The sequence below is a fragment of the Phyllostomus hastatus genome, unplaced genomic scaffold (assembly GCF_019186645.2).
Source record: "Phyllostomus hastatus isolate PE091 unplaced genomic scaffold, TTU_PhHast_1.1 phas_scaffold_1674, whole genome shotgun sequence".
In the NCBI taxonomy this organism is placed as follows: Eukaryota; Metazoa; Chordata; class Mammalia; order Chiroptera; family Phyllostomidae; genus Phyllostomus; species Phyllostomus hastatus.
In genome coordinates, this window is record NW_025334011.1 from 30,979,137 (window position 1) to 31,123,315 (window position 144,179).

General features: G+C 40.7%; 3 protein-coding genes and 1 long non-coding RNA gene across 12 annotated transcripts; 2 read left to right on the forward strand and 2 right to left on the reverse strand.

Annotated features, from left to right (window-relative positions):
• The first annotated feature begins 3,694 nt into the window (after positions 1 to 3,694).
• Positions 3,695 to 32,418, forward strand: UCMA (upper zone of growth plate and cartilage matrix associated). 4 transcript variants are annotated; one of them, XM_045858204.1, is made up of 5 exons: positions 3,695 to 4,013; positions 4,332 to 4,397; positions 4,500 to 4,595; positions 8,602 to 8,700; positions 12,779 to 13,572. In XM_045858204.1, exons 1-5 carry the CDS (start codon positions 3,953 to 3,955, stop codon positions 12,874 to 12,876), a joined length of 420 nt encoding a protein of 139 aa, XP_045714160.1. In that variant the 5' UTR covers positions 3,695 to 3,952; the 3' UTR covers positions 12,877 to 13,572. The 4 variants fall into 4 exon arrangements, with proteins under 4 accessions (XP_045714160.1, XP_045714159.1, XP_045714157.1 ...); XM_045858203.1 differs by lacking the exon at positions 12,779 to 13,572 and adding an exon at positions 31,452 to 32,418 and having other exon boundaries at positions 4,332 to 4,595; XM_045858201.1 differs by having other exon boundaries at positions 4,332 to 4,595; positions 12,779 to 13,579.
• MCM10 (minichromosome maintenance 10 replication initiation factor) lies at positions 27,876 to 62,081 on the reverse strand. 6 transcript variants are annotated; one of them, XM_045858199.1, is made up of 20 exons: positions 61,988 to 62,081; positions 60,287 to 60,373; positions 52,262 to 52,529; positions 51,358 to 51,462; positions 51,073 to 51,210; positions 49,850 to 50,021; positions 47,887 to 48,052; positions 45,662 to 45,829; positions 44,359 to 44,475; positions 42,903 to 43,102; positions 41,467 to 41,567; positions 40,692 to 40,802; positions 40,488 to 40,605; positions 38,708 to 38,936; positions 37,473 to 37,617; positions 36,741 to 36,859; positions 34,698 to 34,811; positions 32,665 to 32,810; positions 29,799 to 29,841; positions 27,876 to 29,713 (listed from the first exon to the last, which is right to left on the reverse strand). In XM_045858199.1, exons 2-20 carry the CDS (start codon positions 60,287 to 60,289, stop codon positions 29,630 to 29,632), a joined length of 2,547 nt encoding a protein of 848 aa, XP_045714155.1. In that variant the 5' UTR covers positions 60,290 to 60,373; positions 61,988 to 62,081; the 3' UTR covers positions 27,876 to 29,629. The 6 variants fall into 6 exon arrangements, with proteins under 6 accessions (XP_045714155.1, XP_045714154.1, XP_045714151.1 ...); XM_045858198.1 differs by having other exon boundaries at positions 52,262 to 52,600; XM_045858195.1 differs by having other exon boundaries at positions 52,262 to 52,603.
• A 170-nt stretch (positions 62,082 to 62,251) lies between these two features.
• Positions 62,252 to 84,613, forward strand: LOC123831215. The gene is made up of 3 exons (XR_006787875.1): positions 62,252 to 62,387; positions 63,782 to 63,842; positions 84,351 to 84,613. It is a non-coding gene; the product is annotated as an uncharacterized LOC123831215 (long non-coding RNA).
• OPTN (optineurin) lies at positions 77,353 to 117,448 on the reverse strand. The gene is made up of 14 exons (XM_045858013.1): positions 117,249 to 117,448; positions 110,872 to 111,048; positions 109,979 to 110,181; positions 105,661 to 105,843; positions 101,689 to 101,762; positions 99,731 to 99,865; positions 94,457 to 94,559; positions 93,157 to 93,272; positions 91,355 to 91,504; positions 90,894 to 90,987; positions 89,454 to 89,612; positions 84,248 to 84,378; positions 82,700 to 82,782; positions 77,353 to 78,596 (listed from the first exon to the last, which is right to left on the reverse strand). Exons 2-14 carry the CDS (start codon positions 111,035 to 111,037, stop codon positions 78,469 to 78,471), a joined length of 1,725 nt encoding a protein of 574 aa, XP_045713969.1. The 5' UTR covers positions 111,038 to 111,048; positions 117,249 to 117,448; the 3' UTR covers positions 77,353 to 78,468.
• Positions 117,449 to 144,179: the final 26,731 nt, after the last annotated feature.

Below are 144,179 nucleotides of genomic sequence, written 5' to 3' on the forward strand. Positions count from 1 at the left end.
AGAGACCTCACAGCACTGAAGGAGATAAATGAGTAAATGAACATTGAAAATGTGATGTGAGAGCTCCTCAAAAAAGTCAAACCACAAGACCCAACAACTCCACTCTTAGATATCTACCCAACAGAAACGAGAACAAAAACTTACACAAGAATGTTCATAATAGCATTATTTGTAATAACCAAAGGGAAAAACAACCCAAATGTTCATTAACTGGTGAGTGGGTAAATGTGGTCTATTTCTACAATGAAATACTATCCAGCAATAAGAAGGAATGAAGTACTGATACAGGCAGCCACCTGGAGGAACCCTGACCATAATGTTCAAAGTGAAAGCCAGCCTCAGCAGGTCACATGTTGTATGATTCCATTTAGATGGAATGTCTAAAGAGGCAGATCTACAGAAACAGAAAGCAGACTGGTGGTTGTCTGGGTTTTTGGGGTTGGTGGAACATGGGGAGGGACTGCCGATGGGTATGGATTTCTTTGGGTGGTGATGAAAGTGCTTTAAAATGGACTTGTGATGGTTTAGTGTCCAACTGGTGGCCCGTGGCCTGCATGCGGCCCAGTATGGCTATGAATGCAATCCAACACAGAATCGTAAATTTACCTAAAACCTCTTCTTTTGCTCATCAGCTTTTGTTAGTGTTTGTGTATTTAATGTGTGGCCCAAGACAACTCTTCTTTTTCCAATGTGGCTCAGAGGTGCCAAAAGGTTGGACACCCCTGGATACATTCACAAAATGGTGCTTATGAGGAAGTGGAAAGAGCACTGGATTTGCCCTCGGAAGGCCTGGTTTGAATCCCATAGGTGTTGTGCACTTGATTTTTCCAGGGACGCGCCCTTTGAGCTTTCTCTTCCCTCTGTTTTCTACACCTCACCCAATGATCTCACCCACTTACCAAACTAGAAACTCAGGAGCCACCTGAAATTCATGCATCTCACCCTCTCACAGACTCTAGCTAATCAGTCATCAAGTCCTATTTATTCTATTTCTTCAATCTGTTTAAATGCTCTCTCTTCTCTATTCCTGCTCTTCCTGCCTGTCACCACCATCCTCTCTCATCTGAACTATTGCAACAGCCTTCTCTCAGTTTCACTACTTGACTCTAATCCCTCACTGTCTGTATTGCTGGGAGGATGGTGTTTGTAAAAGAAACCTCATATCACTTCCTTGCTCAAAAGCATTCAATGGTTCATTACTGTGTCATGATAGCAAACACATATACAATGCTCTGTGCCTTCCAGACACCATTCATGGACTTTGGAGGCCTTACCTCTAATCCTCACATCAATCCAAGTGACAGAGCAAGAAATTGGTCACAGAGGTCAAATGACTTACCCAAGGCTGTGTAGCTGCTTAAGTCTAGAGCTGGGATTGAACCCAGGAGCCTGGCCCGAGGGCTGTGCTCATAGTTGTTGGGAACAACTGTGCCTGGTTTCAGAAGCTGCAACCCTCTCCCTCTTGGCTAAGGCTGAGTGAGTGACCTTCAGACCCTAATCCACTAAGGAGACAAAACTTATCTCCCAGACAGGAGCACCACTTCTGCTCATTTTTCTTCACCCTGCCTGGCCCCCAGTGCTTGATTGGTTAGCCAATGACAGGTAAGATTCCTCAGGGGTGAATGACCTAAGACAGGCATGATCGCAGGAAGGCCCCAGGGAAGGACTTGGAGGGCTATAGCAAAAGGGGGTGATGGACCCTTGCCCCTTGGCTTTGACACAGCCTGAGTCCTCATTCTGTCTGTGAGAAGTCTCCTAATCTCCTTACATCCCCTGCCTGATGTAAGCCTGAAACAATGACAGAGGGTGGTGCAGCCCTGTGCTGGAAAGGGCGGGTTCCCTGTGTGATCAGGCCTAAGAAAGAATACATATATATCCTGTGACACCTGCTTTGCCAAGAATGCTCTCAATTAAATGATAAGGGTCCGAGCAGGAAATGAGTTTGTTTCCCAAAGTTTTGTAGCCCTTTAGCTAACAGATACTGACTCAGAATAAGCCCTCATAGTTCTTTGTATACTGTCTATTGTTTAATCCTTACTGCCTGACAATGATTAATGAGCTTTACGTGTATTCCTGTGCAAATTGAAAGCCAGTAAAAACCTGTCAAGGCAAGGGTCGGGGTGCTCTCCCCTTGAGAGAGTAACTGTGCCATGCCTTTTCCTCCACAGGACTCAGTAGTCCATGTGAATGTCTTGTCTCATCCATAATGCCGTGGACACTATGGGCCACTCTCCACAGCACATAGTCATCACAAAGGTGGAGGCCAAATTCTTTTCTGTGACCTAGGCCCTGCCTAACTCAGCTTCTCCATGTTTCTTATGCTCTGGTATTACAAAACTACCTGCAGTTCCTCAAATGGGCCTCACTCCTCTGGGCCTTTGGATAATGCCTTCCCTTCTAACTGGGCTCTGGAAACCCTTGTCCTTCAAGACTTGTCTTTGGAGATGTTGGATAGGTTTACCCAAAGCTGGTTGGCTAGTGATGAGCACAGGTGTCTGCCTTAAAATAGGTGTTCAGTAAATACATGTGATTGAAATAAATGGAACTGAAAACAGCAGCAAGAGGAATTAGTACATCAAGAATGTCACAGGTATTTCACATACCCACTTTCTCACCAAAGATTTCCACCCAAACCACCCTGTTCTGTGGCCCTTCCCTCTCCCATGTGACAGATAGTTACTCTGACAGATAGATCCTTGTTGTGTCCTCTTGCATGTTGCTCCTCCTGGGTCAATCATGCAGAGCCTGCCCCTGTTAAGTGGGGTCAGCCAGTGTGGAAGGGGAGCCCTGCATGGACGCTCAGCCACCAGGAGCCTGGACAGGTGTCAGTGGCACTTTCCTCCACTGGAAACCAACTCATATACTTTGTTTACTCAGCCTCAGTTGTGTTCCTGCCATTAACATTTCTTTTCTGGGCAGTGGTCTAAGTACACAAGGATGATGCTGTGTAAACCTCAGGAAAGAGGAACTCCAGGAGGGTGTGTGGGTTGTGCCCCAGGTCTGGGCATGATCACCATTAGGGAAATTGTAAGCAATGCCCAAAGTCAACGCTGCAGCTGGTAGCAAAGCATTGAAGATAGTTTGTAATAGATGATGGTATCAAGGCATCTCCAAAGACACTGTGCTCTGATGACCCCGTAGAGCTCTGATGCCATTGGCACCCCCATGTCTGGGAACCCATTTTCTCCCCTATGTAGGGTGTGCCTTTGTATCCGTCTAGAGGAGTATGCTGAGCTGGGCGCTCTGCCCACACTGCACACTCTGCCCCCACAGAGGAAGGCTGACTCTGCTCTCTTCCTCAACATCTTGAAGGGGCTCTGGGGCCACAGGCCAAAGAGTCCATGCTTTGCTTGACCGTGGGTATCAGCTGGGGAGACAAGTGTCAAGGCAAGGGGCACTCTGGCTATCTTCAGAGTGTCCTACCTGTCTGTGCAAGCATCACCTCGGTGGGGGTCTTCCCACCTTTCTGGCCCCTCCTTGCTTCACTTCTGAGTCAAAGTCCCCCTTGAGCTCTTCTCCCTCCCTCGCACAGGCTGCAGCCTCCAGGACGAGAATCCCCTCCTCCTCTGCAGCAGATGCCAGGAGCCCTTTGAAACTTGCCCTTGGTCTCTGGAATCCTGACTCTGAGGCTGGGCATTCCGACAGCGACTCCTTGGGTGCGGATCTTGGAAAGGTCACTTCAGAACTGTCTCAGCCCAGGCCCCAAGGACAGGCTCTGCTTCTGTGAGGTTTGCAAGGTGCCAAAAACATCTCTGGTGCTCCGGCAGGAGTAGCCAATGGAAGCCACAACCGGGACCCCTCCCACCCCTCCGCTCAATGGCATCCAGCCTCCTGAATCTCTCCTCCCTCTCTCCTGACCTGACACCGAAGTGAGGACCCAGAGGCCTCAGGGTCTGCAGAACCCTCTCTGCCTGTCCTGTGGTTCCCAGACAGAGCCTCATCCTCTCTAAGGATGGCCTGGAAACAGCTTCTCCTTGTCTCCTGTTTCTCCACCGCTGTGCTTCTCCTGTCCAGTGAGTATGGGGACGCTCCAGAAGGGACAGGTGTTAGGTGAGGCTGCTCAGGTGGCTAGCCCAGAGACAAAGGCGGGTATTTATCTATAAGATGGCTGTGCTTAGGTGGGGGTGGTGTGTGTAACATAATACAATGCAGAGAAAACAGCTTGCCTGGTGGTTTCCTAGGGAGATCAGCTCTGGGCTGGTGTGTGTGGGACCCAGGATGACACACTGGGGCCTGGCAAGTCACAGAGTCTGGGAAAGACTGTCCTGGCCTGGCTGGGGTGAGGGTCCCTTGGGTGTGCTGCAGCCCTCACTCTGTGCTGTTGTCCACAGTGCTGCAGGAGGGGACAGGTGCATCTGTGGGCACCAGGCAGGTAGCTGGACAAGAGGCCCAGGAAGGTCAGTGCTGGGGCCACCCCGTGGTGCAGGGTGGGTGTGCCAGCCCCTGCGGTGGCTCTGGTGGGCCTGAGCTGGTTATGACTGGCCTCTTTTGGGTTTCAGGCGTGGAACAGAAGATATTCATGCAGGAATTAGATGCCTCGAATTTCCTCAAGAAGCGTGGCAAGCGGTCTTCCAAATCCCGAGACGAGGTCAATGGTAAGGATGCAGGTGACCCACCTTCTTCTGGTCCCTCTGGTTCCTTCTCTCTCCCAGGCAACTGAACTATGGGGACCATCGCAAGGGACTGAGGGCTCAACCTAGGTCCTCGGGCATCAAAGTGGCTACAGCTCTTAATTAGAAATTCCACATTTACTTGGTGGCAGGTCACAACTTTTTTGACTGACTGTACTGTCAGGGTAAGGAACAAAAAGGGGCAGTGCCACATGAACTTCACAGTGATGAGACACATCCAGGTTTCAGAAAGTTAAAAACATAAAAGGGAGAATCTATGTTCTACGAGCACAGTATGTCAGTGTGTGCTTTTTGGAGTATTGCAAAGTGAGCCAGTATATGCAAGAGCAAGAGTATCGTGAGCAGGGATGGGGCACAATGGGACTTGGAGCTGGGATTGTGGGTTTGGTGACAGTTTTACTGCTAAGTGGCCTTGGCCACTTCCTCTCCCAGGGCCCAAGTTTCCTTATTTACAAGCACCTGAAAGTGTGATGTTCAGTTAGCAATGTTTTTTTAAAGTTTTTGTTTTTGATGCATTCGGGAGGCCTTTGGGCTCGGAGGTCTGTCTCCTTCTCTACCTGAACGATTCCTGGTGTCACCTGACTAGCAGGGGCCTCATTTCCATGATCTGCCAATTTTCAAAGGCTTTTGGGTTTTCTGCCCTTGAACTAGATTCTTCCAAGGACTCTGAGTGCTGACTGTCTCTGAGTCTACGGCTTGATTCATTACTTGTGTGTGTGTCTGAATAAACCCTTTGTATTACTCAGCACACTCAGTAAGGTAACTTGTTCCATAAAAATAACAGGAGGGTTTTCAAATGATGGGGAAGAAAAGAGCAGAAAATATCGGGAGATACAATTCCTTTTAAAAAATGGATAAATATTAACCACACTGGGAAAATTTCCAGGCCTCACACAATTTGGGATTTAAAAGTTAGCAAATGTCAAGAAACACTAAAAGGACTAATGGAGGTTAGGCAATTCTTGATAGAAATCTGAGAAGCAACTTTTTGGCAGACTTTCAGTGGGGAACAGGCATGAATTTTAGAGGTAATTAGTTTCCATCCTCGGAAGCTAAGCCAAACAAAGAGGTGCATGACTAATCCAGAGGTTCCCCACCTTAAATAGAACCTCAGTGAGTCAGTTGTGGGGGGCCAGGACAGCCTGGAGAATACCTAGGATGCACTTGAGTGAGTGCATCTCTTGTCACCTAGTCAATTTCTATGGATGGGCAGGAGATCAATGCCCACTTATGTCTCAGGTTGAGTAAAAGGCAAGTGATAAACTTGAGTTTGAAACCAGAAAACAGGCATCTGACATCTTTAAGCTTCTGGGTGAAGATGCAGACCACTTTAGGGTGAAAGGAGGAGCCAATCCAATGAAATGCATGTTTCTGAGAAGAGTTGTGCACAATGCACCGTGGAAGAATAACATCTGGTCCCAATAATTTAAATTGTTTTTATTCATTGCTAAGTCAAAGGTTTGATTTGTGGCACCTCCATAAAGGCATTTTGGGAAGATGGTTGCTTTTCTGGAGTAATGCTTCTTTAGGAATTGGTGGTGGCTCATGAAGCACCTGCTTAAAGTCTAAACCCCCTGTCCCACTCTCCTTACCCCACCCCCACCACCCTGGCAACTTATTGGTACCTGAAGCATCATTGGGGCATGTGGTGGGTTGTAAGGGCGCTCTGCCATGCACAGTGTGGTCTATCCAGCATTGAAGTGTGGGTGCCTGAAGCTCTGGCCCCAGTCCCAGCTCTGCCTTGACCAGCTGTGTGACCTTGGTTAAATCACTGCACTTCTCTGTGTTTGAATCCCCTCCTCAGAAGTGTGTAGATGTGGGGCAAGAAGCAAGGCATGGGGAAGGGCAGGTGTACCAGTCCCTTCTGCTGGACTGAGGATCACTGCAACTATGCAGGTGAAGGGACAAGTGTGGGAAAAGCATGGGATTTACCTAAGGAACCTGCACTGAGACCAATTCAAGTAACTTGATTTTCATCTGAGTTAAGTTAAATAATATAAACCTAATATAAATAACTAATATTTAATCAATTTACTTATTCTTTTCTCATTTAATCAATTTACTTATTTCCAGAAGGATTTGAGATGGTTTACAGTATAATCATTTCACAAAAACATACCACTTGTTTCTCCCAGCACGCTCATACTGTGGGGTGAGACAGAAACCTAATGGCTTTCCTCAGTTTTCTGCTTCCATCATAAACCCCCACTTCCTCTTATACTTCCAAGCTGGTGGAAGCAACAGGACCTCAGTCTTCCCACCTTTGAGGTGATGGGAATCATACCTCACATCATGGGGGGGAGTTGAGCCGTACCAAGGAACTGGTTCCCACTGCACCAGACATGACCTTACTGCTACCATGGATTTTTCCAGCTGAAGCCCAGACAAAAGAAATATTTTGAAGTATCTGAGTGTGTTTTAAATGATTTCCACGGGACAACTATACCTCTCACACCAAAGAGGTCAAGGTGAAGATTTGAGGGCAGAAGTGGATGAACTTTGAAACTAATTTATTTTTACATTTAAAAATCTAAAATGTGGAGAGATTTTTCCCCTCAGGCTAAATTAGAACAGGTGAGAAACAGTTGTACCTGTGATGAGGTGGGATGTGGCTATTCAGGTAAGATTCCCTTTGGGGTTCAAGGTATTGTTAGTGAGCTTCATTGCTCAACCACCAAGGAACAGTCACCATATTTATGTGTTCTCAGGGACAGTTTCAGTTTTCACTGGGGGCATTTCTTCCAACCATAGAGGTGTATCTCCAATTTTATAACGTGGAACTCAGACTCCTCATAAAAAGGTTGACAGCCAACTTTACTGGAATAATTGGCATACAGAATAAGGCATACCTGTGGTTAGTATTTTCATCAGGAAGTTTGCCTGACCACCTCATATCCTGCACTAGTTATCTGTTGCCGTATAACAATCGACTCCCAATCTACCAGCTTAAACAAATTGCGCCCCCCCCAAATTTAGCAGCTTAAAACAACAAACATTTATTGTTTCACATTTGCTAGAGTCAGAAATTTAGGCCTAATTAACTGGTAGCCTCTGACTCAGGGTTTCTCAATAGGCTGCAGTCATCTCAAAGCCTGATGGCGAGAAGGTTGGTTTTCAAGCTCATTCACATGGCTGTCAGCAAACCTCAGATCCTTGCTATTGGTTAAGGACACCAGTCCCTTGCCATGAGTGGACCTCTTCATAAGACAGGGTACAACATGGCAGCTGGCATTTCTGAGTGAGAGCAAAACTGCGAGAGAGGCTGACCAACCCAAGGCAGAAGCCACAGTCTTGTTTGTAACCTATCTGGGAAGTCACATTCCATCACTTTTGCCACATTCTGTTCATTAGCAGCAAGTCACTAGGCTGGCACCACATGAGGGGAGGGAACTACCATACCTATGGGTATGAGTATCAGGAATCATCTTAGATTGCCTACCATAGGTCACTGCTGTATAGATTCCTATCATAACAGCCATAATGCCTCTTAGTAGTGAGACAGAATCTCTCTTCCTTGCTTCTTTAATCCCAGTGCATACCACACATTCTGGCCATGGTAGGTGCTCAAGGATGTTGCATGGACTTGAAAGTATTAATTAATGTGAAATGAACTGTAAGTTGGATGACTCCCTCTTATAATTTATTTCTGATCACTGGACTTCGTTTCTAAGTGGCCTAGTGTACCTGGACACACCACTAATCTTATGAGTGAAGCTAAATTGCTTCACCTTCTGGGGTCTCAGTTCTTTTATTTGCACAAAGTGGTGTTGGCTGAGAAGACCTCCTAGGTCCTTCAAGTTTGAAAGCCTGTAAGGAATAAACCATTTCAGTGAAGCCCCCCTCCTTAGCCCTTTCAAACAACTCCTTCCCAACCAGATTAAGTTCCTTAGGCAAAATGACTGGTGTTCCCCTAAACATCTGCAGATGCCCCTATTCTAGGGGGCAACTCTCACTTCTTGCCCTTTCATAGCGGAGGACAGGCAGAGGCTGCGGGCTGATGAGCTACGAAGAGAATATCATGAGGAACAACGAAACGAGTTTGAAAACTTTGTGGAGGAGCAAAATGATGGTAAGAGCTCTCAGCCAGCATCTCTGGGGAGTGGGGCTTTGTGGGAAAATCATGAGTTGCCTCTACTTCTTCTGCCAAAATTTTAAGTATGTAGTAGAAAGAGAATCTCTACTCTCATGTCTATAGGAATCTTGAAAATAAGGGAGAAAGTCATAAAATGGCCATAGAACTGGAGAAGGGATGGAAAATAATGGTAACCCCTTGGTTACCATGAGCTCAGGGACAGTGGGGCTGGGGGAATTGGGGGCTGACTGCATTTCCCCCTACTTGGGTATCACTGTGGTGGCCAGTGTTCTCTGGCTTAGCACCAGTAGAGTGGGGCTGGGAGAATTTCAAACTCAGTTTCAAGTGTCTTGGATTTATATCAGTGGGATGGCTCTAGGAACTACTCATCCTGGAAAACCAAGGCCTTTGTTTACCTATACACTATAATCAGCAGCTTATCTGATTGGTAGAAGCAAACCAGGAAAACTCAGAAAGCACTGGTCACTGGTGCCCTGCCTTGAGCCCCTCCCCACCTCTGACACCAATGTCTACAGGTGATACGAGGGCTCCAACACACCCACAGCATCAGGCATCTGCGTGTTTCTACATGGCTTGCTTGTGCCCTTACCCCTGCTGTTAGTGTCTTCCCTGCTAAGTGTCTTCTTTGACTCAATGTGTCTCACCAGGCAATCCGCACTTCTCATTCCTGCCCTCAACCCTAGGGCAGACAGGGCTCCTGCCTCTCCCAGGAGTGCTGATTTCATTAAGACCTCAGTGGAGGCAGTGGGGTGGGGGTGTGGGTGGGCGGAAAGGGAGGCCAACTAAGTCTGCGAGGCTCATGTTCTTGTAAATGAAGAGTGATCAAATGCATAGAGGTCTGGAGACCTTTGATGCAGAAACTGGCCCGTGAGGATGAGCTAAGAAGGGTAAAACTGAGGGCTCCAGAGGAGGGTCTTCCCACAGCTTCATGAAGGAGGCAGAGAGGTGGAGCAGGCAGCAACCTAAGGGTAAATGTTGACAAAGGGGGACCTTGATCTGATTTTTCTCCTCTTTCCCGGCCTCTGCCTGAGGACATTGACTGGAGCCCTTTGGCCAGGTTGCGGACACCTGCACCAGTCTGGGGGCAGTGCTCAGAGCTCTTCCCTGGGGCCCCCACTCCCCAGCCGCCCACACCCGCCATGGGACTCTGGTTTCAGTTAGCTATCTTTATCTGACAATGTAACCAATTCTCAGAATTGGGAGCAGTTGGATATTCGTCCTCTCCCCAAGATTCTTGTTTCAAAAAAGCAAATGTTGAGGGATTGATTAGCACCGGTCACCAGAAAGACTTAGATTTCCAAGGAAGGAACTATAGGCAGGTGGTCTGGAGGGAATTCTCCTTCTGGTCAAGAGTGGCCTCCCTGAGGACCTGCAAATTCCTCCCAAAGACCTCTGTATCAACCTACCCAGCACATGGTCCTGGTTTGGGGAAGGTGGATAGGAAAGGTTAGAGCCGAGCTCGGCTCTGCCATGGCTGCTCATTGCAACTCTACTCAAAACCACCAGCCTCACAGGGCAAAAATAACAGTTCTGCCTCCAAAAGCTCGGGGATAAACAGTGTGCTGAGCTCCAACTTCTAAGGCCTCAGTGGTAGCATACATCTGCTTCCACCTGCAAAGCCAAAAGCTTAAGGCAGGCCATCCCAGGCTGGCTGCATAACAAAGGATGCCTGGCCACAAGTGGTCCTACAGGAAAGCCCCACGGCCAAGGTCTCTGGTCTTTACTAAGCAGGCCTATCCTTTGTCTAAGTTAAAATGGTCTAAGAAGAGTCTGGCATGGCCTGGGGGTAGAATCATACTCTCAAGATTGGCAAAGAGTAGCTGGTCTACCCAGCCTGAGGAAGGTTGGCACGGCCAATAGCTACCCAAAGCTCCAGTCTGGGCCCAACTCTCTGAGCTTGATCTCTGGGGTATCAAGTCCCTAAGGGGATTTTCAGCACCTGGAGTAGCACCAATGAGAAGCTCCCATAGGAAGGAAACATTCTCAGCAGCCACATTGTCTGCACTACCAGAGGTAACAAGGGGCCCTTTCTGTTGAGGTCATTTGGCTCTCACAGGAGCTAAGGGGAATTTTCTCCCCTGCTGAAGCCACCAGGCTGTGCTGTTAGCTCAATGCACAGAGGGTGCATTTCACTAGCACTAAAGTCAGCTTCATAGGCTTTTGACCCTTGATCTTACCTTCTTTTGTTAGGACTTCCCATCCTCCCAACAACATTTTTCAAAAATACTTAAAAATTGTGACAAAATACATAACATTTGCCACCTTAATTAATTTTATGTATATAATTCAATGGCATTTAGTACATTCACCATGTTCTGCAACTGTCACTGTTTCCAATACCCTTTCATCATCTCAGGATGAAGCTCTGTACCCAATTATGCAATAACTCTCCATTCTACACAGCCTCAGGTAACCTCTGATATATTTTCTGTCTCTATGAATCTGCCTAATCTAGATATTTCACAGAAGTGGACTCACACAATATGTGTTTTTGGGTCTGGCATATTTCACTTAGCATGTTTCAAGGTTCATTGCTGTTGTAGTGTGTATCAGAAGGTAACCCCTTTTTATTGCTGAATAATACTTGCATACATATATGTGTGTGTGTATATATATCTCACTTTTTTTTTAAATTTTTTTAATTCAAATTTTTTTTTAAGATTTTATTTATTTATTTTTAGGGAGGGAAAAGAGGGGGGGAGAGAGAGGGAGGGGGAGAGAGAGAGAGAGAGATCAATGTGCGGTTGCTGGGGGTTATGGCCTGCAACCCAGGAATGTACCCTGGCTGGGAATCGAACCTGGGACACTTTGGTTCCCAGCCCGCGCTCAATCCACTGAGCTACGCCAGCCAGGGCTTATATCTCACTTTTAAAAAAATATTTATTTATTTTTTAGGAAGGGGAAGGGAGGAAGATAGAGAGGGAGAGAAACATGAGTATGTGGTTGCCTCTCCTGCACCGCCTACTGGGGACCTGGCTTGCAACCCAGGCATGTGCCCTGACTGGGAATCGAACAGGTGACCCTTTGATTTGCAGGATGGCACTCAATCCACTGAGCCACACCAGCCAGGGCATATCTCACATTTTGTTTATCCACTTATTGGGTCTTGTTTTCTTTTAGATATATTCCTAAGTATATACCTAGTTCTTTTAGGTATATTCTTAGGAGTGGAACTGTTGGCTCACATGGTAATTGTTTAACCTTTTGAGGAGCTGCACACATGATTTTAAACATGGAAGGCCTTGTGCTATCGAGCTTTAATGGTACCTAACAAGAGCAGGCAGGCTTGAAATGGCTTCAGGAGCCTATTTCTACCATTGAACACAGGTGTTCTTCAGAAATAGGTCTTATCAAATACAGTAAAATCAGAACTTTCAGACTCATTAAAAACTCCCTCCTGATCTTTTTAACCTTTTCTTATGAAAAATGTCAAATATATGTAGAAGTATAAATAGTATAATAAACCTTCATTGAATAACACCCAGAATCAACAATTATCAAGATTTCCCCACACTTGCTTCATCCATCCCTTTATATGATTAGTTTTAAAAGCATTTTTAAAGCTTAGAAAACAGAACATGGTAGAGAAAGTAGTTACTCATAATCCCATTATTCGAATTTGACAATTGTTTCCTTCCTTGATTTTTTCAATGGTATGGCTTACAGACTATTTTTATTACTATTTTGTTACCTTGGTATTTTATGTCTTAAGTATTATAACTCTGGGCTGGTTTCTGCACGAGGCTCTTCCCCCTTTGCTGGTTGTGTAAGGAAAGATCCCTGACATGGGATGCCAGAGCTTCTTCTCTGCAATCTTGGCAGCCGACACTGTTACCGTCCTGTCTGGGCCTGATTTTTACAGTATGACCTTTGGATTCTCAGTTCTCTCAGGTCCTGCCACCTCCAACATTCGATGTTCATCAATGATACACACAGGAGCAGTTGGTTCATGGCACTATGGCATGGGCAGTTGGGTTGACACCTGACAAGACAGCTCATTCTCTTCAGGTCAGAGTCCTTTCCATACTAACACAATTTTCTCTCTCCTCCCCAGAACAGGAAGAGAGAGGCCGGGAGGCTATTGAGCAATGGCGCCAGTGGCATTACGATGGCCTATACCCGCCATACCTCTATAACCGCCACCACATCTGACCTCATTGTCACAAACCCAGAAGACAGAGCAAGACATGCATGTACTCACCCCAGGTGTTCCGTCCCAGGTGTTTGAGCAACTCTCTCCCACACAAACAAGTCCCTCCAAAAGGTCTCAACTTGGGGTGTGTGGTGGTAAACACGTAAGGCCTTTCTTTCTGGTGGATTAAAATGCCCTGGCTGTGGCTTCCTTATAGATGAATTCTGAGGTAAGCAAATGCCCATGGGGCCACCTAGCATCAAACCTAAAGTGGTTTCCCCTTGCTTAGCCATTGTTCCCAAAGTAAGAGTCCCCTTTGATAGAAGAATGAAAAGAATCACAGTAGAGAGAGAAGATTCCATATTTGCTTATAGCTTACAAATAAAAATGCTGAGCGAACAATGCATTATCTTCTCGAATCTCAAACTAAAGGGTGCCAACCTACCTTCCCTGAAGTACAAGATCTCCACACTGACTTGGGCATTTGAAAGCTTGAACTCAGGAGTACTGTTCACTATTTTCTCACTATGTCTCAGTGGTCACATGAAAAAACAATGCTAAAACAATTGTTTTGGCAAAAGCATTCTCTGAGGTGGTTACAGAGCCCAGGTGCTTCTCTCTGAAGAGTGTTAAGGTTCAACTGTAAGGTTTTTTTTTTTTGTGAAGTCACTTTTTTATTTGTTGCAGATGTTATTTTTTTAAGATTCTTATTTTTGTATTGTTGTTCAAGTACAACTTTCTGCCTTTTCCCCTCCCCCCACCTCCCCACCATTCCAGCCCTCCCTACCTCCTTCCTCTGTTTCCACCCCCCTCCTTTGTTATTGTCCGTGTATACTTTATAATTATTCCTGCAAACCCTTCACCCTTTCCCCTCACTATCTCCTCCCCTCTCACCTCTGGTCACTGTCAGCCTGTTCTCAATTTCAATGTCTTTGGTTATATTTTTCTTGCTTGTTAGTTTTGTTCATTAGGTTCCAATTAAAGGTGAGATCATATGGTATTTGTCTTTCACTGCCTGGATTATTTCACTTAGCATAATGCTCTCCAGTTCCATCCATGCTGTTGCAAAAAGTAGGAATCCTTCTTTCTCTCTGCTGTGTAGAATTCCATTGTGTAAATGTACCACAGTTTTGTAATCCACTCATTTACTGGTGGGCACTTAGGTTGCTTCCAGCACTTGGCTATTGTAAATTGTGCTGCTATGAACATTGGGGTACATAGGTTCTTTTGAATTGGTGTTTCAGTATTCTTAGGATATAATCCTAGTAGTGAAATTGCTGGGTCAAAAGGCAGTTCCATTTTTAGTTTTCTGAGGAAATTCCATACTGTTTTCCATAGTGGTTGCATCAGTCTGCAATTCCACCAACAGTGCACTAGGGTCCCCTTTTCTCCACAACCTCTCCAACACTTGTTGTTTGTTGCTTTGTTTATGATGGCCATTCTCACTGGTGGAAAGTGGTATCTCATTGTAGTTTTAATTTGCATCTCTCTGTTAGCTAACAATACTGAGCATCTTTTCACATGTCTCTGGACCCTCTGTATGTCCTGCTTCGAGAAGTGTCTGTTTAAGTCCTTTGCCCATTTTTTAATTGGGTTGTTTGCCTTCCTGGAGTGGAGTCATGTGAGTTCTTTATATATTTTGTAGATCAAACCCTTGTCTGAACGTCAGTGGCAAATATGTTTTCCCATATGGTTGGTTCTCTTTTCATTTTAATGCTGCTTTCTTTAGCCATGCAGAAGCTTTTTGTTTTGATGAGATCCCATTTGTTTATTTTTTCCTTTATGTCCCTTGCTCTAGGGAACATATCAGTGAAAATACTGCTGTGTGAAATATCTGAGATTTTCCTGCCTATGTTCTTCTCTAAGACTTTAATGGTGTCACGACTTATATTTAATCTTTTATCCACCTTGAATTTATTTTTGTGTATGGTGTAAGTTGGTGATCAAGTTTTATTTTTTTTGCATGTAGCTGTTTAGTTCTCCCAACACCATTTGTTGAAGAGGCTATTTTTACTCCATTTTATGCTGCTGTCCCCTTTGTCGAATATTAATTGACCATAGAGACATGGGTTTATTTCTGGGCTCTCTGTTCTGTTCCATTGGTCCATGTGTCTGTTCTTATGCCAGTACCAGACTGTTCTGATTACAGTGGCCTTGTAATACAGTTTGATATCAGATATTGTGATCCCTCCTACTTTGCTCTTCTTTCTCAAAATTGCTGCAGCTATTTGGGCTCATTTATGGTTCCATATACATTTTTGAAGTGTTTGTTCTATGTCTGTAAAACATGCCATTGGTTCTTTAATAGGTATTGCATTGAATCTATAAATTGCTTTGGGTAGTATGGACATTTTGATGATGTTAATTCTTCCAATTCATGAACACGGTATATGTTTCCATTTGTTTGTGTCTTCTTTGATTTCTTACTTCAGTGTTTTGTAGTTTTCTGAGTACAGGTCTTTTACCTCCTTGGTTAGGTTTATTCCTAGGTATTTTATTTTTCTTGTTGCTATGTCAAATGGGATTTTTTTCCTGATTTCTGTTTCTGATATTTCATTACTGGTGTACAAAAATGCCTTCAATTTCTGAATATTGACTTTGTATCCCGTTGTTTTGCCAAATTCATTTATTAGGTTGAGCAGTTTTTTGGTGGAGTGTATAGGATTTTCTGTGTACACTATCATGTCATCTGCAAACAATGACAGTTGTTTCCTCTTTTCCAATTTGGATGCCTTTTATTTCCTTTTCTTGTCTGATTGCTGTGGCTAGGACTTCCAATATTATGTTGAATAGAAGTGGTGAAAGTGGACAACCTTGTCTTGTTCCTGATCCTGGTGGGAAAGCTTTTAGTTTTGCCCATTGAGTATGATGTTGGCTGTAGGCCTCTCATATATGGCCTTTATTATGTTGAGGAATGCTCCCTCTATTCCCACTTTGCTGAGTGTTATCATAAGTGGGTGCTGTACCATATCAAACGCTTTTTCTGCATCTATTGATATGATCATGTTATTTTTGTCTTTGCTTTTGTTTATGTGATGTACTATGTTTATTGATTTGAGAATATTGTACCATCCTTGCATCCCTGGGATGAATCCCACATCATCATGGTGTATGATCTTTTAATGTATTGCTGGATGAGGTTTGCCAATATTTTGTTGAGGATTTTAGCGTCTATGTTCATCAGTGATATTGGCCTGAAGTTTTCTTTCTTTGTTGTGTCTTTATCTGGTTTTAGGATTAGGATGATGCTAGCTTCATAAAAAGAGTTTGGGAGTCTTCCATCTTCTTGGATTTTTTTTTTGGAATTGTTTGTCAATGATAGGGGTTAGCTCTTCCTTAAATGCTTTGTGGAATTCTCCTGTGAAACTGGCCAGTCCTGGGCATTTTTGTGTTGGGAGTTTTTTGATTATTGCTTAAATTTTGTCAGCTGTTATTGGTCTGTTTAGGCTTTCTGCTTCTTCTTCATTGAGTCTGGGAAGATTATATTTTTCTAGAAATTTGTCCATTTTGCCCAGGTTTTCAAATTTCTTGGCATATAGTTCTTCGTAGTAATGCCTGACAATCCTTTGCATTTCTGTGGTATTAGTTGTAATCTCTTCTCTTTCATTTGTGTCCTCTCTTTTTTTCTTGATGAGCCCACTTAAACATTTGTTGATTTTGTTTATCTTTTCAAAGAACCAGCTCCTGGATTTATTGATCCTTAGAATTTGCTTTAGTCTCTATGTCATTTAATTCTGCTTTGATTTTGGTTATTTCCTTCCTTATACTTGCTCTGTGCTGTCTTTGTTGTTGTTCTTCGAGTTCTTGTAGATGTAAGGTTAGGTTGTTTATTTGAAATGTTTCTATCTTTTTTAGATAGGCCTGTATGGCTATGAACTTCCCTCTCACGACTGCCTTTGCCGTGTCCCATTAGTTTTGGGTTGTTGCGAGTTACTTTCATTTTCAACTGTGGTTTTTTAACTGCATTAATCCAAAGCCACGGTTATATAGCAAGGCCAGTTATAACCCAAACTAAAAAAAGATAAAATTGAGTTTTGGAATCATCTCCTTTTTCATAGTGCCTGTATTATTTTGTTACGGCTGCCATAACAAAGTACCACAAACTGGTGGCTTAAAACAATAAAAATTCATTCTCTCACAGTTCTGGAGGCTACAAGTCTGAAATCAACGTGTTGTCAGAGCCACACTCCATTCTAGGAGAGGATCCTTCCTGGCCTCTTCCAGCTTCTGGTGGCCCAGGCTTCTTTGGCTTGTTGCAGCATCACTCCATTGTTATGTGACCTTTGCTGCCCATGTCTTCACATCATCGTCTCTCTATCTTTTTGTGTTTCTTTTCTTCTTCTTATATGGACACCAGTCATATTGAATTAAGAGTCCACCCCACTAACTTCATCTTCACCTGATTATATCTGCAAGGCCCCTACTTCCAAACAAGGTCACATTCACAGGTACCAGAGGTTAGGACTTCAGCCTCTCCTTTGAGGGGAAACAGTTCAATGCTAGCAGTGCCCCTTTCTTCTCTCCCAACCACTCTGCCTTCCTGCCCCAGACTGAGTATCTGTCCTTTAATCCTTGCTCTTAACTGTTTTCAGGAATTCTACACTAAGAATGCAGAAGACTCCAGAACAGCTTACACAGACATCTCTGTGCAGTAACAGCACTCTGGAGAATAGACAACTCTAGATGAAAAATTAGCATCCACTCTGGCCACTTCCTTGTCCTCACCCCTGTACCCTGTTTCCTCCATGGCCTGGGTCCCTGGCCCACTAGTCCAGCCTGCTTTCGAGGTTGGCTTCCAGGGCACTATAGGGCTGCTCCCCTTCAAGGCAAAGCTGCTCAACTGTGGTGAACACTCCACCAGGGGTGGGCTATTTGTTAGATCAGGATACTTTGCAATAAACACATGTTTTTTAAAGCAATTTTTAAAAGACTGATAGAAACTTTAAAAACATTCTAGGGATGAAGCGATTAAGTATTTCCTAAATCACCTCATCTATAGTCAGCACTTCATTTTCTCACACAAACTCAAGCAGGAGCTGAACTGGCTCTGGGAAGGTAGCAAGGACATGGGGTTAACCTCACCATTGTTCCCAGGGTGGGAAGGACAGAGGGGCCATTCTCCTCCCAGCAGACTGGGATTCATAATCTGGAGACTCAGGCTTGGGCACAAGTCAAGTCCTGTCACAAGTCAAAGTAGTGCCCAATTTTCCAGTGACACGACACGTTTGTGTTAAATGTGCCCTAAGTGACAAGATCAGGAGCCAAGACCCTGAATATTTTGATTATATTCTTTTGGAGATCACTGAGGTATTTGCTCTAAAATAATGTTGCTACTACACATTTTAGGTATCTGTGGGTGTATAAATTGGATCAATTTCTGGCTGGGTGGCTCATTTGGTTGAAATGTTGTCCCATACACCAAAAGGTCATGGGTTCCATCCCCGGTCAGGGCACATGCCTAGGTTGCAGGTTCAATGCCTGGTCAGGGCATGTACAGTAGGCAACCAAACAATGCTTCTCTTTCACATTGATGTCTCTCTCTCTTTTTTTAAAGATTTTATTTATTTATTTTTAGGGAGGGGAGGGAGGAGAGAGAGAGAGAGAGAGAGAGAGAGAGAGAGAGAGGGAGAGAGAGAGAGGGAGAGAGAGAGAGAGTCATCAATGTGCGGTTGCTGGGGGTTATGGCCTGCAACCCAGGAATGTACCCTGGCTGGGAATCGAACCTGGGACACTTTGGTTCCCAGCCCACGCTCAATCCACTGAGCTACGCCAGCCAGGGCTTGATGTCTCTCTCTCTTTCTCATCAATGAACTCATCCTCAGGTTAGAATTAAAGAAAACAAAAAAGAGAAAGAACTCATGGATACAAACAACAATGTGGTGATTTGGGGGGGAGGGAGTGGGTGCAGGCATAAGAAGATATGGGGGGGATAAATTGTGATGCAAAAGATTTTTTTAATGCTTTAAAAATTAACAAAAAAGAATGCTTCCAAAGGAAGTGAGAGTAATAAAAAGTTTCCTCAGGATTGGAAAAATATGCATAAAATAACTGAAAACTGCATTTCACCACTTAAAATATTCTCTACATTTTTATTCACCTTTACCCAACCTTTTTGTTGTTGTTGTTACGATAAGACCTCAGAGTAGCACATTTAAGTGATATAGAAGTCCATGACACAAAGGGGGCGCCCTTCTCTGTGCTTCTTCAATTCTACCCTGAGGGGAGCCCAAAGTGACTCTTCCACTTTTGGTGTGTACTCTTCCACTTTTCTGTTTATATGCACACACTTCATTTCTCATAATGGCAACACAGTATGTAATTGTGTGCGTCTGGACAGTCCCACTCTCAGGAGTGCAGAAAGGGGCTACTTAGTAGACCTGAATTGGCTAAACAGAAGTGTCTAACACCAGCTGAGCTCTAAAAGCTCCCTCTTTCTAACAAGGTCTAACATGAGAATTTACTCAACCCAATAGCTCTGTTATTATAATGTCACCATGTTCCTTGGTTCTTTCTATTAAGCATGGGGGGCCCTTTTACTGTAACTTTTTATGGTGGATCTGTTACAGCCATGCCATTTAAGCACACTTCTTTATGGGGTAATGGGTGCTCAGGACATTGTCTGTGTGCTGAAGCTGTCCCTCAATAAGCCCTATTTTATGTTTACAAGGCATTAGTGAGGTATATGTGTGTGTGTTTTCTCCCTTTGCATACCAGTGAATATGCTAGAGTTTACTTACCAGTTCCTCTTAGTGAGATTCCTGGAAAAATGCTGGGTCACAACATCACATATTATATCAGATAATATATACCTTTTCTCTTCAAAAAGGTTAAGTGCTTAGCATTACTGAACATCTTTTCCAGTCCTTTCTTAAACCAAGGAAAGGGAGAACACTGGCAGAAAGTCGAGGAGAGGGAACACTTGTAATACACAGTCTTCATGGTATCCCTTTAGTCAGCATGTCTCACCTTCAGCTCAGTTCTCCAAATCAGCTCTCACCAGGTGACTGGCACACACGCACCCACACAGTTCATTATTTCCGCAGGCTTCCCCACTGACTATGGGCCCATTTTCCTCAGAAAGGCTCTGCAGAAACTGTGGCTCTCCACAGGCTTTACTGAAAGTACTGAGAGGTTTAAATTAGAATGAAAAAGCAGTGGGAGAAACTGGCATAAAATAAGAACTTTTCAAATGGCTCAACATTTCATTACTTTTTTTACTTATTACCTGATGAGACTGAAATTATTTGGGAGGAATGGGTATTTCAAAGTAATGAAGTACAAAATCTCAACAGAAAGGCATGGAGTTCTGCTGGCTGCCTTCCATCTCCAGGGTGTGATCAAGAAAGGAGAAATCAGTCAGCTCGAGGCGAACAAAGGTCAGGGATGTTCCTTCTGGAATTACTGGGCAGGACGCACATGCAGATCCCTTCTGCTTCCTACCACTCCCCCCAAAGTTGCAGAACAGGGAGTCTTGGCAAACTGGCCGGATATACACCCTGGCTCCAGATCTGTGCTCTTGGAGATGGGCTTCCTCATAGCATTTAATCCCAGAGGTAGAGTAGAAATTCTTGCTAATAGGCAGTAGGAAAAACACATGCCTAACCTTAGCTCAGTTACCAAGTAGAGCGAGATGAGGAGCCAACATGGGGCAGTCATGAAAGTTTCGCCCACTGTGAACTCAGACCTGAGTCAGGACTCCGGGCTGTTGGGCCAGGGACACAAGTGAGCTTGCACTCTACCCACATGAAACTGCCCTCCTGGCTGGCCAGGGGCCAGATGCCAAGCCAGGCCCAGAGGGCCAGACCCAGTCCCTGACCCTTTAGGTGGGTAACCTCAACTTACAAAAGGTGTCTGTGTTTTCATACACCCTGTTGGGAAGTAGAGAAAAGACAATGCGTTGCTCTCTCCCCTCAGCCAGGAAATAGGAGCCACAACCTGGTCTGTCACAGGTAATGAGAACACATCCAAAAGCCTTTTTGAAAGGCCAGCAACCAGGTAGACGGGTGGCTAAAGCGTTCTGACTCTGTCCACTCCCCACAGCCACCATCTCAAAGGCCTGCCCTGTCCACTGGGGCCATACAGACATCAACAACCAAGAATGGTCTGAGTGTATCACCAGCTTAAAAGAACAAAACAGTCTGTCCTTGCCTCTTCAATGACCACTCTCAGAGCATTGGCTCCAGATAAACAACTCTGGCAGAAATAAGAATTGTATTACCTTGTTTTACCCCTGTCCTTAACAAGGACTGCATTATACTTCAGAGTTTTCAAATTCTGCCCAGAATTCCTTCACTAAAAGCCAATCACAGTCATTTCCTGGGCTGAGGGAGGCATGCCAAAGGTAACAGGACCGGGATCTGGGCAGCTGCATTTCATAGGAAATGAGTAGTGGAGCAATTTGTATGTTTAGAGACTGGCCTTGTCAAATGTCATCTCTGGGACATTCTTTTAATTAACTCTTCTGTTTTTACATTGCTATCCCCTAGTCCTTTAGGGGTTGCAGGTAAGTGGCCAAAAACAAAGTTGTTCAAAGATGGGCTGGTGAAAACTCATTATTTTTTATTCACTTTTTTTTTTAGTGTGTGTACTCCTGAGGAGATATTGCCAACTGATTATCACATGCCTTCATTTATTTAGATTTTTTGGGAAGTGCTAATTTTCATGAGCCTGAGAATGATTTTTAAACATTTAAAAAACTCATTACATACTTTTTATCAGTTTCATTCGGTTGGGTTATTTCACTTCTAATTCATTTTCAACCAGTTATGTTCTAATTTCTTTCTTAAAAAATATTTATTTAGAGAGAGGGGAAGGGAGGGGGAAGAGGGAAAGAAACATCAATGTGTGGTTGCTTCTTGCATGCCCCCAACTGGGGACCTGGCCTATAGCTCAGGCATGTGCCCTGACTGGGAATCGAACCAGTGACCCTTTGGTTCATAGGCCAGCACTCAATCTACTGAGCTACACCAGCCAGGGCCAATTATGTTCTAATTCTTTGGCAAGTTTTTCACCATTTGAAAGTTCTTAAGGAATTTGTCCAAAAACAAGTTGGTTAAATATGGAAGATCTAATTCACAACTGATAACTCCAATATACTCTGTGATCTTAAAAAGGTTTGTCCACTTTCCACACTGTTTTGATTTTTAAATTAAGAACATTTTAAATGTATACACAAAGTTAAATCTAAAGGACAAAAAGGAAGTGTCCCTCTCCTGTCTCCCAAAGGAAAGTCATTCCCAAGCTGTGAGTATCCTTCAAGTGATCTGTGCATATCTAACCATCTAGCTATCATTTTTCCATTTATTTATTTGTAATCCTCACCTGGTGATATATTTATTGATTTTAGAGAGGGAGAAGAGAAACATCAATCGGCTGCCTCCCACATGAGCCCTGACAGGGGGACAAACTGTCAACCTGGGGACTTACCCACTATCTTTTGGCACAAGGGATGATGCTCCAACCAACTGAGCCAGGACCATTTCTATTTTTTAAACTTCAAAATTCATTTTTGACCAATGGTGCCTACTTTACCTATTGAACACATTTTACACCATTTAAAAAATCTGTATAGTTAATTTATAGTTAAGCAGTTTTCATAAAGCTTTCTCGAATAAAAAGCCTGCAGGAATGGCAATGATTGAAGGGACATACTGGAAAAGAATACTAATTTAATATGTAAAACAAAGTTGAAAATATTTATCTAGATAATTTCTCACTAATTTAGATACTAATAATCAGTATCAAGAGGCACACTAGTGTGTCTGAATCATTTAGTGTGTAGACTCCCAGATTAAAAACTTTCCCCAGTAAAAATGGGAACCTCATTATGAAGCAATGAGGCCAGGGAGCAAGAGCTTGTGACTGTATTAGCTCATGTTTGGTTGGCTATCATGCACCCAGTGCAGAATTGTGGTACTGTGGGCCAATATATTTTACATTTTGTAAGTGGATCTGGATGATAAACAAGTCAAATATACTATTAGATTGGTATTCTGATATCACAATTCACAAAAAAGAACAGTACATTCCTTTAGTAAATCACTGAAGGCCATTTGTGCCCTAAGTACACAAGTGACATACAACTGGACTACCTACAACTGTTTAGGCATGATTAATAATTATGTAAAAATAAAGTCAGTACAACACCCTGAAGATGTTCTCGACCCAGGGCTTGAACAGGCTGCCCCCTGTCAAGGTCAAGCCTGCCAATGCTTAGTTAATAACATCACTTCAGGGAATGTATGAGAAGGAAGACAAAACCCACACTATTATTTATAGATCTTCTTGTCCAACCTTCCTCAGATTACTTCCTTGATATAAATGGTGAAAGAAAATGCTTTCCTCTTCAGATTTGGAACAAGAATAAAATAACTGTATATACAGAAACAACAGGCAACATCCTGAGGAGTCTCTAAAAAAGCTGTTAAACTTCTCTGTAAGACGGGCACGAACCCCAGGATACAGGTCAGTAGATAAAAATGTACTGCATTTCTACAGATTAGTAAGTAATGATTAGAAGTTAAAATGGGAAAATATCATTTACACTATCATCAAAGCTATGAAATATTTAGAAATAAACATAAGATATATATATAATCTATACACTGAAATTACTAAACATTATGGAGAAAAATTAAACAAGACCTAAATAAATGGAGATATAATATAGTCATAGATAGAAAGTCTTGATATTAATATGTTAATTTCCCTCAGATTGAGTCACAGATTAAACACAATCTTAACAAAAATTCTAGCAGGGTTTTTGGAATAGAAATCAACAAGTTGATTCTAAAATTTACTTTGAAATGCAAAGAACCGAGAATTGCCAAAACAAAATGTCAAGAGAATAACAAAGCTGGAGGACTAATACTACCTGATTCCAAGACTTATAATATAGCCACAGTAATAAGACAGGGTGGCACTAGCATGAGGACTGACATACACACTAATTTAACAATACTCAGTGTAGTCCTGGCTGGTGTAGCTCAGTAGATTGAGCATGGACCTTCGAACCATAGGGTCGCTTGTTCAATTCCCAGTCAGGGCACATGCCTGGGTTGCAGGCCAGGTCCCCAGTGGGGCCATGTGAGAGGCAACCACACATTAATGTTTCTTTCTTCTTTCTCCTTCCCTTTCCCTCTCTCTAGAAATAAATAAGTAAAATCTTAAAAAAAACACAGTACTAAGTGTAGAAGTAGATCTCAAAATGTATGGTCACTTGACTTCTGATAAAGAAACCAAAATAATCCAGTGGGGGAAATGATAATCTTTTCACTGAGTGGTGCTGTCACAATTGACCACCCATTGAGCCTTAACCCTTACACCTTACATAAAAATTAACTTGAAATGGATCACAGACCATGAAGAGAAAGGCACAACTATATTAAAATTCTGTAAGAAAATCTTTGTGCCCTTCAGGCAGATAAAGATTTCTTTGAATACAAAATGAATGAGCCAAGAGAGAAAACTGATAAAATGAACTTCAACAAAATGAAAACTGCTCTTTGAAAAACACTTGTTTTAAAAAACAAAAAGGCAAGCCAGGAACTGGGAGCAAATATTCACCATTCACACGATTGCAAAACACTTGTATCCCGGACACAGAAAGAATTCTTACTCACCCCAATAAGTAAACAGGTATTTTACCAAAGAGGATATATGAATGGCCAATAGCACATAAAGATGCCCAATATTGATAGTCATGAGAGAAAAGCAAATTAAGCTACAATGTCATACCACCCCACACCTATCAGAATGGTTAAAATGAAAATGACCGAACATCAAACACTAGTGATGAAGCAGAGAAATGCAACTCTCATATATTACCAGTTGGTGTGTAAAATGGAACCACCACTTTGGAAAATAGTTTAGTAGTTTCTTACAAATCTAAACATACACTTAACCATTTGAGTCAGAAATCCCAACCCTATTTATCAGAGAAACAAACACACATATCCACAGAAAGACTTATACCTGAATATTGGTAGCAGCTTTACTCATACCAGCCCTGTACTGGAAACAATCCAACCCAAATACATTCATTGTGGGGCACATGCACACAGGGAAATACTCAACAATAAAAAAGGAACTGCTGATACATTCCTCAACATGTATATACTTCAAAAACATTATGCTAAGTGGAAAAAAAGCCAGATACAAGGGTGTATTTTGTATGATTCCATTCCTATGAAATTGGAAAGACAGATCTAAATCCGTAACAGAAAACAGGCCAGCGAGGACTGGGCTGTGGAGTGCGGGCTGACCGGGCAGTGGCTCGGGCAGCATTTTGGGATGATAGAAATGTCCTCTAATCTTGCTTATGGCAGTGGTTCCATGGATATACACATTTGCCAACACTTACTGAACTGTATACTTAAGATGTATGTTTTTACTGTGTGAAATTTAGACCTTAATAACACTGATTTTTAAAAAGTTTCATTAGAGAAGTCTTTGCTTGAGCAACATTACTATAGACTTGGTTCCAATCTTAGTTTCAACCCATAATTTTCAAATCACTTAGCCAATTTCTTAATCTGCAAAATGGGGACACCCACAGTCTGGTCCTGTTTTGGGAACCACTGTATAGTTGCTCCTAATTATTGTCGATCTCCCTAATTGCTAATACTTACTCATAACTCCAAAATCGCTACCTGTGGTGCTTTTGTGGTCATTGACAGAAACGTACCTAACACATGTGTTAGCTGAGGTCAAAGCATCACTCTCGTTCAACTGAATCTGACACCTAAAACAAATACCATTTTTGTGCCACGTTTCTCACATTTTTGTGGGTTTTTTTGGTGATTTTGCTATTTAAAGTGGCTCTCAAGCATGGCATTGAAGTGTTGTGGAGTGGTCCTAAGCACAAGAAGGCAGTGGTGTGCCTCAAGGAGAAAGCATGTCTGTTAGGACAAGCTTCATTCAGTCATGACTTACAATGCTGTGGCCGTGCGTTCCATGTTAATGAATCAACAATATAAACGAGGTGCATTTAAACAGAAAAACACATGACCAAGGTTTTATATTGATCTGTTGACAAATATACCTCATCCTGTTTCTCCCTAGGGAGTAGTGATTGAGTGTCTGCTGATTTAGTGGTGATTTTATAAAAAATGACCACAGCCCTGGGTGCTATGGTTCAGTGGACTGAGTGTTGGCCTGAGAACCACAGGGCTGCCGGTTCGATTCCCAGTCAGAGCACATGCCTGGGTTGCTAGCTAGGTCTCCAGTAGTGGGTGAGCAAGAGGCAATCACACATTGATGTTTCTCTCCCTCTCTAAAAATAAATAAATAAATCTTTTTAAAAATTTACTATCATGAGTAACAAAAATAAACTATATATTTCTAATTCCTTCTGTCCTTTCTTGGGTGAAATGACTTTGAGTTTTCACCATCTTGATTACCATTGTCCAGCTTTTTCTCCAAAATGTAAGTCAATACTGCAGATATGGCCTGGCAGACACAGGCTACCGGGGCACTCCTGCCCACTTGATCTGCATAGCTCAGCAATGTGCCTGTATTCTGGCTCCTTGTATCTTTTACAAATTCCACAGCTTTTACACAAACTTCTGTCACAACTTGAGCCAAATGATTTCTTCCATCTTTTGTGTCTCTGTATTATTGTCTTTAAGTACAGTACTCTTTCCTCACTATTGGCAAATCGAGAATTTCATGTTCTGAGCCGCCTGTCCTTCGTGAGAGCTGCATTGCTTCCAAGTCTCAGCTCACGCACTCAGAGATGTCTATATTACTCACAGAAGCTTTCTCTGGTGGGCTGCTGTGATATAATTAGACAGATTTACTCTCCTCATTTAAAAAAATTAATGTTATCAGACACATTAATCTGTTTTAAACATCAAGCTGTACTTCCATCATCATCTACTTCTACACAAAAGCTTAATTTATGCAAAAACTTTGCGGTACACATCCATCAACTTGAAATGATTTTAATAGTTGAAAACTTGAAATTTTGTTTGAGAGATTTTATTTATTTATTTTTAGATGGGGTGGGGGAAGGAGAGGGAAACATCAATATGTGGTTGCCTCTCTCTCTCACCCACTACTGGGGACCTAGCCTGCAACCCAGGCATATGCTGACTGGGAATTGAACTGATGACCCTTTGGTTTGCAGGCCGGTGTTCAATCCACTAAGTTTTAGCCCTACCAACTAGGGCTAAAACTTGAAAATTTTTAAAAGTTGTTTTAAGTTCCCTTTGGGGAAAATTGTACACCAATAGTTCTGAAGTTACTTATTTAGTATTCTGGATCATTGTTAACTAAATTACTAGCTTTCCTTTTGTGGTTTGGAAGAGAAAATATATCTCATTCATTTCAACAAAACTCAAAAGAAAGATGATTTTCCTTAAAAAGTCACTTATTTTTCTGCAAACAGAGAAAGAGGAAAAAAGGAAGGAAGGAAGGAAGGAAGGAAGGAAGGAAGGAAGGAGAAAAGGGTGGGAGAAATGGGATGGGGGAGGGAGGGAGGGCCTATCTATAAAGATCAGAGCAGAACATTCTCAGGCAGGACACAGCCAGTTTTTGTTTTGTGTACTTAACCTGTTCTGAAGGTCTGTGATTTCACAATAAGCCCTACATTGCCAAAAACAAGGTAAGAAAAATTAAACATATTTTGGTTTTATATGACAACATTGATAGACAGTGGGATTAAAAGACAGATCTCATTGATGAGCCCTACTTTCAATGCAAACAAGTCACCCTTCCAGCCTACCCACCCCTTCTCATCCCTGAATATTTTAAGCAGGTGTGCAGACACACACAAAGCACCTCAAATGAAAACGGCCTGAGATCTAGAGTAACTGAGTAGCCATTAAATTATAGTTTAAAATTATTTTAAAATTTAAAGTCAAATTTTATTTTTTACTTTTTTAAAAGATTCTATTTATTTATTTTTAGAGGGGAAGGGAGAAAGGGAAAAATCACTGATGTGTGAGAGATACATGGATCCAGTTGCCTCTCACACACTCCCAACTGGGCACCTGGCCTGCAACCCAGGTGTGTGCCCTGACTGGGAATCAAACTGGCAACCCTGCCCTTCAAAGGCTGGCACTCAATCCACTGAGCCACACCAGCCAGGGATAGTCACTTTTTAAAAAGGCATCTAGATTCAGTTCACCATCGATCTTTACAAGAATATTACACTACTTACATATAATATACAAGTGAATATGGACTCGGATGCTCTTGGTTCAAACAAAAACATGTTCTCACTACTCAGAGCAACCTGGAGTTCAATTTCTAGGCAGCTGCTCAGTCATGACCTACTTCAAATACATAGCTACTTTAAATCTATGGGACATATAATGTACTCTATGTGAACTATTAATATCATAGTTTCAAGTGCTTTTGGTTCTTACTAAGTATTAAACACTTTATTCTTCGTTAGTTAAAAAAACTGAAAACCCAGTATCTCCTGGAAAATAAAATATTCCTAAAAATATAGTTATTAGAATATGACCTTGGGGGAGACGCAAGGGTCAGACCAGCACTTTTTACCATACAGAGAAGAATTTGACAAAATCTAAGGCACTTGAATTTTATTTCTGGCTCCTTATACACCTAAATATCTCCCACAACCACCTCCCATAATTGTGATGTTCTTACCATGACACCATCTTGGGGAAACCTAATCTACCTCTAGCCAGAGTTTAACTCCCAGTACAACAATCCTACCAATTTACCCAGCCTTTAGGTGACACCAGCATTCACTTGGGTCCAACAGTATTTGGAAAGGCAGGTTGCACAGGAAGAGGAATATCCCAAATGGGACTTTTTGATGGTAATTTGCCTGGAGCTTAAACTATAATTCTTGATGTTGATAATAAAGTATATGTGCAAATCCCAAACCCCATTCTTTATGGACTGTTTGTTTTTTCAGTCATGCTTCATAGCTTCTCAAATGTTGCATTCCTTTTGGTTAAAAGTTTCAGTTTCTTTAAACCATATTTTAAAATGATGAGGTTTTTAGGTATTTTCATTCAAAGTTCCACAATATTATATGGGTACTGAGAGCCATACAGATATGAATTAAAATGCCAGTGGTTCGGTGACTTAATCAATTTTTTAAAAAGAAAATAAAACAACCCAACCCCCCGCAAACAAAATAGATAATGCAACAGAAAAAAGAAACCTGGCTTATAATACCAACACATCGAAACTGTGTGAAGGGCAGCCCTGGCTGGTGTGGCTCAGTGGATGGAGGGCCTGCCTGCCAACTCACATCTATAACAAGAGCAGTGATCATAACGATCTAGATAAAAAAGTCACATGTTTATAGAATTTGAGTGCTAAAAGACACATTTCAGGATCACTGTTACACCTTTCCTCACTTTACAGATAAGGAAATTGAATCCCAGAGGTTAAGCAATTTATCTGGGGTGAGCTAAATTAATTCTTTTGCCTCTGTGACACCACGTAAACACTAGACTAGAACCTTATTGAGATAAAGCAACATTACACACCCTATGATCCAAGAGATACAGAAACACAGCTCTCAATTTACCTTCCAGTTTTGGGGCAAAAAATCTGTGTGACTAAAACTATCGTAAAGACAATGGCATATTGACTTTCTGCTTAAAGATCAATGTTAAATTCGGTGTCAAATTAGCACAGTGGAGGGAAGTCCATAAGCAAAGCTTGTAGGCTTAACAAGTATTTGTTTGACTGTGCCCATCAGGAATACAGGCTACACAGAACCAATCCCGGCTTTCCAGAACCACAAGAAGCAGTATAGGTTGTGTGTATCTTGGTAAGTTGCAGCTATTTAAGGCTATTCAGAAATTTGGCATGTTCTTCTCCTCTTGGTAACAGGGTTTCTCCTCCTATCTTTGGACCCGCCTTTTCCTAGAAAAATGAAAATAGTTTAATAAGAAATGGGTCAACATTTTTGCCTGGGTCACTAAAATGAGTCACCTTGCAAATGCCATACCTTTAGCATTCCGTCCCGTTCCCACTTGAAGAGGCCACAGTTACTGAAACACAAAGGATGAGATTCACTCAGCAGTGAGATGCAGGCCCAGCACGTACAGACACCAGAAGAGTGTCCCCCATTCAAGCAGAAGGTGATTGAGGTGACACTCAGATTACAGGCTATGCTCGAATGCTACTGAAAATACACAATCCAGTGATCTGAGGAATGGTCTTCAACTCTGCAGTAAGCCAGATACATCACAGATGGAATTTCTAATAATAGTGTGACAGAGCTGTGCACGTGGTAGGTAATGGATGCAACCTGATTCTTACTGAAAGTTATTGGGATGACACTCAGGTTTAGAAAGCAAGCCCTCTGACACCATGTAGCCTTAGTCTTTCTCTTTTTTGCAACTAAAAGGTTGGGATAAAGGATTAATCTTTTTTCTGGTCTGAATAATCTTTCTTCCCTTTTCATAACCTAAATACATCTACTCTCTTACTATTCGCTCTTCAAAGGGACAGAGATGTTTGTTCTCCTTTTTTAAATTAGTAGGTGAGTCCCAGCTCAGAGAAGCGATGTGGCTACTATGGGGAAAGCTTATCTTCTACTATGTTTCCTTGGGGCGAGAAGAGAAACAGAAAAGAAACGCAGGGAAGACATTGAAATATGTCTTACCCTTGGATCTGAGAGGGTCTGGGGCACAGCGGACTGCCCTATCTGCCTCCTCCTTCTTCCCTTTCTAGTTTTATAGTGCACGTCCTGATGGTTGTCTTTTTCTTTTTGTAATGCAAGTGCCAGACTTAAGCTTTGATTGCTGAGGCATCTTCTTCAAACACACGGCCCGCTGGCCACAGGACTAGATTCCCCAGCCCCCTTCCATTAAGAGTCCTTTGTTTTAGAGATCTCTGTTAATTTCGACAACTGACCATTTGGACTACTTGTTTTCTCTTCGTGTGATTTAAATTCCCCCTCTTATGTTTTAAGTTCACCAATAAAGAATGAGCCTTGGAAACCCTAGGCTCCACCCTCAACCCCAGTCAAAGCAGAAGCAGCCAGGCCAGCATGCTCTGGCTCAGGCTCTCTACAGGGACCTCACTGTGCGGCTCAAGGTGTGCTGTGTGATCTCCAGGCCTCCTAAGTAATAAACCTGTATCTTTTCAGAGTTCCCCAATGGCTGCTGCTGAAGGGTGTCTTGCAGTCACAGTTAAGAACAACTAGGGCTGATCCAGCCACAACATGGGTTATTGATAGGCTAAGACCAATACAAAACAAAGGGAGACTCTCCCCCTGCCCTGAGAGTCAGCATGCCCGTGGCCTTGGCCATACGCGGCTCTGTCACCTTCTCCATCTACAGACTCGTTCAATATCTACTGAGGGAACTTTTGTAGCCTACTAGTAGATCAGTGGTGGCATCATTAAAAAAATTAAATCAATCAATCAATCAATCAATCAATCAGTGTGCTAGATGTCAGGGGTTGGCAAAAAAATGCAACCTGTGGGCCAAATGCACACTGTCCCAGTTTTTGTAAATAAAGTTTTATTTGAACACAGCACATCCATTTGTCGTGTATTACCTACAAGAGCTTTCAAGCTACACAAGCTGGGTAGCTGTGAAACAGACCATGGACTTGAAAAACCTCATATATTTACTATCTGTCTTTTTTACAGAAAAAATTTGCTTACTTCTGCTCTAGATCAAGAATTGAAAAACCAGAGAAAGCAGCTGTTCTTACAAAAACAAGAGTGCCACCTGGAGGCCAAAGAGGCACCATGCTCTTCCATTTGTGAGCTGTACTTACTTCACTGCTCATCTTTAATGAACAGATTTTCTCTGATACTCAAGATGTTTTACAGAAGCTGTTTTCACAATATTTTGGAGGAAAGTCAAGTGTCAATATTCACATAGCCACTTGAAACAATTACCCAGATTGTGAAAAAGTCCCAAATCAGCTCCCGACAAGGTGATGAAGACGGGAGGAGCGCCCTGCTTGACGGCAAGACGGCAACGGCACTGCAACAGACGCCACCCCCCAACAGCTGTGTCATCACTAGGTGACAGGAATTTTTCGACTCCATTATAATCTTATGGGACTACCATGCTCTGTGTGGTCAAGTGTCACTGACCAACACATTGTTACGGAGCACGTGACTGTACATAAATGAGGAGAGCACTGGACGGACCTGTGGTGGTGTATAAGTGGCCTGTGGTTGGCCACCCGGAACTCCACAGGGTGTCATGTGCATTGTGTTCTATGTGAATAACGCTCAACACAGCAGCTCTGCCTCTATATCTGAAGCCACCCCCAAAAAGTAAAAAGAAAACTTAAGAGTGGAGAAAAAAATCCTAACTCCTAGCCCTCACAAATACACGTATTCCCCAACCCACCTTATCCATATTTCATTTATTAACTCCACAAACATTCTTGAGGACATACTATGTGCCAGGCACTATATCAAGTATCGGGGATAAAGCGGTGAAGAGGGCAGGGTCCCTTCTCTCCAGGAGCTGGAAGAAGGCACAGAAATAAGGCTGGACCCTCACAAAGGACTGTCCCTGTTTCAATGGAACAGCATCATGCGGGAACTGAAAGAGGGTTCAAGAAGTCCAGATGGCCCCTGGCTGGCGTAGCTCAGTGGATTGAGCGCGGACTGGGAACCAAAGTGTCTCAGGTTCGATTCCCAGCCAGGGTACATTCCTGGGTTGCAGGCCAGAACCCCCAGCAACCGCAGACTGATGTTTCTTTCTCTCTCTCTCCCTCTCTCTCTCTCCCTCTCTCTCTCTCTCCCCCCCCCCCCTTCCCTCTCTGAAAATACATAAATAAAATCTTAAAAAAAAAAAAGAAGTCCAGATGGGACACGGAATCCCAGGCAGTTCTCATACCTGCAGTGCTTTCTGGGTAGCCTGTCAAGGGAGATACATCTGCTTCCACAGGGGCACTTGAAAAACCTTTTCAACGCGTCGTGCCAATGGTAGTCATGCTGCTCACTGATGCAGGTCTCCAAAGGCTTGAAGTGGGTGTAGGCACACTGCACAAACCGACAAGGACACACATGTGGTGAAGAGCTCTGAAGGAGAACCTGGTTAGCTACTGAGACAGTAATCTGTCCTCTCATGACCCAGGGGCTTGCTAGTGGAGTGACCACCTTAACTTCTAGCTACGGTGAGCCATGTGATTTTGTGGGCCCCTCATACTGATACGACTCTTTCTCATGTTTGCTTCAGTTTCTGGTCAGGCATGAAGTACGCAGTAATCTTCTGTGACATCAAGAAAACAGAAAGGGCCGAGGAAGAACAACAGTGGAAACCTCTAAATAGCCTAGTAGGGCTGTCCTATATCCCCTGCAGTCCCCTGGTTACAGGACACTGAGGCGCGGGGTCCATTTAGGAAGTTGTTCAGCACCTCGTTCACTTTCTCTTACAAGGCCTCTGAAAAGGATAAACTTATTACTACTCCTATTTTTCTTAAGTAGGAAAGCCAAGACAAAGGTATTAAATAATTCACTTAATTTTGATTTTCAAAAGGACTGAAGAGAATAAGAAATGGTGGGTGAAGCTTGGAAAAGGGTGTGATGTTAATTTCTGCTAATTACACCGAGTTTACATAAATAACTCCTGATTCTGGCAACTTCAAAAAGTGCAGGGCCGAGTGATATGCTGGCTATGGTTGGCAGAATGCCTTTCCTCCCCCGAAGATGTACGCACCCTATACCCTGGGACCTATGAGTACATTAGGGTCTAAAGGGGATTCAGGTGGCTAATTAGTTGACTTTAAGATAGGGAGATTGTCCTGTATTTTGTGGGCAGGCCCAATGGAATCACAAAATGTCCTTAAAAGTGGACATGGGACAAAGGGGAGGAGGACAGAGTGGTGTTATGAGGGGGCTCAACCTGCCATTGCTGGCTCTGAAGAAGGAGGAAGGGGTCCCTCGTCAAGGTGTGTGGGGTGGGATCTAGAAGCCAGAAATGCCAAGGAAATCATTCCTCCTCCTGAGTCTCCAGAAAGGAATATGGCCTTCAAGGACACATGGTTTTAGCCCTGTTAGACCCACACAGACTTCTGACCTACAGAACTGTAGGGTAATGAAGCGGTGTTGTTTTAAGTTCCCCATCAGCGGTCATTTGTTAGAGCAGCAGCAAGAAGATAATACACCAGCTATGTCCTTAGGCTTGCCACTTTGTCAGAGTAAAAGTCGCCATCTGAGGTAAAACCTTTACTTATTCACCAAGGTCTGAATTTTCCTAAGGAAGCCCTTTTGGTTGTGGCTGGTTCAGGACCACTCCCTAAATATAAAGGAGAACCTAAGGTTGTAGAAACAATACAGCAAATTGTACTTGGTAAGCTAAGTCTCTTCCCCTTCTTATATGCAAATATAAGGCTGGCCAGCCAGGATGAGGGGGAATGGAAGGAATACTGCTCAGCAGGAGCTTTATGGGGGCCATTTAAAAATTAATGTTGAGGAATAGGAAACTATTTTCTAACAGACTTAGGATAAAAATTCTGCTAACACAGACAATAATACAATTCACACTCTACCCTAGGATTCAATTTAGCAAGGTCCCAGGAGCTATGAACTGAGGGTGTGCTAGAAACTTCACAAAGATGAAAGAGTAACTTGGTTTCAATGGGCAAAGGGGAAGAGCCATTAGAGGCAGGCTTGTCTGTAGAACTGGGAGCTGAGATCAAATGAGAGAAAAACCTCACTACAAATGTTCCACATCAGAGTCCATTGGACAGGTCAACACAGAGCCAGATCCGGGCTATTGTAAGCTCTCTTATTTCCAGTGTAAATAAATGACCTAAGCATGACTCTGGTCACAAGATATGGCCTGCCACCCTGTAGATTCTCCATATTTTGCTGAGTCACAATAGCACAAAATAGGGCCCAGGGTCACAGCTGCCTTCCTGCACTCACCGTCTTGCATGTCACCACTCGGCATTTCACTTCTTTGATGTTTCTCATCTTTTCTTCCATTTGTTCTTTCTTCACCAGTGGCTCAAAATAGAGTTCCTGCAGCTCAGCCTCAGCCTGCAATGACAAGGCATATGGGATGCTTGGACCAATCCCATACACACTCAGACCACAGTTCAATACCAGAACTGAAGAGACAAGCTTCCTGTTGATGAGGACACTTGGTAATGGCTTGGTAAATGCAAATCAAAAGATGATAGTAAGTAGACACACTTTCTTAACATGAAAAAAAGGGTATGAGAACATGTAATTTTTAAAACATTAAATACAGACTTAAAATGCTACCATTACTAACAAGGTCACCATGTCAAGTGTGCACCCAAAGGGAATCTGTCCTCCTATCCCACTACAGACTCCAGTGATGGAAGGTATTCAATGCCCCACCAGCAATGGCAGCCCGGTCTGTTCTACACTCTTCTCCAGACCTTGACAGGAGCAATCCTGTTTGTGCAGAACACAGGGCGGAGACGAGGGCAGTGAGATATTTACAGCAGAATGTGGTTACAGGCCTGGCGTTAATGCAGCTACACAAGACACAAGGATCACTTTGGTGGCCACAAAAGAGAAGCAGCTCAGCTCTAGTCTTCTGAGCATCTCTCCTGATTTCAAGTTCAGTAAAAAGATATGATATATAATGTTCTCATTAGTCATTTGCTAATCAAAAGCAGAGCAGAAGCAATACTGCCCCCAGCGGGCATTTTGAAACCTCGTGGGAGCACTGCCCTGACCTGTGTGCCACAGTGGGTTGGGCATCGGTCTGCAAAGTGAAAGGTCACAGGTGGATTCCCGTTCAGGGCACATCCGGGGTTGCCAGTTCAGTCCCCAGTTGGGGTGCAAGAGGCAATGGATTGATGTTCTCTCTCACATGGTATTCCTCTCCCTCTGTCTCCCGCCCTTCTTCTCCCTCCTAAAAAAAATGTGTGGGAGTTTGTTGTCTCAATGATTTGCTACCCTTGCTACTGCCCGCAACCAGGGATGCTACACTATCTGCAATGCACAGAACAGCCCCACACAACAAAGGGTTTTTCTGAATGTTTTTTGGGACATGTGGATAAAAAACCCAATTATAACCCTCGAACCTAACCACTTTATACACAACCCTACAATATTTGTGCATGGTTTTAATATACACTAAATATTCTAAGAGTGCAACTAGGCAACTCCTGTGTAAAGGGCAGTGAAGACACTGCACTTTGGTGTCTTCAAAAGTTTTCCAAGATTATTCACTGCTTAAAAAAAAACACAAAACACATTTTGAAAGAAACAGGTCCATGGTATTTAAGTTACCGAGTAAACAAACCTCAATGAGTCTTCCCTTCTATCTGTCTCAAATATTTACAACACATATAAATCCAGTACTCTGACTACTTCATTATTTCTTCTAGGGTAGTTGTGCCCATGTACTTACATAATAAAATACATATTTTTAATATAAATATTTCCCTTTTCCTTCTTTATATTATAGTTAGGATATTACATGATCATTTTCAATATAATTCAACTAGTTAGGTGATTATATCATCATGAATTCTATTTCAGAATAATATGGGAACAATACAAAATATCTGTTATTAAGAAGGGGCATTTGGGAGTGTTGGATTGATAACTACTGATTTACAGCATTTGAAATGCCAATATAAAAGTATTTAAATGGAAAAATCCCTTCTCACATTACAAGGCAGAACATAGTAGATAGTGGTGAGCCATTTATCATTAGGTTCACACCCATAATTACATGCAATCATTTTTATAACACTGAAGTCTGTTTAAACAGTGTTAACTGATACTCTTCAATGCAAAGGCAAAGGCAAGACTGCAATCTATGGGGAATATTCCTGTGCTACGAAGTATACCCAAACCAGCTGATATATAGCTACATCCTACTCGGGGTAAAAGAAACAAATTTTAGTCCCACAACAAAGCACTGAGAGTCTGAAGGGCATCATTGCCCTTCAGGATACCATCTTTGATCTTTCAAGCTCTTACCTCTTTTAGGATCCCTGTGTGCTTTGATTTTGCTTTTAGAATTTTCTGAAATTCCTCAGATTCCAGGTAGGCAAGCTGTTCTCTCCTTTTTTTCCTGGCAGGCTCCAATTCATCCTCAGCTAGAGCAAAAAGAAAAAGCACCAGCTGGTACAGCCAAACTACTATTGTCTCATGGACTCAGTTTCCCCCATTCTCTCCATCTCTGCCCACCAGGCCCTTCAAACTGACCTTGCCCCACTAGGCGCCAGCAGAGAAAGGCTCCTAAGAAGTGGACTGAGAAATAGAAACTAGACTAAGGAAGGCAGCACATTTGACTACTGCATTAGAATCTCTTTTCACTTTAAAACAGGAGCTGATTATGATAAAAGATAATAAATAGCCTATTTACAAACTGATATTAAAATGATATTGCCAACTTTGAGTTTTAAAAATAAAAATAGGGCAATTCTAAACAAAGGAAGTCTACTTGTTTCAAAGTACAACTTATACTAATATATAGGTACAAAGATCCAATAAGTAACCCTTTTCTCAAGTTTTCAAATTGTACATAATTTCAATTTAATGTAATTATAAAAGACAAACAGTTCCCATTGAGGAAATTCTATTTGGGGATTCTACCTCAAGATGCAGTGAAGTAAAATTATGACCTGATGTCAGGGATGCTGACTGTGGCTTAAATGTTTCCTTTATAAAGTTTTTCTTTTCTACTGTGAACTTTAGAATCTGTAATACCTTCAGGAGACAAAGTGGTATTCTTTTCTACGCGTTTCTTCATTTCCAGGACATCCTGGGGGTCGTTTTGCTTCTTTTTAATGCTGTTTGGGTCTGTCTTTGAAAGAATTTGGCCTTTTGCCTTTAATTTGGTTATAGCAGCTAACTAGAAGAAAGAGAAGAGAGGGAGATAAAAATCTAAAAACGAGATAGGCATCTGTAGCTCTGCCCCCTGTCCAGTTATTAACCAGTGAATTCTGGTTGCTCTCAAATATAAACTGGCAAAATCTATCTTCATTTTACTTAGCATTATTATAATCATTAAAATTTAAAAGCATAGGGAAACAGGTGTATAATTTAGTAAATAAAGTCTCAGCTTACTTAAATATCGTAAGTTTAACATCAGCTAGTCTGTGGGCTCCTAGACCCATAGAGGAATGACATAAACATTTGGAAGGTTGTTTTAGAATCACACAGATTTAGGGTAAAATTCCAACTCTGCCGCTTACTGGTTTGTAACCTTAGTTACTTCATTGTTCAGCCTCAGTTGCTACATTTACAGGACAATAGCATTTCCTTATCTTTTAGGGTTGTTGTGAATGAAACGAGATAATGTAGGCAAAGCATGCACCTGGACACAGAAAACAGCATGTACACACCTATCACAGGTACAGAGTAATAGTGACAAGTGTGCAATTATTATTACTACAGTAGGCACGGCTCTGACTTGTAGCTCACCCTTGCCCTCCATGTGGTTATAGTTGCTAGTGGAACAAAGTGAGGACAGCTCAAGACAGGGCGACGCAGGCAGTGGTAGAACGTGCAGAGCAGTGGGGTTCTGAGCAGCCCAGCGCCCGCTTCGATCAGAGCAACTCAGCTTCTACGCCTACAGACTGGGCTGCTGTGTGAGATTTCTTCTAAAGGAGTCCTTAAACCACTATTTTACAGTCTTGCCTCAACAATTCCAATAACTTTTTCCCTAATGCCAATCTCTCCAATTGTGAAACAGTATTTTCTTCTAAGCTATCTCCTTCAGACTGACAAGAAAAGTGTTGAGGTAATGGCTAATTTTCTTGAACTAAATTAATGGCATTATGTTGACACCATTATCATTTAAAATTTGACTCTAATTACCACAATCAAGGAATAGCTATTAGGTGTCTGTCATTCCTGATCATAGGTATGTAAAGTATGAAACTCCAGCTATGTCTTACAGAAAGCAAATTCAAAAGCTGAAGAAAACAAATACCAGTTACCTTTTTGGCTTCTGCTAAAGCACTCAGCTTTGGTTTTGGAGGTGGTGATTCATCAAAAAAGAGAACATCATCTCCTTCTGAGATGCCTCGCCCCAGCTTGGGCGCCTGTATGCCTGGGGTTCCTTGAAGCCCGGGGAACTCAGCCCCTGTTGGTGGAGACTGAGAAGGGGGCTGTCCAGAAGATGATGGCACCGCTGGGCTCGAGACCTCACTTGAGCTTTGCAAAAATCTTTAGAGAAATATGCAGTCACAAACTATGCAAGTAGCAAATAACAGCCTGGGGGACTGCAGGGAGGCCACCAATCAATAAGAAATTGTTAGTAAAAGAGTTCCCCCTCCTAGGCTAATAATTCAGATTAGCATGCAATAAGAAGAATGCTAGCTTCACTAACTCTTCAGTTGACTGATTTTTTTCTTTGAAAATGCTAATTGTTTTGCCAATTTAGAACTAATTATTATTTTTAGCAATTGGCTTTTCAGTGGGTGCTGTCTACAGAACACAGCCCTGAATGTGAGCTATGGACTACATTCCCAGCCCCCTGGTTAGTCTGAGGCCTTTAAGAATTCACTGAATCTCTCTGTATTTTAGTTTACTCTTTTGGGAACAGAGAACTCCTGTGATAAATCTGGAAACCCTTAACAGAAAGGTTCTATAATTCACACAATGGCTATTTTACATACAGTTTTCAAGGCTATTTAAAAACAACAAACATCAGAAATCATCTAGTCCAAACCTCTTACTTTATAGTTGAAGGAACTGAGTCCCGAGACCAAAACGTTCACAGTGACAGGCTCGGGACTAGTACCAGGTAATCCCAGGCCGGCATTCTTTTCACTACCACATGCCCACTCCTGCCAGCTCCAGGCTGAGTTTGTAAACTGCCCATCACACCCTGCCCAAAGATATGTTTAACTTCTTTAGCAAATTCTGAAAAACTAAAAATTATAATCCCTTTAAACTGACAGGTGCTCTTATTTCACACAAGGTCCACAGCTTCACATATATTTTTATATTTATATGTATATATATTCTTGTGTAATTTGTTGGCACATGAATACCTCTACAGATATCCCATCAGCACCTCACAGATAGTTGTAGGACCAAATGAGACAATGTATCAATACAGTGCATAACACGGTGCTTGATAGTAGCTTTTATTACAGTGCTATTCAGATAACTTGAGCTCAAGAATCTTTGGCATAATCACTTAGTAAGTTATATAATGTCTAATCACTAGGTTGCACATGTAAAACTATTACAATATTTTATGCCAACTGTAATTTTTAAAGTATATTAATGTAAAAAAAAAGAATCTTTGATTTGTTTACCTTCCATATCCATTTCCACTTTATTTTGCCTCTAAAATAACTCCCCATTTTCAGTGCCTCATTTTTATCATTTACCAGAACAACTGCAAAATCTACTCACTGGCTCAGTCCCTAATTAAAAACCTAATTTTGGCAAATGAAGAAATAGGCACCAAACAGGTCAACATGTGCTTTCCTCTTTCCCCAAATCCTTTTCAGATTGCCCCTCTCTTCCATGGCAATATCAACTACTGTATCCTGCACCACTCGGTCTCAGGGTTCACTAACCATAAGTCAGAAATATATAACTTTAAATGCTATCTATTTAGGTTATGTTCAAATTATTTTAACACCTTCAAAGTTAAAGAGCCAACCACCTAAAATCTAAAGCTGCAGTTTTGAAATCTATGAAGACATTCTGGGGATTCCCGAGATGAGTTAACCAAGCAGGGATGTTAAATATTACTCTTACCGTTTCGTGATTTCTTCTGATTTCTTTTTCCTCATCTCCAACATATGCTGTTTCTGTTGCTTCAGGAGAGCTGATGCCGAGATAGACTGGAAAGCAGGTTTCGGGCTCCCCATGATCCCTAAAAGACAAGCCACAGACTGAGGGGTTTCTGAGAGGCAGCAGGAACTCAGGCATGAACACTAAACAGGTGCAAGCTGACTCTACCTGATGACTTGGCTTTGGCTAAATGTTGTTTCAAGTTTCTGGCTCCAAACGTAGGCAAGTCCATTAATTCCCTGAATTCCTCAGAGCAAGACAAGCTCTTTTGGGCTATTCCTGAAATATACAAACACCGGCTTTAGAGGATTAGAAATTTAGACTATTTGATGTCATGTGGCTTATCACTTTTAAACTGTCTTCATAACTTAGTCATCTGTAAATGAAGTAGACGAAACACCAAGAGAAAAAGAAAGGATCCTCAACCTCTTACATGAGACCAGTAGGAGTGCAAGGGTATGACAAATAACTTATTTGAAGTAATGATTGGAATATTCATATCTGTGGGGTCACTTCATATACTATGTCTGGAATACATACTATGGATAAAGTCCATTCTAGCCCTGACCACTGTTATGAATAAAGCCCCTAGTACAGGGTGAAGGCAGCATTCTCTGACTTAGACCTGTTTTAACAAAAAATAATGCATGGGTTTGACCTGCAATGTGATACTACTAATTCTAATACAATAAGAGTTAGGTCCAGATACATCAAGAAATTTTAAAAAGCACACTAAACTAAGATACAGCCAAGATTAATATGCTGTTTTTTTTCTTAAGATGCTGCCAACTGACCTTGATTCCTTCAGCATAGGCCATACTACTAAGATAATAATGAATGGCTATTTATAATTCATTTAGAGTACAAACTCTGACCACTTTCAGTCCTAAAGACTACACATTTATGCCGGAGAAAGAAAGGTACTCTTGAGAAACAAAGTTACCGAGTTTTTGTTGAGTCTCCTGGATGATCAAATCTGTGCCCTTCACGACCAGATTAGTCAGAGTGGTTTGAATCTTCTTTTTAGGAGCACCAGCTGCTGCACTGTAATGACAAGTCACCCCAAGAAAGGAAAATCACTGAACTTGAGTGCTCTGATGAAGTAAAAATGAAGCACCCATTCATTACAAACTGTCAGTTTCTCAAAACAGCACTCAACTAGACTTTCTGACTACCATGGCCCTACAGCATAACTGGGGAAAGCAGGAAGTCACAGATGCGAGACAGCACAACCTGCACATCTGCCTGAGGTCTACGGGAAGGATATCTTGGCAAAAGAAATAAAAAAATACACGCTTGAATCAAGTAGTGTAGGAATTTATCTTAAAATAACTAAGGGCTATGCAAAAAATAGGGTATTAACAAAAGCTTTGTTTATAATGTTAAAAATTAGAAACAGCCTTAAGGTTTAGCCATAGGGAATTGTTTAAATTATCACAGAGCCATGTAAAAGAATACTATGGAGCCACTAAAAATAATGCCACAAGTACATATTCGATAAGGAAAACATAATTATTTTATGTTTAAAAAAAGGTTCTAAAGTATAGGCACGGTATGATTTCATCTTAAAATACTAAAAATTTATATATATGGAAAAATAAAAACCACCTAGAAACATATATAACAAAGAACTAACATATACATACATATATGTTTTTAAATAAAGTATGTGTATTGCTTTTACAGTTTGGAAAAACATAGAAATCATTTTAAATTTAAAAATGTGCCTAATATTACAAAATAGGCAAGCAGTGAGAGTCCCTTGTCCAATTTCTGTTGGACATGGGACAAAAATCAATGCTTTGTCCTTGGACCAACTGTAGCTCCCTTGTGCAAGGCACGCCCTCAGATATGCTTTCATAATAAGTGACAAGGTCATCAATCACCTACGTCAGGGACTCTGTGGAGAGACTGAGATCACAAGAGGCCGCAAAGGCCTGTGTCCCACAACCCTTTCTAAAGCTGCACTGCATGTTCGTTCACTGAGTTCAACATGGATTTCAAGAGGTCTGCAACCTTACTCTAACCACAGTGAGGGAAATGATTTAGAAGATGTTAACACAATGATCAAAACTCTTTTAATGGCCAAGCAATCAGTCCCAACAAAGTTCCAATATTCACATTAGCACCCAAATAGGAAGCATGAGCTGGCTGTTAAAGACCATCATGACATGACTCAATTTCTCCCCATTCGGTAGGTTTTCCTCTCTATCTGGGAATAAAAGAGGCCCTCATCTACCTTGTTCTAGGCAGTGAGTTATTAAAGATAAAATCTGTACAAGTCTTCTTAGGACCATTGACAGAAATGTACAGTTACTGGGTTTATTCTTATAAGACAAGTAAGATCCTGGTCCCAAAAGCAGCCCAAGAATGTCTTACACCGAGGCTGCATATGATGCTGAAGAAACCCCTCCATAGTAAAAACCATCCTGACACAGCCGTTCTCTCAGGCCGATGCCTTTGCGGGCAAACTTCTTTGGAATGCGTCCTCCGGAGAAGGTGGACTGCAGGTCAGCTCGCTTGGCACTGAGCTTCTTATACTGGGCCTGGACGTGGTACTGACAGTACTCACAGTCCTTCTGCAAAAAAGAAGAGAGGCTGCCTCAGGATTAGAGTAACAGGCCAAGAAACAAAATAAATGCACACGGTTCCTTTCTCCCAGTTTTGCAGGACACCATTCTGTGCGCAGAGTTCTCCCTACTGACCTCCAAGGCCATTCACAAGGTGCAGCCATGCAGTGACTAAGGGGAAAGGTCTTTCCTTAAATTCCAAGTAAAGCGCTAGTTGGGTGGAAGAAAAAGTGATATAGTTCACTCCCTTTGCAGTCTTTCTATACTCAGAATAAAAACCAGGTTCTAGGAGAAACCTCAAAAACATTACACTAAGTGAAAGTCAGACACAAAAGACCACATACTGTGTGATTCCGTTATATCTGTAATTTTCAACTGGTATGCCGCAAGAAGTTTTAAAACATGCAACCCCCAACTATTTAGTCAGGGGCATTGACCTCTTTTCTTTTAGATTGTCAAATAAAAAAATTATAACAGCCAATACAATAGCCTTTTGGCATGAATGAATCAAAATTTTCTGTGACTTTGTCAGGTTGGTAAAAATGCACCTTTTTGGTGTGCTGCAGAAGTTCAGTAGTTTATGTGTGCCATGAGATGACAAAGGCTGAACATCGCTGCACTATATGAAATGACCAGAACAGGTAAATCCAGAGATAGAAGATTAGAGTTTACCAGGGGCTGGGGAAGACGGGAATGGGAAGTGGCTGCTAATGGGTATTGGTTTTTTGGGGGAGAGGGGTGGATATTGAAAATGTTCTGAAATTACAGTGATGAAGGTTATATGACTGTGACTATATCATTAAATTATACAGTTTTAAAAAGTGAATTGTGTCATATGTGAATTATATCTAAATGAAGTTTTTTTTTAAGCTCTAAGAGAACATATAATGAAGTTAAAGCAGAGACAAAAATAAGGTTTTCTGTGCATTTCATCATAGTGTTTGATCTTTGGTACTACAAAAAAAATGGATAAAAGAATGGTTGGTGGTTGGTGAGAATTTATAAACAAGGGTAAACTAAAATTATCTTATAGCTCCTAGTCAGCTGGCAATTAAAGATCACTTTCCTAAGAGGTTAATTCCTTCCCCTATTCTCAGCTTTTCAAACTGGCAAATATTGTCCACAGATTTAACTTTCTCACTCTGAAGCTTCCAGTTATGTAGGAAACTCAGTTCCAAAGTGGTTGTTACCACTAAAGTACCTACAATTTATTCCAATTAATTCCTTTCTTTAGCAAAAAACACCCTAATAAGGCTGAAACCAACCAAATTAACAGTCTGTGTACACGGCTCTCCATTCTTCTTTTTTGCTTTACAGGTTCCCAGGTCAAGAGCTTCACCCATAATTAAGACCTTTTGAGGATGATCAATTGATAAGCACACCTGTGGAAAAGAAGTGAATGGGAGTTAAAAGCAGATGAAGGTATGATCTTCTATCAGCCAGAGTGGATAAAAGCATGGTTGGTGTGAGTTAAAAAGGCTTTATCAGTCTAAAGGAATTTGAAGCCAGTGTTCTATAAAACATTGTTAGGAATGGGAGGTGTAGAAGACATTTCATTCTCTACCCAACACCTCTCCTCTGTGTCTTTGCTCTAAGGATCTTGATTTTACTTAGATTGGCAAATGCTGAACACAAGGTAGTGGATGGATCCCGTTCCCAGTTTTCCCAGCACTCCTATAGTTAGCAGAGGTCATGTGACTATATTCTGAGCAATGAGACTGAAGCTGGGAAGCTTTTGCTTTATTGATAAAAGCAGGTAGAAGAGCAGCCTCAAGAGCTGGCTCACTTTCTTCCTTGAAAATGGAGGGGTGATGTTGAGAGCTTCAAAGCATCTCATGATCAAGAAGAAAAGGCTGAGAGACTCACAGACACTGGTGCTGATATCAACACATTGCCTTTGTCTGGAATATTTTTTTTAATGTGAGAAAAACAAACCCCACTGTTTACTGTTAAAAGGAAACTATAGCAAAGTTTTTCTGTTACTTGTAGCCAAACACATTGGAACCAATAGGTGAAGATTTGTTGCCATTTTCTAATGAAAACAAGGAATGAAAAAACTGTCTCTCACTCCTCCTGATAATAATAATCTGTCTACAACAAAGTGTAGCTTCTTGCTGGGTCAGATGAAGAAATGTATGTCCTATTCACACTGTATTTAAATTTACGATTTATTAGAGATGCGGTAGGTAACACAAAAACTCTACTGATGCTTAAGAAGAAAAACTCACTTCAATTCTAAGTTGCAGCTATAGCTGTACTAATCAATGCAGCAAAGTCCTCTCAACTATAAAACTGTAAAACTTTGCCTTCTTAATGCACCATGGAAATTTATGGAGAGCTAAGGAGACCTGAACATTAGAGTTCAAAAACTCCAGGAACCTTGGAACTAATTTGAAGATACAATGAAAGACGATGATACAAAACATGGGATGAACAAGCAAAAAACCAGATTAATGGCAGTATAATAATATAAAAGCATGGTTTATTACCTGGACATAGACCAATACAAATATTTTTGACTAAGTTGCAAAGGCCCTCCCACCAATAATCACGGAAACTGATTCTCACCTCCTCTGAACCATCCTTGGGCTTCATGGGGTTAGCATTGAGCAGCCCTATGACAGTACCCTGCTCAGTCTTCCAGAGTTCTTTGTGAACCTCTCCAAACAAGAACAACGACACACACCGTGTCAGGTCACGAAGATCATTCAGTCGCCAGATGCTAAATGTTTTCCCCTGGAACAAATATTTATTCATTTTAATGATTTCTGAATGGGTTATACTGCCTCCATTTACAGTTTGTGGAAAAATATATACACAATCCACCCTGAAAATATAGTCATCAGAACGTCTGCTAATTATAAATTAATCCTTTCTCTAGGCTTTAGTACTATCTTTCTTGTTTTAGAGATGAGGTGAAGTTAAGGCAAGCCAGAGCAAACTTGTCAGTAGAGTCTTTAATTCTCAGGTCTACGTAGCAAACGGATAGCATTGCCTTTCCAATCTCTCTCTCACTCACACACACACACTCATGCGTGCACAATGGTTAAAAGGACAGGAGGAAGCTGTAACACTACCACTTAATAATGTACTGATATAAATTTATTATTTATCACTGACTAATTATATTATTAATATTAATAAGTTTTCAGCTTGATGATTCTAAGTCTTTGCTTAGCTTAGAAGAAAAAGAAAAGCATCATTAAAGAAAACTGGTTGCATTTAACTGCAAAATTTCGTATTACTAAATATCTGAAGAAATGCAATTCCAAATGCTGACCAATTATAATATGAAGAACTATGAACCTCCATGATTATAGATTACAAAAAAAGATCAATATTATTTTTAAAAGATTTTATGTATTTATTTTTTTAGAGAGAGGAGAAGGAAAGGAGAAAGAGGGAGAGAAACATCAATGTGTGGTTGCCTATTGCGTGCCCCCTACTGGGGGCCTGGCCCACAACCTAGGCATATGCCCTAACTGGGAATCAAACTGGTGACCCTTTGGTTTGCAGGCCAGCACTCAATGCACTGAGCCACACCAGGGAGGGCAGATCAATAATACTGAATCAAGCTATTTCACAGAGGAATCCCTGAGGGGGTATAATGATAGGTTATGGTGAGCTATTGCCTGGGCTCAGGTATTATAATTATTCTTCCATGGATTTATACAATTCCTTTCTTGGAAGAGTTCATATAAAATTTCTCACCTACTATTTCAAATGTCATTAGACCCAGTTGTGATACAATTAAAAACTTAAATAAAAGCCAGACTTAATCACATTTATCTAGAACAGGGCTAGAATGTAAAACTCAATTTCTGGTGTCAGAGCTCACTAAAAAAAATCTAAAGTTGGCAATATCTAAATTGAAGAATGAAATCAGTATTGAGTGTGACAAATCATAGTATCTGAGCAATAGGAGGGACTTTGCACATAATTAAAAGCCAGTTCCTTCATTTTACAGGTAAGGAAATGGAGGTCCTTAAAGAGAGATTAAGGGTCACCTGCAGGCTACATAGCTAGTTAAAGGAAGAATGAGGGTTAGAACCCAGAATTTCTGTCTTGACAGGACACAAAATAATTTTCTTGTTATGACTCAGCCAACTGCAATTTTAAAACTTGTTAGATCTTTTGTAATATCCATCATATTAAATGTACCACACTGTGGGGGCAGAGGTCAGCAATCTGAGAACTTCTACAATTGACACCTTACATCTAGTAAGTTCTCAAAGGATCTGAAAAGTCAGCCTCTTTGATGACCTGCTCCTGTCCTCCGTAAAAGGGACCATAGCATCATCGGGACAACCATGTATCAACAAACCAATGACAAATGAAATGCAATTAAGAATTATGTGGGAGCCCTGGCTGGTGTGGCTCAGTGGATTGAGTGCCAGCCTGTGAACTGAAATGCTGCCGGTTCAATTCCCAGTCTAGGGCACATGCTGGGATTGTGGGCCAGGTCCTCAGTTGGGGGGTGCACGAGAGGCAACCATACATTGACGTGTCTCTCCCTCTCTTCCCCTCTCTCTAAAAGTAAATAAAATCTTTAAAAAAAAGTTATATGGGCAATGAGAAGCCCAAGTAATATATACACCCAGATCTTCTTTAAGTAGAGCATTCTTTACATATAACCCCTAAGATACCAACTCAATAATGGTGTGGCAACTTGAGAACCTACTAAGAATTATTTCAAAATGAAATGCTGATGGGCTCTGGTTAACAAATCAAGAGCATGAGTCCCCACTGCCAGTTTGTGATGAAGCGGCTAAGAAAGCAATAAAATGGCTCACACTGTTACAGCTCTGCGGAGTGACTTTCTTCAATATAACCCCAAATGTCACCCAGTCTATGTCTTCCAGCTTCTCGCTTGCCATCTTTTCCTTGAGCTGAGACAGCCTGATCAGTTTTCGACCGGTCATTTTCTTGTTCATTTCCGTGGAAGACACTCGAGGCCGTCTGGGTCAAGAAACCAGCAATTGCAATTAGGGGACTATTAGTCTAAGAAAAGATTACCTGGCACTGTAGTAAGATGGTTAAAAGAGGTATTACAGGCAGAAATCTCTAAAGAACCTGTTTTCAGAAGGTTTAGTTATATAATATGGGCTAGGTGGACATTTTTACAGCAGATAAAAAAATACATAATTTTTAAAGCTAAGTTTGTGCTTCCTTGAATATAAACTGGGGCTTATAGAAAATAAAAAGATTACAAACTCTTTCAGTTCTTATCAATTTTAAGTTATAAAACCATTTAAAAATAATGTCTTTTGACTTTAATACAGTATCATGAATGGATATAAGTAAATAAGATATTTAAATCTTATCAGTTCTACAAGAATTGTACTGGTTCCATTTCTAATTAGATTTTTTTAAGCCAACATTTTCACATAATAAATGAAGGCCTTGACTCTAGCTTTAATTAATGTATCCTTGTTCCTAATGACTGGCCAAAATGTGGTAGATTTGCAAATTGTTTTTCTCTAGTAGAATATTAACATCTGTTCCATGTTTGATATATATTAAAGGACAAGATAAAGCACAAATAAACATGACTTTGACGCTTTCAGAAGTCTTCTGGATACAAAGTCCCAGAGCTAACTCTGAACAATGAAAAATGTTAATAGGTTATCATCTGATCATTAGTCCTTAGAATGTTTTTAGGTTCTGAGGTTCAGGTACTCAAACAATTCTGCAACCCTCTAAATTTGTAGGCCACTGAGAAGCTCTGGCTGAGCAGTTTCAACTTGGTCTACCTCCATTCAATTCACACATGTGGTACACTTGCATCAGCAACATCTTTCAGTATCCAAGGGGAGTGTCAACTGGGAACTGGTTAGGAGCAGGCAGTATCCCCTCAGGAAGGACATGTTCACCTTGAAAAAGAATACTGAAGCTCCTCAGAGAGCTTTTATTGCATTCCACCCCTCAGACTCTGTCTCAAACATAATTAAGACACTGAATTTTTCATTTTGGAGTACTGAGTCTTCACAATGCACGTCTATTCCATTACTCTATGTACAGTACCATACTGTAGAATGGCAGCTACTTGTTCTCCCCCTGCTTATTAATATATAAGAGCTTGGCAGTTTTAGCTTAGATTGACAAGGTTTAAGTGTTCTAGAGGCCATGCACTTGGCTACACAGATGGACCGTACTAAAAGCAATTTGGTCTCAGAGTAAAGATTACGAGTCTGCCCTGGGCTTCAAGAGAAGTAATGAGGGAGACGCAATGGAGCAGTGGTACAGAGCACAGAGAATTTTTAAAAGTATAGGCTTTTCGCTGAACTGATCCTGGAATTTATTCCCATTTTAACTGAATATCTTAGTTTTTCCACATAACAGATGCAAAGAATATAAATTTGCCTTAAAAGTTATTAAGAAAAAAGAATACAGTTATTTTTCTTAACACCAATTACAAGATACTATTATCCTGGTTAAATTGTATATACCTTTATTATTTAAAAAGTCTCTATTATTGTTTCTACCTGTCAGTTTCTGATTAAATATACTATCTGCCAGTTTCATACATCTATATAAATGTGTGTATGTATGTACACACACACACACACACACACACACACGCAAAAGTCTTCCTTAAATATTTCATTTGCAATTGTATTGAGTCATACCCAGTACTCAATGCCAGGTTTCGTCAAGTTCCACAGCTACTGGTGTGTGGATCTGCTGTACTATTTCTGAAAGGCTCAGCCCTCAGGAAAGAGGAAAAGGCTTCTGGAGGGGCTGTTGGTTACTGACCTGAGCCTCAGGCCGGAGAAAGCTTCCATGGAGACTGGCTCTGCCGTTTTCCCAGAACTCTTGGGGGCCTCTGCACCCAGATCTATAGTCATCCCACTAGGTTTGTTCCCAGGAGTCATATGGAGTGGTTGGGAGGGTGTACTTGTCGTCCATGAAAGTGAGCTTTTGGGTTCTAGAAAATTAAAATAAAAATTAAGTGGGAAAAAGAACACCACACTGATAACTACAACATTTTTAATAGAATTGTTGCTTTTTCATCAACACATACAATAACCAAATCTTTATGGAAAAAAGGAAGCCCATGAAATCATTTCTGTACTACCCTCAAAGTCTCTGCAGTAGAGTCTCAAAGAACTTTCTGTAGTGATGAAAATGTTTTACACCAGTGCTGTCCAATATGGTAGCCAGTGATCACTTATAACTGACTATTGTTTCTAATGAAATGAATGTCTTATTCAGTGTAATCTAATTTAAACAGTCACTATTCTCTATTATTGTGCCATATGTCAATACTACTCAAAACGGCCTTTTGAATACACATAGTAAAAAAAAAATGCTCCTTACTCTAAGCTATGTTATCTACAGACCATTTTGTCTTCCATCTTTCAAAGGATAATCACTTTGGGCAAACTGGTGCAAATACGACAAAATCAATAGAGCTTCATTTCATTTCATTTTGTGTTATATGTGTGTGCTGAAATAGGATTTTATTTGTGTACTATTCTAGACTCCTGAAAGAGAAGCCTTTTCTAAAGAATAGACCTGGTTTAATACAAGCTAACTTCAAAAAAAACCCTGACCATTTTATAAGGACTCTGTGCCTCAGTCTCACAAGCCCAAAAATTAAACCTCTACATTCCTAGTATGAGAATGCAATCCAGTGTTTATATTTACTACAGTTCAAATCAAATAGAATACAGTTAAAAAAATTTCAACTCATTAAGTATTTAGTAAATACCTTCTAAATAATAAATTTCTAAGCACTCTGAGATGTAGAGAAATTTCCACTACACAATATAGCATATGGTTTCCATTCCCAAGAAACTTCCTTTTCTTAGTGAGCAGACCAGCGCACGTGCATGCTCTCTCTCGCTCTCTCTCTTGCGCGCGCGCACGCACACACACACACACACACACACACACACACACACACACGATAATGCCAAAATATATTTTCAACAGCATCAGAGCAGTGAGAAACTAGGCAGCCTTGAGTACTACACCTGCAGGGGAAACTTGCGGTGTCCGAGCCACCCGCTTGGTTTTTGGTAGAGCAGGGACATCAAGTTCTGCAGAAAAGCATGTTGACTCCTGAATTCTCTGAACTTTCTTTTCCTTAAGAGGGGGACGAGGAGACTTATCTAAAGATTAAAAGTAAAAGGAAAATTAGTAAAGGAAGTTTAGAAAGGGGCTCAAAAGGTGTTTTACTAGGAACTGGATGCAGAAATAGTGTTATAATTTCTTAGCAACAGAAATGCATACTAGTCCTAGAATTATAGTCTGATTACCAGGGGGTTTATGTGGACGGGCTGGACTTATAGGCTGTTTAATTGTAGCCATTTGTAGCTGTTCTTGTAAGGACTTCATTTGCTCTTGCAACTTCTTTAATTCATCTATGGAGAAAAAAAATATTGATTTAAGAACCAAACCAGAAGAAATATTATACATGATTAAAGTGCTAGAATTATATTTGGTGTCTACCCACCTTCCCCCCAAACCTCCAGACCCACAATATAGTCACATATGGAGAACTCACAATTAAATTTTGCACTTCAGAGGGGTTCCTTTAGAGAAATAAACTTATTTCTAGTAATCAATCCTCCAATACCAAAGCTAATTATGAATCTGTACTGCTGACACATACAGATATTTATCTACAGCAAGTTTTTAGGAATCAAGACATAACTACATTTAATTCACAAATTGAATATCATAATCAATAAACAAATGCTTGGTCCTATAACAGAAGAAACTGCCAACCACTGTATTTTATTATAATTTGAAAATATAAGAGAAGATGCCAGGAATAAGAAAAGGGCACTCCTCAAAGCTTCCTTCAGAATGGTCTCCAGCTCAAACAGAATGTGCAGTAGCTTTTATAGTCTTGTCTCTGGCTCCATGTGCATATAAATTTCAGAGTTACATATATGTTTTTTATAATAAGGATGAAAAGTATTAGATGCACCTGTGAAGGGTCAGTTACAACAGGCTGTCCCTGATACATATATATGTCACTGGCTGTCTGTCAGTTTGCATGCTGAAATGCTGGCCTTAAGTGTTTGATGTACTAACTCAGACAATTTTTTTTTTTTTACAAAGTCATTTATCTCCACCCTTGACTGAAGAGCTATCTTGATGAAAACATTAGACTCGTCTTCATCTAGTCATCTAGAAAGCAAGTAGTGAGGGTACCTTGTAACTCTTGATTAGTTTTCCCTTGACTGGGAGCAGGAGCAGGAAGGACTCTGTTTTTAGCTGAATGCAATGTAGGAGCTTCTTCTTCATCAGATAAGTCCCCCATATCTCCAAAGAGAGTAGCCAAATTTTCCTTTTGGTCTTGAGTCTTTTCCGCTTCATCATCATCAGCCTCCTCTGTGTAAGATTCACCATCACCATCAGCATCGAAGAGCTCATCAAATGCATCAGGTTTACCATCATCCTCGGTCAAGTTGTGGCTCTCCTGTGAATTACAATCCAAGGTTGACTCATTCTCCTCTAGCAGTGCGGTCAGCAGAGACAATTCATCTTCCTCTGCTAAGGAAAAAAGAGAAAATAAGCCTACCTGAGAAAAACTGCTAATGACAAGCATAGTTAATTAAAACACTCAACATTAGCCCTGGCAGGTGTGGCTCTGTGGATTGAGTGCTGACCTGTGAACCAAAAGGTCACTCACTGGTTCAATTCCCAGCCAGGGCACATGCCTGGGTTGAGGACTAGGTCCCTAGTTGGGGGCATGTAAGGCAACCAAAAGATACTTTTCTCATACATCAATGTTTCTCTCCCTCCCTTCCTCTCTCTAAAAATAAATATAGAATCTTAAAAAAATTCAACATTAATATAGCAATTAAAGCATCTCTACAAATTCACCATTTTGCTTGGTATAATTATTGGTTTTATCTCTACCTTCCCTTTCCAAGTCTTCTTGAAGGGCTCTGGGCTAAGAAGAGGCCAATTATCTGCTGAATGACTATACTGGGCCAGTCACTAGGCTAGATCTTTTTCCCTAAGTTACATCAGCTAATGAGACAACTTCCTGCATACCAACTTCAACCCACAAAGACTGGAAAACACACTAAACATATATTTAGGCCCTAGATGTATATATTCCTCCAGTTTTTAATTGTCTAAGCAATTTTTAAAAATATATAGAAAGGTACACGCAATTACATAAAAAGTATTCATATCCCATCACCCAGAATTAGCCACACACTAACATTTTGTCAGGTTTGTTTTTGGTCATTATATTAGTTTTTTAAACAACTTAAAACCTTACCATGCCAAATGTTTGTTTGGTTGGTTGGTTTAAAAAGAGAGGGGGAAGGAGGGAGAAAACAAGGAAAGAAACATCAATGTGCAAGAGAAACATCAATCGGTTGCCTCTGGTGCATCCCCATCGGAGGGCCTGGCCCACAACTGAGGCATGTGCCCTGCCCAGGAAGCAAACCAGTGACATTTTAGTTCACAGGCCAGCGCTCAGTCCACTGAGCCACACCAGCGAGGGCTATCATGCCAAATCTTACCCCAAACTCCTTACCACTACCTTCAGGCCCCGCTGCAATTGCTATCATAATTTTGGTATATCATTCTAGTCCATTTTTCATGCTTTTAGCATAAATATATAGGTATGTATAATTAATACAGTGTCTGGATGTTTTAAAACTATTTACACAGATTGTTTCACACTGTATGTATTATTCAGTATTCTGTTTTCACTCAACATTACATGTAAGATTGTCCAAATCAAAACATACACTTCATTTATTTCTTTCAATTGTTGTTTAGTAGTTCACGGTAAGACTATATCAAATTTCACTATTAATCCACTTTCCAATAAAGAGCATATAGACTCTTTCCAATTTTTTCACACTCTAAACTATACTACAATCATGTATACACCTTCTTGCTCATGTGTGAAAGTTTCTTGGAAACACGTATCCAAAGCGAAATCCCTGGACTGCCAGGTATGCACCTTTTTCAACTTCACGAGATACTGCCAAGTTGTTCTCACAGTGGTTGTACTCTTCCTAGCACTGCACTCAAGTACCATTCCTCCCTACCACCTCACCAGTACCCGAGAGGTCACCTAAGATGTTTTGCCAACCTGCTGGATGATTCAAAAAGGCAGCTCATGGTTTTGACCTGTATTTCCAGGCTTACTAGTGAGATAAAGAATATGCTTATATATATTGGCCAATGGATTTCTTCTCTTTTGATTTGTCTATTTTCTTTGCTCACTTCCCCCCTTTTCAGGCATTATTTCTTCATGAAATCAGAGGCATTTAAAGCAAAAATGTTAAAGATATTTGACTCATCCCCTCACTGGAAAGACAGGAGGTGAAGTCCAGACAGGGCAGAGGCCTGTCCAGGGTCACATGGTGAAAGAGGGCAGTACGGGAGCTGGGTTAGGATGGAGGGTTTAGATCAAGAAACCAGTGTCCACTACACTGCACTGCCATACTAGATGGGAAAGAGCCAACAGCCAAACCTAAGGTCTACCACCTAATGAAGGGTCTAAGGCTTAAAGTCAGAAGTTGCATATTAATTAGTTTTGAATGCTTAGTCCACGAAGACTGTAAGACTGCAGGGTACAGCAAGAGAGAAGAGTCATTCTGGCTCTCCATGCTCCAAGTGACATGGCCACGTGCTGGCAAGAGGCCAAGAAGCCCTCTGCTCTCTCGTTCCCAGCTGCTACAGAGAACACCCCCCAAGAAGAGACCTTGGCCCACACCACCAGGAGTCACAGGTGAAAAATGTTATCCCATGGCTCCATACTCTTGGCCTTGAAAGCAGTTGGGCTAATCCATGATGCCTAGCATCCCAGTTTATCTCGGTCACCAGCAAAAATCATGTTTTCCCATGGATATCCTTACTTGCAAACCCATAGAATCTGCTATCTGGTGTTGGGAACCGCCCTGCTGGTTCAGAAGCTATAACCCCCCAATGGCTAAGGCTGAGTGAGTGACCTTCAGAACAGAAGCCACTAAGGAGACAAAGCTTATCTCCCCGGCAGGAGCATCAGGTCTGCTCCTTTTTCTTCACCCTGCCTGGACACCAATGCTTGATTGGTTAGCGAATGACGGGTAAGATTCCCCAAGGGGGGAACGATCTAAGACAGGCATGAACACAGGGAGGCCCCAGGGAAGGACTTGGGGAGCTATAGCAAAAGAGGGTGATGGACCCTCGCCCCTTGGCTTTGACAAAGCCTGAGTCCTCATTTTGTCTGCAAGAAGTTTCCTAATCTCTTGGCTGCCTTACTTCCCCTACCTGACTTAATCCTGAAACAATGACAGAGGGCCGTGCAGCCCTGTGCTGGAAAGGGCAGGTTCCCTGTGTGATCAAGCCTAAGAAAGAATACATAAAAATCTGTGAAAACTGCTTTGCCAAGAATGCTCTCAATTAAATGATAAGGGTCCAAGCAGGAAATGAGTTTGTTTCCCAAAGTTTTGTAGCCCTTTAGCTCACAGACCCTGACTCAGAATAAGCCCTCGTAGTTCTTTGTATACTGTCTATTGTTTTACTGCCTAAAAATAATTAATGAGCTTTACCTGTATTCTTCTGCAAAATGAACCCAATAAAAGCCAACTGAGGATAAGGCTCTCGGCCCTTCTCCTCTGAGATTGGCCACTTTTCCTCCCCAAGCAGATCATGTCTTGGTAGACTTATTCTCATCCCTGGTGGCCAGGGCAGGGCCTGTGTGTGGAGCCCCCCAACAATCTGGAACTAGAATCTACTACCAGCAAGTTTTCCTGTATCCTCAGTAGCTATTACAACAGAAACCTGGCAGCCCCATGAGTGGAGTGTGTTTAATTGTTCATATCTTGTATGGTAAGTGCTAGAATAGTAGCCGGCATGCAATCAACTTTTGGTAATCAACTCCAGGGCCCTGATTATCTTTTTGCTTATCACCATCACTTTGGAGCTATTAACCTTTCTTCAAGAACACAGAACATGGACTTCTGGCCAAGATAGAGGTGTAGGTAGACACACTGTGCCTCCTTACACAAACAAGATAGGGACAACAACAACTTAGAAACAGAATAACAAGCAGAACTGACAGAAAACTGAACTGTACTGAAGTCGGAAAACCAAGGAGTTAAAATAGACACATTCATCCAGACCAGTAGGAGGGGCGGAGTTGGGCAGCTGAGGGGAGAGGGGTCTAGGCACAAAGAACGGTGGGACTGGACACGGAAGGCCGGATGCACAAGACCACAGCAGGTGGACCCTGGGTGCACAGGTGGTGGCTGGCAGACCCCTGGCTCGGGGTGGCAACCGGCAGACCCAGCAAGGCAGTGATTGTGAAGCAAGGCACTGGGCACAACCCAGGATCCCAGCCATGGGAAATAGAGCCACGGGGCACTGACAGAAAACACCTGTGGGGGTTGAGGCACACAGAGAGACTCCCAGCCTCACAGGACAGTTCATTGGAGAGACCCATGGGGTCCTAGAATGTGCACAGGCCCATCCACATGGGAATTAGTACCAGAAAGGCCCAGTTTGCTTGGGGGAAGTGGTGGAAGGGACTGAAATCCAGCAGAGGGTGGAGCAAGTGCCATTGTTCCCTCTTGGACCCCGCCCCCTCATACAACCTCAAAACTCAGTGACCTAGATTGCCCCGCCCCAGTGAATATCTGAGGCTCCACCTCTCACTACCTAACAGACGCGATAAGACAAAAAAAATAAATAAATAAATAAAATAAAATAAAATGGCCCAAATAGAACAGATCAAAGCTCCAGAGCAAATACAACTAAGTGACCAAGACATAGCCAACCTATCAGATGCACAGCACAGTTCAAAATGTTGGTGATCAGGATGCTCACAGAATTGGTTGATTTTGGTTGCAAATTAGATGAACAAATGAAGGCTACGCTAAGTGAAATGAAGGAAAATGCACAGGAAACCAAGAGTGATGGGAAGGAAACTGGGACTCAAAACAATAGAGTGGACCAGAAGGAAAAAACAACCAAACAGAGAAGAATGAATAAATAAGAATTCAAAAAAATGAGGAGAGGCTTAGGAACCTCCAGGACAACTTTAAATGTTCTAACATCCAAATTATAGGGGTACCAGAAGGAGAAGAGGAAGAGCAACAAGTAGAAAAGTTATTTGAACAAATAATAAAGGAGAACTTCCCCAATCTGGCAAAGGAAATAGACTTCCAGGAAGTCCACGAAGCTCAGAGAGTCCCAAAGAAGTTGGATCCAAGGAGAAACACACCAAGGCACATAATGATTACATTAGCCAAGGTAAAAATGAAGGAGAGAATCCTAGAAGCAGCAAGAGATAAGGAGACAGTAACCTACAAAGGAGTTCCCATCAGACTGTCAGCTGATTTCTCAAAAGAGACCCTGCAGGCAAGAAGGGGCTGGCGAGAAGTATTCCAAGTCATGAAAGGCAAGGACCTACATCCCAGATTGCTCTATCCAGCAAAGCTTTCATTTAGAATGGAAGGGCAGATAAAGTGCTTCTCAGATAAGGTCAGGTTAAAGGAATTCATCATCACCAAGCCCTTATTTTATGAAATGTTAAAGGGACTTATCTAAGAAAAAGAAGATAAAAAACATGTATAATAAAATGACAGCAAACTCACAATCATTAACAACCACACCTAAAACAAAAACAAAAACAAAAACAAACTAAGCAAAAAACTAGGACAGGAAGAGAACCACAGAAATGGAGATCACATGGAGGGTTAGCAACAGAGGAGTGGGAGGAGGAAAGAGGGGGAAAGGTAGAAAATAGACAGGGGGAGGGCAAGAATAGTATGGGAAATGTAGAAGTTAAAGAATTTATGACACATGGACATGAATTAAAGTAGGGGAATGTGGATGGGAGAGGGTGTGCAGGGTGGAGGGGAATGAAGGGGGGTAATGGGACACTTGTAATAGCACAATCAATAAAATATATAGATTAAAAAAGTGATTACGTAAAATCAAAAAGAAAAAAAAAAGAACACAGAACATGACAACAGATTTTTTTTCATCAAGAACCCCTCCTGATTGCTGTAATCTATTGAAGTCCCTTAGGATGCCTTCCTCTTCCCCTCCATCTTTCTTAAGAATTCCTATCCACTGACCCTCCTATGACATTTTCACCATCCGTCATTCCCCATTCCTCTAGTCTTCACTTTGGATCCATGTTCCATCATTATAATCACTGCCTTCTAACAACTCTTCACTCCCTTGCTGCTCTCTCACGCCCTTAGGTTCCTTGACAAAATCTTTTCTTTTTCATAGTGGCATGTGTTGTTATTAAACAAATAAAAAATAAAATTTAAAATATATACAAAGTGATACGAAAAGTATACTTCACGTCTAATTCAGTTCTAAAGGTGTGTCGTAACCTAATAATAAAAGTGTCATATTCTACTGCAAGAGTAGATTATTTTTTCTATATTCATCTTACAGCCAATTTTATCATTCAGAATTCACTGTGAATATTTTCTATTAACTTGTCTTTATAAAATTTATAAAATTTTATGAATGTTGACCTTGACCAAAAACATTAACCCTGATTAAATCCAACACACTTCCACCTCCATGCCTGTACCCAACTGGTGAACTCTCCCTGGAGAAAGACCACCATGCTGCTTGGTTTAACTTTAAATACATACTGGCCAAGAACAAACAGGCATTTAACAGTGCTTAAAAACCCCACACTTCCATAAGACATTTGCTTTCCTGTTCTCTAACCACTTCAGTCTCTTCTCAGACCCGATGCCTCTCCTCCCTTTTCACTCTTATCTGACAATCTTGTCTCACACTTAAAAAAAAAAAAAGGGAAAGCATCAGATTTCATCCTCTTTTACTACTAAACCTGAATATATATTCTCTGCTTTTCTCCTTTGACAATGGATGAAGTGTCTAGTCCTATTTACGGCCAGCTGGTTCTTCCATTCATTAACGGGAGCACATGCCTCTCAGCTCCCTAAGGACTACAGCCAGCAATCACCAGCTCTCTCTTCCCCACATGACCAATTTTCCCATATTCTGGAGCATTTCTCTCAGCATACAAACTCATTCCAGTGTCTCCCATCCTACCATCTACCAGGTATTTTCCTGCTTATTTATCTTGTTCTCCTTACTAGAAGGTAAGCAGGAATGTTGTTCAACACTAACCAGCACCAGGAAACATTTGAATTCATCTATACTGGATCAAATTGTGAGGCCATGCCAACCAAATGAGATTTTATTAGGTACAACCTTCTCATAGCAAAGTTAAACTTTCAATTACATAAAGTGACCTGTAGGTCATTTGATGATTTTAGGAAATAGGAAACTATCATTATACTAAAGGTGCAATCGATTTCACATAATATCACAGTGTGATGAATTTCAACATTTAATTCTATTTTTTAAGGCAATGTATAATAATCTTGGATTTTTAAAAACACAGTTTCAGAAAATGAACTCAATTATACAACCAGAAAAATAATTTGTTAGTATCTCTCCATAGTCAGCATAACAAATTTTATGCTTCTCCCTGGCGAAGCTCTGCTAATTATAGCAATATTTCTTTAAAAAGTAAATGCTTTGCATACATTCCTGCAAAATGAACAAAACTATAAAAATTTAAGCCCTGGCTGGTATAGCTCAGTGGCTGACTGTCAGCCTGAGAATCAAAGGGTTGCCTGTTCAATTCCCAGTCAGGGCCCATGCCTGGGTTGTGGGCCAGGTCCCCAGTAGGGAGTGCACGAAAGGCAACCACACATTGATGCTTCTCTCCCTCTTTTCCTCCCTTTCCCTCTCTAAAAAAATAAAAATAAAAAATAAAAATTTAAGACAGAGTTAGACTAAAATGACTTCAACAGATGTCAATATAAAATGCGAAGTCTGAAGTCAGACTGCCTGGGTTCAAATCCCTGCTCTGAGTTTCACCTATGACAAGTTTCTAAGCATGTTTTTTTCTGTCTATAAAATACAGTTACTCAATGGGTTAAGTTAGTTTATATAATTAAGGACCTTAGAGCAGTGTTCGGCACATTGTAAGCACATGCCAGCTATTGTTCTTATGAAAGACAATTAGTATTGCCAGGAGGAGAAATCCCACCTGATTAAAAGAAGTAACATTCAGTGACTGAAGTGAACTACTCATACAATATTTGAGGGTGGGACAGCCATTTTCACTATATTGCAAGCAGGAGAGACAACAAATCCATAGACAAAAAGGTGATTTTCTAAAAGCAAAAGAAAATTGAGAATGCTGTCAGGACTTACCATCCATTCTGTCTAGGGAACAGAGGTGACAGTGAACTTCGAAGAAGGGTCAGGTGTCCAGGAGACAGCAGCAACGCAGAATCCTAGCTGTGTGAAATTATCATTAGAGAAGTCATCCTTGATTCTCTTGCTCACACTGCATAACCCAAAATCCAGAATCCTACACATCCTAGGGGTTCTAGCCATAGACTTCATCCAGATGCCAACCATTTCTCACTCCCACCACCACCACCATCTTCCTCCTAGGATGGAAGCAGTTTACTTTTTATGTTTTGCAAACTATCTTTATAGAAACTCAGGTAAGGTACAGAGGAGTTAATATGATACTAGATTACATGAACCAGACAAATTGTAAACAGTATTACTATTGTATCTACTGGGGAAGTCTGCTGGATTATAAGTTCCTTGAGGGTCTAGAAGGAGAAAACTGTCTTGTTCCTTTCTATAACCAACCACCCTTTGGGCCCAAACCCATACCCTTTCCTCACCCTCATACCTAGGGCCATCCAACAAGTGCTATGGGTTCTATTCCACACTATTGGGCAAAACTTTCACTTCTCCCCAACTTTACCACCAAAAGCCTAGTCCAAGCCACCACCAATCTTTTGCCCCAACTACTGACTGCATTAGCTTCCTGTATTGGTTTCCTCAGTCTATTCTCTATACAACAGCCACAGTAATCTTTTCTTTCCTTAGTAATCTTTTAGGAACACAAATCCAATAGCAGTAGTCCTTTAATTAAAAATTCTTTAATGATCTTCCATTGCCCTTAGAACAAAATCTACAAAGCCTATGAGGCAATGGATACTCTGTCTTTTGCCTACTTCTATTTCTTTACCTTTTCTGTGAGTCCACTCTACCCACCATTACCCACCCCCCAAACACGTTCTAGCAAGACTAGACTGCATTCTGCCCTGGATGGTGTGGCTCAGTTGGTCGGGCATCCGCCTGCAAAATGAAAGTTCTCTGGTCCAATTTCGGTCAGGGCACATGCTTGGGTTGTGAGTTTGGTCCCCGGTTGGGGTGAGTATGGGAGGAAACCGATCAAAATTTTCTCTCTCACACTGATGTTTCCCTCCCTTCCCCTCTAAAATCAAAAATTAAAAAAAAAAAAAGACTAGATTGCATTAAACTTCTTGAACACACTGAGTACTTTCAGGCATCAGGCTATTTGGAAAGTTGTCCTAGCTCCTTCTCGCATTTCAGTCTCCGCTTAACTATCATTTTTTCCTAAGCCTTTCCAGACCACCCTCTCAATTCACCCTTTTCATTACAATACTGCACTATTCTGCACTTCTGTAGTCCTCTTTAGATTGTAAGCGTCGCAGGTCCTAAGTAGTGAGTGTTTGGAGCCCCGTACATGATACGTAGTCATTATTTTCAAATCATGACTTCTAAAAAATGAATAAGAAAAGTCCAAAAGGCATGCACCCGGCAAGCGTTTTAAAGGTTACTTTTAAAAAGAAAAAACTGGTCCCTTAAAGTAAACGGCCCGTCAAGATACTTTTCCTAAGTGCCCCGCAACTTCTGAGCCACCTAATCTCCCGGTCGCGCCCGCCCGGCGCTCTCCCAAGGCCGCCCCGCTTCCAGTCTTGCCCACCGGAGTGCCCGCAGGCTCGGCGCCTCTCACTCCCAGAGCTCTCTAACCTCTCCCGCAGACGCGCGTGGCAGATCTCTCTCCCGCCGCAAGCGGCTACTTACCCAGCGCCGCACCCTCTCCTTTCCACAGCTAGACGCGCCAAAATTCCAACTTGACTCCACCCTGTCTCTGACGTTTGACGCACGCCGGCTTGGAATCGCGCTGATTGGCTGCATCAGAGCTCTGGGAGGGAAAGATCTGGAGGAGGCGCAAAAAAAAAAAAAAAAAAAAAAAATCCTTGCGTAGAGCAAGCTGATTGGCTCACGTGACCAGGCGCCCTCTTTATTGAAGGCAAGGGAACTTCCGGTAGGTGAAGCCCTAGGCACCTTTAGGTAAAATAAAGTGTTCTGGTGCCCTCCAGCGCCGCGAAACTGAAGTATTATTAATACGTGGTATTTTTACAGGAGATCAAAACTCAATTCCTGACACTCTCCGGGACTATCATCCATTCCTGAGCCTCAGGTATGAAAGGTGTTGGATAAGGACGTAATCCATATTCTAGGAATTTAGTGTCTGATTTGGTAGATGTGATATATTCGTAGTTTACAGAAGATGACTGCTAAAGAACACCAGTCTTGCTGGAGTGGAGGCAAAAAAGGAGACAAGCGAGAAACATTAAAATAAGTAGGTAAAATGTGTGGACTATGATGAACTCTGGGTCAGGAACCTTCTTCCATAAGGAATAAAAAGACCATCTTTGAGCAGCTGGGGGAGGAAGGTAAATTGTGTAGAGAAAAAGTGTGGCTACGAGCTTAGACTCTGGAGTTAAGAATATTGGCTTTGCTGCAAGGTTTTTAACTGATACATACTAACGGCAACTTTGGGTAAATTCTTAAGTGCCTTAACTTATCTGCAAAATGGATAGTAATAGTTATTTCATAGGGCAGTGTGAGAGTTGAAAAAACCTTGAAAACACAGACTGTGCCCAGCACATGTAAACATTACATGTGTATTAACTTATATTCTTACTACTTTACAAGGCGTTGCTTAGGGATATAAGCTAACAAAGAGGTCCTCAGGAACTGAATGTACCCCAAATTGGAGGCAGAGCAGCACATTGGAAAATTGTGATAGTCCCAGAATGTGAGTTGAAGGGAAGGGACAAACAGGAAACATGAAGGAAAACCTGTCTGCTTTGGTAACTGACCAAAGGAAAGTTACCTTTGGCAGGAAAAGGAGAGGAGAGGGGCCATACTGGCAATACTTGGGAGAAACTGGCAGAATTATAGAAATGGGCTAGAAATCTAAAGGAGGAGCTTGTTCTGGACAGGAGAAGCAATGATGAGTTCAGGCTGAGGGGATGCTGTGGAGATTTGGCAGGTACCTTTAGATTTGTGTTTGTAGCCAGGGGTTCATATCAGGGCTTCAAGTGTAGGGCTTGGGATGTAGTTTAGTCAATACAGTTGAGTTCTCTAAAGTAGAGACTGTAGAAGCAAAATATCTGAGTATGTTTACCTGGTTAATGCACCAGAGTCTTAAATCAGTTCTTCCATCTTAGGCCCAGCAGGAGGCAATGCCACTCAAAATCAGAACAGACCTTCTATTGAGAGAAATGGCCAGTTTCCATGGTCCCACCCTACCCCACACCTCCCTGTATAAATCCCTTTATATCTGTCTTCACATCTTCCAAGCTGCACAGTACAGAACTCTAGAATTTCATCCCAAATTGAACTTGTCCAATAAACTGGACAAAGACCCCGTACTGAGAAAAATGTTATCCTTGTTCAGAGGCAACCATCTACTTAGAGAGGAATAGCCCAGCTAAGAAAGAGGAAAGCCCAAGCTACTGATCTTCATAACAGAATATTTTCTTTGCTGCCTAAATAAATGTCTATTGCTTTTCAACCAATCTACAGGGTACTATAAACAACAGACTATGTTCCTCCATCTACTTACCTCAACTGATGTTTTCCAAAGGTAAGTCAATAAAAAATTCTAGCACTGGTGGTTTCAACTAACTCATTAAAATGTTCACATTTCTTCTTGGTTATGCTGGGTTAGTAACAATAAATATTTTATATACTTACTCATGATTATGGCTCCATATATTTAAAGGACAAAATTGCTACATAAAGCTCTTAGCTCATTGAGAGTTCCTGAATCAGTATATTTGTATTATACTTCACCTCTTCGCAATTAGTTAGCTAGAAAAAAATAATTACCAATGACCAAATTTTCATAGTAAGAGTACAGAATGTTATTCCAATAATTATTTAAATGACACTCTATGTAAGTCAAAGGATGGCAAAGAAGATTATTATTTCCACTTTTTATTTGCCATTCATAGCAAAGCATTTTGGGTAACTTTTGCTGTTCTAAAATATTTGAATATTGGTTCATATACTTGATTTCTGGTGATGGCATAATGAACTTGATATTCCATTTTAAAATATATTTTACTGATTATGCTATTAGTTCCCAATTTTTCCCCTTTGCCCCTCTCCACTCAGTACCCCACATTCCTTCCAGCAGTCCCCCCTTAGATCATGTCCATAGGTCACTGGCTACTCCATTTCCTATACCATTTTTTAAAATATATTTAATTGATTATGCTATTATAGTTGTCCCATTTCTCCCCTTCACTTCCCTCCACCCTGCACACCTTCTCCCACCCACATTCCGCCACTTTAGTTCATGCCATGTGTCATAAGTTCTTTAGCTTCTATATTTCCCATACCCCTGTCTATTCTTGCCCTCCGCTATTTTCTACCTACCATCTATGCTACTTATTCTCTGTACCTTTTCCCCCTCTCTCCTTCTCCCACTCCCCTGTTGCTAACCCTCCATGTGATCTCCGTTTCTATGCTTCTGTTCCTGTTCTAGTTGTTTGCTTAGTTTGTTTTTGCTTTAGGTGTGGTTGTTAATGATTGTGAGTTTGCTGTCATTTTATTATACATGGTTTTTTTTTTTAATCTTCTTTTCTTAGATAAGTCCCTTTAACATTTCATAAAATAAGGGCTTGGTGATGATGAATTCCTTTAACCCGACCTTATCTGAGAAGCACTTTATCTGCCCTTCTATTCTAAATGAAAGCTTTGCTGGATAGAGCAATCTTGGATGTAGATCCTTGCCTTTCATGACTTGGAATACTTCTTGCTAGCCCCTTCTTGCCTGCAGGGTCTCTTTTGAGAAATCAGCTGACAGTCTGATGGGAACTCCTTTGTAGGTTACTGTCTCCTTATCTCTTGCTGCTTCTAGGATTCTCTCCTTCATTTTTACCTTGGCTAATGTAATCATTATGTGCCTTGGTGTGTTTCTCCTTGGGTCCAACTTCCTTGGGACTCTTTGAGCTTCCTGAACTTCCTGGAAGTCTATTTCCTTTGCCAGATTGGGGAAGTTCTCCTTTATTATTTGTTCAAATAACTTTTCTACTTGTTGCTCTTCCTCTTCTGGTACCCCTATAATTTGGATGTTGGGACATTTAAAATTGTCCTGGAGGTTCCTAAGCCTCTCCTCATTTTTTTTGAATTCTTATTTCTTTATTCTTTTCTGGTTGAATATTTATTTCTTCCTTCTGGTCCACTCTATTGTTTTGAGTCCCAGTTTCCTTCCCATCACTCTTGGTTCCCTGTGTGTTTTCTTCCTTTCATTTAGCTTAGCCTTCATTTTTTCATCTAATTTGCGACCAAATTCAACCAATTCTGTGAGCATCCTGATCACCAGTGCTTTGAACTATGCATCTGATAGGTTGGCTATGTCTTGGTCGCTTAGTTGTATTTGCTCTGGAGCTTTGATCTGTTCTTCTGTTTGAGTCATTTTTTTCTTTTTTGGTCTTGTCGCATCTGTTAGGTAGTGAGGGGAGGAGCCTTAGGTAGTCACCAGGGCGGGGCAACCCAGGTTGCTGGGTAGTGATGCTGTTTGTGATAGAGGGGTCCAAGAGGCAACAATGGCGCTTGCTCCACTCTGCTGGGTTTCAGTCCCTTCTGCTGCTTCCCCCAAGCAAACTGGGCCTTTCTGGTACTAATTCCCATGTGGATGGGTTTGTGCACATTCTAGGACCCCATGGGTCTCTCCAACGCACTCTCCTGTAAAGCTGGGAGTCTTTCCCGACACCTCAACTCCCACAGGTGTTTTCAATCGGTGTTTTGAGGCTTTATTTCCCAGCGCTGGGACCCTGGGTTGCATAGTCTTTCTCACTCCCTAGCTTCACCTGGTTTATCTGCATGCAAATGTAGGACCGCCTGGTCCACCAGCTGCCTTGTGTGCCTCGCCTGTCCACAATCTGCCACCTGGCTGGGTCCGCCCACTGCCATCCTGCACCTGGGGTCTGCCGCCACTGCTTTTTTGCCTCGACTCCTCTCCACCCGCCCAACTCTGCCCCTCCTACTGGTCTAGATGAATGTATCTATTTTAACTCCTTGGTTGTCATGCTCCCATACAGTTCAATTTTCTGTCAGTACTGGTTGTTTTTTTGTTTCTAAATTTTTGTTGTCCTTAATTTGGTTGTGTGAGGAGGTACACTGTGTCTACCTACGCCTCCATCTTGGCTGGAAGTCCTACTATACCATTCTTAACATCCCCCTGAGTATTTTGTACCTACCTATTTGTAGTTCTTAACCCCTGCACCTTTCCCATCATTCTTCTCCTTTACCTCCCAACTGATAACCCTGCAAATGATCTCCATATCTATGATTCTGGTTCTGTTCTGCTTGTTTGCTTAGTTTGTTTCTTAGATTCAATTGTTGATAGTTGTGAATTTATTGCCATTTTAATGTTCATAGTTTTGATATTCTTTTCTTAAATAAGTCCCTTTAACATTTCATATAATAATGGCTTGGTGATGATGAACTCCTTTAGCTTTATCTTGTGTGGGAAGCAATTAATGTGCCCTTCGATTCTAAACAATAGCTTTGCTAGATAAGCTAGGTTGTAGGCCCTTACTTTCCCTCACTTTGAATATTTCTTGCCAGTCCCTTCTATAGGAGACCGTTATGTGTGGCATGGGCCCAGACAGGACCCACACCCATGGATAGGTTCTCCCGTGGGGAATCAGGCCTGCATTGTACCTAGACTGCCATGAGACTTGCTTTTGCTAAAACTCCCTCACCCTGAATTGAGGTGGCAAACATTTACTGCATATCTTTAAATTCACTTCCTAAAATCTGTGCTAAACCTTCCAAGGATGAGTGTAACCAGTTCAACTAGTTTTCCCTTTGCATTTGCAAATACCCTTCTTCTGTGATGTGATTAGCAGCATCCTCTCCTTTGTTTTCTGTAAACGGTAACCAACTAAAGTGAACCTGTGCATAGTAAATGAGGGCCATCATGAAATGTGCCCAGAAAAGCAATAAAAGCTTGTCAAGGTGAGGGTTGAGGTGCTCTCCCCTTGAGAGAGTGGCCGTGCCATCCCTTTTTCTCCACAGGACTCAGTAGTCTGTGTGAATTTGTCGTGTCCCATCCACAATGTGGCAGATACTGTTTGCTAGTGCTGGCATCAATCTTTAACCTTTGGCGTTTGAATTAAGATGTGTTTGGTGTGGTTCTATGTGGCTCCATCTTGTTTGGGACTCTCTCTGCTTCTGGGACTTGTATGTCTATTTCCTGCATCAAATTAGGGAAACTTTCTTTCATTGTTTTTTCCAAAGAGGTTTCCGATTTCTTGCTCTTTCTCTCCTCTTTCTGGCATACCTATGATTCAAATGTTGGTATGTTTGAAGATGTCCCAGAGGCTCCTTAGCCTATCCTTGTTTTTCTTTCTTTTTTTATTCTTAGTTTTCTTATTGAATGTTTTTCCTTCCTTATATTCCACATCATTGATTTAATTCTCAGCTTCATCCACTACACTGTTGGTTGCCTGTGAACTTTTATTTCACGTAGTGCAACCTTCATTTCTGTCTGAGTCTTCTTTATGCTATGAATTACCCAGTGAGTTCCTTGAGTGTCCTAATAACCAGTGTTTTGAACTTTGCATCTGTTAGATTGCTTACCTCCATTTTGTTTAGTTCTTTTTCTGGAATTTGTTCTGTTGTTTTATTTGGGCCATATTTCTTTGTCTCCTCAATTTGGCAGCCTCCTTGTGTTTGTTTCTATGCACTAGGTAACGCCACATAGGCTCTCTTAGTAGCATGGCCTATTGTAGAAAAGTGAATCTGTAAGTTGGAGGGGACAGAGCCTTAGGTAATTGTCTGGATGGGGCAACCCATGTGAATCAATCTCCGATATGGTGTTGCTGCTCTGTGTAGGGGTGGCTCAGGAAGGGGACAGTACCACTGTCTTGCCTCTGGAGTTTTGTCCAAGAGGAAGCTGTCCCCCAACACTTGCCCTGATGCCAGACACTTCAATTCCATCCCATATGTCACTGGCACCCTTCCAGCTGCTATCCCAGTGCTGGAGCCCAGAGGGAGTGAGTCTGTGTAAGTCCTGGTCCATTACATGCCCTTTAAGAGGAGACTTCTGAGAATCCTGCAGTTTCTTCTGCCACCTGAATCCCACGGGTTTTTACAGCCAGAAGGTATAGGGACTTATCTTCCCGGCACTAGAACCCTGGGCTAGGTGGTCTGGTGTTGGGCTGGGATCCCTCACGCCTGAGGTATCCTCCCAATTTTTATTTACCACTCATGGGTGAGGGACTTCCCATTCCATATCTCTGTGCATCTCAGCATCTCCACCCCTCCTACCTGTCAGGATGAACATGACTTCTTTAATGCCTTGGTTGTTGAACTTTCATACAGCTAAATTTTTTTATAATTCTGGGTGACAGTTTCATAGTCTAGTTGTAATTTTTGCTGTGGTTGCGCAAGTAGGTTGTGCTGTGTTTACTGAAGTCTCCATCTTGACCAGAAGCCTAAATTTAACATTTCATTATAAAGGCAATTCCAAATTAGCCTTTTTATTATGGGTCAAATGGAAGTGTTAGCCAATCTTCAGAAGAATCTTGATTTGATGAGGCACACAATGCATTTTATGTGTTCATATTAAATTATCTTACAGTTCAAAGTTATTTTGCTCCTTTTAAAGAAAATAATAGACTTTATTTGTTAGAGCAATTAGAGGACTACAAAAAAAATTGAGTGGGAAGAACAGAGAGTTCCCATATAGCCCATTCAACACATAATTTCCTCTATTGTTAACATCTTGCATTGATATGGGACACATTATGACTGATGAGCCAATATTGATACATTATTAACTAAAGTTCCTAGTTGGCATTAGGGTTCACTCTATATGTAATACATTCATGCAGGATAGTTTCACTGCCCTAAAAGTCCTTTGTGCTCTTACCTATTCATACCATCTGCCCCCTCCCCCAACTCCTGGAAAGCCCTAGTTCTTTTACTGTCTCCATAGTTTTGTCTTTTCCAGAATGTCATATAGTTGGAATCATACAGTATGTAGCCTTTCCAGATTAGCTTCTTTCATTAACAATATGCATGTACGTTTCCTTCTTACTATGTATTTTCATGGTTTGATAGCTCATTCCTTATTAGTGCTGAATAATATTCCACCACCTGGCTGTACCACAGTTTGTTTACCCATTTTCCTAATGAAAGGCATTTTGGCTGCTTTCAAGTTTTGGCAATTATTAATATTATAAACACTTGTGCAGGTTTTGTGTGGATGTAAGTTTTCAATTCATTTGGGTAAATTCCAAGGATTGCATTTGGTTTTGCAAGAAACTGCCAAACTGTCTTCCAAAGGATTATTTTGCATTTCCACCAGAAATAAATGGGATTTCCTGTTGTTCCATACCCTTGCCAGCAATTGGTGTTACTACTAGTTTGGATTTTAGCTATTTAATAAGTGTGTGGTGGTGTCTCATTTTTAACTTGTACTTCCCTAATGGCATATAATGTTGACATCTTTTTATATGCTTATTTGCCATCTGTATATTTGCTTTAGTGAGGTACCTGATTTCCCCCATTTTTATCTTTTATTGTTGTTCAAGTATAGTTTTATGCCTTTCCCTGCCACCCCAGCCCAATACCCCAACCCTCCCTAACTCCCTCCCATTTCCACCTCCCCCCATTATTGTCCATGTGTCCTTTATAATTGTTCCTGCAAACCCTTCACCCTTTTCCCCTAAAATTCCCTCCCTTCTCTCCTCTGGTCACTGTCAGCCTGTTCTCAATTTCAGTGTCTTTGGTTATAATTTTGCTTGTTTGTTTTGTTGATTAGGATCCTGCTAAAGGTGATATCATATGGTATTTGTCTTTCACTGCCTGGCTTATTTCACTTAGCATAATGCTTTCCAGTTCCATCTATGCTGTTGCAAAGGGTAGGGGATCCTTCTTTCTTTCTACTGTGTAGTAAGTATTCCATGGTGTAAATGTACCATTGTTTTTGATACATTCATTTACTAATGGGCACTTAGGTTGCTTCCAGCACTTGGCTGGAAGTAAATTGTGTTGCTATGAACATTGGGGTGCATAGGTTCTTTTGGATTGGTGTTTCAGGGTACTTAGGATATAATCCTAGCAGTGGAATTTCCAGGTCAAAAGGCTGTTGCATTTTTAATTTTCTGAGGAAATTCCACACTGTTTTCCATAGTGGTTGCACCAATCTGTATTCCCACCAACAATGCACTAGGATTCCCTTTTCTCTACAACCTCTCAAACACTTGTTGTTTGTTGATTTGTTTATGATGGCCATTCTGATTGGTGTGAGATGGTATTTCATTGTGGTTTTAATTTGCATCTCTCTGATGGCTAGCAGTACTAAGCATCTTTTCACATGTCTCTGGACCCTTTGTATGTCCTTCTTGGAGAAGTGTCTGTTCAAGTCCTTTGCCCATTTTTAAATTCAGTTGCTTGTCTTCTTAGAGTGCAGTCATGTAAGTTCTTTATATATTTTGGAGATTAAACCCTTGTCTGAGGTATCGTTGGCAAATATGTTTTCCCATATGGTTGGTTCTCTTTTCATTTTAATGTTTTCTTTAGCTACGCAGAAGCTTTTTATTTTAATGAGATCCCATTTGTTTATTCTTTCCTTTATGTCCCTTGCTCTAAGGAACATATCAGTGAAAATACGGCTGTGTGAAATATCTGGGATTTTTCTACCTACATTCTCCTCTAGGACTTTAATGGTGTCACGTTTTATATTTAACTCTTTTATCCACCTTGAATTTATTTTTGTGTATGGTGTAAGTTGGTGGTCAAGTTTCATTTTTTTGCATGTAGTTGTCCAGCTCTTTCAACACCATTTGTTGAAGAGGCTATTTTTACTCCATTTTATGCTGCTGTCCCCTTTCTTGAAAATTAATTGACCATAAAGACTTGGGTTTATTTCTGGGCTCTCTGTTCTGTTCCATTGCTCTATCTGTCTGTTTTTATGCAAGTACCACGCTGTTTTGATTACAGTGGCCTTGTAATAATTTGATACTAGGTATTGTGATCCCTCCTACTTTGCTCTTCTTTCTCAAAATTGCTGCAGCTATTCAGGCTCATATATGGTTCTATATACATTTTTGAAGTGTTTGTTCAGTATCTGTGAAATATGCCATTGGTACTTAATAGGTATTGCATTGAATGTATAAATTGCTTGGGGTAGTATGGACATTTTGATGATGTTAATTCTTCCAATCCATGAACACAGTATATGTTTCCATTTGTTTCTGTCTTCCTTGATTTCTTTCTTCAGTGTTATGTACTTCTCTGCATACAGGTCTTTTACCTCCTTGGTTAGGTTAATTCCTAGGTATTTTATTTTTCTTGTTGCTATATCAAATGGGATTTTTTCCTTGATTTCTGTTTCTCATATTTCATTATTGGTGTACAAAAATGCCTTCAATTTCTGAATATTGACTTTGTATCCCGCTGTTATGCTAAATTCATTTATTAGGTTGAGCAGTTTTTTGGTGGAGTGTATAGGATTTTCTGTGTACACTATCATGTCATCTGCAAACAATGACAGTTGTTTCCTCTTTTCCAATTTGGATGCCTTTTATTTCCTTTTCTTGTCTGATTGCTGTGGCTAGGACTTCCAGCCACAGCAATGTGGCTATGCTGTGGCTATGTTGAATAGAAATGGTGAATGTGGACAACCTTGTCTTGTTCCTGATCCTGGTGGGAAAGCTTTTAGTTTTGCCCATTAAGTATGATGTTAGCTGTAGGCCTCTCGTATATGGCCTTTATTATGTTGAGGAATGCTCTCTCTATTCCAACTTTGCTTAGTGATTTTATCATAAGTGGGTGCTGTACCTTATCAAATGCTTTTTCTGCATCTATTGATATGATCGTGTTATTTTTGTCTTTCCTTTTGTTTATGTGATATATTACATTTATTGATTTGTGAATATTGTACCATCCTTACATCCTTGGGATGAATCCCACTTGGTCATGGTGTATGATCTTTTTAATGTATTGGTGGATGAGGTTTGCCAATATTTTGTTGAGGACTTTAGCATCTATGTTCATCAGCAATATTGGCCTGAAGTTTTCTTTCTTTGTTGTGTCTTTATCTGGTTTTGGAATTAAGATGATGCTGGCTTCGTAAAAAGAGTTTGGGAGTCTTCCATCTTCTTGGATTTTTTAGAATAATCTGTGAAGGATAGGGGTTAGCTCTTCCTTAAATGCTTTGTAGAATTTTCCTGTGAAACCATCCATTCCAGGGCTTTTGTGTGTCGGGAGTTTTTTGATTACTGTTTCAATTTCACCTGCTGTTACTGGTCTGTTGAGGCTTTCTGCTGCTTCTTCATTCAGTTTTGGAAGAGTATATTTTTTAGAAATTTGTCCATTTTGCCCAGGTTTTCAAATTTCTTGGCATATAGTTCTTCGTAGTAATGTCTTACAATCCTTGGTATGTTTGTGGTGTCAGTTGTAATCTCTCCTCTTTCATTTCTGATTGTGATTATTTGTGTCCTGTCTTTTTTTCTTGATGAGCCTGCTTAAAGGCTTGTCAAATTTGTTTATCTTTTCAAAGAACCAGCTCCTGGATTCATTGATCCTAAGAATTGTGCTTTTAGTCTCTGTCATTTAATTCTGCTCTGATCTTGGTTATTTTCTTCCTTCTACTTGCTCCGGGCTGTCTGTGTTGTTATTCTTTCGGTTCTTGTAGGCGTAGGGTTCGGATGTTCATTTGAAATGTTTCTATCTTTTTTAGGTAGGCCTTTATGGCTATGAACTTCCTTCTCAGGACTGCCTTCGCTGTGTCCCATAAGTTTTGGGTTGTTGCGGGTTCATGTTCCTTTGTTTCCAGAAATGTTTTGAGTTTTTCCCTAATCTCATTCTTGACCCATTCATTGTTTAATAGCATGCTATTGAATCTCCATGATCTTGAGTACCCCCCTCCCCCCCCACCTTGGGGTTGGCTTCTAGTTTCAATCCCTCGTGGTTGGAGAAAATGCTTGATATGATCTCAATTTTCTTGAATTTGTTGAGGCTTGTTTTGTGTCCTATCATGTGGTCTATGTTTGAAAATGTTCATGTGCATTTGGAAAGAATGTTTATTTTGCTTCTTTGGGATGAAAGGCTCTATATATATCAGATAAGTCATTTCATCTAGGGCACTGTTCAATGCCACATCTTTGTTGATATTTTGTTTGGAAGATCTGTCCGTTTTTGACAGTGTGGTGTTAAAATCCCCTACTATGATTGTGTTGCTGTCAATATCTTTCTTGAAGTCCTCCAAGATTTTCTTTATGTATTTGGATGCTCCTTTGTTGGGTGCATATATATTTACAATGTTTATGTCTTCTTGGTGGGTTATTTCCTTGAGTATTATGAAGTGACCTTCTGGGTCTCTCTTTATGGCCCCTTTTTTGAAGACTATTTTGTCTGATATGAGTATTGCTACCTCAGCTTTTTTTCCTTGTCCATGTGTTTGGAAAATTTGTTTCTAGCCCTTCACTTTCAGTCTGTGTCTTTTGTCCTGAGGTGGGTCTGTTGTAGGGATCATATGTATGGGTCATGCTTTCTTATCCATTCAGCTATTCTATGTCTTTGATTGGAGCGTTTAATTCATTTACATTTAAGGTTATTATTGATAGGTACTTATTCATTGCCATTTTTGTACCTGTGTTCCTCTCTCTCTCTTTTCCTTCCTTTTCTTAAAGCAGTCCCTTTAGCATCTCTTACAGAGCTGGCTTGGTGGAGGTGTATTCTTTTAGACTTCTTTTGTCTGGGAAGCTCCTTATTTGGCCTTCTATCTTGATTGAGAGCCTTGCAAGGTAAAATAGCCTTGGTTGCAGGCCTCTGGTTCTCATTACCTGGAATATTTCTTGCCATTCTCTTCTGGCTTGGAGTGTTTCCATTGAGAAGTCAGCTGTTAACCTTATCGGGGCTCCCTTGTTCCTTCTTGTTATTTCCTGTTTCTCCCATGCAGCCTTTAAAATTTTCTCTTTGTCTTGGAATTTTGCCATTTTAATTATGATGTGTCTTGAAGTGGGCCTTTTTGGGTTCCTCTTGATTGGGACTCTCTGTATTTCCTGGATTTGTGTGACTTTTTCTCACCAAATTAGGGAAGTTTTCCATCATTACTTTTTCAAACAGGTTTTCTATCCCTTGTTCTTCTTCTCCTTCTGGTATCCCTATTATATGGATATGATTACATTTTATGTTGTCCTGCATTTCCCTTAATCCCTCTTCATTCTTTCTGAGCTTCTTTTCCTTTTCTTGCTCTTTCTGGGTGTTTTTTTCTACCTTGTCTTCCAGCTCACTGATCCATTCCTCTGCTTCATTGAGCCTGCTTTTGATTCCTTCTACTCTGTTCTTCAGTTCAGAAATTGTATTCTTCATTTCCTCTTGGCCCTTGTTGATAGTTTCTATTTCCTTTTTCATGTTGATATAGTTTGCAGTGAGTTCATTGTAGTTTCCCTGTAGTTTCTGGTAATTCTCTGTGAGCTCATTGAGCTTCCTGATAACCACTGCTTTGAACTCCGTATCTGATAGTTGACTTGCCTCTATTTCATTTAGCATTCATTCTAAGGCTTCCTCCTTTCCTTTCATTTAGGGATTGTTTCTTTGTCTTCCCACTGTTTGTGAGACTCTTCTTGTTAGCCTCTGCTTAAATTGATCTGTTCTGACTCCCTGGGCTTCTGGTGTGAACTTCTGTGGTAGAAGATCTGTGAGATTCAGTGGTGCAGTCTCCTTAATTTCCTGAGCTCACTGGTCTTGGGCTGTCATTTATGTTGGCTCTCTGTATGGGTTTTGATTGTTGTTGGGTCCTTCTTTGATAGGTCCTTCCCTCCAGCTGGTTAACTGAAGGTCACTCTGTCCATTACGTCTTGTATTCTGTTGGGCAGGTGTGAACAGGTTGTGTTGAAGCTGATTCTTCTGTGTGTACAAGGTTTTGAGGTTTCTTCCTTGCTCTTGTTCAGTTGTTTGTTGTGGGTAATTTCTCCACCTTTTAGTTGTATTTGCAGATCAGTCCTGGATTGAAGTTAGTGTGGCTTCCATTTCCTCCTTCACCTTCTGTTATCTGCTGGTGGTCCCTTTGTTGGTGGGTTTCCTCTTCCAGCAGGTGTACTGGTGTTCACCACTCCTACCTTGCAAGTTCTCTGGAGTAGCAAAGTGAAATTTGTCTCAAGGTCTCAGTTGTTGGGATGACCCCTCTTTGGATCTAACTCTGGTCTTTTCACAGGTTCAGGTTTTATTGTCTCACCATCTGATTTTTCAGTGTCCTCGACAGTTTTTGGTCTCCAATTTTCATATATGCTGAGATATTGTTGGCTATTTGCTCTATTCCTCAGAATATTGGCTAGGTGTTTCCTGTTTTTCCCATTTTTAAATTATTTTATTTTATTTTAATTTTGTTTTATTTTATTTTATTTTATTTTTTGCCTACTGTTGTCTTGAAAGTAGCTTACATATTTTGGATACTAGTTCTTCATCAGATATCTGTTTTGTATAGATCTATTCCCAATCGGTGGTTAGTTTTTGTGAAAGGTGTAAGGTCTGTGTCTTGATTCATTTTTTAGTTAGTTTGTTTTTGCATGTGGACATCCAGTTGTGCCAGCACTATTAGTTAATAATACTATCCTTTCTCCATCAAACTGCTTTTTCTCCTTTGTCAAAGACCAGTGGACTCTCTGGGTCTATATCTGGGCTGTCTATTCTGTTCCATTGATGTATTTGTCCATTTTTTCACCAATACCATGCTGTCTTGATTATTGTTGCTTTATAGTAATTCTTGAAGTTAGGTGGTGTCCTCTATTTGTATTCTCCTGCAGTATTGTGTTGGCCATTCTGAGTATTTTGTCTCTCTATATAAATTTTAGTATCAGTTTGTTGATATCCCCAGAATAACTCATCAGGATTTCAGTTGGGATCATGGACTCTATAAATTAGAGTGGGAAGAACTGACTTCTTGACAGTACTGAGTCTCCCTGTACATGAACGTGGAATATCTCTCCATTTATTTAGTTCTTTTGAGTTCTTTCATCAGATCTTGTATATATTTTAATAGGTTTATACCTGAATGTTTCATGTTTCGGTGCTCATGAATGTTATTGTGTTGTTTAGTTTCAAATTCCAATTTCACTGCTGGTGATACCAGTGTCTTCTATTTTCAGTTAACCTGGCTAGAGTTTTACCAATTATACTGGTCATTTCCAAGAACCAGTTTTTGGTTTTACTGATTTTCTCTATTGATTGGTTTCAATTTAATTGATTTCTTCTCTAATTTTTATCATTCAATATTCTTCTGCTTATTTTATGTTTAATTGCCATTCTTTTTCTAGTTTCTTAAACGGGAAGCTTAGATTGTTGATTTTAGGTCTTTCTTATTTTCTACATATGTATTCAATGCTACAGATTTCTTGTTAAGCACTTCTTTTGCGTCATCCCCAAATTTTGTTATATTTTCATTTTGTTTAAAATATTTGTAAATTTCTCTTGAGACTTCTTCTTTAACCCATGTACTACTATTTACAAGTGTGTTGTTTAATTTCCAGGTGTTTAAAGGGTTTCTAGGTATTTCAGAGTTATGAATAGCTTAATATTTTTACTTGAACAAAGTAAAATAATATCCCCCAAAACTTAAATGTAAAACCATTTGGTTTGCTTTTCTGTTTAGGATAATATAGAAATCTATTTTCTTCAGTATAAAATACTAAGGGAAAAAATAAACTAAAAGCTTTAAACAAGAAATTAAAATTTTCATAATGTCTTTAACAAACATTCTCCCAGGATTGAAGCAGGAAAATCTTTCATTATTATTTATTTATTTTTATAGAGAGGGGAAGGGAGGAGAAAGAGGGGGAGAGAAACATCGATGTGCAAGAGAAACACAGATCAGTTGCCTCTCCCACATTCCCAATGGGGATCTGGCCTGTGACCCAAGTATGTGCCCAGGAATTGAACTGGTGATATTTTGGTTCACAGTCTGGCGCTAAATCCACTGAGCCACACCAGCCAGGGCAGGAAAGCCTTTTAATCTAAGTTACTGTTGCATTTTCACAGTGTAAAGATATAATTAACTATTTTGATTCCTGTTTGATTCCATTTGTGTGTGTATATGTGTGTATTAAATCAAGTTTGTCTAATGACAGAGCCAAACTGAGGAGATTATTTTAATTTTCTCTTAAATGTTTTAGGTTCTAGATGCATAAGGTCATTCTTTACTTTTATGGCTGGCCCAGTGTTACTAATAACTGTAGGTTTATGAAACATGGCGCATCCCTATCTTTTCACCTCTGTAGCAAAAACAATTTGTAATTCAAACAGCACATATTTGTCTCTAGTAAAGGGATTTGCTCATATTCATAGAATTAACAAGTAATAAGCTTATATGAAGCTGAATCCAGAAAATGCATCCTATGATATTAGCCAGTAACGTATGAACAGTGTGAAAGATTTATAAGCAAAATTTTACTTTGCAATAACCATTCTTGTGATTATGACCTTATAGCCTGATCTAAGAAGAGAATGAATGAACAGTGGTTCCTTTTAGAAGTGAATAAACTTTCTACTGTACAAGCCCACATACCTACAGCACAAATGAAAAAACAAAGATAACTTCTTTGCCACTGTAGTTATAGCAAATCCAGTGAACCTAATGTATCTACTTCATCTATATCAAAATTTTTTTCTTTGTCCTGATGATCCAGTAAATGTTCACAGTGTTCATATGTGAACAGCCATATCATAACTTTGGTACAACTACTGTGGCTGCAATAAAATGGTACACATATACACACAACCCCAAATAGGTTTGTCTTAAATGGATGAAGAAAAATAACAACATAATTTATTTCAAAAATACTTCAGAGACATTTTTCTTGAAGAAAGCTGTGACCACTTCAAATTCCTGCCTCCTTAGAAGGTTCCTAAAAGTTCTCAGCAGTACTTCTTCCATCTAATTACCCTCACTGTGTCCCATGATGTCACATGATCATTAACTGCATGAACAGGTCAGTGCTCACATAAAAAACAGTTTTAAAAATCAATCTATTATCAGAAAAAGGTATGTTAAGAATTCTATTTTGTGAATTTATGGAAATCCACACACAAAAAATGTCCTACATGGAACATATTGATTTCCTTTCTCCTAAAACAAACATAATGAGCCAAAATATTTGAGTGAAAACATTAATAACACAAAAGTAAGACTCTCAGAGGAAATAAATCTGACATTTAACAACAGTTTGGAGGAGGCGAGATGTCAACACTTAAATGATGCAGTCCATGACATGAATTTGTAATGTGTCTATGTCGGGCAGAACTTCTCCACATTTGGGGCAAGAATGAATTGGTATATTCTGCTGTTGCTGTTGCCGCCAGTTATTATCCTCAGCTCCTGGGAATAAGCATTAAATGAAATGTTGTTTCATTTCTTCCATGTTACAAGCAGTCTTGTTTGATGGATTTTAATAACATGGTTAATTTTAATGTCAGTTAAACATTGTAATTAGTTAATACCTAATGGGAGGTGAATCCATGTCATTTTTGTCTTTTACTGAAGTAATCTACACACAGAGAGAAAATCTCTAAAAGTAGTACCCACTTTCCAATTATTTTAGGATTTAGGCTCCCTTCCAGGTTCTAGGTACATGAAAATACATAGTTTTAATTCTAGATACAGGATAATACATGTTCGTGTAAAAACTGGAATATTTGAGAGAAGAAAAGAGATAGATGAAGGTGTAAGGTAAAGAAGAGAGAACATGGAGAAAATGATGAACCGAGTATGGAGATGTAGTGTCCTAGATCAGCATGTACCTTCTCAGAAACAGACAAACATTACGTTCATTCAGCAGATGCTTTTCAGTACCCTATGAAAAGGAAGAGAGGGATACGGATATGATGGGAGTGTCAGACAAGAAAAACGACAGTGTGGCACATGAGGGGAGTGCCGTGGCTGTGTCATGCACAAGGTAGTTTAGTGGGAGGACAGAGAAAGGCACCTGGCTTGGACTGCTCTGTGAAGATAGGCCTCCTGGGTGAGACTGATGCCACTTGAGAGGAGGCTTAGGAATGAATAAGGATTATCCAGGCAAAGTAAGTGAGGAGAAAGAATAGAAGAATTGAATCCTGTCATTTCACCTAGTTTTGGAGTTGGATTAAGGTTCAAATCAAAATCAAAGAATGCTCAAAATAAGCCTTGACTCTACATAGGTCCCACATGTGCACATTGGGGTTAGTACTAGAAATGACTTCTGGCTCCTGGAACATCTCCTTAGTCTGACCTATCTGGACGAATGCAAACCATTTTGGTTTTGTAGAGTCTCCACTCAGGTCTCCAGACTTTCATTCAATCCCCCACCCCAATGTTTGGTTTTCTTTGGAGGATGACAATGGAGGTAACCTTTAACATAGTTATTTGCTTCTCAGCATATTATTTGAATTGAATAACATGTGAGACTATTACAGATAGTTTTTGTTCAGCAAATTTTAGAAGTACCCTAGAACAGAAATATTGATCACAAGGCATGATTTCTGACACAGGGAGCTTTCTAAAGGTCTCATTGTTCTACATCAAGGGTCAGTAAACTTTTTCTGTAAAGGACCAGAGAGTAAATACAGGATCGGGCAAAAGTAGGTTTACAGTTGTTCATATGGAAAATAATACAATAATTAATAAATGACAATAAACTCTGTGTTTCTCATATTCACAACTATAAACCTACTTTGCAAAGCCTACTCATAACTACTCAACTCTGCCACTATTGCATGAAAGTAGCCACAGGCGATACAACAAAAGGGCATGACTATGTTCCAATAAAACTTCATTTATAAAACCAGGATAGATTTGACCTGTGAGTTTCAGTTTGCCAAACCCTGCGCTAGATGACAACCAGCCAATTGTGAGGGACTGCTGACTTTTCATTTTAAACTCGATTGATCAGCCTTTCCTCTTGTCCTGATCTAGGTTAAAACTCAAGACTTGCAATGATGGGTTCCCTCTACCTCACCTCCCAGCTCTTCTCTATAAAATAAATGTAGTCAGTTTTCATTATTAACACATTACATTCATTTCTGCCTTTGCCCTTTCATTCTCATACTGTACCTATCTAAATCCTAGCTTCAATGTCAATCCTAGCTTTCAAGTCACATGTTTTCAAAGTCTATCTCAACTGCCCTCGGCCTTAATTATCATCCTTTCTTCTTATCCTTAGCAGTATTATATTAAGTGTTATATTATCACATCATCTCTTTTTCTTTTTTTAAGATTTTATTTATTTTTGGACAGAAGGGAAGGGAGGGAGAGAGGGAGAGAAACATCAATGTGTGGCTGCCCTTCATGTGCCCCTCACTGGGGACCCTGCCCACAATCTAAGCATGTGCCCTGACTGGGAATCGAACCAGCGACCCTTTGGTTCACAGGCCAGTACTCAATCTACTGAGCCACGCCAGCCAGAGCTATCACTTCATCTTTGTTCTTGCACATCATGTCTCTCCAACTACACCATAAACCCCCATGGATCTGACAATGACTTACATACATTTGTTTCCTTGTGCTTAGCTGGATGCCCTAGGCTGGATTAGGCATGGAGATGGCTGCTGATGACGATAAAATATACTGAGAGGGGTTTTTGTTTAAGGCAGTTTTGTTAGGAAACTAAAAAAAAAGTCTTAAGACAGTCTCTGGAATATTGTTTTGTATAAGACAAAAAAATTCAGGAATAAATTTGCACTTTGTGATGATTTTTAGGTTATAAATCAAAGAGTAACCAATTCTTTTTAATGTAAATAAGCATTTGCCTTACACAGTTATGATGAATGAAAACCTTCCCTTAAGAAGGTACAAGAGATTGTCCTTTTTGACTTAACACAACTGTGTAAGTACTTCTAAATATGAGGTATATTGGTATCCTAGGATATTTAAAATTAGGTTAGAGAAAATGCATAGCAGTGATCAAGTGGGTAGATGTAACTTTCAGAGAACATAGCTTTAACCAGTAAAGCTAAAAAATGCATGAGGATATTATTTATGTCAGTTCACGGGCTGCTACCTCTGCATGTGTCCCATGCACACTATGTTTACTCGTACCCTGACTTACTACCTCTGATATTGACTTTGGCCTGTTTTTTCTGTAAAAGAACTTTGGTGGTGGTGGTGGGGGTAGAGAACAGGAGGATATGGAAGGTAAAAGGGATATTCAAAGAAATTTCCCCAAGACTTAATAGTTAACTATATATACTAATATTACCTCCTTGCTGTGATAACTTTGTGATATAGTCCCTTTCAATAGTCAGTTGGTATATGGAAGGGACTTAAGACTGGTCCAGCACTAAAAAAATATATATTAAAGAACCAGTTTTATGTGAAATTTAGGATGGCATCCTAAACCCAGAATCGTCTAACTGGCATTGCTATTAACTTTCTTCTTGTCATGTCAGTCTTTGGTACTTTGAGGGTTTTTTTTTTTAATATCTATTTTTTTCATAATAGAATCAAGGATAATACTTCCTTTCCAGTACTGTTAAGGCAGTGATTCATTACAAATTACAGAACATTACTAGTGTATTAAAACCATGTAATAAGTGTCATGATCAGTTTCACCCAGGAAATTAAAACCTGGATATGGTATGTAATTAAATGACAGTGTACTCCATGAAGTACTGTGTAGTGGTTAAGGTCAGATAGCCTTGGGTTCCATGTCTGGTTCTGCTCCTAATTTGCATTGTGATCCTAAGTAATATAACCTTGCCTTCTGTAAGATAATGATAATATATATCTGACAGAATTTTGTGGGAATTGCGTGAAATATGAAGTGATTAGCACAATGGCAGTTTGCATGCATAGTAAACTCTCAATAAATGGTAACATTATTTATGTGCATAGCACCAGGTAGTGGGTGAAGATATCAGCTCTGAGGGAGCTTATTTAAAAGAGACTTAAATGTATATTTCGAATATATAAATAATTATAATAAATAGCAGTCAAGTACTAAAACGTATGAAGTACTTTGGAAATTCAGAAGGGAGAGATCACATTTTGTTGGTATCATAGAGATGGTACTTGAAATGGGTTCTAAAGATGGGATAAGAGTTTACTGGAAAGAGACTGGAGGAAGACCAAGGATATGAGTGAAAGAAGGCACCTACGTGAAGGACACCCCATAAACAAGTATATGTAGGTATACAGGCTTAGGGCAGGCAAGTTGAAAGAACAAGGAGTGATTCAGCTGGCTAATTGCTGTAGGGAAATAGAGAGAGAGAAGGCCTAAAAGTTTGGCTCTGCCAGACATTAACTGTCAGTGGGAAGTGTCTGGTCTGGATTTAGTAGGTAATGCATGGAGATTGGGGTACTGTGGAAATAAGACTGATGGGTACTACATTTTTGGTAGCTTAATTTGAAATCCATTATATAGGATGTAGTAGAATTTTTTTCAAGCATCTTTGTCAAGGACAGTTATTCTCTGGAATTCTGAAAGCCTAGAATCACATGTGACTCACCTCTTTGAACAAGGTAATCCTGCTGGTCGGGGTCACTGGTTCTGGCCCCATGACGGCTCTGCATTTCCATCAAGGACTGCCTACTGCAATGAAAAGCAACGTTCTCTGTGATGTTTTAAGATCCTTAAATGTGACAACATTAAGCACACATTCAGCAGAATGAGAGAAGAAAAAAAAGAGAGTTGAACTACAACGCCAGTGTGCATAGAAACCAGAACTTAAGACTGACTTCATTGTAAATATTGTAACTAGGACACAATGTCGTAAAAGTAAATAACACTTAAGACTTTTTAAAAAATCAGTTATGAAGTAACCAAACTGTCAACTGATAGGGGAATGGATTAGAAAAAAATTAACATATTTCTAAAGAGATACTCTGCACATATATACATCCAGTTAAAAAATCACAATGTTATATAAAGCAAGTTGCAAAACAATATTTGTAGTGATCATTTTGTAGCTTAAGCACAGAGAAATTAATATTATCTTATTTTAAGGTATTATATAAAAATATAAAACAGATGGGGATGCTACCCAAATTCCAGGCAGTATGGAGAAGGGAAGAGAGGAATATAATGAAGGATGGGGAACAAAAGACTTCAACTTCGTCTACAGCTCCTTTTTTAAAAAAAGATTTTTATTTATTTATTTATTTATTTTTAGAGAGAGGGAGAAAAACATTGATCATGCATGAGAGATACATCAGTCAATTGCCTCTCACTTGCCCCCAACGGGGGACCTGGCCTGCAACCCAGTCATGTGCCCTGACTGGAAAATGAACCAGCGACCTTTCAGTTCACAGGCCAGCGCTCAATCCATCAAGCCACACAGCCAGGACTCCTTTTTTCGTTTAATACAAATTACTTGAAGCAAATATCAATAGAAGAAATGTTAGTAGCTGTCATTTCTGAATGAGGTACATATTTGTATATATTTTAATCTCTGTGTTTTTGTATTTCTGTATCTTTCAAATGTTTTTCAAAATGAAAATTCAAAGGACAGGAGAAATTTTAGCAGTATTTTCTTTTAAGATATACAATATTATAGAATTATTTAAAAAGTTAGGACTGTGCCCTGGCTGATATGGCTTAGTGGATTCAGCGCTGGCCTGTGAACCAAAAGGTTACCAGTTCAATTCCCAGTCAGGGCACATGCCCTGGTTGTAGGGTTGTAGGCCAGGTCCCCAGTTGGGGGCATGAGAGAGGCAACCCAGTTGATATATCTCTTAAACATCAATGATTCTCTCCTCTCTTTCTCCCTCCCTTCCTCTCTGTAAAAATAAATAAAATCTTTTAAAAAATGTTAGGACTGTTTCACTGATGATAATAGCAAGATATGACTTTGAAACTCAATATCACGTTTTTACAGATAATCTACAGGCAAAGAATTTGATCGGTTTCTACAAAACACTGCCATGCCTCATGAGTCACACTAAACATATGAACCCACTCAAGAGATGTATACCCAGTGATTCTGACAGCTCAAATTAGGAACCATCTTTGACAGGTCCTAGGCTGAAATGTGTTCTAAGTCTTCCCCTCATCTTACCTGTCTCCATCTTCAAAAACATTATTGTCTTTCAGCAAAATTGCCAGCTGCAATGCAAGCTGCTCCTTTTCTTCATGAATCTTCTCTCTTGCTGCTCTTTCAGCATGAAAGTCTGAACAGTAAACCTCCATCTGTTAGAGGAAGAAAGAGACAGCAGTTACTACCCACATGATGTGGATTCTCTGCAGCTCACCTGCTGAGGTGAAGAGGCAGTGCTGCGGCCTAAATGACAAGTACATGTTCCTGCTGGAAACCAGTACAGTGTCCATGATATTCCAACTACTTTCAAGTAGAAAACACAAATTGTGTATGTGTGTGCTTTAAACAATTAGAACCCAACAATTAAACTGATACAAGTGGTTTAAATACTGTGTGGCTCAATTCAGTAAAATTCTCTGGTCTCTTTTAAAAAAATAATATTCAGAATTAGCTTAATATAGTAAATGGTTTATTTAGTCTTTCAGGTATATATATGAAGGCTGGCCTTAAGTTAAATTTAAAATAATAATGAACAGATGCTATTAAATTCTAAACATGTGCGAAGCCCTATATTGACTATCTTATTTCACCTTGTCAAAAATCCTGGGAATGTAGAATTGCTGTGCTCATTTCACATTACAAATATAATAACTCTTAATCTTGGGGAAATTAGTTAAGAAGTCACACCAACATTTGAACCCAGACTGAAACACATACATCATGGACTCTCCCTTATACCACATCACTTCCCACAGCGGTAGCCAGCCTCCAAGATGGCGCCAGTGATCCTCACCTCTCGTATTCAAAACCTCATGTGTTTGCCTCCCACAATGAGTAGGGCCAATCTCTGTAACCACTAGGATACTGTAGGAATGATGGTGTGTGGCTTCTGAGACTCGGTCGTAATAGACACTGTGGCTTCTGCCTTGTTTTCTCCTGGATCACTTGCTCTAGAGGGAGCTTGCTGCCATGTCGTGAAGCAGCCATATGGAGAGGCCCATATGGTGAGGAACAGAGGCCTCCTACCCACAGCCATATGAGTGAACCATGGAAACAGATCTTCCTTCTTGAGTGCAGCCTTATAAGAAACCCTGAGCCAGAATCACCCTACTGAGCTGCTCCTGGACTGCTGGCCCATAGAAAGTGTGTGAGATAACAAGTGCTTGTTTTAGCTGTTAAGTATGGAGAGTAATTTGTTACCTAGAAACAGATAAATATTATGCCATGACAGCAATTTCTTCAGTTATAAAATTACAAAGTAAATATAAACTTGTGCATTGAGCATTATTTTAACACTAGTTTTTAACTTGCTATATTTAAAATTATGTTTTTTCTTTTCACAGGGGTTCTAGGATATAAATTTTAATCCATTACTTTTAAAGTAAAATTAACAAGATTTTAAATATTCTATCAGAATTACAGTTACAAGAAGAAAGCATATACTAAAGAGATCTTTGTAAGGGAGCTTTTGCCATTTGCAAGCATTCCAAAATTTTATGGTATCATTGATGGATCATGGGCATTTTTGAGTCAGATCTAAACTCAGGTCAGAGCCTTGAATCTAGGTTTTGAGCCAGGAAGAACTGGATCTTTGTTTTGTCCCTTCCTGTATCCCCAACAGTGAGAACAGTGCCTGACGTACTATAGGGGCTCAAAAAGACTCCCTGAATGAACAAGAATATTTATCAAAACAAAACAAATGTCTGTGTACAGAATGTGACAGAAGTACATGACGACAGTATCATGAGGTGCCCAAACAAGGGAAATGCTATGAAGAGCTCAGGTTGAGATTCTGTTCCTGTAGCAATAACAACCCTAAGTCTATTCAACCACTTCTATATTTCACTGGGTCAGCCACTCTGGGCAGCAGGTAATGAGTATATAGGGAATCATAAACTGTTCATATTGTCATACTAAAAATAATGTTTATCAGGTTGGGAAACATTTTAAAGAATGATGCAAGCATGTGGGGAAATAGGATTGCTCATCTACTTCTGGTGAGGGAATAATTTTGATTGTGCATTTTTGGAAAATAACTTGGTAATACTTCTTTTAAAAACAGCCATACCCAATGGACCCAACCATTCCATTTGTATATTTGACTACAGATTCCACAAGTGCACAAAGACATATAAGAATGTTCAGTTCAGTATTGTTGATAATAGCAAAAATATTGGTACAATCTACATGTCCATCAATAGAGGACTGGTTAAATCTATCATGGTAATACACACTTTGTAACACTACTCCGCCATCAAAAAAAATAACATATGACTGTGAGTAGTAACAAGGCGGTATGTTCAAGATATATCATGAGTAAAAATGTTGTAGTAAAAAAAGTATATTGTGATCCCATTTTAATTAAGCAAACGAATAAGCAAAATAAAAAAACAAGAAACTTATACATTTACCAAAATGAAACTGGGGGAAGTTGGATTTCCACTCTCTACTTTATACACTTCTCTATAGTCTAAAAATTCTATTTTATAATGAGTAGTAGTATTCATGTAATTCAAAAATAAAATTATTTTAGTATCTAATCATCCTAAAACCACCTCTGAGATTCCAGTTATTTAGGAAGAAAGAAAGGTTCCCCCCTTTTTTGGGATTTTTAAATCTCAGGCAGGATGTATTCTCACTCATAAACTCTTCTTCAAGTCCTCCACCCACCAGTAACCAGAGTAGGCCAAAACAGTCACAACAAGCCAACTGTACACAAATTTTTCCAGAGAACAGTAAAAGAAGAAATGTATCTTGATTTTATGAAGCCAACATAACCCTAATATCTAAACTTGACAAGTATATTAGCAAAAGAAAAACTCTAGGCCAATCTTACTTTAAAATATAGGTTAAAAAATCCTAAGTAAAATAGGAACAAACCAAATTTGGGAATATATACAGAGGGTAATTTAAAAAATGCAGTTTGTTTAATATTTAAGAAATCAATGTAACTTACCACACTAGATTAAAGGAGGAAAAGTATATAATTACCTAATTATATCATTATATAAAGAAAAGAATTTTTCTTAAATAAAATTCAACATTCACTCTAAAACTTTTTGGCAAACAAGGATAGAAGGAAATTTTGTTTGTCTGGTAAGTGATATCTACAAAAAGCCTATAGTAAACATCACACGCTTAATAGTGAAATGTTGAACGCACAGCCTCTGAGACTGGGAGCAAAGCGAGACTGTCTGCCATCCTCACGATTATATAACATTATACTGGGGTCCCAGCCAGTGCAATAAGGCAAGAAAAAGAAAAAGCAAAAAGATTGGAAAGGGGGGAAAAACAATCTGCCATTATTCAAATGATATAATTAATGTACAAAGTCCAAAAAAATTCAGAAAAAATTAGAATTAAAATGTGAGTTGAGCAAGTTTATCGCATATAAAGTCAATATATGAAAATCAATTGTACTGAATTATTTCTATATAACAGCAATCCTTAGAAAATGAAGTTTTTAAGACATGCTATCTATAATAGTACCATTAAAATGTAAAATATCTAGGAATAATCTAATAAAAGAACAAAATCTCTACTAAAAGATTAAAAATGTTACTGAGTTTAATTGAAGAGGATAAGCCATATTCATGGCCTGGAAGAGTCAGTGTTGTAAAGATGTCAGTTATCTCCAAATTGATCTATATTTAATATAATTCCAATCAAAATCCCAGTAAGCTTTTCTTTATGTGGAAAATCTCAAGTGGTTTTTAAAATTTTTATGAAAATGAAAAAGGGAAGGAAAACCTAAAGTCCTCTCGACGAATGCCAATGAGGCAGGAAGACTTATTCTACCAGAATTCAACACTTTTGATGCTTTATAATAAGTCAAGACAATACGGTACCAGAGCAAAGACATATAAATGGCCCTGTGGAATATTATAGAGTCCAGAAATAGACCCATGGGTACACGGACACAATATATGACAAAGAGGGCAGCAGAGTACTTACAAAAAGATGCCCTTTTTAATGAATAGTGCCAAGTCAACAGAATATTCATATAGGAAAAAAAAATTATCTTTACCCTTATCTCCACACGGAAAAGCTAATTCTATGTGGTTTCTAGATCTTAATGTAAAAGGCAGAACAATAAAACTTTTAGAAGATAATATAGAGGAATAATCTTTATGGCCTTGAGGTAGTAAGTTTTTTAAACAGGCCACAAAACTATTAATCATAAATGAAAAAAACTGATAAATTGAACTATAGTAACAAATTTGTTCATCAAAAGACACCATTATAAGAGTGAAAAAGCAAATCACAGAGTGAAAAAACTTGCAATGAATATAAAAATTAAGGAAAAACCAACAAACCAGGAGAAAAATGGACAAGGACCTGATCGGGCACGTCACAAAAGGGGATACCTGGATGGCCAGTAAACATTTGAAAATGCACTCAATCTTATTAGCCATCAAGGAAATGAAAATTAAGTGAGACATCACTGTATATCCACTAGAATGCTTAAAGGTAAAACTGATAATACCAGTATGAATACTGATAATACAGTGGGAATGCTCTGTTGATGGGAGCAAAAACTGGTACAACCACTGTGGAAAACTGTTTGACATTATCTATTAAAACTCAGTAGATGCATACTTTATGAATCCACAATTCCACTCCTAGGTGTATACCCAACAGAAATGAATGCACAGGTGAACAAAGAGACATGCACACAAGTGTCACAGTAACATTAATCACAATGCTGCAAGCTGGAAGTAATCCAACTCTCAGATGTAGAATGGTAACTTCATTGAGCTATATGCACTTAAAGGATTGGTGCACTTTCCACGTGATATCAGAAATTTTAAAAAACAGCCCTGGCTGGCATAGCTTAGTGGATTGAGTGCGGGCTGCAAACCAAAGCATCGCAGGTTTGATTCCCAGTTAGGGCACATGCCTGGGTTGCAGGCCACGGCCCCCAGCAACCACACATTGATGTTTCTCTCTGTTTCTCTTTCTCTCTCCCTCTCCCTCTCCCTCTCCCTCTCCCTCTCCCTCTCCCTCTCTCTCTCTCTCTCTCTCCCCCCCCTCCCTTCCCTCCCTAAAAAATAAATAAATAAAATCTTTTTTAAAAAGTTCATCACAATAAAACTTTATAAAAATTTTTTTTAAAAAACATATTGATGGAAATAATATGAAATCAAAAACATTTTAAACACCATTGCTTTCTCACTTGAGAATATAAGTAGGGTTGGCTTCACTCAGCTCAGGTTTCAAAAAGTACCTGCGCCCTAAGAACTGTCATGGTTTCCAGGTCCTCCTCCTGCTTGGCAATGGTCTGCTTCATCTCATCCATCTGAAGCTGCTTGGAAGCCAGCGCCTTCTCTGCCAGTTCCAGTTTTTCATTTAGTTCCTGCAGCACCACCTTATCCACTTTTTCTGACTGAAAGAGACAAGTTTATTCTAGAAATGGTTTTCAAATAATTCAATCTATTTTAATATTAGATTTTTTAATGATTGGCTCTGAGCTGTTTTGTTAATTAGCAGTGATACTTGGAAAGCTGTATTCATTTAATTTATGGCTTATAAATAATAACTTTCTAATTTAAACATAATTAAAAAAAAGAGAACACTAAAATAAGGAAAATTATAACTAACCCTGATCTCAGTGAGGTTGTAACGTGCTAATATTGCTACTTTTTCTTTCATGTTACTCTTACTTTGTGAAGTCAGTAGAAAAGAAGAAAAACGTTTAAATTAAAAATAATCTATTAAAAATAAAAAACAAAAAGTGTATTTATAAGGGTATAAACTCAAAGACCCCTTCTAATTCAAAGCTTCCATCACCTTTATTTACTCCAGCTGTATTAGGTAAAATTCACAAATATAATTGTAAGATGTGCATGACGACTTGATACATGTATACATTGTGAAAGGATTCCTCCCATCAGGTTAATTAACACATTTATTACCTCATGTCTACCCATGGTGTTAAAAATTATCATACCATGCTGGGCATTAATCCTAATTTAAGTTGCAGCCAGGTAAATCCAGGCTCTCAGGCTCACTGGCAGCAGGCAAGCTGGTAGGAGTTCCACACAGTAGATGGATTCACCAGCCCCACCTGTCAGTCTCGCTCTGCACTTCTCAACAAGTAGCCCACGCTCTTCCATCTCTTCCAAACCCACCCACTGTGAGAAGTGCTACAAGTTTACTCCCTGAGTGTAGGACATTAGCACCACCTTTGTACACAAAGCTCATTACACAAACATAGCTCATTTTATTGCACTTTGTTTTTATTGTGCTTGCAGACCCTCCACCAGCAGAGATTACAACTTGCTAAAGGCTCAGATGATGGTTAGCATTTTTTAGCAATGAATTATTTTTTTTAAATTAAGGTGTGTACATTTTTAGACATAATACTATTGCACATTTAATAAACTATAAGTGTAAACATAACTTATATACCCTAAGAAACCAAAAAATTCAGGGGACTAGCTTGAATGCAGTGATCTGGATGAACCTGCAACTACCTCTGAGGTATGCCCAAACATACATGGAACATCCGAAGTTATAAGCACTTAAATGTCAAGAAATCTATTATAAACTGAAAACAACCTTTGAAACCAGACTTAATTAAAGATTAATACAACTACTTTCCATATAAAGTGTTTAATAGTTTCTGTCCCTTACTAGGCTATCAAAGTAATTTTTTTCTGAGTACCTCTCTCCGTTTTAGGTCTTCAACTGTTTTCAGTGCGTGACTGTATTCTTCAAGGAGTTTGTTGTGTGTCAGCTGTAGAATGGCTAATTTGGACCTGTTTAAAACAGAAATTGAGGATGGAATCTTAGGGAAAATAGCATAGAATCTTACAGTCTTGCCTCTCAACATTCTTCTCAACACACAAGCAGCAAAATCTCTTTTCCTACCTGTACCATTCTACCGCCTACAAGCATTTTCTTACTCTCAAACAATTTTTTCCAAAAAGTCAAAATAAGATTACCAATAATTTTCATAATCTTGTTATAAAACTTAAATTTTACCTACTTAGAAAAGTCTCCTAGTACTCCTCCAAATAAAGGAGGAAAATTTTAAATGTATTCTCAAACCCTAATGCAAATCTGTATAAAAGAGCTGTTCCAACTTCTTTCCGCCAAGTAGCCATTTAGTCACAGCATACTCACTTTTCGTCTTCCCGTTTTGCCTGCTCCATTTTGATTTCCGATCGCATGCTTTCCACTTGTAGCTCTAACTTTTTGTTATTGTAAATAAGCTCTTGCTTTTCATTCAGCTCTGATGGGGTTGCAGAATTTTTCCTTTCAAGGGCCTGACATCTAAGCAAGATCAAAATATGAGGATAAACAATGCTCCTTCATTTTTCAGTGGTTTTTAAACAAATCCCAAGACTATGTAGCAAACATAAAGAATTTTAGGATAGCATTTTTCAAGGATTTAGCGATGCAAATATTTTATCCTCCTTGATCCTTTACTAGAAGCAAGTAGTACTGGTGAACCACCCTGAGAATATTATGCTAAGTGCAGTAAGTCAGTCAGAAAAGCTAAGAACCATGACTGCATTCATATGTCGGATATAAAACTGAAACTCACAGACACAGACAGCAAGGTGGTTGCCAGAGGGAGGGCAGTGGGAGGGGTCGAGGGTGGAAGGGACCTAATGTATGGTGACGAAGATGGTTCAACTTTAGGTGGTGGGCACCCAGTGCAACATACAGATCTAATATCATAGAAATGTACACTGAGAACCTATATGATCTCATTAACCAATGTCAGCTCAATAAATTTAATAAATATTATTTTTAAAAAATACAGATCTTTTTCTGTTAAAAGTAATTTACGTATTTCTGAACCCTAATGCCTAACATAAAAAAGCACAGATGTAAGATCACACAAGCTACTGTCCACTTGGAATAATTGTTTTTAGTAGTCATACAAATATATTTTTGTTATTTAGTCATAGACCAAAGTAGTGATTAGCTAAAGATACCTCTCATATAGTGATCCATGTATATCTTTTGTATTTTAAAAAGTGGCAGGTTCTTTTAAGCACAAAGACTATGACGTCTAACAAAGATTCGATGGGGGAAAAGAAATGCCCTAAAGCCTCTTAAAGATCAGGAAAAGAATTGTAATATAATAATAGCAAATATGAACCAATGATAGTTACGTACAAGGCATCAATGCTAAGCATGTTAAACATTATCTCACTTAAAACCTTATGATGTAGGAATTATGACACACATTTTACAAATAATAAAACTGAGGCTAGAGAGGTGAAATAAGTAATTTTCTTGAGGTTACTACTGCAAATAAGATGTAGATCCATACTTCAACCTAGGTGTGTTTGTCCAGAATCCTCAGCTGTTACTGCCATGCTGTACCAGCCTTGGAAAGTGTGACTCCAAGGAAGCACACTTGCATGTTATGCTGGAAATGTCTGCCAACTTAGCCAAAAGAACAACATCAACTTAGCTTTCCAAAATTTGGGGGTAACTTCTTATATCAAGAGAAACCAGCAAATGCAAAATTCTCAATTTATATATTAGCTTTTATAATTGACTGAACATGAATTTTTTTCTAAATAAATCTCACTCAACTTCTTGCTCTTTGCAGCTTTCTTTTACATTTGTTCACAGTAATGTTGTCAGCTCATGTGAGTCACGGGAAATCCAGCTCACTGCTTTTTGCAGGTCCTCATATACACTAGTATGCTTACCTAATGCCTCCAAACAGCAGAATCAGAGTCTCCTGGGGCCCCATCTCCCCACTACTACAAGTATTTTGTGTTTATATATTAACCTGTACATTAATCTGAACAACACTAGTGTTTTCTGAATTCATATTTTAAGTTGGTCTCTATGTTTCTTTTAGTCATAACACAGTAACAAAACTATGTTTTTTATATAGCTACATATTTGTAAAAATGTACACCTTTTGAAGGAAGATAAAATTCATCTCTCATTCTTACTTTTCTTGAAGCCTCTTCTTCATTAGCTCAGCTTCACTGAGTTTCGTATGGGCCTCTTGAAGCTCCTTAAACAAGGTTGTCACCTGAAGGTTCAAGGCTTCCACCTCACTTCCAACCTGTTGCACAGGAAATCCAAAACATACATGTGTGATTCGCATCAGAGATTAAATGCACCTCTTTGAGGAAACAGTGTGAACCGTTCCAGTTAAGACTGACTGATGAATTGATTAAACCTTTCACAATGAATGCCCCAAATATCTTGAATGAAAACAATGTTTTGGTTACAACTCTTTTTCCTCATAGAACATAGATCAATTGGGATGCATTTGTGAAAATAACTTTATCATAATTAAAATGAATCCTGATTCTGGTTTAGGGGATCACAGATCACAGCAGTGTCACGGTACAATCTAATTTATCCAGTTAACAGCTCAAACCCATATTCCTGGCTAATTTATGTTTCTAGTTTACTCAACTATTTTTGTTGTACCGCTTTTTCCTGGCAGCTCCAGAATTTTTGTCAGTGAGTTTTATGGTGCCTTGAAAGTCTCAGTACTTGTCTCTCTACTATTGGTTGTTGAATTAGTTTTAGTCAATTCTGTGAGTACTATTACTCACAGGTTTTCTCTGCAACTCAGTTTTTTAAATGTTCTCTATTCTCTAGAAAGTAGGGGTTTTAGTCCAGAGCAAGGCACACAGTAGGTGTTCAATATATATTTGTTAAATAAATGAATTACCTAAAGTAAGTATCTTATGTAAATGTGTTTTGCATGGGCTGCTGTGGCTCTGACAGCTTCCTGGCTTCATCAGCCCTCTCCGGGTTGAAGGCTGCAGACTCCAAGACAGGCAATGAGATGCCACGAAATAGCGACTATATAAGCATGAGACTTTCTCACTGGAACTATTTTTTTTTAGACCTGTACTGGGATAGAACCAAGACCTTTGACTTGTACCTAAGTTTCCGAGCCACATCCTCAAATGATCTCATAATACAGTAGACAACATTCCTTTTCCATTTAGCAGGCCTACTCACTTGAGACATTAGGAGAGGAAATCAGTCAAGAGGAGGTACAGGAGTGATTTCCTAAAATCACAAGGATAGGAATACATCTCACTGTGATTTACAATAAATGAAATTCAAATCAGGACAAGGAAATATGAGAGAAAAAGAAAATACTTAACATTAAAATTATTTCCGTATTTCTAAAGCTAATAATACATCACAAGATTCAACTGCAAGTTCTATACTACTCTTACATCCTCGTGGGTGTGAGAGCAGTCTTACGATCTTAGTACCCACAGTTTCTCTGTCTTTCTCCTCTTCTTTCTCTTTTTCTGTGCTCCCCTCTGTCTGGGTCTCGATCTCAGAACGATCATTGACTTTCTTTTCAAAATCTGAAACTCTAAAAGATTACAGAATATAGAAAAATTACTTTCTCTTCAAGAGAAAAAAACAATTGCAGAAGCACCAAAAAGAACATTGTTCAAAATCTGGATAAAGGATCAGGGATTTTCAAAATCTCTTTGCATTCAATATATTAGCTTTGGTTTAGCTTTCATCCTAAAATTGGCTAGAACTGATGTAAGAGATGAATGCATACACAGGTAAAATGTATTAACATCCTGAAGACTGAAAAACATTGCCTCTTTTTATGTCGCTGACATAAAAACAAGTATTTTTGTGTTTTTTGTGTGGGTACACACGTGCATGCTTGTGTGTTACATAAGTGTGTGTGTCCTAAGAAAAGGCTTTTCCTTCCTGGACCCATCCAAGTTTACAAATCCCCAAAACAAACATATGCGGCAACATTCTTTCACTGAAGCATACCGTATTTTGTTGTGTATAATACACTCCCCTGTATAATGTGCACCCATGGTTTTGTGCACATAATACACAGGGTTCTTATACTCATGTTATGTAATTATTATATCCATGTATAATGTGTATCCTTATTTTTCCTTCAAAATTTTGGGCAAAAAAGTACACATTATACACAACAAAATACAGTAATCACATGAAAGCTATCCCAATACAAATGAAACAGAGTCTTGCTTCTCTCCCATCCCAAACCTGACCAAAATAACTTTTAAAGATCTATATACCTACAAGAACAAAAAGAAAGGGAGAAAAAAATAATAGTAAGATTTGAGAAGCATAGATATGAGTAGGAACTGACTTGGCAGACCAAAAAGTCTGGATCTGAAGCTAACAGAGCCAAGATGTAACCTGCACTATGGGACCCAGAAGGCTCAGGAGTTGGTGACAACAGGTAACTCTGTTTTGGGGATGAAGGTAGGGTATCTTTAAGAAGGACTAGAAGAGCCCTGGCAGGGTGGCTCAGTTAGTTGTAGCATCATCCCATACACCAAGAGGTGGAGGGTTCAAAACCCAGTCAGGGCACATACCTAGGTTATGAGTTCAATCCCAGGTAGGCACACGTACAGGAGGCAACAGTCAATGTTTCTCTCTCACATCAATGTTTCTCTTTCTCTCTGTCTGTCCCTTCCCCTCTCTCTAAAATCAATAAACATATCCTTGGGTGAAGTTTAAGAAAACAGAACTAGAAAATACTAAAATAGGGGGACTGACCCTTCATTAATCAGAGTTGAGAGCTTAGGTTTCCTAGTAAAAAGAGGGGAGCTTACACACAAAATACTGAGACCCTCAGTCTTCTAATTATCTCAAGAATCCTGGCAGCTAACACTGGCTGGTGTGGCTCAGTGGGTTGAGCACTGGCCTGCAAACCAAAGGGTTGCCTGTTTGATTCCCAGTCTTGGACACATGCCTGGGTTGTGGGCCAGGTCCCCGGTGGGGGGTGTGCAAAAGGCAACCATAGATTGATATTTCTCTCCCTCTCTTTCTCCCTTCCCCTCTCTAAAAAAAAACAAGAAATATATCTTAAAAAAATAAAAGAAAAGAACCCTGGCATCTAAATCCTGGCATCTAGAAAAGTACCCTCCAGGCAGGAGACTGGAAGAGTCTCTTTTGCAGTATGTAACCAAGAGGTAACCAAGAGGAGGGAAAAGAGTTAAATTTCTGACATGGGGCTCCTCAAGAAAACCTCCCAGCCAGATCTCCCTACCCAAGTTTCCAGAACAAATGCACGAAACACAGGTTGGCACCAAAGCACATGAGAAGTTTCATTCCAGAAAATTAAGAATCAGATTATAATGGATTTCTCAGCAATAATATCAGAAGTTAGAATATAACGAAGTAATGTGCTCAAAATTCAGAGGAAGAATTATGTCCAGCATAGACTTTTATATCTAGCCAAACTATTCATAAATTATGAAGGTAGATATGCAGATCTTAGAAACTATCCTCCCCATATATTTTTTCTTAGTAAATTAGTGGAGATACGGTGAGACCTATTTGAAAAAACATTTTTTATCCTCACCCAAGGATATGTTTATTGATTTTAGAAAGAGAGAAAGAGTGAGAGAGATAATCATTGATATGAAAGAGAAACATCGATCAGTTGCCTCCCTTATGCACCCCAACCAGGGATCAAACCCATAATCTAAGTATGTGCCCTGATTGGGAATTGAACCCACAAACTTTTGGTACATAGGACGACGCTCCAACCAACTAAGCCACCTAAACCGACAACACTTTGGTTCGCAGGCCAGCACTCAATCCACTGAGCCACACCAGCCAGGGAAGTTTACACTTTTATTATTAAAGCTAAACATGTTGTCTAAGTAAGGATGGCTTATTGGCTAAACTTGACACTTAGAATGGTATACAGAACTGAGGAGAGGAAACATGACTGAAATAAACTAATACACTGGTCACTCATAACTATTAAAACATAACATTTTCCCTTTAAAATCAGCTGCAGTAAGATGGCAGCATAGGTAAATGCAGTATATGTATCCTCTCACAACCACATCAAAATTACAACTAAACTACAGATCAACCGTCATTCAGAACTGCCTGAAATTTAGCTGAACAGGATGTACAGAAGCCACATTGAGACTAGAAAGGGGCAGAGACATGGAACTGGCTGGTCCCACACCCACATGTGGTAGATAAAATCAGGAGCGCTATCTCAGCTATGGGGGTCCCACCTGAGGAGTGAGGGGTCCCAGCTCCAAACCAGGGCTCCTAGACCAGGCTTCTAGTGCCAGGAGAGAAGTCTCCATAACTTCTGGGTGTAAAAACCAGCACACTCACTCACTGTAAGCTCCAGTGCTGGGGCAGCAGCTCGAAAGGCAGCAGGGACAGGGAGGAACTGAATTGTCTGGCATCAGGGTGAGAGCTAGGGGTAGCTCACTCCCAGGTATAGTGCTGGCAGAGGCCATTGCTCCTTTTCTGAGCACCTTCACTACAAAGCCTGCAGGCAGGCACTATATCTGAGTCTCCAACAACCTGGCTCGCACTGTTTGCCTGCCCTGGTGATTCCCTGAGACCCCACCCTAACCAACGTGTGGACCCGCCCAAGCAGTTTTTAGTGGTTTTTCCATATGAATGTCCTGTCCTGCCTCATGCTTCAGACTTTCCTAAAATCTCTCAAACAAACAGCATCTGGCCTTGGCATGACCTGTATGTGCCAACGGCAGTTGGCAATCAAGGCTCAACTACAATAGGAGAGTGTACCGGCCCACATCGGGGGAGGGTGACAAATCTGGAATGTCCAGCCCAGGAAAATGGGGAGGCTGTGCCACCGGATCCTGTGGGACACCTACCACGCCTAGGAGACATAGAAGCTCTACAAACAAAGGGAGGCTGCTGAAGTGAGGAGACAAAGAAATATGTCCCAAATAAAAGAATAGACCAAAACTCCAGAAAAAGAACTAAACAAAATGGACACAAGCAATCTACTAGATGCACAGTTCCAAACACTGGTTATAAGAATGATCAGTGAACTCACAGGAAGAACAGTTGAACTTAGAACTTCAACAAAGAGCTAGGAAACATAAAAACAGAACTAGAAAACATAAATAAGAACCAGTCAGAAACGAAGATACATTAACTGAAATAAAGACAACATTACAGGGAATCAAGAGTAGAATAGATGAAGCAGAGGATCCATTCAGATATTGGGAAAATAAGGAAGCAGAAAACACCCAATCAAACAAGCAAAAAGGTAAAGAATCCCTCCAAAAATGAGTATAGTGTAAGGAGCCTCTGGGACAACTTCAAGCATACCAACATTCATATCATGGAGGTGCCAGAAAGAGAGGAGAGAGAGCAAGGAACTGAAAACCTATGTAAAAAAAACAATGACAGAAAACTTCCCTAACTTGGCGAAGGAAATAGTCATAAAAGTCCAGGATGTGCAGAGAGTCCCAAACAAGATGAACCCAAAGGGGCCCACACCAAGACACATCATAATTAAAATGCAAGATTAGTCATTAGGGAAATAAATGAAAATCACAATGAGATTCCACTTCACATCCATGAGGATGGCCATAATCAAGAACACACACAATAATGAGTTGAGAATGTAGAGAACCTGGGACCCTCCTTTATTGCTGGTAGGAATGTAAAATGGTACAGCTATTGTGGAAAACAGTTTGATAATTCCTGAAAATATTAAACATAGAGTTACCATATGACCAGCAATTCTACTCCTAAGTATATACCCAAGAGAATTTAAAACATATATTCACACAAAAAATTGTGCATTATTCATAATAGGCAGTAAATGGGAACAACCCAAATGTTCACCAACTAATAAATAAAATGTTGTATAGTTATACAATATTATTCAGCAACAAAAATAAGTGAAAAACCAATATATGCCATATCATGGATAACATTTGAAAATATTATGCTAAGTAACCCAATCACAAAAGATCACATATTATATGATTCTGATTACATGAACTGTCCATTATAAGTATATCTATGAAGAGAAAGCAGATTATTGGGAGGAATGGGGAATAAGTTCTAATGGTACTGGATGTCACTTTCTTTTTCTTCTTTTTAAAGATTTTATTTATTTTCAGAATGAGGGGAAGAGAGGGAGAAAGAGAGAAGGAAACATAATGTGTGGTTGCCTCTCATGTGCCCCCTTATTGGGGACCTTGCCTGCAACCCAGACATGTACCCTGACCTGGATTCAAACCAGCGACCCTTTGGTTCCCAGGCCTGCACTCAATCCACTGAGCCACATCACTCAGGACAGGATTTCTTATCTAGGGTAAAAAAACCTTCTAAAATTATAAAGTGATAATGACTGTATAACTCTGTGAATATTCTAAAAATCATTGAAATGCACACTTTATTTTTATCCTCACCAGTGGACATTTTTTCATTGCTTTTAGAGAGAGAGGACTGGAGAGAGAGACAAGAGAGAAACATCGATTGGTTGCCTCCCATACATGCTCAGGCCAGAGACTGTATGTGCCTAGACCAGGGATCGAACCTGCAACCTATGTATGTGCCTTGACTGGGAATCTAACACATACAGTTTCTGTTATGGGGTGACATTCCAACCAACTAAGCCACATTGGCCAGGGCAAAATGCACACTTTAAATGGATGAATTGTATGGTATCTTAATGCTATTATCAAAAAAGCTGTTAAAAAAGCAATTAATGCATATTTCAAATTACCTATTTCATACCTTTTTTTGGCTTCCTTGAGTGCATTTTCAAGTCTCTCCACCTTCTGGTTTCCTTCCCTTAGACAAAGCAGGAGCTGGCTCACAGTTAGTTCCTCAGATTCCAAATAATTCCTGGCACCTTCTGCAGATCTGCTCCTACATCAAGATGGTATAAAGGTTAAAGGCTTTAATCAGAAAACAAAAATGTCAAAGTTTAAGAATATAGCTGGTAAGAACTTAAAGGAACTGCTTTCCAGAACACTCTCCAATTAATTCTCATTCACTGACCAAGCACAGCTGGCCCTGTGAGCTCCAGAGCCACAGGCTTCCATGCTTTCCAGGGAAGGAGTGTGGACTAAGTAGCAGGTTTGTCTTACAGTGCAGTTGCTCATTTCCCCCAAACAGTCACTGGGCTCACACCACAAGACCACAGGACCCACAGAAACAGCGGAGCAGAGGGAGTCCCGGTTTCTGGTGCCCGGCTCTCCAAGAGAACTAGTTTGAATGGGACCACAGTCACACTACATGAGCACACATGCGGCTGGTGGTGACATGCAGACCACTGGCCTTTCTCCAGCTTCACAGAAGGCATCGCATTCTCAAGTTGAGAAGAAATTAAAATAATTAGAGCAGAGAAATATAGGCACTGTTGGTATGTCAAATATTTTCCTTGACTCCAAAATGTGATTAAATAAAGAGGTGATTCAATGACAAGCAACAAAACCATGACCACCCCCACAACTAAACATTCCAGGTGACTCTGCTGACGCTAGTGGCAGCTACTCTTTCAGTAATCTATTCAAATTCACCCATCTAATAATCAGCCAGGAGTAAATTCTGGTTCCTGATTCTGAAGCTCAAACTCCAAATGTAGAAATCAATCTCCTATTCCTTAACATATTTTCAAACAGGATAAAGAAGCTGCGATTAAAAAAAAAAAAAAACAGCTGTGTGGCTCAAAAGAGGAAGTGGTTTGTGCATAAGGATCTAAATGAGGAGGAAGTGGCTTAGAAATTTCAAACAAGGCTTGCTTCCTTCCCACCACTTCCAGTAAAGTCTCAATATGAGAAAGCAATATGGGGAAAAACAGGAATTTCTAACTAAAAAAGGGAATAACTTTCATTTACACTAACTGCCCTGGCTTGAGGAAAGAAGATGATCTAATACTTATTTTCTCCCTTATACAACAGCTTGGGAACATAACAGAAAAAACAAAAACAAAACAAAACAGCCCATTTTCATGTTTTATAAATACATTCACCAAGCTGGAGAAAAAAAGATTAAAAGTCTTTGAGGGAAGAGATCCTTTGAGAAACTTTCAGTAGTAGCAGTAGTAGTAGTAGTAGTTGGCTTATAGAGGATGTGCTGACAGCCTGTTCTGCAGACTGCTACCGGCAAGAGTCTCAGGGACCCAGTCCTTCTGCATCTTCTCAAAGCTCTCCCCCACCATCATTTAAGAGGTCTGCTTCCTAACATACAGGTGGGACAGGTGATCTTGACACTCCACAGGTAAGACATCAGAGCACTTTAAGAAACACCCAGAGACTCACTGCAGTAACAGTCATCGCGGTAGATTACCGGGTAGGGTTTGTCACCTTGGCTTGTACTCAGGAGTGAACTGGGCAGAGAAAATGGAAATATCTCACAAGCTGGGCAGCCTGGTCCAGCTCAAACTGCACTGGTATGCAAATTAGGAAACAGGTCTTTTGATTGATAACAAGTTTGTTTTCACTTTTTATCTGATGGAGATAAAAAATACCTTGAGTGGTAAGGGTTAATTAGCCTGAAAAGGCACCAAATCGTGTTTTTATTCTCTGCCAGTTTTGGCTGTAACATTAAACAGCATTTACATGGAACATTCTTGAAAGGTCCGGGTATAATTTAATAAGAAATGCTTTTTCAGGTCGTGATGTCTGACCTCCCAGGGGGACCTGGGAGTGACGAGACCGCCCGGGCTGCCCTAGTCTTTCTTCACATACTTGTCGGTGGCATCAGTTCTTGTGGGCCCAGGACTCCTCTTGATTTCTTGCATTGCCACATCTGCTCCTCCTTCCTGTAGAAGCAGAAATGAAAGGGATTTAACACAATATGTCTACAAGACAAATTCTCTTATCAAAAGAGGAAAAGGCAAGAGAACAAGAATTTGGATGGCACACAACCCAAGGAGCCAACCAAACATTTAAATGTGAGGTGTGTCAATTTGACCAATGGAATGGAATGAAATGGAAATGTACCCTTCCTTCACCCGAAACGCCCTGTCAGGTTTACAAATATCTAGACGGAGGTCGGTCCCTTCTCATTCAGCACAGTCAACCTGAACCCATAACATGAGAGCTTATCTCTGGCTCTCCTTGGCAGTTCCCTTCTTTCCTAGAGTAAGGTCACACAGACCTAGTTACAGCCCCATATACCTCCCCTGTACAGTCCTTTAAAATGCAAACTGCTAGAACCTGCTGAAGCAAAGTTGAAAAACAGCAGTTCTCTGTGACAAGGCTCACAAAGTCAGCTCCTACTAGAAATCATATGTATTTCGGCCATTTAGAAACCAAGAAGATTAAGACCACTTGAATGGCAAAGGACATTTCTATTCTAATGCTGTAGCAGGATAATCTTCCAAAAATGCACAAAGATGTTCTGGATAATTTTGATTGTGTATGCTCTTCCCAAATCTTGGGCAGTGCTTTCCCATTCTCAGGAGCGAGGCAAGAAAAACAGGTTTACACTAAAAATAACTGTCCCTCATCAGTGAGAGAACATACTAGGTACTCTCAAGAAAGAAGCCTCTTCCAGTCAGGATGGCAGTGTAGGGAAACATGGCTCACCTCCTCACACAACCACATCAAAATTACAACTAAACTATACAACAACCATCACTTAGAACTGTCAGATATTGAGTTGAATGGAAATCTGACAACTAAGGAATTAAAGAAACCACATTCATCCAGACTGAGAGAGGGGAAGAGACAGGCAGAAACATTGAGATGAAAGAGAAGCATTGACTGGTTGCCTCCTATATGTGTCTTGTCCAGGGATCAAATCTGCAACTTAGAGAAAGAGAGAGAGAGAGATGTCGATATGCTGTTCCACCCATCCATGCATTCATTGGCTGATTCCTGCGTGGGCCATGACTGGGATCGAACCTGCAACCTTAGCATACTGGGGACAACGCTCCAACTGCCTGAGCCACAGTCAGGGCAATGATAGATATACTTTTAAAAAGTCTTACTAAGTCCATAAGCTAGTATGAAACTTTCTTCTATTATTGATCTCTTTTTACTTTCATGCTGAGTCTGGAGTTCTCCTGAACCCCCAGCTTCTCCTCCTGCCCTAGCCCACTAACCTCTCTCCCTTACAGGCTTCTCTTGAGAGCGCTCCCTCAATTACCTGCACAGATAGCTCCACTTCATGCTCTGCTTCTAGAGAACCTGCCCTAAGATGGCCCCAACAGAAATGACATTCCCTATTATTATCACACACACTCTTTCTGTCTTCACTGCACTTCTCAAAAATAGCAATTTTACATTTGTTTGTGGGCTCATTCATTTTATCTCTTTACATATTAGCTGTGAACTCTGGGGAGGAGGGTACGCCTGTTTAGTCACCTCTGTATCTGCAACAGTGGCACCATGTGCACCCCTGTGGGGGAGTGAGTCAGTTGCTGGGGAGATGAATGAATGTGTAGCTTTAGCCCTCCTTCATGATGCCAATACCTGGCAGTTGATGCAATGCTCACGTTGTTTCTTGGTTCATGACATGGAAATTATGTGGGGCTCCTTTATGTGTTTCTAAGAGAAGTACTTAGAAAACTAAGTTTCATTAATTTACCTTCTGGTCTCATGAGAAAAATGAGGAGGAGGAGAAAAAGCAAAAGGAGAAGAAAGTAGTATGGCAAAGTGGTGGTGTTTCTTTATTCACCTTATAGCGATACGGAAACGGGTTCTGGGGCATCAGACCACTTGCCTAAGGCACAAAATAAGTGAAAGTCTAAACTGTGAACCAAATTCTGGGCTTTCTGACTCAAAAACCCATTTCTTTAATCCCATTGTTTTCTTTTATCCTGAAGCTCCCAATTTATTTAAGTAAATTATCTTGGACTAAATATAAGTACATAAAAGTTTATTTTAAAGATTTTATTTATTTATTTTTAGAGAGAGGAGAAGGGAGAAGGAGAAGGAGAAGGAGAGAAGCATCGATGTATGAGAAATACATTAATTGGTTGCCTCTCACACATCTCCAACTGGGTACCAGGCCCACAACCCAGGCATGTGCCCTGACTGGGAATCGAACTGGTGACCTTTTGGTTCATAGGCCAGCACTCAGTCCACTGAGTTACACCAGCCAGGGCCTAGAAGTTTTAATATGTGAATTTCTTTGCTTGGGTTAACATCAAAACTAGATATAAACCTTAAAATCCTATTTAGTCTTATGAGCCACCGTTAGTCAATCTATGGTATTTTAGTGAACATATATCATGTATTGAACATTAATCAAGGCCATGACTAAAAGGGAAATTAATTGGAGATAATGTTTTGTTTTATTGTTTTGGGTTGTTTATTGAATACCTAATAAAAGTCAGAGTTTATTAACTTAAAAAAGTGAAAGAAAGAAAAGAAAGAAGCCTTTTGGAAACTTTTGATAAGCTTTTTGGGCTTCCTCAGTTTTATCAGTTATTTGCAGAAAGTTGATGCTCTTTCATCAAATTTGTGTTTCATAATCTTTATTCATTTGCAGAAAGGGTATTCTGACAAGTGTGCTTTCAAAGGGTGTTTTAATTCTCTTGATTTCAGCCACTATTAATGCATCTAAACTTTGCCAGGGAGCATGGATGGCAAGATTCTTAAGAACCATTTTCCAACTCTATCAATCTTTAGTCCAGCAAATGAATCAGAAAGTAAAGAAAGTCACTCTCTAGTATTTCGGACACATCCAGTAGCTTAGTTTTTTCAAATTGCCTCCCACCTCCCCTACCCACCCCCTTTATCTACAAGGTACATTTTTCTCTTTCAGAGACACATTTAATCTCTTTTCCTTTATCAGACATTCACTTTGACAAAGCTGAAATGACAGTGTGTATGACAGAGGACTTGACCCTTGAGTGTCCCCTTTCTTCTCAATCTTTTTTATTTTATTAAGTTTTAAGATTTTATTTATTTATTTAGAGAGAGGGGGAGGGAGGGAGACAAAGAGGGAGAGATACATTGATCAGTTGCCTCTCTCGTGCTCCTAACTGGAGGTCTGGCCCGCAACCCAGGTACGTGCCCTGGCTTGGAATCAAACTGGCAACCTTTTGGTTCACAGGCTGGCACTCAATCCACTGAGCCACACCAGCCAGGGCTCAATCTTTTTTAGTATCAAGGAAAGAGGGGCCGCTCTGTGGTTCATCCACCCTTTTAGAGGTTTAGGAAACCTCTCAGAGGTTTCCAAGCAGCTGCTGCTAGAGAAGCTGAGACAGTTCCTCCACAACCACCAGCGCAGCTCTGCTCCTTCTGTTCTCCACTTTTTATTTTTAACAAACTATGGTTCCTCATAAGACCTTGTTTGAAAAGAGGGTTCTAATATTAAGCAGTGTTTTAAAACCACTCATTTACTGCATCTGATAATGATTCTACTCACCTAAGAGAAATGCTGAAACACAGCTTTGAGACCTGGCCTGAAAAAGTTTATGCTTTTTTTTCTTTTAGGTGAAGCACATAAATGTTTGATTTGTGATGACATTGGGGGAGAAAAGAACTAGCTGTTTCATCATAAAAGGTAACTGATGTTTTTCCATTTCAGCTACGATAACCCTTATATGCACTGTTATACTTAAAAAGCAAGAGCCAATTTACCTTTGCTACACTGAAATTTCCCCACTAAGTGGCTTTCTTGTGTTGAAAAAGAAATGGTGGTATTTGTATCAGCTGCCAAGGCAAGGTTTTAGACTTTGCTTCACACAAAAGCAAAACACTTACAGCCATCCTAATTTCAACAAAGGAGTCTTCAGAGGAGCCGCCTGAGTTCAGCTTGAGCTGTAATTCAGACACAATGCCCAGCAGATCTGCCTTTTCAGCTTGAAGGCGGACCACTTGGGTCTTCAGCTGTTCCATTTCCTGTTCTGCTTCTGCCTTGGGGACCTGTGGGTCCTCAGCGGGGTCCTGGAAATGATGAGAAGCAAAGCAAATTAATGAATCAAACTAAGGTCCTGGTGTCAAACCCAAACGTCCCACACCCACTGGCAAGGCAGTCTCTCCCCAGCTTCATCCCCTGTGCCTTACAGTAGGAAAATCTTGCATTTCCTTGGCAAATTGTTTTTAACATAACAATTAAAATAAACATTTTTATGGTATTTTCTTGTATTCAAATAATAGAAAATTAAAATAACTTCATGGCAAGGAAGACATGCTTTGTTAGCACGCTAGAATAATTTGATATAATGAAAATAACCAACCAGACTTTGGCAATGGCAGAATTGTAAGGTCCAAAAACACCAGAAAATAAGGACAAAAAGCCGCCACAGCTCAACTTCTTGCTTATTTTTCTTTCCACAAATGTATACCCTCCCCCACACTTGTCAAGTCTACTCAGAAGGCAAATCACCGAGGACATCACTTTGGTGCAGTAACAACAAAAACACAACGAAAGGTTCGAAATTCTCCCAGGGGTGTAGCCTGGGCACAGAAATACCCTGTGGTGGTGGTTTAAGGTTGTTAAACTTAAGTCTGGTGAGAAATCAGCAAACTGAAAATCAGAGGCTGGTACAAAAGACAACTAAATTTCAACCTCTATAAACATTAATTATAAACATAAATATTGCACTAATGTCAAGTTCATATTGTGTCCATCCTTTCGCAATTACTGCACATGGCGAAACCAGAAGAGCAAGACCCTGTTTGGCTACAGTGTTTTACTTGGGGGCAAAGGGGACAGGCTAGAGTCCACACTGCTCATTAGTGCATGTGTAGTCTCGAGTAGATTCATTTGATGTCTTGGCCTCAGTTTTCTTCTTATAAAGAGAGACATGGCATCATATGGTCTCTTCCAACTGTGACCTTCTCAGCCTCTCTGATTTCCTCCTCAGGAAACCTTCACTACTCTTGTGGGCATGGCAGCATCAGAAATACATATACCTGAGAATATCGGAGGATGCAAAACATTAGAAAATTGACATGCACACACGCACGCACACCCTCTGTGACAGATTTCCTAAGGAATGGTAAACAGGCCCAAACACAGAGGAACCAAAAAGCATCAGAAGGGCATGTGCCTGCACCATAAAGCGACTCGTCCATGAATCTTAAAAAGTGCAACAGGGAAGTGCTCCCACCACTGAGATCAACATCATGGTCCTCTTCACTTGGAGCAGTACCCTGCTAGGAATCTACCACAGGCCTTAGAGGAAAGCAGATCATTGTGAAATGGAAGAGTCGAGTGTACAAGGAAAGGTGAAAAGCTTGTGCAATCTCTCTCAGTAATGAATCACACCAAGGAAACATACATGTAAAGGAATGAAAACATACAAGGAAGGTACTGCTCAGCCTAGAACTAAGAAGTAAGCAGGTGAGGGCAAGACTGTGTCCCATTAGGAAGCTTCACATTTACCCACCTGACCTCTCGGGGGGACATTTTATTTTATTGTTTTATTTATTTATTTTTGGAGAGAGGGAGAGGGAAGGAGAGAGGGAGAGAAAAATCAATGTGTGTTTGCCTCTTGTGTGCCCCTACTGGGGATCTGGCCCACAACCTAGGCATGTGTCCTGACTAGGAATCGAACTGAAGATCATTTGATTCACAGGCGCATGCTCATTCCACTGAGCTACACCAGCCAGGGCATTATAGAAAATGTCCCCTGAGCCCTTAGAATGGATTTTTAAAAGCTACCTTGGCGTAAAGGTAGGAAACAGAGTTTTATTTGCTTTTCTTAAAAGAGACTTTTAGAGTTTTACTTGAATTTTCTGTCTCCTTATAAAAGTATGTTCCTAGAAAGAGAATTTTAAACAAGTGTCTGATGACCAGGGATATAAGGCCTTGACACTAGAATCTTGGACTGTCATGGTAATTGTCTTTTTCCACAATTGTGAGCATCTCTTAATTATCCTTGGGAAATTACGACTCTACTTATTTGCCCATAAACACCTTGTAAGATAACACTTTAAGTTTCTCTCCATTTTAACACTGAGAGTCTTTTCCCTGCCTCCCTGGGCTAGAAATCCCTTGGTTTATTCTCCTAAATCTCAACCCCACTCCACTGTTTGTTATGCTGTCATCACTTTTTAGCACTTACCAACGACCTCTGTGCAACACAGCAACTGCTTGGTCTCTCTGTGTTTTGTACAAGTCTCTATCTTCTGGTCCTGGCCCTGTGTGCGGGTTGATATGCCATTTTATAATCCAAGAAGAAAAGTCTATGATGACCTTTGCCTAGCAATGTGAAACTAAAAACTAAAAAGTACTCTTTAGAGATATCATTGGACAGAATAGTGGACAGTGCAGTTGGACAGAGCCATTAATGCCTCAGCCTCAGCCTGAGGATGGGAAGGCAGCTCTCTGAAGGAGAATCCCAACTCCCTTGCCTTGTGTGGTACAGAAGGCATGAGGAGCCCTCCTGGCCCAGGGGGCATTCCCTGTAGAAACAGCAGCAAAGATGGGCCCGCAGGAGTGAGAGAAGTCCAAAGCCTTAAGGGCTTCACTAAGCAGGAAGATGAGGACGTAAATTTTAAAAATCATCGCAAATGATCCATGAAACAAAAATTAAGCAAGAGGCAGAGAGATAGAAGTGGGCTGGAAGGCACAGTTTGGGGGAGAAAGCTGATGAGCAAGAATTTTAAAGAGTAGTAAGTGTCTCTGTTCCAAACACCCAAGTCCTTTGTCCCAAGGGCTCACTTCTGAGTCCTGCTTATAGCTTTCTTCAACTTATCATCTGCATTGAAAGGAGCTATCCAGAGCTTTAGATTCTGATCTCAACTTCTTCCAATGCTAGGAAATATAAGAAAACCTACAGGCATATTATCTCAGACAATCCGCTTCTGGAAGCCTCCCTTTTGACTTCAATGTAATAGGCCCCAATTTGCTGATACCAATTGTGAGCTTATGGGCTCATGTCCCAAAAGCCAAAGTAAATATCGGTAAGATGGTTTCCTCCAGAGAATAGAAAATTACTCATATATCCAGGTGATCATTTCTTCACAGTACTGTACCTCAAAAATATTTAGAAGATGAGAAATTTCCCCCAGGAAAGTGACTGAATGCTCTTGAAACTGTAAGGCAAGTTGAAGAGGTGATAAACCTCATCAACAGTGAGACATTTCCAACGCAGGTATGAATGTATGAGGCTGAGTGTTTTCACTGTCTCATGAGTGTGAGGTGCTGAGTAGGTTATTGATATAGACTGTGATATTTTTCTAAACCACTTTTCATTCTTTAGATTATTCCATATCATTATCCCCTTTTCATTATTTTCTTTCCATTTGATTTGTTTGCATTCCTTACCCATTTAAGAAATTAGAGATCAACAAAGTTCAAGATAAAGTCTCAGAAAAGTCACTGATATCTGGGATTATATCCTCCCTGAACCAACCCAGGGCTCCACCCTCCACAGAGTTGTTAGGTCGCAGGTTTGGACAGCAGGTGTCCATCTAAACACGTAACACTCAGTGAGCTTCAGAGCACGAGCAGAGGCTTCACACGAGTTATTTGTTTTTCCACAAACGTCTTTGACACACTTTTGGTTGTGAGTATATTTCCCAGGTTTTTGGGGTCAGTGAAAACATGGCAACCCTATATGATCTCCTGTCACAACATGACATTTGTCAAACCAGTTTTCAGAAATAAAAGTAAAACATAAAGTTGAGGAATCTGTTTTAGACTGAGAGAGAGGACAATAAGTAAAAATCCTGAGTAACAGTAAATTTTTAAAATGTAATTTTATATCAAAGACACACCAAAACTAAAACTTGTGCTCTGTCTATAATGAATACAGAATATTGATTTATAACGTCAATATTCTTTTGACTAAAATCAGAATGGTCAAAACTTTATAAATTTCCTTCCCCCAAAAGAGATTACTCATGATCCTTAAAACTGCAGCCAGTTGCCCTAGCTGGGTGGCTCAGATGGTTGGAGTGTCATCCCATACACACAAAAAAACTGCAACCAGTCTTCTCAGCGAGAACACTTCTTTCAGGATAATGCATCTGACCTGACCCATGAAAGGGTTTAATCTAGAAATCTAGACAAGTAAGGTTCCACTACAAATATTAATAAAATAAAATTACAATTAATCAGTCTGCTCACCTCAAATGACCTTTCTGTTTTCCGTTTTAGTTTTCCAAGTTCTTCTTTCAATTTTTCATTTTCATGGCTCAGAGCCATTAGGCGCTCTTTGGCTTCTTTGCTCTGGGTCTCAAAAAAAAGGCGTTCCTCCTTCTGTTTCTCTGTCCAGGCTGAAAGCTCCTGAAACCGCCCTTTCATAGCTTGGTTATTCAGCTTCATGGCTTCTGTGTGGAGTTCAGAGTAAGGTGTCACACAACAAGGGACAGGACTTGATCTAATGAATCAAACCGCCCCTCAGACCACTTCCCTGTGAGGCTCTGAATCAAAAGGGGTCAGGTTGGGCCTGGGCCCAAGGGTCAGCCAGAAAAAGAATGTAGCAAGATGAGTGTTTTTTGCTTCCAGACAGGACTAGCAGTTCTAAAGTTATTTCTAGTCCTCAAAAATCTCAAGAAAATAAAATTGGTTTGGGTATCTCCATATAGCACAAAAGCCTATGAAAAACTCGACAGGCTAATGTATATGATTCCTAGATTCAAACAGTGGTCCTGCCAAAGCTGTGGCCTGAGATATTTGAATGCTTCCTTTTAACAAGGGAATATTTAGGACTAACTCTGAAGTAATAGCAGCCTTTATAATAGCAGCCTGTCTTTCTTTTTCCTTTTATAGGGGCTGAATGCCGTTATGCCATTTCCTTCCGTGAGATACAAAAAGTACTTTTTATTTGACCTGTACCCAAGAGTAAATAAGGGAAACAGTTTTTCCTTATTAAAAGCTAAAGGCTGCCCCCAGTTCTCTTTCTGCCCCCAGGGAACCAGACAAAGAGCAGGGAGTTAGTTTACCTACAAGCCTCATTACAAAGGGATTAGAAGACGGCCAGGGGTGAATAGAGAAACACTGGGCCAAGTGCCGCTCACCTTTCAGCTGATGGTTCTCAATCAGGAGCTCTTTCATTTGCTGCAGCAGCTCCTCTGGGGTAAATGTGCCCAGGTTTGGGTGAGCCAGATGTGGGGGGCCATTCCCAGTGGTTTCACTGGGGCTGTCCCCCTTTTCAGTCAGGCAGCTAAGAGGTTCGTGGGACATGGCAGCAGCTCCTATGGGAAAGTTACAAACTGAAAAATAGTTGTTCCCCTCTCTGCAAGGGGTCTCCATGAGTCCCTCAAATCCATTAGCAGTTGCTAAAAATTATTCTAAGAGTTGCCTATGTTCTTTCCAATTATAATTGAACATTTATGATTCTTCCTTTTAAACAAAAAAGGTATACTCTAGCTTCCGTGTGTGTGTGTGTGTGTGTGTGTGTGTGTGTGTGTGTGTGTATAGAGAGGTGCAGTGAGGAGCTGGGGTAGGAGGAGAAAGAGAAGGCAGGACGTCATGATGGCTGAGAATCCTAAGACAAGTCATTCAAGAGAGTCTCCATATATATATTTGTAGACATGGGCAAAGTATCATTACATTGATTTCCCCATGCAGACCTTTAAACTCAAGTATCCACATTTTGGGTGAATAGTATGGTATGTGATTTATATCTCAAAGTCGTTCTTAATCTCTATACTTTATTTCTTATATTTCTGGCTAAGAAGAAAGGGGGAGCTAACATATTTTGGATGCTTACTATGTATTGAATCACTGCACCACTCATGTCTAATCCTCACTGAAACTCCACCATGTATCTCTTTTACAGGGGACGAAGCTGGGTTCACTGAGCTTTCATAGCTCATCCACAGTCACTCTTAACAAGAGGCACAACCACTGTCAAGGCTGATTCCAAACACAGACTTGCAATATGATAAAGATATGACTGACTATTCAGGCTTTTGTATTTGATAATTTTACAAAGCACACTGAAAAGACTAGGAAATCTTGCTTAATTGTTGCATATTCTGATACTATTTTAAGCATACCACCTTATTTTGTAGAGGAGTCAAAGTGCACATAAATAAGAGAAAATGTATCCCAACTCTACCTCTGTATGGCCTCCCACCTGGGCAAACACAGAAACCTCTTCTAATGACTGGCTACATGTGCTAGGCAAACAATTGCTTTTTCACACTTTGTGAAGATGATGATAAAACTTTTTCACGAAGAACTGCAGAGGCAGTGAGTCAGTCACTGGAGGGTGAGGAGAGGGAAGCATGCTATCTGATATACCATTGTGTCATATCATCTATGAGTGCTGTGTGCGTCCATATAATAAAATACATCCACACACTTGGAGTGCAGGACAGTGCTCCTTCCTGACTAGGTAATACCTAGGCTCCCTGGAGGTCCCCTGGAAGCGAGGGGCTGAGACCTGCCTTTGGTCTAAAGGAATGTGTAGGTAATCAGAGATGGTGCTACTAGCGATGGGACAGCAGACCCTGAGACACTGTCATCTTCATGATTTCTCCTTAGGGCAGCTAGCATACAGAAAGGCATTCTTACGACATTCTTTAATGAGGATGGAGATTTCAAGAAGTAAAAAATAGTGATAGCCCTGGCTGGTGTAGCTCAGTGGATTGAGTGCCAGCCTGCGAACTGAAAGGTCGCTGGTTTGATTCCTAGTCAGGGCACATGCCTGGGTTGTGGGCCAGGTCCCTGGTTGGCGGTGCACAAGAGGCAACTGATCAATGTTTCTCTCGCACATGGACTTTCTTTCCCTCTCTTTCTCCCTCCCTTCCTGTCTCTCTATAAATCTTAAAAAAATAAAAAAAATAGTGACAAAGTCTAATATTCACCTGTGAGCCTTTTGAAGTCATCTATGTTTTACACATCTTAATTCATTAAGGAAAGAATAATACTTAATACTGAAGTGTGATCTCCCTTAGCATCTGGTGACTAGATGGACTGTTTTCATTTTCCCCAATAAAATAATCTGCATTATTTTGCATAAAATAATTTGGATAAAAATAATTTTAATAACTCCAGTTTTTCTGACTTTCTATAAAATTCATTTTTGTGCAGAATGTTGGTGCTAACATTTCATAAGAATAAGTTTTTACTTAGTAACAGTATTCCCATTTATTTTGCAGAAGAATATTAAAAATTCTAGGTAATAGACCTAAAGATGAAATCCATGTAATGTGTATCACTTACTTGTCCACAAATTTCCTCAAGTATTTAATGATTATACTACAAAAAGTATAATTACAAAATAAATGGAAGTATTTAATAGATGTTTCTTTTAAAAACTGTCTAAGCAGATAGCTGTAGATGGGTTTAGTTTCATTTTTTTCATATGCACACATTTCTCTTAATGTTTTTTCTAAGAGAGGGGGAAGAAAAGGAAAGGAGAGGAAAGGGGAGAGGGGAGAAGGAGGGAAGAAAAGAGAGATTTTTCCTCCTTGACCTTCCTTTATACTTACACCAAGCTTTTAGACACAACCATAATTAAGTTAAAGTGTTCCTAGTTGTTACATCTGCGCTTCTCACTTTTTCAGGTTGCCCAGACTTTATAAGGACCAGGAAAAAAAAGCAGGGCTATACTAAGAGGGACAGTAGGAAAAATACTGGGTGCCTCTAACCAGATGTGTGACCTTCAGAAGTCACCTGGCCTCTTGCTCTGGTTTACTGACTTGTCTAGCAAATGATGATCATTGCTGTTGGTTTCAGCTGAAAAAGTATCCTTCAGCTTCTAGCAAAATCACAGTTAAACCCACATGGCTCACTATGTACACCCTAATACCCTCAGGGTGGTGCTGCTCGCCTCTCACTAAAAATACAATATATATGCCTGTCCTAGGTGTAGGAAACTCTTTGTTACCCAGCATTGTCAGGAAATTTTATGTGGTAATGCAACTGTCACAGTAAATAAAAAGCATATATGCCAAACATAAGTATGTAAAAACCAAAATTTTTAAACATGTAAATTATTACCAAAATTCTACTGAAAGCAACTTAATCAATCTTTGGTGACTCATAGGGCACTTTACAGTTTTAGAATATTTGGGGAACCTCATTTGGAGTTATCACAGTACAGTGCATGTGAAATGTCTGTTGGTAGAATGCCAGTTAGAAGAAGCTGAATTCTCTGTTTTTAACATGACCTTGAGGTACCTTCAATTAAGCAAACAGAGTTATGCATTAGAGATCCCTGTATCTTCAAAGGTTAGGAAAATAGGAACTAAATCATTTATTCCAAGGTTCTATCTAATAACAGAATTTCTGATAGGAGTCCCACTAATCTGCATCTGAAATGTGTCATTTCTAAGCAAAGGTGATAATTTGCTGCAGAAGAGTAAATTAATTTGGCACAGGATTCATCAAGATTTTGCCAGTAAGAATGAGCACTAGCTGGAAGGTAAAAGATTCAAAGCAAAATCTCCTAGATTTAATTCCCAGATCTGCTATTTGAATTCCTGATTATATATTTAGCATTCTTAATTCCAGGGGTCAAGTAATTATAGCAGTGACTTGACTTTGTAGGCATGAGCTTAAATCGCATTCCTAAACTGGCCTTTAAAATGATCTGCTCCAACTTCTTTATTCAATACAAGAATGTCTTGTCCAGTTCCCACACCAAATGGATCAGCAGAAAGTCATTTTGTATCAAACTTTTTGAAATCTACCTTATACTGACTTCCACCCACTGGACATTGGACCAGCAGGCATAATACAGAATAAGTCCAGGCCTCAACCCTGGTGTGACTAATTCTCCAGATTTGCTGATTACGTATTTATAGGTTAAATCCCCAAGAGGATAAATTAGTTTTAAAGAGTGAAAACCTCTTTGTTGATTGGAGACAATAGCTGGCTATTGGCAAATTCTGTTTGGGGTTCACAAGGAGGTTGAGTAAGAGTCCAAGATGACATCAACTAAACCCATCACCACCCTGGAAAAAGAACTCAAAGTAGGTATGCTACTAAAAGGGTAAGAAAAACCTGACCTTTTAATGACAGAAATGATATTCTGATTTTGAAATTTGCCAACATACAGAAAATGGAAAAAGATTTCACCTCTTTGCCCCCCGGCAGGAACCTGGGAGATATGACTGATTCTTCCCATTCCTTCTTCCCCCACATCTAATGGGTCACCAAGAGCTGCCACTTCCACCTTCTCTCCATCCCACCAGCTTAGGTCAGGCCCTTCTTGTTTCATCTAAACTACAACAACATCGCATTCCCACTGCTGTGTCCTTAGCACCTAGGACATAACGACATATTTGGGAGTTCAACAAATAGTTGTTGAATGAATTTTCATAGCCTCCTACAAGGTCTGACTCTCATCCCTTTCCATCCCAGCCTCACTTCCTCCACAGTTTCTTTCCCAGTACCAGCTCATCCGACTGCTTAAACCCTTCCCATATGAGACAGGGTCTGTTCTCCGAGTAAGACAAATATGGCCTCTCAGGGTCAGCTTCCTGCACTCTTTTGCTGCTTTGCCCTCGCATCTGTTCTGCTCTTTTCCTGAAATATCTGTCCCCCTTTTGACCTGGCAAATACCCACTGGACAGTCTGCTCAAATAGATGTTTTATGTGAAAGGAACTGTTTTTCCTCTAAGACCCAATAGCTCTTTGCGTGTTCCGTCTCCTTGGCCCTTTTCTGCAAAGTACTGTAATCATCCAATGCCAGTTCATCACTCCATCAAACTTAAGCGAAGATCTCTATTTTATTCTTCCCAGAGACTGGCACACAGAAGGCTCTCTGTAAATGTTTGAAATGTTGAAATGAAATGAAAATACAGCTTAACAAGGTATTTTAAAGTGTAAGACTAGTGAAACACTTCCCACTGTGTAGGTGACAACCCCAGCATTCTAGCATTATGAGTTTTCTACAGTTCTATGGCACTCATTTCCAGATTCTTAAATTCAACTTTTAAAACTTATTTTGAAAATTAGTGCTGTTTTCTTAAATATCACTACAAAGGTATTTGGATGTCATTTCATAACACATATTCTGTTATGCAATCCTCATACAGATGTCAAAGTGAAAACTTTTAATATAACTTTTTTCTTTCTGAAAGATTTTATTTTGAAAAAACAAAGTTTTATTTTCCCTTTTCCTTTGGATTTTACTAGATTCCAAAGTCTGTATCAAACAGTCCAAGTCTCTATAAAATTCACAAAAAGCAGGGCTTAGAGAAGACAGTGCCCATGTGCTTCTACTTAAGGGAAGAAGTTCCATAGGAAGTAATATAATGTGACCAGTTCCTTTCAAGAATAAAGTTTGTTTTTGTTTTTGGGGGGTTTAGTTGGATTCCACAGCATAAGATGCAACCTGAGGTCAATTACAAAAAAAAAAAAGGGAAAACTTTTAAAATGTGGTTATAAAATATAAAGAACTACTCAAACTGGCCCAGTCAAAAAACAGATCAGTCAGCCCCCAAAACTAATGATTGTCCTCTCTGTACTGGCTACATTTAAACTTTACTGGCCTAGTCCATTCCAGGGCAGTCTCTGGCTTTGGCCTCTGCTCCAGGCTCCTCTAGCCCACTGGAAGCTCCAGTCCACTACTAATGGGGCACATCCTGGGGGTTAGCCCAGGCCCCCAGGCAAAGAGCAACAGGGGTTCTCCTGTTAATAGTGCTGCTTGCTCATATCTGAGGCTTTTGATGTCCTAACACCAACTTACTGTCCTAAGGCTTTAGTTTTCAATTTCATCTTTAAACAGCTTTGTGGCATGCATTTCCATTCAACAGTTTTTGTGGTTGAAGCGGCAGACCAGAACCTGGGTTTCATTTTCGCTCAATGATGTTTACTGCCTCCAGCTTACACATTTACGACAGTAAAAACAGTTCCTCAGCCTCATCAAATATTCACATTCCTTCTTTCGTTATGAGTATGTATGTGTACACACACACACACACACACACACACACACAAACATGTTCTCCTAGACAGAACGGTTTATGAAGAGTCCTTTCAGCTGCTTAGTATCCCACCACCTTAGGGAGAGGTCACTTGTTCTTTAGTGTACCTGGGCCGTCTCATAAAACTGGGGTAGATTTTAGTCTTTACGTCTTCCAAAGGTGTACCCTTAAATACTTCCCTTATAATGAGGAACTGGCTGTGTAATCATTCCCAATCTGAGGAAGGATGTTACCCTTAAACCACCTCCGTGACCTACAGGGTAAGTCACCTGCAGCCCGCCAGGCCGGTAAAAAAGGGGGAAGGGCGCTCTGGGACGGCAGCCCCCGCTGCCCTCTCCCACCAGGTCAGGATCCACCGGGACCTGGTAACCCTCCCACCGGAGGGGACACCCCTTCTCTCGCCACCCACACCTCTACTGGCTCAGGGTCATAGGGAAGAGTGCTGCAGGAACAGCTCCAGGGCAGAGAAGGAGCCACCGCCACGCCCAGCAACCCCTGCCCCGGCTCACCCGGCGCCCGCGCTCCCGCCTCACTCCCGGTCACAGCTTCTTCGGCATCGTGCCCGTGGGAAGAGGGCTCCAGACCCGGATGCAGACGCCGCCCAGGGGACCGGCGCCGGGGTGGCGGCGTGGACTCCCCGAGCCTCCGGCTGACGTGCGGCCTCGCGACCCCGCCCAGCCGAGCTCTGCTGACGCCGCGCGGCCCGCCGGAGACCGCCGGGGAATTTCCCGGCCCCGCCCCCCACGGGCCCGCCCCCAAGGTCCCGCCCCCATTTCCCTACGCAGGCCCGCGGCGACCGAGCCCCGCGGCTAGCGCAGGGTCACGGGTTGGAACCAGGGCAACGGGGTTTGCGCCACAGTGTCAGCGTGACAGCGTGACAGATGGCGTTAAAATAAATTATTAATTAAGCCAAGTATGCGGGGTCGATATTCCCCGCAGGGGTCCCTATACAAGGCCAGATCCGCAGGAGAAGTTCCCAGGCAACCTTGATTTCTGTTGAAAGTCCTACATCTGGATATTGTTAACTGAGCATGCGTGGCTTTCCACCCAATTTTGCCCTTAAAATAGACCTTAAATTAAAAACGGAAAGATAGCAGGATGCTTCTTGGGCTCTTGTTCCTAGGGAACAGGTCAACCTTTGACACCTGTATGCCTCCGCTGCCCCAGGCAGGGTGGTTACTGGACTGACCTGGATTGTACCTGGGAAGTAGGAGTACTGATCTGCTGGACCAGAGGAGGGAAGTGCCTACGGATTAGACGGTATTAAAAGGGAGAAAACAAGACGAGGAAGGAGGAAAACCTACATAGTTTGCACCTGGAGCAAGGATGAGCAAGGACAAGGAGACCGGACTCAGAAGGCACCTGATCACAGCATCAGGGTCTGGGCCAAGGTGGTGCGGCCAGTGCACCACCCGGCAGGCAACAGAACCCTCAAACAAGACGAGAAAATAAAAATAAGGGCGGGGTACTAGGTGGTCTGGGAGAGAGAGTCTGGGAGCCGATTTGTGCAGAAGACTAAGAAGTACGTCATCCCGGGAAGAACTTGATATACGAATGAAGAAGCTGAAGCTGCCAAAATCAGTGAGAATAAAAGCAGCACATGGCTGCGCGTGTAAACGCTGCTCACTGGTTGGAAGTAAACGCAAGGTGGGGGCGTTTATTTTGGGGAAGGTGGAATGGAGCCTAATACAAATGGGAAAAGGATGCTCCTTTTCCTGGCAATCCCCAAGGGATTCAGCCTCGCTATCTAGGCTGCCTCCTTCAGGCTGGCTCCCCCTGCTTTGCCCTTCACAACTCCCTAAGATTAACCGCTTCAGAGCAGGGCAGGGGCAGCTGGCAAGCCTTAAGTGCCCCCAGATCCAACTTCTGAGGGTCCCTCCTGGGCCTGTTAGGGGTGTGTGGAGAGAGTCACATTCCACTAGGCTTTCTTCTATTTTAAACCATATTAAGGTGACTTAAAATGAGTATCAGAAAAGCGAGGTGGGGGGATGGGGTTGGGGGGTGAGGTGTGAACTTCGGGTGAGGGAAGATCATATACAAAGCTGCCAATGCTGTGGAGTGGAGGGTTGGAGGGGAGCTTCCTGTGGTCAAGGTAGTTTTCTCCTGACCGACTTGCTCCCAGCAGGGGCCCTCCAAAGCACTGAGCATCCCCAGCACTTCTTAGCTCTGTGACTTTGAACAAATACCCGCTCTTGCTGTGCCTCATTCTCTGTCTGTTAAATGGAGGCTATAATACAACTCCAAAATCCAAAAAGGACTGAGAACCGAAGTCTTTCTTAATTTATTTGGAGGCAAAGCCTGACCTAAACTGATATAAGCCCTTTTACAATCTTTATTTAGACCTCTTTTGATTATTTATTTGTTTTATTGAAGGCACAGTACTTAGTTTGTATGAGCTGATTCACATCCTCTTGGAAAATTATGTTATACAAATTGCGTGCATGCATTGCCTTGCTCAAATCCCAACAATTCTGAATTCTGAATCAGAGCTTGCTCCAAAGGCTTTAAATAAGGGATATGGATCTATAGCACTTATTATCCAAAGTGGATTGTGGACTTTAAAGGAATAATATGTGTAAAACACTCAGAACAATGCCTGGTGCCTAGTGTTAGTTGCTAGTGTTAAAGCCAGTTCTGTTTCTAGCCTGAATATTCAGAGTAGTACCACCTTCCTCTCACACTTCTGTGCGTACATGAATTCTAAGTGCAGCTAAGAAAACTGCAATTATAGCACACTTTTAGCTGTTTATCCCTGTGGTTTGTGGTAGGTGAATGTAAAGCAATGTGGTAGGGTATTTTGTGAGATGTTTGTTTCAGATCTCTGGGCTTGTCCCAATCCTTTAACTTCCCCTGGAGAAAGCAGCTAATCTCTGTGTTTTCTACCTCAAGGACATTTGCAGGATTCTTGGACAACCAACTTTTCTAGTCTTTAAAGAGAGCAAAATCTTACTAAATAAATTAGCTACCCCTTGTGCCCTGGGGGGAGAAGGAAGAGAGGCAGGATGAGGTGGTGGGGGGGGAGGCTTTCACAGCAATAGAAGGGAAGAGCGACTCCCCAGGGTAGAGAGGATGGGGGTTGGTGGTCCTCTGAGCATCAAGGACTCAAGCCTCAGTCCCTGTAGCACCAGGACACGTGACAAGCTCTTGGCAGCACACAGCTCTGTGATGCATCATCTATTGGACCTTGGGTACTTGGTCCCACAGCTTTGGCAGATTCAGGATTATCATTGGAAATAATGGGGCAACCTGCCTTCTCCTTAGAAGAACCCATGTGCTGGATAATGAGTGTATCACCATTAAAGTAAATGAGCCAAAGAACAAATAACCCTAATTCCAATGGTACCAAAAGCCCTCCTGGATTTGTGCATGGCCCTAGGGAAGGAGAGCCTCCACCCCAGACCCCAGTGATGCCTGCCAGTGGATTTGCCTACACTCCTACCTGGGCTAGGTGGAAAGAAAATAAAGATATATAATATGTTTATGTACACCTGAGCTAGTAAACTAATATTCATACTTGGGGCACCAGATCCAAAAGATCTACCTACACTATAGGCCTGCTATCATATACTATGATATACTCACTATTATATACTATGATTCCATAGAGATGAAAAGGAAAACAGAAACCAAGAGGGACAGAAATCAGACTTGTGGTTTCCTAGGGCGGGGAGTGGCTTTGACTGCCAATGAGCTCAAGGGAATTTTGGGAGTGATGAAAATATTCTAAAACTGGATTGTAATGATGATTGCACAACTTTATGGGCATAATTAAAATCACCAGATTGTTCATTTAAAATGGGTGAATTTTGTGGCATGTAAAGTATACTTCAGTACAGTTGCAAAAACACCAAAAAGAATACTAGGATGCAGCCCTGGCCAGTGTGGCTTAGTTGGTAGGAGCATCATCCCATAATTGAAGAGTTGGGGGTTTGATTCCCAGTCAGGTCACACACCTAGGTTGTGGGTCTGAACACAGGTCTGGGTGTGTGTGATCCTTGGTCTAAGTGCATATGTGAGGCATCCAATTGATGTTTCTCTTTCACTTCTATGTTACTCTCTTTCTCTCCCTTTCTCTCTCTCTAAAAAAGCAAAGAAAAAAATGTCCTTAGGTAAGGATTTAAAATTTTAAAAAAGATTTATTTATTCATTTATTTTTAGAGAAGGAAAGAGAGGGAGAGAGGGAAACATCACTGTGTGGTTGCCTTTCAAGCGCCCCCTACTGGGGGCCTGGCTTTCAACCCACGCTTGCACCCTGACTGGAAATCAAACCAGTGATGCTTTGTTTCACAGGCTGGCACTTAATCCACTGAGCCACACCAGCCAGGGCCTAAGAAAAATTGTTTTTAAAAAAGCACTAGATGCTCTGGCTTGTGTGGTTCACCTGCGAACAAAAAGGTCACTAGTTTGATTCCTGGTCTGGGCACATGCCTGAGTTGTGGGCCAGGTCCCCAGCTAGGGGCATGTGGAAGGCAACTGATGGATGTTTCTCTTGTAAATCATTGTCTCTCTTCCTCTCTTTCTCCCTCCCTTCCCCACTCTCTAAAAAATAAATAAATAAAATATTTGTGAAAGTTTTTAAAAGACTAAGAGATAACTAGAACCACAGTAAATAATCATATTGTCTTGTTAAGGTACACCCCTTCCTCTTTTGGGCCAGCAACTACTGTTTAGCTGAGCTGGGTATGGGCTTCATTTGAGCTTTAGTTAGATTCAGTTTACCATTGACTCCAAATATTCCGAAGATTGATTCCTCAAAAAGTTCCACAAAATTACCACGTGATTCAGCAGTTCCACTCCTAGGTATACACCCTTCCAAAATTGGAAACAGAGACTCAGACTAGTGCATGTATAAGCTCTAACAGGTCACTTTCCTCTTACAGATATCTGGCATCTACTTGTATGAGGAGTGAGGTGTGTAGTCAAGGCTTCCATCAGAAAGAGGCTCTGGAGTAGGGTCTAACCTGCCACCGATTTGCAGCAGCCTCAGTCAAATATCTTGTGACCCAGGAACACTGGCTCTGCTTCATGAAAAGCCAGAGCACGAGGAGTGGGTGCGGGGGGACATGGGGGTTTTCCTTCTTTCCCACATCTCTAAATTGTGACATAGTAAACTCATTGGGAAGGAACAGGGTGTTTATCCTTCAGGTGACCATTGGTCCTCTGTGAATATTACATAAAGGTACTATAGTAATACTACTACTTATTAATTACTTCCTACTTCTTTCTCGTTATGCACATGAGGAAGCTTAGTGCCTGCTGCCTTTTCTACCAAGTACGGATTAAACATTAAATCCTTGTTTCCTTGTTTTGTATAAAACTGTTAAAAGTTTCTGGAGCAAAATTTTCTGGTAAAATATTAATTAGCCAGAGCCAGTGATTTGGGGAAACAATTACTCTAAGACAACACATTTCTTTGTCACCGTCTGAAAAGCATTACCATTGTATGCATGCTTGAGGAGTGAGAAATGGCCTGCTTCTGATTAAATAATTCATCTTTCAATGCTGACACACATGCGATTTATCTTTTTTTCCATCTTGTTTTTTTTTTTTTTTTTAAATGAGGTGTTGGTGGGAACCACCCTGCCTGGTTTTAGGAGCTGTAACCTCCCCATGGCTAAGGCTGAGTGAACGACCTTCAGACCAGAAGCCACTAAGGAGACAAAGCTTATCTCCCTGGCAGGGGCGCTTCTGCTCCTTTATTTTATCCATAACTGGCCCCCAATACTTGGTCAGTTAGCCAATGGTGGGTAAAATTCCCCAAGGGGGGAATGACCTAAGTCAGGCACAATCACATGGAGGCCCCAGGGAAGGACTTGGGACACTATAGCAAAAGGGGGTGATGGACCCTGGCCCCTTGGCTTTGACCTAGCCTGAGTCCTCATTCTGTCTGCAAGAAGTCTCCTAATCTCTTGGCTGCCTTACTTCCCCTGCCTGACTTAATCCTGAAACAATGACAGAGGGCCGTGCAGCCCTGTGCTGGAAAGGGCAGGTCCCCCAGGGTGATCAGGCCTAAGAAAGAATATGTAAAATCCTGTGAAACCTGCTTCTCCAAGAATGCTCTCAATTAAATGATAAAGGTCTGAGCAGGAAAGGAGTTTGTTTGCCAAAGTTTTGTAGCCCTTTAGCTAACAGACCCTAACTCAGAATAGGCCCTTGTAGTTCTTTGTATACTATCTATTGTTTGATCCTTACTGCCTGACAATGGTTAATGAACTTTACCTGTATTCCTGTGCAAATTGAAACCCAATAAAAACCTATCAAGGAAAGGGTCAGGGTCCTCTCCTTTGAGAGAGTAGCCAGGCCGCTCCAAAGCACTCTCCCCTTGAGAGAGTAACCGTGCCATCTCTTTTCCTCCACAGGACTCAGTAGTCCGTGTGACTTTATCTCGTATCTCATCCATAACACTGCGGACACTGTTGGCCAGTGTCCACGTCAGGGTGTCTTACTTCTCAGAAGTGCATAGTGGAGTGGAGGACACAGGCCTGAGAACTGGGGAAGGGGCAGAGTACCCCGGGCCTGACCTCTTCATCGGTGAGGTAAAGAGGCCAGGGCAAGTGATATCTTAGCTTCTCTCCAGCTTGGAAAAGTAGGAATTCCTTTTGGTTCATTATATTTGGTATCCTATTTTAGTAGATGCCAAATTAACTTATTTTCAGGCATCTTTGTTTTTGTATTAATCAGGATTCTTCAGAGAAACAAAACCAATAGGAGGCTATGTATTACGGAATTGGCTTGTGTGATTATGGAGGCTGACAGGTCCCAAGATCTGTAACTGAACTGATGGTGTAGTTCTAGCCCAGAGGCCACAAGGCAGGAAAAAACCAATGTCCCAGCTCAAAGTAGACAGGCAGGAGGAATTCCCTTTCATTTGAGTGGGGGTCAGCCTCCTGGTCCATTAGGCTTTCAACTGATTAGATGAGGCCCACCCATATGAGGGTGAGCCATCTGCTTTATTCATTCAGTCTTTTCAATTTAAATTTTTTTTATTTTTTAAATTTTTTATTTTTTTTAATTTTATTTTAATATGTGTTCAAGTATCAATTTAAATGTTAAATTCATCCAAAAACTCCCTCACAGAAACACCTAGAATAATGTTTGACCAAATATCTGGGCCCGCCGTGGCCTAGTCAGGTTGACATATAAAAGCAACTATTGTACACATAGGGGCTAACTTCATGCCTGGCCAGTTGTCATAAATGATTTTGCAATTTGAGAAGTATCCTGTTTTCATGAAAAATGTATCCATATAGGCTTTCAGACAGACTACATACAATGCACCTGGCTACAAAATCTTAGCTGGATTTCCCGTGGCCTTTGCACCCACAAAACCCCAGCATTCCTCTCACCAGACTACATTAACCCTTTTCTGGTTTTGTGCACAGAGCTCCTGTTCCCTTGGTCATAGGCCAGTAGACAGTTATTAAATGTTCAGACATGATGCCCTGATGAGCAGGAATACAGTTTTCCCTGAGGTTGTTCTCCTCAGATCTTCTTCACCACTGGATGCTAGGGGCACACTCCTTCTTTCATAAGGGCTCTAGTTCAGTTCTCCAGCAGATACAGCTTTAAATCTTACCACTATTTCCCCCTTGTTATTCTCAGCCTCATCCATTTCTCTTTCTGGTTCTGCTGGAAACTAGGGAGAAAATGACTTAGAATATACTAGGAGTTATTCCAATGTGGAATTCACATGAAACAATTCTTACCAACTTAATTCAATATGATCCCAAGGAGGCAGAAAAATGTTCCTGGCAAAATGCACTTTTTGCAGAGACAATTGGATATTCATGGAATGTTGTAGCAATGACAGCTGAGTTTTGAAGAGTTAGCTGTGAAAACTCCCAGATGAAGGTCTCTGTGTGGACTTGGAGGTGCTGAGGCAGTATTTCCCACTGCAGTAATTTCAGAGACCTCACATAAATTTAGGACTTGACCATTCTTTGGGTCTTATTGTAATTCTGGGAAACTGCTCCACTCTGTTAATTATAGAAACAAGGGAAGAGTCTCTATGAATCTTTTTATATAAAACAATTTTCTGTCTACCTTGGCTGCCATCTCGTGAATATTTTTATTCACCTTTAATACAAAAGTATATTTTAGTTGATTCTGGCTTGGTGGGCTCACGCCTGCTTTCTTTGCCTGCCTGCTCATGAAATGCCACTACCAGCTCTCTGTCCCAGCACCCTTTCTTTTCTGCTCTTATTCTTCACCTTCCAATTTCTCATGCTCACTCTCTATTTGTCCCAACAACCTTTTCCACTGGGAGGCTACATGATACAGCAGTGACACATTGGTGGTGGTGTTTTTTTAAAAGATTTTATTTATTCAATTTTTTTTTTTTTTTTTTTTAGGGAAAGGGGAACAGAGGGAGAAAGAGAGGGAAACATCAGTGTGTAGTTGCCTCTCACATGCCCACATCTGGGGACCTGGCCTGCAACCCAGGCATGTGCCCTGACTGGGAATTGAACCGGTGACCCTTTGGTTCTCAGGCCTGCACTCAATCCACTGAGCTATATCAGCCAGGGCCTTTGGTGTGTTTTTAATGTGGTGTGTTGTTACCTTTCCAGAGCCTTTTCCATTTATGAGTATTGATAATTTTGTAACAAAACCTTGTCTGTTAAATGAATTTCAGGGATCCACAGCAGGAGGAATTTTTTTTAAAGGGCTGGGTCCTTCCAAGAATGCTTGACATCAGATATAGAATGGGCTGCCATCTCAGCAGCAAAAATTGTACATATAGTGGTGGCAAAAATAGCTTTATAGTTGTTTGGAAAAAGACATGCAGGTTGTTATTACAATAGCTTTATTAACTCAAAAGAATGTCATAATGGCACACTAAACCTACTTTTGCTCACCCTTGTGTTTGGCTACAATGAAAAGGGGGGTATATTTGAGAGCTTTTGCATAGGTGGGGTGGACAAAGTTTCAGGTGATTAGATATGACAGGCAAGAGGAAGGGACCTGTTGAATGTTAGGGTGGTCACTGACACAGGCTGTGAAAGAATTCACACAGAGAAGAAAGTGTAGAGAATAAAGTTTTCATTCACTCTCCAGGAAAGGAGAGGGGCATGGTGGGGAGAGATACACCAGCACTGGAAGGTGGGGGCTTTGAGCTTTTATTGGATTATAATTGGATTTTAAAACTGTGGGGGTGCTGTTGTGTGGCCCCTGGGCTGTCGGCGTGTTGAAACAGGAGGCTGCAGGGTGACCGGGTCCTGGCCGGCAGGATCCATGTATGTTGTGGCTGCTAGAGAACAAATACACACAGACTACAGAAGTCCTGTGGAGAAAAAGGGACGGCATGGTCACTCTCTGAGAGAGAGAGAGGGGGTCAGCCCCTGCCTGGATGGGCTTTTATTGCTTTTCTGGGTACATTACATGGAAGGTAGTCCTCATTTACTATGCACAGGTTCACTGTGCATAGTAAATGCAGGGGACTACCTTTTACAGATAACAAATGAAAGAATGTTGCTAATTACTTCAAAGAGAAGGATGTTGTAGACCAAGCAGAAAAGTGGTTGAACTGGTCACACTCCATTCTTGGGAGGTTCAGCTCAGATTTTAGAAAGCTGCAGTAAGCCCTTGCTGCCTCAATTCAGGGTAAGGGAGTTTTAGCAAAAGCGAGCCTCATAGCAGCCTAGATATGATGCAGGCCTGATTCCCATGGGACAACCTCTCTGCAGGTGTGGTCCTGTGTGCCACTCGCTCCCCACTGGTTTTCCATGTGGAGGCTGAGCTACAATTCCATGCCACTTGAAGTGGTTCCCCACACTGCTGTTTGTTCCAATGTTATCTTCTGCCTCTGGCTGTAGGGAGCAGTTAGTTCTGTTCTTGCTTTCCAGTAATTTCCCATCAGTGGGGGGTGGGGGGCCGGGGGACAAGCTCAGAAGAGTAAATGGCAGTCATGTTTAGCAAGGTCATATGGTGCCACAATAGCCAATGGGGCTGGCTTTGTCTTTTCATTGAAGACAAGATTTTCTGGGTGACTAGATAGACACAGGGCCATTCGCTGAGATGGACTGGGCAGCAGTGTTGGTAAGAAGACAGTAAGTTCTGTCTGAGGAATATGAAGTACTCGTGGGGTAGGTGTGTGAAGTAGCTGTAGGATAGCTGTGTGGTGTCTACTGCCATTTGGGAAAATGGGCCTGAACCTCAGGAGAGAGCTTAGGCTTGAAAATATGAGCTTAGGAGTCATTCTCAGAGATCTCATCCGTGAGGGCTGGATGCTAGAGAGTTCCTCCAGTCTGAGAAGTACGCAAAGGCAACAGAAAGTTGAAGAGGAGAGCAAAGGGAGCAGCTGGAGAGGAAGCAAGGAAAGTGTGCTGCGTCTCGGAGGCATAGCAGAAAACCTGCAGAGAAGAGGAAGCCGGTGGAAGTGTCAACGGCCATGTAGCTGTCAGAAGGAGGTTTGAAATTTGAGCACTGATCAATCCCCATTGACTTCAAAAGAATAAAACAGTAACACTGAGCTGTTTTACCTGTGTTCTTCATGTGACTAAGTATGATCACAATGTTCAATAATGAGCTCATTATGTAAAAATGATTATCTAAAAAGTTGGCCATTCTATGTAAGCTGCAAGACACAGTTTATATGGTGAGCTATGTGCGAGTATTGCTTGGGCCTGAATCAGACCCTGGAGAATTTGAGGAGAGAAAATTTGTTCTAAACCTGATTCTATAGTATCTCAATATTCATATAATTTAAAAAATGCTCTCCTCCTTCCCATCCTGTCTCCTTGATGCTGCTTAAGGCTCATTTGCTTCTTTTGCCTAATGTTTTGGAGACGGGGGCAGGCAGGTGGTGAGAGGCAACCTGTCTCACGATATTCACTCTTTTGCCATTTCTGGGAGATCTTCAGCCTTGTTTTCATCCCTGGTTCTCATGTGACCTTTCAAGATCAAAAACCCATTTCTCAATGTGATTCATCCTGCTTATACGCTTGTGCTAATTACAGTCAGTATTGACTCTGCTGGATTGTAAGGGATGCCGTCTTATGATGCCCCCACCTTGTATTTATGAACACTAGTTTGCTCAGTTCATATTTCCCCTTTACTTAGTCTAAGATTTATATCTCTCCTATGGAACTGGATTCTTTCTATCTTTGGAGCATCATGTAAATCCTTTCTATCCTTCTCAACACTATTTCTAAACTAAGAAGTCATTTTATGATAACTAGGAAGTGATGCTAACAAAAAATGACTAAATGGTAAATAAGGCTGCCCAAACTTACCTTACATACATTGGCTACTATGGACTTGCTGTGGTTTAGTCTTGCTAGGATTTGGTTGAGGCTGCTCTGCACAGGTGTACAGGCTATTCACTGCATGGTGGTGCTTTGCCACAGGGAGGAACGCATGCTGAAGTGCTGCTGGCACTGTACTTGCCAAGCTACACACTTGGGTGTGGGCTTGCATCTTCCCAGGGGAATGAACCCTCTTAGTCATTCACACAAGGCCCTGTATGGATTAGTGAGTCCTGGATTTGACCATTTCATATAGCTCCTCAGCCTATGATGCTGTCACAAAAGGGAAGGGGTGACCTTGCCCAGATGGTCTTAATGTGCAGACACCTAGAAGGTCCAGAAGAACATATAACTCTTACCTTCAGGTTCCAGCTGTACATTCCAGCCCATTACAGAGCCCCCCAGGGTACTGCAGCCATGATCCCCTACAATAGGTGAGCAGCTGCCTACTCTAGTTTTCCCACTGGCTCTGCACTAGGGAGGAGAGCCAGGAGAGCCTCTTGGCCTTCAGATCTCCTGTCTTCTGCCAGTGTCCATATTCTTCTGTGCTTTTCTTTCAGTCACCCCACTTGCAGGGTCCTGACTCCTCCTGTGCTGCTTTGCAGGCTTTCCATCTGGTCTTCTATTACTGGGTACCCTGTTGTTGATTTTTTAAAAATTGATTTTAGCTCTGGCTGGTGTGGCTCAGTAGATTGAGCGTGGGCTGCAAACCAAAGGGTCGTCAGTTTGATTCCCAGTCAGGGCACATGCCTGGGTTGTGGGCCAGGTCCCCAGTGGGGACCACACAATGATGTTTCCCTCTCTCACTCCTATTCCCTCGCTCTAAAAATAAATAAATAAAATCTTTATAAAAAATAAAATAAAAATTGATTTTAGAGAGAGAAGAAGGGAGAAACTCAAATAAACGCTTGTTGCCCCTCACTTTGCCTTTTTGCTTTTAGGTTAACAATACTCATTATAGCGACCTTTTTTTTTTTTTTTTAAGGGAATCAGTTTTATCTACAACTCCTCAAATATTAAGACAGAGAGAAACATCAATTTGTTGTTCCACTTATTTATGCATTCATTGGTTGATTCTTATATGTACCCTGACCAGGGATCAAACCTGCAACCTTGGTGTATGGGGATGATGCTCTAACCAACTGAGCTACCCAGCCAGGCCTGTTGTTGATTCTTAACAAGGACAGGAACAGGAATGGGCACGGAGAAAGCAGAGGTCCAAAGAGGCTAAGGCAGATATTGTCAGCATCCCTCTAGTCCCTACTCACTTAGATGCTCCCCCTGGATCATCATGGAGGCTAGGAGCCCAGGGACTAGATTTCTGAGGCTCTCAGCCAGCAGACTTCAGCACAGGGCTTAGAAGGTGAACCTGTGCCAGATTGGGAGTGCTGCGGCCGCAGCAAGTACACAGGCTGGGTGGTTGCTTTGATGGATGGATGAGCACCCCCTTTCACGTCCCTTTGACTATTCTCAGCCCAGGGCTGTGAGCATCTAGGACCACCTGCAGTGATCTTCTACATTTTATTGACCTCTGGGTGGCAGCTACAACTTAGGACTTCCCAGACCACAGCTCTGGGGAGAAACCTGAAAACTGGTGTTGGATTTCTTGCTGCTGTGAAAGCTGACGTGAGCCATTTTCAAGTGGAGTCAGGCCGTCATTCCCAAGGAACTGCCTTGGATGTCTTACTCCTTGAAACTTTGGAATGTTTGAACCTTTGGATGGGGCCAAGCAATGTTGTCTTAGAAACAATCATTTGTAAAACTAATAGGAAAGCGGGTTTCCTGACCACAAACAAAACTAATGATTTTGGACATTCTTTAGAATCAGTAACCAGCCATGCATAGCTAAAGAGTAACTTAGCTTGTTAACACCAACAGAAATTCCTTTCCTGTATTCGTGTAATTCTTTCCCTTTCCTTCCTTGTGAAACCCCTTGTCTTCACCCACCTCATCAGGACATAATTTGGATTTCCACCGGAATCTATGCCCCAGGTTGCAATTCTTCTGTGATCTCAAATAAATGCTTGTTGCCCCTCACTTTGCCTTTTTACTTTTAGGTTAACAATACTCATTATAGCGACCTTTTTTTTTTTAAGGGAATCAGTTTTATCTACAACTCCTCAAATATTAATAATTGCCTTAAATTGTAAGTACCAACCATAAGGGTGACTTGGAATTGTTATGCCAATTTCTTTGGGGATATCTTACAAGAATGACTACCCATATATATTGCATTTAGAATGTACAAGTTTGCGGTTTCACCTCTGTCATTTGTCAGATATGGGACATATTTACCAAGTGCTGTGAAAGCCACATGATTATAAATTCCTTGAGGGATTTGCTCCAAAAATTATTCTTGTTTCTTCTATTGACCATCTTTTCCTTTCTTGGGCCTTCTTCCCTGGTTTAGAAACATATGGAAGTTCCTACCACTCTAAAACTAACTGTGTCACTAAATTAGTAAGGCCTCTCTTGGCTTTGTTTTTCTTATTGTGATCACCTTTTCTAACTCATTTTCTTTGAGCCCAAATATCTTTAAGTAATATTTGATCCCCTGACTTTCTAATATTTTATGTTGTGGATGAAAAAGAAACCACCTAGTCAACCTGACAAACAGGGGAAGCTGGTATGGTGGCTTTTCCAAACTCAGAGACCTGAAGTAACCAACCACATAGTGCTACCAGACAGGGGCCTGGCCCTGAACAGGTCTGCCGAGGGCCAGCTGTTGTATGTGGGTTCTTGGCTTTGTGGAGGAAAGGTTTCACGGCACGAGTCAAGGTGCTGTGTGAGTGTATTTATTAAAGTTGGGACAGTGAAACAAGGAAGGGCTCAGCACAGAAGAAGCAACAGGAGAGCCCGGGCTGGGCTGCCCTAGCACATTGGGAAGTCAGAGAAAAGGGAGCCTTGGGGACAGGTTTGGGGATCTGCCTGGGACAAGCTGCTACTGCCCCTTGCCTTGAACCAGATCTAACAGTTGCCAGGGTGGTCCTGGCACTTTGCCTGGAAGCCAAAGAGCTTTGGGGGTGGTGTGGGGATACTGACATTTCAGTTCTTTCCATGTGTATTGAGGGGGCTCAGAAAATAGCTCTCTCCCTCCCTGTCTGACTTACCCAATGGGGAGCTCAGCTTGCTAATTCTGAAGTCCAACAGTTCACAGGTCTATCCACCCAGGCAGGGTCCTGCTCCCAGCGCTCACATCCCTGGGCCCTAGAGGAGCAAAGGAGAGCTTATGCTGCTTGGGGCAGCTCACTCCCAAAAGCCAAGACACAAGGGGTGAGGGTGAGGATAATGAACCCAATTATTTCCCGCAAATTTACTAATCAGATAAGTCACGCGGTGGGTAACTCCAAGGCTGAAGTAAATAAATGGGCAGAGACAGTAAATATTCCCATCATGGCTGATTTCAAGCTACCAAAGACTGAATAATGTCTTTCTCAAATTCCTAAAAACTTAACTGGCTTTTGTGAGATGGTAAAAGCCAGCTCCAGCCCACACTGGCCCAGCCCTCACTGATCCTTGCTCCGACCTTGTCTCCCTTCTGCCACTGTGTAGCCAGCTGCCGAAGAGCTCTCAGATCGGACCGTGCCACGCCCCTGCTGGGATGGTTCAGTCCACACCCACCAGCTTACTGCGCTCTCAGGGCACGTCCCTGTCTATCTCTCCAGTGTCATTTCCAGCCACCGTGCAGGGTTGTCCCTGTTCACACTGCGTGTTCCCTCCTTGCCCTTCCTATGCTGTCTGCCCATTTCCATTCCCTTCCTCTTCTCCTGGCTCCTGCCTTTTTCTTCTTTGAGACTCGGCTCAGCTGAAACCTCCTCCAGCCACGTTGAGGCTAAGCTGTGTCCCCATCACTGTGTGTCTGTAATAACATAGCAGGCTTCGATCACTGCACTTACAACGTTGTACTTATGTTTTGTTCTTTTTTTTCTAACTAGTCTGTATGCTTCTTGAGAGAGACATCATGTTTGGAGGTCCACCCCCGCCCTCCGCTTTATAGCTACAGAGCCTAGGACACTGGCTTTCTCCTGGAAATCAATCAATAAATGTTTCTTAATTCTTAAAGGGGTGTATTGGAGATGTGGTGGGGTTAACAGGTGTCCATTTATCTCTTGCTATGTAACCCCTCTAACACACATAATTTTTGGCTTAAAACACAATTTTCAAATAAAACACAAATAGAGACCAACCTAGAACATTCCCTGGGCAGACGAAACTAATTTAGTCATACAAGCAAAACTTAATTTAGCTGATGTTGCAAGTCTAGCATGACCAGGGTCTTTTCTTACCTATGCCTCTGGAAATCAGAAGCAAAGCTTGAATTGTTTCTGAAGGCTTGATGTGAGGTAACTGCCGGCCAAGTCCCTATCATTTAAGAAAATTCTAATATTATATAACCAGTCTCTGTGAGGAAGAAACAGTCACTGCATAGGCTGTTTTATAACGATGTAGCCCTGAGCTGTACTCACTCCGTGTTTGGATTGGAGTGCTGGCGGTTTTGCTCAGTCACTGTTAACGAATTGCTACTTTAATGATTTGTTGCTTTTACTTCTGTTATTTCTGAACTTTTGATGAAACAGTAACAATTATTTTGCTCATGAATGTGGGGTGTAATGGGATTCTGCTGGGCAGTTCCCCCCAGAGTTTCTTCCACCGTGTGGGGTGCAGTCAAAAGGTAGCTGAAGCTCAGGACATCACGAGCCTGGCAAGACTTAAAGGGCTCCCTGCCCCCCTCCCCACATCGTGGCTGCCTCAGGAGAGCTGGACTTCTTCCATGAGCTCCACAGTACACTTCCTGTGCCCCACCTACTTATGGGGGGGATAGGTCATCTATCCCCACTTTGGGAGGGCATGCCCCCAGGCAGTTTTCAGATGAGGTTTTTCTGCTTTCAGTGTCCCTTTCACTAAGTTTCAGGTCAGTCTCTCCTTTGTGTTTCCCTCAGTTCCTGGGGCTAAAAACTTTTCCAGGTCCTTTGGCAGCTAACCATTTGTTTTCCTAACTTCACGGAAATGGTTCTTTGGAAAGCAGAGAGTTGAGAGAAAGCTGTGGGAGCTTTGACTAGCAGATTTTAGATCAAGAAAAAGAAAATGCATGAGTTTTTCTTTGTGGGGCGGGGGTAGCAATTTTCTTTCCCAGGTCCTCTAGGTCCAGATCTCTGACATCTGAATGGGTTCCTCTCTTATTTTCCTTACATTTGTCACAGATAACATCTTCATCAGTAATTTGCAACAATTGAGTAATTTTTTTGCATACTAATTTTTAACTTTCAAAATTGTTTTATTATAATCATTTTTTCTTTTAAAATTAAATTTATTGGAGTGACATTGGTTAATGATACCATATAGGTTTCAAGTGTACAGCTCAATAACACATCATTTGCATACTGCATTGTGTGTTCACCACCCAAAGTCAAGTCTCTTTCTGTCCCCATTTATCCCCCTTTGCTCTCTTCCACCTTCCCTCTGGCAGTCATCACACTATTGTCTGTGTCTGTTTTGTTTTTGTTTTTTGCTTAATTCCTCATCTTTTTTCACCCAACCCCTCAACCCTCTCCCCTTTGACAGCTGTCAGTCTGTTCCATGTGAGATCATATGGTATTTGTCTTTCTCTGACTGGCTTATTTTGTAACAGAGTGCAGAGCTTGGGTCCCTTGAAAATAGGGGAACAACTCACACAATCTTATCTTCAGGCAGGATTGGGGGAAGGGGAGAGCAGATCACACAGCATTTAAGACACATTGCAGAGCAAAAGACAAGCTAATAGACATGCCTTCCTGAAGGGAAGAGGGCTGCTGCCAGGGCACTTTCAGGGCGAATTGTGTTCCTAACTGTGAGAACCTGCAGGGACTTGAGACATAGCCAGGAGGAGGCAGATGCCCAGCCCGTACCCCCGTGTCACTGGGAACTCCTGCCCTGGCTACAGATGGCAGCTGAAAGTGGGTAAACGACAATGGGGAACTGACAAAAATGGGGGACACTAATGCATCCTAGGAAGGGCTGGATATGAGGTCACATAGGAAGTTCCAGGCCAGGAATTTAAATTAGGACTGGCTGAAGGTTAGGCAAGAGAGATCCAGGAGGTCAGCAGTGAGAGGGGAGGTCTGCCTGGAGAAGATGGCTGCAGAACTGATGGGGCTGCAGGGACATGCATAGCCTACCAGACTCGTGGGAGATGCCTGGAGCTGAGCTGGGACCAGGAGTGCTGAGTTGCAAGCTTCTGCTTCTCTGAAGGATGTAGGGAGAAGCCACTCTCTTGGGACATGTTCCTCCCTGGACTCCACCACAATCCAGTGTAACACAACACATGTTTTCCTGAACCACTGCATGGAGGCTGAGAACAGCGCACCCCAGAACCTGAAGGAGAGAGCTGCTGCAAGAGGATGGCAACTCAGAAACCCACAAGAGCACATTCCAGAGAGGATGGATGTCCATTTGTGCAGCTGACTTAAGAGCAGATAAGGATATGGGGAACTTCTGGGCATGGTTTTGGCTTATAGCCTTTTGGGGGGCAAAGGAAATGTTGGGTCTCTTGGGAGAGGAGGGCTCTGAGCAGGAGTGCCCTCAGGCCCCAGAAGGTTGGGACCCTGTTAACAAAAAACCTGTTTCTTTCAACACTAACTGTTGGGTCATATGTAAAGGTGCCAGTTGCCTGAGCCCTAGTAGCTCAGGAACAGTTTCACTTAGCATCCATTCATGCTGTTGCAAAAGGTAAGATTTCCTTTAACAGCCCAGTAGTATTCTACTGTGTAAATGTACCACAGCTTTTTTATACACTCAGTTACTGATGGGACTTGTGCTGTTTCCAGATCTATGCAATAAACATAGGGGTGCATCTATTCTTTTGAATTAATGTTTTGGGTTCCTTTGGATATATTCCCAGAAGCGGAAACACTGGGTCAGAAGGCAGATCCATGTTTAGTTTTTGAGGAACTTCGTGCTGTTTTCCACAGTGGCTGCATGAATCTACATTCCCACCAATAATGCACAAGGGTTACTTTTTTTTCGTATTCTTGCCAAGACTTGTTTTTGTTTGTTTTTATTGTTTTTTCTTTTAGATTTTATTTATTTTTATTTATTATTTTAAGATTTTTATTTATTTACCTTCAGAGAGAGGGGAAGAGAAGGAGAAAAACAGGGAGAGAAATATCAGTGTGTGGTTGTCTCTCACAACCTCCCCCTCCCTGCCCTGACTGGGGACCTGGCCTGCAACCCAGGCATGTGCCCCAACTGGGAATTGAACCAGCGACCCTTTGGTTTGCAGGCAGGCACTCAATCCACTGAACCACACCAGCCAGGGCATTGTTTGTTGACTTATTGAAGATAGCCTTTCTGACAGATGTGAGGAAATATCTCATTGTGGTTTTAATTTGCCTTTAGTTCGCTGATGATTAGTGATGTCAAGCATCTTTTCACTATCTATTGGCCATCTGTATATTCTCTTTGCAGAAGTGTCTTTTCAGGCCCTTTCCCCATTTTTTAACTGCATTGTTTGTTTTCTTGGTGTTGAGTTGTACAAATTCTTTTTTTTTAATTTAAATTTGTTTATTTTTAGAGAAGGTGGAAGGGAGGGAGAAGGAGAGAAAGAGAAACATCAATGTGTGGTTGCCTCTCATGTGCCCCCTACTGGGGACTCGGCTCACAATCCAGGCATGTGCCCTAAATGGTAATCAAACCAGCAACCCTTTGGTTTGCAGGCCGGCCCTCAATACACTGAGCCACACCAACCAGGGAAAGTTGTATAAGTTCTTCATTAATTTTGGAAATTAACCCTTTATCAGATGTATTGGTGAATATGTTCTCCCATTCGGCACGTTGCCTTTTCATTTTGTTGATGGTTCCCTTTGCTGTGCAAAAGCTTCTTAGGTGCACACAGTCCCATTTGTTTATTGTTTCTTTTGTTTCCCTTGCCCAAGGAGCTCTATCAGAAAAAAATACTGCTACAAGAAATGTTCGAGATTTCACTGGCTATGTTTTCTTCAGGGTTTTTATGATTTTGTGTCTAGCATGTAAGTCTTTAATCCATTTTTAGTTTATTCTTGTGTATGGTGGTCTAATTTTATTTTATTTTATTTTTTGCATGTGTATGTCCAATTTCCCCAATACCATTTATTGAATAGACTGTCTTCACACCAGTGTATGTTCTTGCCTCCTTTGTCAAATATTAATTGACCGTAAAGGCATGGGTTTGTTTCTGGGCTCCTATTCTTTTCTTGCTTTCAGATTTTATTTGTTTATTTCTAGAGGGGAAGGGAGGGAGAAGGAGAGGGAGAGAAATATCAATGTGTGGTTGCCTCTCACGTGACCCTGCTGGGGACCTGGCCTGAAACACAGGCATGTGTCCTGACTGGGAATTGAACCAGCAACCCTTTGGTTTGCAGGCTGGCACTCAATCCACTCAGCCACACCAGCCAGGGCTGGGGTCTCTATTCTATTGCATTGATCAATATGCCTGTTTTTATGCCAGTATCATGCTGTTTTGATTACTATGGCCTTGTAGTATAGTTTGTTACCAGGTTGCATGATACCTCCAACTTTATTCTTTCTTAAGATTGCTAAGGCTATTCGGGGTCCTTTGTGGTTCCATATAATTTTTTGGAATATTTGTTCTAGATCTGTGAGATATGCCATTGGTGTTTTAATAGGAACTGCATCGAATCTATAGATTGCTTTGGGTAGTATGGACATTTTAATGATGTTAATTCTTCTGACTTATGAACAAGGTGTATGCTTTCACTTATTTGCATCTTCCTCAATTTCTTTTTCAGTGTCCTATAATTTTCCAAGTACAGGTCATTTACCTTCTTAGTAAAATTTATTCCTAGGTATTTATTTATTTATTTATTTATTTGCAATTGTAAATGGGATTGTTTTTCTAGTTTCTCTTTCTGATAGTTCATTATTGGTGTATAAAAATGGCATCAATTTCTGACTATTAATTTTGTATCCTGCTACTTTACTGAATTCACTTATGAGTTTTAGCAATTTTTTGGTGGAGTCTCTAGGATTTTCTATATACAGTGTCTGGCCATCTGCAAATAAGGACAGTTTTACTCTTTTTTTCCCATCTGGATGCCTTTTATTCGCTTTTTTGTGTGGTTGCTGTGACTAGAACTCCCAATACTATGATGAATAAGAGACATAAAAGCAGACATCCCTGTCTTGTTGCTGCTCTTAAGGGAAAAGCTTTTTGTTTCTGCTCCTTGAGTATGGTGTTGTCTTTAGGTTTGTCACTCATGGCCTTTGTTATGTTGAGGTAAGTTCTGTCTATTCCTACTTTGCTGGGAGTTTTTATCATAAATGGGTGCTGGATTTTATCAAATGTTTTTGCTGCATCTGTTGATATTGTCATGTGTTTTTTTTTTTCCATTTTGTTTATGAGGTGGATCATGTTTATTGATTTGTGGATATTGTACCAAACTTGCATTCTTGAAATAAATCCCACTTGATCATGGTGTGTGATCTTTTCAATGTATTGCTGAATCCAGTTTGCTAATATTTTGCTGAGGATTTTAGCATCTATGTTTATCAGGGATACTGGCCTATAATTTTCTTTTTTTGTAATATCTTCATCTGGTTTTAGAATTAGGATAATGCAGACCTGGTAAATTGGGCTTGGGAGTCCTCCCTTCTCTTGAATTTTTTGGAATGGTTTGAGGAGGATCAGAGTTAGTTCTTCTTCGAATGTTTGGCAAAATTCACCTGTGAAGCCACCCAGCCCAGGAGTTTTGTTTGTTTGGAGGTTTTTTTTTTATTACTGTTTCAATTTCACTAGTTGTGATTGATCTGTTCAGGTTTTCTGATTCTTCCTGATTTAATTTAGAAGATTGTACATTTCTAGGAATTTAACATTTCTTCCAGGTTGTGCCATTTGTTGGCATATAATTGTTCACAATATTGTCTTACAATCCTTTATATTTTTTTGGTGTCAGTTGTTACTTCTCCTCTTTCATTTCTGACTATTTATTTGGGCCCTCTCTCTTATTTTTCTTTATGATTCTGGTTAAAGGCTTGTCAATCTTGTTTATCTTTCCAAAGAACCAGCTCTTAGTTTCATTAATCTTTATATTGTTTTTTTAGTCTCTATGTCATTTATTTTTATTCTAATCTTTATTATTTTCTTCCTCCTCCTTACTCTGGGCTTTATCTCTTTTTCTGTTTCTAATTCCTGTAGGTGTAGGGTTAAATTTTTTTATCTGAGATTTTTCTTGCTTCTCGAGATGGACCCATAATGCTATATGAGTTACCCTCTTAGGATTGCTTTCACTGAGTCCCATAGATTTGAGGTTGTTGTGTGTTCCTTTTCATTTGTCTCAAGGTAACTTTTGATTTCTTCCCTGATCTCATTGTTAACCCATTCATTGTTTAGTAACATGTGATTCAGCCTCTATGTGCTTGAGTGTTCTTCAGGTTTTTTCTTTTTTTCAGCTTGCTGTAGTGTTTAACGTTGTTTCCTTTATTTCTTAAGTAATTTTGTAAAATTTTTATTTATTGATGTTAGAGAGAGAGGAAGGGAGAGAGAGCGAAACATCGATCTGTAGTTCCACTGATTTATGTGTTCACTGGTCGCTTCCTGACCGGGGACTGACCGCAACCTTGGCACATCAGGAGGACGCTCCAAGCAACTGAGCTCCCCAACCAAGGCTAATGTTGCTTTAAAAAGAAGCTTTCATCACATTGGTATTTATTTTCAGTTTGTGGTCATTCTGCTCCTTCCCAAGATCTTTATATGCCAAACCTGGGGTCGTTCTAGTCATTTTACATTTTGTCAGCTTAATTAATTTGAAGGTAACCTAGGTTTTATTATAGTAATTTTTGTGAAATTCTGCTACTACTCTCTCTGTGCCTTCCTTTCCTTTATCGTCTGCCATCTTGTGCAGAGCCCATTGCCCTGTTTCTCAGTTTTTTTATTGTAATTGATTTCTAGTTTCATACCCATGTGGTCAGAGAAGATGCCTGGTATAATTCCAGTCTTTTTGAATCGATTAAGACTTATTTTGTCTCCTACCATATGTGTATCCTAGAGAATGTTTCATGTGCACTTGAAAAGAATGTATATTCTGCTGCTTTGTGGTAAAATGTTCTGTAAATATCAATAAAATCCATCTGACCTAGTGTGTCATTTAAGGTCTCTGTGGCCTTGTTGAATTTTTGTCTGGAAGATCTATCATTCATGTCGCTGGGGTGTTAAAATCCCCTACTATGACTTAATTACTGTTGATCTCTCCCTTTATGTCCAGCAAGATTTTCTTTATATATTTAGGTGCTTTTATGTTGCTTGCATATATCTTTACAAGAGTTTTATCCTCTTATTGGACGCATTCCTTTAGTACTATGTCACGTCTTTCTTTGTCTCCTGTTATGGTCTTTGTTTTGAAGTCTATATTGTCTGATATAAATATTGTTACCCCAGCTTTTTTTTTCATTTATATTTGCATGGAATATCTTTTTTCATTCCTTCACTTTCAGTCTGTGTGTATCTTTTGTTCTGAGGTGGGTCTCTTGTAGACAGTATGTATATGGGTCATGTTTTCTTATCTATTCAACTACCTTATGCCTTTTGGTTGGAGTATTTAATATGTTCACATTTAAAGTTATTATTGAGACCTGGCTGGTGTGGCTCAGTGGATTGAATGCTGGCCTGTGAACCAGGGGTCGCTGGTTCAACACCCAGTTGGGGCACATGCCTGGGTTGCAGGCTAGGTCCCCAGTGGGGGCCACATGAGACACAACCACATATTAATGTTTCTCTCCTTCTTTTTCTCCCTCCCTTACCTCTCTCTGTAAATAAATAAATAAATAAATATTTTTTAAAAAGGTATTATTGATAGGTACTTATTTATTGCCATTTTATCCTTTATATCTATGTTCCTCTCTCTTTCCTTTTTGTCTTTCTTCTTCTTAAAGAAGGCCCTTTTAACATTTCTTGCACTACCAATTAGGTGGTAATGAACTCCTTTAGCTTTTTGCTGTTGTTGCTGGGAAGTTCCTTATTTCACCTTCAATTGTAAATGATAGCCTTGCTGGATAGAGTCGTCTTGGTTGTAGATCCTTGCTTATCTTTACTTTAAATATTCATGCCAGCCCCTTCTGGCCTGAAGTGCTTCTGTCACAAAATCAGCTGATGGTCCTATGGAAGCTCCCATGCAGGTAACTAACCACCTTTCTCTTACTGCTCTTTACGGTCTCTTTTTATCTCTAACCTTTGCCATTTTAACTATGAAGTGTCTTGGTGTGGGCCTTTTTGAGTTCATCTGTCTTGGAACTGTCTGTGGTTCCTGGACTTGATGTGTCTTTTTCCTTCACCAGGTTAGGGAAGTTTCAGCCATTATTTCTTCAAACGGCTTCTCAATCCCTTGCTCACTCCCTTCTGGTTCTGGTACCTCTATGATGTGGATGTTGTTATACTTGATGTTGTACCAGAGGTCCCTTAGACTTTCCTCATTTTTTAAAATTCTTTTTTTTTATTGCTCTGCTTGGGAGTCTTCTGTTATCTTATCCTCTAAATTGCTGATTCCATACTCTGCTTCATTGAACCTGTATTTGATTCCTTCTAGTGTATTTCTCATTTTAGATATTGTATTCTTCATTTCTGACTGGTTCTTTTTGATGGTTTCCATGTCCTTTTTAATGTTTACTATGTCTTTGTTTACATTCTCACTAAATTAATCCATTCTTGCCCTAAAGTCCTTGAGCATCCTTGTAAACATTGTTTTAATGGCAAGAAATACTCCAGGTAATGAGAACCAGAGGTTGCAACCAAGGCTACTATATCCAGCAAGACTCTCGATCAAGATAGAAGGCCAAATAAGAAGCTTCCCAGACAAAAGAAGTCTAAAAAGAATACACCTCGACCAAACCAGCTCTGCAAGAGATTCTAAAAGGACGGCTTTAAGGAAGGGATGGAAAAGAGAGAGGGAGAGAGAGGAACACACGTACATAAAAGACAATGAATAAGTACCTATCAATAATAACCTTAAATGTAAATGGATTAAATGCTCCAATCAAAAGACATAGAATAGCTGATTGGATAAGAAAAAAAATGACCCACATATCTGCTGTCTACAAGAGACCCACCTCAGGATAAAAGACCTACACAGGCTGAAAGTGAAGGGCTGGAAACAAATCTTCCAAGCAAATGGACAGGAAAAAAAAAGCCAGGGTAGCAATACTCATATCAGACAAAATAGACTTCCAAAAAAGGTCCACAAAGAGAGACCCAGAAGGTCACTTCATAATACTCAAGGGAAGAATCCACCAAGAAGACATAAATATTGTAAATATATATGCACCCAACATAGGAGCACCGAAATACATAAAGAAAATCTTAGAGGACTTCAAGAAAGATATGGACAGCAACACAATTATAGTGGGAGATTTTAACACCCCACTATCAAAAATGGACAGATCTTCTAAACAAAATATCAACAAAGATATTGTGGCATTGAAAAATACCGTTGATGAAATGGACTTTACTGATATATACAGAGCCTTCCATCCAAAAGAAGCTAATATGCATTCTTTTCAAATGTACATGGAACATTCTCAAAGATAGACCACATGATAGGACACAAAACAAGCCTCAAGAATTTCAAGAAAATTGAAATCATACCAAGCATTTTCTCGGACCACAAGGGACTGAAGCTAGAAACCAATCCGAAGGAAAAAAAACCAAAACTCTCAAAATCATGGAGATTAAATAGCATGCTATTAAACAATGAATGGGTCAAGAATGATATTAGGGAAGAAATCAAAAGGTTTCTGGAAACAAATGAAAATGAACTCACAACAACCCAAAACTTATGGGACAGAGCCAAGGCAGTCCTGAGAGGGAAGTTCATAGCGATACAGTCCCACCTAAAAAGGTTAGAAACATTCCAAACAAACAACCTAACCCTATGTCTACAAGAACTCGAAGAACAACAACAAAGGCAGCCCAGAGCAAGCAGAAGGAAGGAAATAACCAAGATCAGAGCAGAATTAAATGACTTAGAGACTAAAAGCACAATTCTAAGGATCAATGAATGCAAGAGCTGGTTCTTTGAAAAGATAAACAAAATCGACAAGCCTTTAAGCAGACTCATCAAGAAAAAAAGAGAGAAGACCCAAATAAACACAATCAGAAATGAAAGAGGAGAGATTACAACAGATACCACAGAAATACAAAGGATTGTAAGAAATTACTACAAAGAGCTGTATGCCAAGAAATTTGAAAACCTAGATGAAATGGACAAATTTCTAGAAAAATATAATCTTCCAAAACTCAATGAAAAAAGAAGCAGAAAGCCTGAACAGACCAATAACAACAAAAGAAATTGAAGCAGTAATCAAAAAACTCCCAACACGCAAAAGCCTGGGACCAGGTGGTTTCACAGGAGAATTCTATAAAGCATTTAAGGAAGAGCTAACCGCTATCCTTCACAAACTATTCCAAAAAATCCAAAAAGATGGGAGTCTCCCAAACTCTTTTTATGAGGCCAACATCATCCTAATTCCAAAACCAAATAAAGACACAACAAAGAAAGAAAACTTCAGGCCAATATCACTGATGAACATTGACGCTAAAATTTTCAACAAAATACTGGCAAACCACATCCAACAATACATTAAAAAGATCATACACCATGACCAAGTGGGATTCATTCCAGGGATGCAAGGATGGTTCAATATTCGCAAGTCAGTAAATGTAATACATCACATAAACAAAAGCAAAGACAAAAAACCACATGATCATATCAATCGATGCAGAAAAAGCATTTGATAAGGTACAGCACCCATTCATGATAAAAACACTCAGCAAAGTGGGAATAGAGGGAGCATTCCTCAACATAATAAAGGCCATATATGAGAGACCTTCAGCCAACATCATACTCAATGGGCAAAAATTAAAATCTTTTCCACTAAGATCAGGAACAAGACAAGGATGTCCACTTTCACCACTTCTATTCAATATAGTACTGGAAGTTTTAGCCACAGCAATCAGACAAGAAAAAGAAATAAAAGGCATTCAAGTTGGAAAGGAGGAAACAAAACTGTCACTGTTTGCAGATGACATGATAGTATACATAGAAAATCCTATAGACTCTACCAAAAAACTGCTTGACCTAATAAATGAATTTGGCAAAACAGTGGGATACAAAGTCAATATCCAGAAATCAAAGGCATTTCTGTACACCAACAATGAAACAGCAGAAACAGAGATCAAGGAAAAAAATCCCATTTGAAATAGCAAAAAGAAAAATAAAATATCTAGGAATAAACCTAACCAAAGAGGTAAAAGACCTGTACTCAGAAAACTACACAACACTGAAGAAAGAAATCAAGGAAGACACAAACAAATGGAAACATGTACCATGTTCATGGATTGGAAGAATTAATATCATCAAAATGTCCATACTACCCAAAGCAATTTACACATTCAATGCAATCCCTATTAAAGTACCAATGGCATATTTCACAGACATAGAACAAACACTTCAAAAATTTATATGGAATTATAAATGACCCCGAATAGCTGCTGCAATTTTGAGAAAGAAGAGTAAAGTAGGACGGATCACAATACCCAACACTAAACTATACTACAAGGCCACTGTAATCAAAACAGCCTGGTACTGGCATAAAAACAGGCACATAGACCAATGGAACAGAACAGAGAGCCCAGAAATAAGCCCAAGTCTCTATGGTCAATTAATATTTGACAAAGGAGGCAGCAACATTAAATGGAATAAAAATAGCCTCTTCAACAAATGGTGTTGGGAGAACTGGACAGCCACGTGCAAAAAAGTGAAACTTGAGCACCAACTTACACCATATACAAAAATAAATTCAAGGTGGATAAAAGACTTAAATATAAAAGGTGACACCATTAAAGTCCTAGAGGAGAACGTAGGTAGGAAAATCTCAGATATTTCACGAAGAAACTTTTTTACTGACGTGTCCCCTAGAGCAAGGGACATAAAGGAAAGAATAAACAAATGGGACCTCATCAAAATTAAAAGCTTCTGCACAGCTAAAGAAAACAGTATCAAAATTAGAAAAGAACCAACTGTATGGGAAAACATATTTGCCAATGATACCTCAGACAAGGGTTTAATCTCCAAAATATATAAAGAACTTACAAGACTGCACTATAAAAAGACAAGGAATCCAATTAAAAAGTGGGCAAAGGACTTGAACAGACACTTCTCCAAGGAGGACATACAG

Excerpts from the sequence above, each read along its gene's own strand:
- UCMA (XM_045858201.1), top strand. The coding sequence starts at position 3,953 with ATGGCCTGGAAACAGCTTCTCCTTGTCTCCTGTTTCTCCACCGCTGTG. Across the intron at positions 4,014-4,331 it reads CGCTGTGCTTCTCCTGTCCA|TGCTGCAGGAGGGGACAGGT; the intron begins GTGAGTATGGGG and ends TGTTGTCCACAG. Across the intron at positions 8,701-12,778 it reads TGTGGAGGAGCAAAATGATG|AACAGGAAGAGAGAGGCCGG; the intron begins GTAAGAGCTCTC and ends TCTCCTCCCCAG.
- MCM10 (XM_045858195.1), bottom strand. Across the intron at positions 38,937-40,487 it reads TCAGAAGAAATCACGAAACG|ATTTTTGCAAAGCTCAAGTG; the intron begins GTAAGAGTAATA and ends ATTTCTCTAAAG. Across the intron at positions 29,714-29,798 it reads AACGGGACGGAATGCTAAAG|GAAAAGGCGGGTCCAAAGAT; the intron begins GTATGGCATTTG and ends TCATTTTTCTAG.
- OPTN (XM_045858013.1), bottom strand. The coding sequence starts at position 111,037 with ATGTCCCACGAACCTCTTAGCTGCCTGACTGAAAAGGGGGACAGCCCC. Across the intron at positions 90,988-91,354 it reads GCAAAACGGGAAGACGAAAA|GTCCAAATTAGCCATTCTAC; the intron begins GTGAGTATGCTG and ends TGTTTTAAACAG. Across the intron at positions 84,379-89,453 it reads TGACAGTTCTTAGGGCGCAG|ATGGAGGTTTACTGTTCAGA; the intron begins GTACTTTTTGAA and ends TTCCTCTAACAG.